General features: G+C 35.4%; 10 protein-coding genes and 1 non-coding gene across 16 annotated transcripts; 2 read left to right on the forward strand and 9 right to left on the reverse strand.

Moving 5' to 3' along the window:
- The first annotated feature begins 15,317 nt into the window (after positions 1–15,317).
- LOC108192806 (imidazole glycerol phosphate synthase hisHF, chloroplastic) lies at positions 15,318–21,622 on the forward strand. 2 transcript variants are annotated; one of them, XM_064079852.1, is made up of 19 exons: positions 15,318–15,561; positions 15,686–15,768; positions 15,904–15,998; positions 16,980–17,083; positions 17,469–17,638; positions 17,781–17,893; positions 18,082–18,139; positions 18,227–18,265; positions 18,338–18,436; positions 18,513–18,575; positions 18,659–18,721; positions 18,809–18,891; positions 19,066–19,174; positions 19,260–19,313; positions 19,536–19,623; positions 19,924–19,961; positions 20,278–20,383; positions 20,804–20,970; positions 21,198–21,622. In XM_064079852.1, exons 1-19 carry the CDS (start codon positions 15,396–15,398, stop codon positions 21,255–21,257), a joined length of 1,758 nt encoding a protein of 585 aa, XP_063935922.1. In that variant the 5' UTR covers positions 15,318–15,395; the 3' UTR covers positions 21,258–21,622. The 2 variants fall into 2 exon arrangements, with proteins under 2 accessions (XP_063935922.1, XP_063935923.1); XM_064079853.1 differs by having other exon boundaries at positions 15,689–15,768.
- A 1,103-nt stretch (positions 21,623–22,725) lies between these two features.
- On the reverse strand, positions 22,726–29,568 carry LOC108224605 (dihydrolipoyllysine-residue succinyltransferase component of 2-oxoglutarate dehydrogenase complex 2, mitochondrial). Of its 2 annotated transcripts, none has more exons than XM_017399278.2 (15): positions 29,382–29,568; positions 29,188–29,271; positions 28,934–29,002; positions 28,536–28,596; positions 28,396–28,426; positions 27,437–27,504; positions 26,860–26,934; positions 26,706–26,761; positions 26,580–26,624; positions 26,199–26,489; positions 25,943–26,037; positions 24,055–24,145; positions 23,853–23,963; positions 23,403–23,597; positions 22,726–23,251 (listed from the first exon to the last, which is right to left on the reverse strand). In XM_017399278.2, exons 2-15 carry the CDS (start codon positions 29,236–29,238, stop codon positions 23,060–23,062), a joined length of 1,431 nt encoding a protein of 476 aa, XP_017254767.1. In that variant the 5' UTR covers positions 29,239–29,271; positions 29,382–29,568; the 3' UTR covers positions 22,726–23,059. The 2 variants fall into 2 exon arrangements, with proteins under 2 accessions (XP_017254767.1, XP_017254768.1); XM_017399279.2 differs by having other exon boundaries at positions 29,188–29,284; positions 29,382–29,519.
- Positions 29,569–30,385: 817 nt separating this feature from the next.
- Positions 30,386–37,175, reverse strand: LOC108225916 (glycine-rich cell wall structural protein). Its single transcript, XM_017400870.2, has 2 exons — positions 36,919–37,175; positions 30,386–30,827 (listed from the first exon to the last, which is right to left on the reverse strand). The coding sequence occupies exons 1-2, from the start codon at positions 37,173–37,175 to the stop codon at positions 30,386–30,388; spliced, it is 699 nt and encodes a 232-aa protein (XP_017256359.2).
- Positions 37,176–52,226: 15,051 nt separating this feature from the next.
- LOC108227135 (auxilin-related protein 1-like) lies at positions 52,227–69,063 on the forward strand. 2 transcript variants are annotated; one of them, XR_010284318.1, is made up of 7 exons: positions 52,229–52,383; positions 52,503–52,549; positions 52,641–52,730; positions 53,114–53,272; positions 66,331–66,414; positions 67,800–68,060; positions 68,197–69,063. XR_010284318.1 is itself a non-coding variant. In XM_064079228.1 (5 exons), exons 2-5 carry the CDS (start codon positions 52,511–52,513, stop codon positions 66,388–66,390), a joined length of 348 nt encoding a protein of 115 aa, XP_063935298.1. In that variant the 5' UTR covers positions 52,227–52,383; positions 52,503–52,510; the 3' UTR covers positions 66,391–66,928. The 2 variants fall into 2 exon arrangements, 1 of the variants encoding a protein (XP_063935298.1); XM_064079228.1 differs by lacking the exons at positions 67,800–68,060; positions 68,197–69,063 and having other exon boundaries at positions 52,227–52,383; positions 66,331–66,928.
- A 5,443-nt stretch (positions 69,064–74,506) lies between these two features.
- Positions 74,507–80,997, reverse strand: LOC108225559 (disease resistance protein RPP13). Of its 3 annotated transcripts, none has more exons than XR_001807625.2 (2): positions 80,877–80,997; positions 74,507–74,956 (listed from the first exon to the last, which is right to left on the reverse strand). XR_001807625.2 is itself a non-coding variant. In XM_017400452.2 (2 exons), the coding sequence occupies exon 2, from the start codon at positions 79,193–79,195 to the stop codon at positions 76,583–76,585; it is 2,613 nt and encodes an 870-aa protein (XP_017255941.1). In that variant the 5' UTR covers positions 79,196–79,241; positions 80,877–80,975; the 3' UTR covers positions 75,730–76,582. The 3 variants fall into 3 exon arrangements, 2 of the variants coding, with proteins under 2 accessions (XP_017255941.1, XP_017255940.1); XM_017400452.2 differs by lacking the exon at positions 74,507–74,956 and adding an exon at positions 75,730–79,241 and having other exon boundaries at positions 80,877–80,975; XM_017400451.2 differs by lacking the exon at positions 74,507–74,956 and adding an exon at positions 75,730–79,258 and having other exon boundaries at positions 80,877–80,975.
- Positions 80,998–83,123: 2,126 nt separating this feature from the next.
- LOC108225919 (uncharacterized) lies at positions 83,124–84,734 on the reverse strand. Its single transcript, XM_017400871.1, has 2 exons — positions 84,222–84,734; positions 83,124–84,101 (listed from the first exon to the last, which is right to left on the reverse strand). The coding sequence occupies exons 1-2, from the start codon at positions 84,732–84,734 to the stop codon at positions 83,124–83,126; spliced, it is 1,491 nt and encodes a 496-aa protein (XP_017256360.1).
- A 3,699-nt stretch (positions 84,735–88,433) lies between these two features.
- LOC108226993 (uncharacterized) lies at positions 88,434–92,679 on the reverse strand. Its single transcript, XM_017401989.2, has 2 exons — positions 92,385–92,679; positions 88,434–90,359 (listed from the first exon to the last, which is right to left on the reverse strand). The coding sequence occupies exons 1-2, from the start codon at positions 92,508–92,510 to the stop codon at positions 88,719–88,721; spliced, it is 1,767 nt and encodes a 588-aa protein (XP_017257478.2). The 5' UTR covers positions 92,511–92,679; the 3' UTR covers positions 88,434–88,718.
- Positions 92,680–103,152: 10,473 nt separating this feature from the next.
- LOC108224802 (autophagy-related protein 8C-like) lies at positions 103,153–105,053 on the reverse strand. Its single transcript, XM_017399529.2, has 5 exons — positions 104,871–105,053; positions 104,025–104,080; positions 103,887–103,939; positions 103,547–103,665; positions 103,153–103,462 (listed from the first exon to the last, which is right to left on the reverse strand). Exons 1-5 carry the CDS (start codon positions 104,905–104,907, stop codon positions 103,368–103,370), a joined length of 360 nt encoding a protein of 119 aa, XP_017255018.1. The 5' UTR covers positions 104,908–105,053; the 3' UTR covers positions 103,153–103,367.
- Positions 105,054–108,370: 3,317 nt separating this feature from the next.
- Positions 108,371–109,519, reverse strand: LOC108228083 (CASP-like protein 2D1). Its single transcript, XM_017403563.2, has 3 exons — positions 109,216–109,519; positions 108,929–109,040; positions 108,371–108,730 (listed from the first exon to the last, which is right to left on the reverse strand). The coding sequence occupies exons 1-3, from the start codon at positions 109,377–109,379 to the stop codon at positions 108,467–108,469; spliced, it is 540 nt and encodes a 179-aa protein (XP_017259052.1). The 5' UTR covers positions 109,380–109,519; the 3' UTR covers positions 108,371–108,466.
- Positions 109,520–110,099: 580 nt separating this feature from the next.
- Positions 110,100–115,400, reverse strand: LOC108228082 (probable beta-1,3-galactosyltransferase 2). Its single transcript, XM_017403562.2, has 11 exons — positions 114,970–115,400; positions 112,976–113,072; positions 112,781–112,833; positions 112,474–112,685; positions 112,312–112,375; positions 112,043–112,115; positions 111,757–111,877; positions 111,265–111,352; positions 111,058–111,183; positions 110,868–110,977; positions 110,100–110,523 (listed from the first exon to the last, which is right to left on the reverse strand). Exons 1-11 carry the CDS (start codon positions 115,083–115,085, stop codon positions 110,375–110,377), a joined length of 1,209 nt encoding a protein of 402 aa, XP_017259051.1. The 5' UTR covers positions 115,086–115,400; the 3' UTR covers positions 110,100–110,374.
- Positions 115,401–120,226: 4,826 nt separating this feature from the next.
- Positions 120,227–124,211, reverse strand: LOC108225068 (uncharacterized). The gene is made up of 2 exons (XR_010284780.1): positions 121,219–124,211; positions 120,227–121,081 (listed from the first exon to the last, which is right to left on the reverse strand). It is a non-coding gene; the product is annotated as an uncharacterized LOC108225068 (transcript).
- Between the last annotated feature and the right edge of the window lie 12,544 nt (positions 124,212–136,755).

Below are 136,755 nucleotides of genomic sequence, written 5' to 3' on the forward strand. Positions count from 1 at the left end.
TGTTTAAATTATATTTGTTAATATTTTAGTATCAGATATTATATTCTTACAAATTGACTTTAGTAGTTCAATTTATTAAAAATACAAAATTGTTAAAATATAATTTTGGCAAGGTTTTGATTTATTTTATTTTAATATTTACAGAGACTGAGTAACTTCTAAATTTCGTATAAATTCCAGAGGTATTCTATAAATATCAAAAATTTTATTTTATCAGTTTTATAATATTTCAGGATTTATATAAAATATTTCGGTAATGTTTGGGGACATTTCATTTCGATTAATGTCCGGAAAGTAGTTAATAGCGGGTATAAGATTTGTGAATATACAGTAGTTTGGGTTAAGTGGCCGCACTGGATGACACCACCTGTCCCGGGTGCGTGTCTAATTCTCAGCTGATGTGTTGAGTTGTTGGCCATAATACACTTCTGGTTTTAGCACACCTGTTCATCTTCTTTTTGTCACACCTTTTCACTCTTCCTCTCGCACCTTCTCAAACCTCTCTTGCAATTACCAGCCAAATCTCCCTCTTCTTTCATTTTCTTTTCTGTCATCATCAAGTCCTTTACTGCTGCAGTCTTCTGGTTATTCCCGCTCTGTTCTGTCGCTGAGCTACTGCGGTGTTGGCTGCCTGGCTCCAGAATCGCTGTGGTTCTATTCTGATCTGGGGGCTTTGTTCGCTGCTGTGTTTAAAGCTTTATTTCTGCTGTAAATTGCTCTCTTCCTTCAACACTAGATTCCGGTCTTGGTGCTTCGATTGTGGGTTAAAAAGCTAACCGTTCTCCTGGTTCAATTGCGGGTTATTATCTCAAATTCCTCTGCTGAAATCTGCTGCTGCCTGGGAACCTTGGGCTCCGTTTGTGTGGTGTTTCAATTCTCTGCACTATTTAAGTTCAGCATATCATTTCAGTATCTCATTTGTGAGTATATCACTTCTCTTGTATTCTTTCTTTTGACACAACTGAGTGTTTTATTTACACCTTTTATTGTCTTAATTCATCAATGTTACGTTGTGCCACTGCTATTATCCGTAGTCACCAGCTTGTGCTTGTTGAACTTGCTGGCTTGTTTGTTTTCTTTTTCTGCTGTGTTGTACTCTACTGCCTACATTTCCTTGTTCTGGGTTATTGATTGTTTCTGCTGGATTTGCCATCCTCTGCTGCTAGCTATCAGCTATCGCAGACCTGTAGTTTCTTTTCTTAGTCGATTACAGCAATTTGCAAGTCCAGCAAATTCAGTTTAGTTGGTTGGTATCATAGCCTAAATTGATTATTCGGACTAAATGTGTTTACTGGTTCATGTTAGATTAATTATTTTGTATAAATGACTGATTTGTTAATTGCTTGTTGAGGGATTGAATAGCTATAATTAAACAGGTTATAGCAGATTTTTGTTGAGTTTGATTTAAAGTAGATTAGTAATTAAAGTAATTGAGTATAGAGTCATTATATGTACTGTGGTATTAGCTATTTGAGTTGATTCAAATTTAGTTTAATATTCAGTAACTTTGAGATTGTAGAATAAGGTAACCAACCGAAGTTTAATCATGTTAACCGGTGCTTGAGTAGTATTGTTGGTTTTAAAAGCTTAAGTTCAATTGGTTCATGATGGATTACTTGATTTATTGGGGGACTGAGATTGGAGATTGGTTGTTGATTAGCATACCCATACAGGTGGATAGTTCTATAAATAGGGGAAGTGCTGCCGAAATTTCGTTAGGAATATAATTATTAGATTAAAGGGTGATTAAATAGATAAAGACAAGAAATCAAATTGATTAAGAATTCAGTTATTTGCTAAGTGATTAATAGTACTTGCTAAGAGCTATAGAGTATTATGTGTTTATGTGCTACTTGTTTAAAAAAAAAAAAGTTATATGTCATAAGTATACAAAGATAGACAATAGAAATTAGTGAGTTATTTATTCTCGGAGCAATTAGCTGAGATTAGTATTTTATTCTGTAGGTTCCCGTTAATACTAGTGGATCTCTATTGTAGTAGCTTTATCACTTTTGACAAGGCAAGTATCTCTATTCCTTCCTTGTTATTTTATTCCTGTTTGCACTACTTGTATCCTATTTTTCTGAAGTGAACAATGGCTCAAAAACATGGTTTTGTTCATTGTTTTGAAACCTTTAAAATACTTTCTGATTAAATAAGCTGTAAATGTTTAATTATATTGGGTGATTTGCGTAAGAGGCCAGACACCGTCCAGCGTTAAAGGTGGCTCCTTCAGACCGGATTCCGGATTTCGAAATACTTGTCGACCTGACCCTTGGAGGTTAGGTTATATTGGACTATAGTATGACTGATCATCTGCTATAGCCGAGGTGTCATTGTTAATACCCAATTTACTTATTTGATTCTTTTGAAAAAGAATTACAAAGATTTTGAAAAGCATGTTTTACGAGAAAACTTTACAGCTTAGTTACCTTAAAGAACTTTGATAAATTTGCACATTCGTAGTTATCTATTTTATATGAAATATTTGCTGAGTTACTCTTTTAACTCATTATCTAGTTGTTTTGAACTAACCCTTTCAGATGACAAGGACTAAACCCGCTGCCCGTAAGCGTTTTGACAAACCTCCATGTGTGATGGGTACTTCACAGGTAGAATTAGAAGTTTTGGCCAGCTCTAGCTATATCTCTTGGGTATTTAGAAGTGTACCTTCCGGGTGTAAAAAAAAAAAAAAAATCTCATGTAGAGATGTATTTATACCCTAGCTGTAGTTGTGGTTTGTAATAACTTTTCTTTATGCAGACTTAAACCTGGCAAGATCTTTTGGTCAGGGGTACATTTGTATATATTTCAGTTGTCAGCGTTTCATATTTTTTTTTTTTTTTAAATTTGGTTTTGTGTTGTTTTATTTATTCTTATTAGTGACATTTAATCTATACCCCGGATTAGGGCTGTCACATTAAATTTTATGTTTGTTTGGCAAATACCAAAAAGGGGAAGATTGAAAGGACATCTTCGTTAAAAGATTATTTTGGTATTTGTATAACTCACATAAAATTTAAATACACTTAGAATCCTCTCCAATAGGACATCATTATTTAATTGATCTTGTCAAAAGTCAAATGGTCAAACTAGCTTTAAAAAAGAATTTCCAAAATTATATTTATATCATATAAATATAAATGATACTCCTTGGTTACAAAAAGATTTTCAATATTTTTCTAAGGAGTATTCAAAGGTTTTACACCGCAATTTATCGGACGAGAAATATCGATTAATGGTATCTTCTTGTTTTACAATTGCGAAAGCAAAAATGCAAAAGAAGCTTGAACAAGGAATATACATTCATTATATTCTTTAGAACACTCTTTTGACATTTATTTGAAAAGACAAAAATTTATTACTAAAGTCTTTTATTTTAAAGTAATTTATTCCCAACTATTCAATTTATTATCTTACGGAATAAATTATTTTAAAACTCTCAAAATATTTCCTTCAAAATTCAAAATATTTTATCTTCAAGGAAATATATTTCAAAATGTTTACTCAAGTCAAAATATTAGCCAAAGTTCTGTTCAAACTCGCAAATGGCTAATCATATTTTATTCAAACCCGGAGACCGGTTTTTATCGTTTTAAATCCAAATAAAATACTTCTACTTGCTAGAATGACTTGAAACTTGAGATGGATCATTTGAATAATGTTTCTGGTGCATAGTAAAAGTTTCGTAATTTTCTGAGAAGTTTGGTCCGGACCAGTGGCGTATGCAGGATTTAAGTCCAGAGGGGGCTGGATTTTAGTCCCACCGGGAAAAAAATTTTTGGGTACATAATATATAATTAAATTTGACATATTATTGTTACAACTTACAAATTCACAATAACACTCTCCTAGGTGCCATATTTTGAAACCTCACTATAATGTCTTCAACATCAATTTATATTAAAGTATAAAATATTAGTCTATTACAAATGTAATATTAAAGTATAAATGTAATATTAAAGTATAATTAAATTTAACTATTAGTCTATTACAAATGTAATATTAAAGTATAAAATAAAATATAAAACTAAAATGTTATTAAAAAAGTTTGATAAAAATATTTTTTATGTATTCATTTGACTTTTTGAAAATAATTTTCATTTTTTAAAAATAAATTAGTATGTACTAAAATATTTAGAGGGGTCTAATTTTTTTTTTTTAATCTTGTACACCAAAAAAAAAAAAAAAATAATTTTTTTTCAGAATCCAGGGGGGGCTATAGACCACCCTCGTCCCGTGCTAACTCCGCCACTGGTCCGGACGCTATTTTTAGGGGCTGACTGAGATCTTTGACTGGACGTTTGACCAAGTCAACATTGACCAAAATTGACCAAAATTTCCAGATCACCATTTTCCAATATTCTATGATTTATCATATTTTTGGTGTATTTTATTGGAGGTCTCGAAAAATCGTCGCATTTAATAACGATAACGATACAAAGTTACGTTATTAATCAAATTCTCGGGAAGTGTGTTTGTCTTCTAGTGACACAATTCAGCTGAGAATTGTCCCATAAAGTTGTTTGTCTTATTATACAAGTGGGCAACTAACACAACAAAACCACAATCCACACCTTTTCAATCTCCACCTTTCATTTTCTTTTCATCTCAACCATTCACTCCACCCACCTCTCTCTATAAATACACACCTCCTACACACCAAATACTTCCAAGCTAAGAGCCAAGAAAGTGCTGAGATTTTGAGAAGTCATCAAGAAATACAAATTTATATTCTCTCTCAAATATACTTCTCCACCAAAACCTTCTCTCTCTCAAATATATATTCATATATTCAAGGTTTTGATCTACAAGCTTTCTTACACTAACCGAGCTCAACCTCAACCACTTCCAAGCCTTTGTAAGGGCTGCCCAAGTAAGTTCCAAGTGCCAAAATACGGCCGAACCTCCGGCGAATTTTTCCGGCGAACTTTTCCGTTCATCTCTCGTAAGTGGTTTCTACTTAGCTTCTTATTTGTGTCTTAACCGACCATTTTGTTTTAGAACTTTGTGCTTAAACTCTCTTCATCTTACAAGTTCTTCTACAAGGTTCTCTAAAAGAGAACAAAAGATCCGGATTTGTTCAAGATATACAAGAGATATATCTTCCTCTTTGATAGAGTGGAAATAAACGAACAAATATCCGTGAAAGTACTTGACCTCTTGAAAAGAGGCATTTGATTTGAACGAAAGGTTCAAAAGTACTTATCTCTAAAAGAGATTTATTTGACAAAGAGTCAAATTTGTGATAAAAGAATCGTCGTCCTCCCATCTATCACCATAGTGTTGTGTGGGAGAAAAATATACGACCAAAAAGATCTCTTATTCACAAAAGCTTCGAAAGAAAAAGTTTAGCAACATTATCAACTTAATTAGCTAAACTTTAAAGAAGCTGAAGAAAGCATATTCGATCCCAAACTAACCTAACTTTATTATCTTGGGAAATATATCGAATATTCCGAACGTCGTTCGTGAAAGCTTTCTTACATCCTCAACTTCGAAAAGATTGTGTACGAAGTTATAAAAGAGGATATTTTACATTCTCCGAGATTTTCAAGTATATCTCAGAAAGGAGTTCTTGTAAAATAAGTATTCTTTGATCATTGAATTGATTGGAAAGAATACAAGTGAAGTCCTAAGCTTTTAAGCTTACAAAGAAAAAGACTTCTTTGATTACTCCCCAAATTAAATTTTCTTGGAGTAATCAATCGTATACTTGATCAAAAAGAATAGATCAAAAGAAAGTATACTTTACTTGACTTTAATATTCATAACTTGAATATTATTGTCAAATCCTGAACTAATACAGTAACATACTAGTTCAAAACTCATATTTTATAAACTGTTTGTTTTTCGTAGATATTGTATTCTAACTTTTGCAGTGAGGTGAAGTGAAGTGAGGTGATTCTTGTTCTAAGACCCAAGTCTTAGACGTACTAACAGGGAGTTAGTCGTCTTCGCACCGTGAAGAAAAGAAAAGATCCAAGACCTAAGATCTAAGATCCAAGACCGGCAAAAGCGTAGGAGTACAAAGACTACATCAAGGTTCTACACCAACTTTGAAGAAGTAACGGGAAGTTACGTTCTAAGATAAGTCACGTAGAGGTTTTACATTTATTGTGAGGTTGTAACGGGTAGTTACGAACCAAGATAAATATTTGTAAGTGTTAGATTGTAAAGGCTTCTCCGCCGGCTATAAGGAGTACATCTTTCTTATAGTGAAAAATCTCGAGTCCGGAGAGGAGCTCGGGGACTGGACTAGGGGTGAGAGAATCTATTAGAGGTTGCTCCATCGCGAACCAAGATAAAATCAACCGTGTCATACGTGCTTTCTACTTCCGCACATATAATTGCTAAACAACACGGTAAAAATATTAAAATAATTTTTAAAAGGGAATAATAATTTTTAAATTGGACATTAAGCTATTCAACCCCCCCTTCTAGCTTAATTCAACGCCTTATTCAGGACCTAACAAGTTTGATTATGCTACTTCTATTTTGAGATTTATTGGAGATAGGAGGCAAGAGAATATGAACATTGTGTATTATGCTAGATTCTGTCAGCTTATATTCTCTTATTGCTTTCCTGATGTTCTTATGCCTGAAACTGATACTGAACTGCCCTTTAGAATAACCAAACGTGCATTCACTGATCTTATTAAAAAGGACAGTAAGAAACCCCAGGTACCAGTATTTGCTATTCCTGTCACAGTTCAGGATAAATTAAGGGTTGCCATGCCCAGATAAATATGGACCCTTATTCTTTGATGAGAATATACCAAATCCTCCCTCCTCATCTGCTCAACCAGTTGTTGAACCTACCTCTGGTCCTTCCCAACAAGGGCCAGTTGTAAAATCTGACCAAGCTTTACCCTCTGGTTCTTCCCAAAAAGGGCCAGTTGTAACAACTTAACCTAAGAGAGTACTCAGATCTTCTAAGTCTCCAAGCAAACCATCTCCTCCTCCCAAGAAAAGAAGATTTTTGCAGAAGATATCAGACTCTGATTCTGATGAAGCACCTCAACTTCCCCCACCAACTAAGAAACAGAGAAAGAAGGTCAAGCCTACAAGCATAACTGATCTGACTGTTGAGCCACCTCAGTTAGAAGATCATAACCAGGCCTTGGTCTTATTCTCTGACCAACCACAAATTGCAGATCCAGTAATGGTTGAACCTCTCTCTGCAATGCCTCTTGACACTACTGCAGCTGATTTTCATGTGTCAGACACAAATCCTGATTTTCAAGGTCAATCAGAAGATGCTCAAACAGAGGCTGTATTGAAAATGATTCAAGACTCTCTGATCCAACCTGAAGCTAATGTTGCAGCTCCTGTTCTAGAGATTTCTACAGCTGCAAATTCTGATGCAGCAACAGAAGCTCTAGCATCTCACACTCTGAGTATCTTTGTTGATGATAATGATGATGATGATGATGCAACAGAGGTCACTTCAACTCCTGCTCAGACTTCTGCTATTCCAGTCTCAATCTCTGATCTAGTCAGAGATACTAACCAGCGAGAGTTGATTCTCCAGTTCAAGCACTGTCACTAGTCAGAAAATCTTCTCCTCTCAAAAGTCTGTCACTTAACATACTTCCAGACGATGTGCAGAGCTACACTTCCCTCTGTGGATGACAGACTTGCCTCTATTGAGGCTACTCAAAAGTCAATGCAACATACTCTGGCTGACTTGAGCTCCTCTGTAGCTCTGCTGGTTCAAGCTCTTACCTCTGATAATGTCAAAAAGGGGGAGAAAGTGCTTAAAGACAAATGCAAAGATGACCAGCCATTAATGAAGAAAAAGTCAGATGATGATGAAGAAGGAAATAAGGAAGCTGCTACTGATGAAAACTCCAACAAGTAGTTGGTACAGATCAAAGAAAGGAGTAATAAGGGTGCAAATTCTGAGAGACCCAGAGAATCTCAACAAAAGCAAAAGTCTATGGAAATGACTGTTATGTCTCAAGTTCAGAGCATAAATGAAGCAGTCAGAGTTTCTGATGTTATCTCTAAAGAACTTGCTGTTGTGAACTCTGAGGTTGAAAAGAAGAAAGAAGATCTGATTTCTGAATTAGATAAGTTGATTGAAGCTGGAGATCCTGAATCTCAGAAGTTTTGTCAAACTCTGAAGTTCAGAGGTAAAGAAACCACATTGTTCTACAAATCTCCTTCTCTGCAAGCTATTGATGAAGCTGTAGCAAGGAAGATATTTGAAAAGGAAAATCCAGGAGTGGATATAGAAGCTATCAGACTTGAAGAAGAATGACTAGCTGCTGAGAAGATGAAGATCAGCAAGACAAAGTCTGATGAGCAGAAACAAATCACTGATCCCTCACAGAAACAGAAAAGATCAAAGCAAAAAGGGATATTGATCAGTGAAGTGAACTATACTGATATCAACAGACCAAGAACCAGGTCTCAAACCCAACTTGAGACGGATTCAAAGGACAAAGGAAAGAAACCTGTTGATGGTGTTCCTTCTGTGATAAAAAAAATCTATTGTCAAGATAGCATTAGAGAATCCTTCTCAGAGGATGATAAAGCTAAGCAAGAATGCAAACATAATCACTGATGTATCTGATCAAACAGAAGAGCAAGAAGAAGCTGGATTGACCAGAAGAAGAAAGGATGAAGTCAAGCCAATCTTTGATATAACTTTAACCTCTGACAGTGCTCAAGTTAAAGTTCCAGCAACAGAAGAAAAGCCTGAGACTGAAGAAGCTAAGGCCTCATGGCTGAAGACAAAATCTGGGAAATCTCAAGACCAGAAAAAGAAAAGTCTCTTTGGAAGTCTTGGTACAAATCTGTACAAGGAAAGCTCAATGCTTACAAGGATCAGAACTCATGGAACCAGAGGAAAGGAAGCTTATGATACTACTGGTCTAGGGCACTGGAAGGAGAAGATAGAAACAAGTTCAGCAACCACTTTCAGGGATCCATATCCTCTGACTGAGAATGTGGAAGAAGCTGTTACTCAGAAGGACTTAGACAAAGTAGAATCAGTGCAGATTCTCATGGACACTCATGATGGTACAGGAGACAAAGAGAAGATTGCCATATTTCTGGAATCTGGCAGAGTTTACAGAATCTCAGAAGCTGATCTATTGCTGAAATCTCTGAGGGAGCTTGAACACTTTCATCACATGCTGGAAATCAAGAATGAAGCTACTCAGAGATGGTCTGATCTGATGAAGAGGACTATAAATGAGAAAAGAAGATTCTATGGGATAAAGTCTGATGAAGAGTATATTCCAAAAATAGCTCAAGATGATGGTTCTGAAATCTTTATGGAGAAGAATAGCTCTGTGATGGAGACTATTGCAAACACCAGAATTTTGGGTTATTTAAATGAAGCAGACAGACCAAGGGTAATTCAGCTGGGAGATGCTATGGCAAGGAGCAAGGTAAATGCCTTGAGAGCAGCTATCTATCAGACTGGGGATGATACTGAAGAGCTCAGAAATGTCAAAGCCCAGATGATACAGACCGTAAAGCTGAAGGAAGAAAATCTGATCAATCAGTTTGTCAGAGAGAGCTATGGATATAGGTTGATTTGATAGATAGTTCTGCTGGTTCTGTAAGTTGTAATTAGTTCTGTAAATTAATTATTTCATGCATTTGTCCTTGATAGTTTTTGACATCATCAGTTTATATATATAACTTGTTCATTTTGTCTAATGTACAAGTTGGGGGAGATTGTTACATATTTGATGATGTCATAGGTATCTAACTTGTTTAGTGTGCAGAAGCAAATATCAGAGTTTAACTGCAAATCAGAGTTTGACGACTGCAAGCAGGATTAGAGTTTAGCGAAGATCAAAGTTTGCAGGCGGCTGATTTTCAGGAACAAATCTGGATAAACAAGGAAGATAAAGATCAAGGAAGATTGTGCAGATCAGGACAACAGAAGGATAGCTACTGATTAGATTATTTTAGGAAGCAGATAATTGTAAATCAATCAGTAGATATCATGTAACTGTGTATATAAACACAGCTTAGGGTTTACTCTATATGAGTTAGAACATCGAGCATATTGTTTTGATAACCCAGCAGCTCTTAGTGATAAGTTATAAATCACTAAGAGAGTTTTTGTAATCTATTGAGTTTTGTGAATAAGAGTTTACTTTGATAATTCTCTTGTTTGAGTATTTTGTTATTGATTGTGTTCACTATATTAATTCATATAGTGAGTTAATTCGGCCTAACAGAGTTATTTCAATTAACAATGTAATTAGGGCAGCTCAATATTTTTATGCTAGATATGAAAGACATATTGTACAAGTTGTGCAAAAAGAATCAATACAATTGATGCTTTATTGAATTTCAATAGTGAATTGTTGATTTTGTTTATTTATAGAATCATTTTGAATAGATATACTTTTATTAATTTGATTATGTTACGTGGAATTGGCCCCGCAGGGGCACCTATATCAAGTATCAGATTGAAAAATATGTGCAAGTGATTATAGTTGAAAGTTGCAACCATGTTTGCAACCTTTGCAATCATAGTTGCAGAAGTTGCAACCATGGTTGCAAAAGTTGCAACTACTATTTATACATGAATATTAACAGCAGTTGTGACAATTGTCATATTTCAATGTTATATTTGGTTGCAGAGAAATGGAAAACACCTATATCAAGTATCAGATTGAAAAATATGTGCAAGTTACCATAGTTACAACCATGTTTGCAACTTCTGCAACTATGGTTGCAAAAGTTGCAAACATGGTTGCAGAAGTTGCAACTACTATTTATGCATGAATATTAACTGTAATTGCGACAATTGCCATATTTCAATGTTATATTTGGTTGCGGAGAAATGGAAACCATTGCTGTTATACTCTAACACAGTGGCGAATGGGATGATAACAGAAACTACATAAACTTTGAAGTTTGTGGTTTGTTGATTCCCAATGATTGTGACTACAACAACTTGGTCGCAATGATATACAGTTATTGTGACTGCTGGAAATATGGTCAATGTGGACATAATAGAAGAACCTGCAGAAACCCACCATCTAAATAAAAACTTGGTTCTTTACAAATCATGTTGCAAATAGTGTTGCAAATTCTAAATTGTTAATTTGATTGAGTTGAAAATACTAGTGGAACCGATATGATATGTGTTTATAAATTTTCAAGTTCTTTTGACTTTGAGCAAGAATTACAAGTTCCTTAAGTTTCAAAGAAATTGCATTTAAACGGAAAAATTATTTCATAAGTAGAATATGTGGTTTTGCAACCTTTGCAACCATAGTTGCAACCTTTGCAACTATGGTTGCAACTTCTGCAACTATGGTTGCAAATGTTGCAAAGAAATTTCCAACTCCTACAAACAAGATTATAATACGATTTAATTGATAGTACTTTTTTGAAATATTAAAATTAAGATGATTGCCCCTGCGGGGCCTATTTTACATAAAATCATCAACTGAAATAAAATTTATTGAAAAGATATGAAATATATTATGTGTGAATTGCTTATTTATGAGTTGAAAAATACTAGTGAAACCGGTATGATACATGTTTATAAATTTTCAAGTTATTTTGACTTTGAGCAAGAATTATAAGTTCTTTAAGTTTCAAAAAAATTGCATTTAAACAGAAAAAGTATGTCATAAGTAGAATAGGTGGTTTTGCAACCTTTGCAACCATGGTGACAACTTCTGCAACTATGGTTGCAAAGGTTGCAACCATAGTTGCAAATGTTGCAAAGAAATTTCCAACTCCTACAAACAAGATTATAGTACGATTTAATTGATAGTACTTTTTTGAAATATTAAAATTAAGATGGTTGCCCCTGCGGGGCCTATTTTATATAAAATCATCAACTGAAATAAAATTTATTGAAAAGATATGAAATATATTATGTGTGAATTGCTGATTTGAGAGTTGAAAAATACTAGTGGAACCGATATGATACACGTTTATAAATTTTCAAGTTCTTTTGACTTTGAGCAAGAATTAGAAGTTCTTTAAGTTTCAAAAAAATTGCATTTAAACTAAAAAAATATGTCATCAGTAGAATATATGGTTTTGCAACCTTTGCAACCATAGGTGCATCCTTTGCAACCATGGTTGCAACTTCTGCAACTATGATTGCAAGCAGCAACTATGGTTGCAAAGGTTGCGATCATAGTTGCAAAGGTTGCGATCATAGTTGCAAATGTTGCAAAGAAATTTCCAACTCCTACAAACAAGATTATAATAACTACATAAAATTTTAATCATCGAATTGATCAAACCAAAACAACTAAACAAAGAACTAGTACTTAATGTCATTAAACAACGAATACAAGTCGTTCTTTAACATCTTTTGTCTTCACATCTTTCGTCTTTTTCTTTCGCTCATATGCCATTGTCTTTTGAGACTTTTTTTTTATGGAACCTTTGCAGTGTTATCGGAATCACTCTCATAGCCGTGTATTTGCTTTGCCATTCCATACGAATAAAACAATAAGGCAAGTCTGCTTCTATAAATAGGAATATTTAGTTCATCATTAGGGAATTCCGACACAGTAGCATAATACTCGGCATATGTACACATGTATATTCCACTGTCACTGCATCAAGAAAAACATATCAAACTAAATCATAACATATAATATGATTATGCAGTATATAAACTTGATAAACTTGAATAGTTTTGTCACTTACATAGTTATAATTACAAGTTGCAGATGTGGTTGCAACCTTTGCAACCACAGTTGCACAAGTTGCAACTGTGGTTGCAAAAGTTGCAAGCATAGTTGCAGAAGTTGCAAATGTGGTTGCAATAGTTGCAAACCCATAAAAATATACATTTAAGACTAGTGCCCCTGCGGGGCCTATACTGAAATTCAAAATAAGAATAAATGGGACTAGTCAAATACATTTATGTGTGTGTGTGTGTGTGAAGCCATACTTTTATTTGTCACTTACATAGACGATGATGTAAAATAAAAATGATGCAAAGTCACTCCAAACGAATCAAGAGCTGACTTATCAGAATATGCATATGCTGTGAAATCTATATCCGTCCGATCATAAAAACCAGTTGCCTCGAGATACTTTGGCAATAATTGAACGAATGGAGTGGCTGCCTTTACTATAATATCCCTCCCACCATCGCAGTTCAGTGTAAAAATCCTTAAATGTAGACTAATAACTTGCCATCGGGAAATATACTCAGGCTATCCAATTCTGGATACCAAAAGAAACTGTCAAATAACAAGTACAAACCACCAGCTTTTTAAATTCTGAACTAAAACTACTAGCTCAGTTGGTACACTATAAGCTTTTATTTGTGATTTTCTTTGAGTGTCACTTGTGTTCCCATTTTTCTTTTCAATCGCCGGTTGCAAGATGAAAGGAGTTAGAAACGTATTTTATGGATTAGTACAGGTTTCCTATAAAGATAGTTGAGGGTGTTAGGGGGAGGGTGGGTGAGATAAGAAGGAACTCGTATTGAGGACCAAATGCCCTAGGATCATTATTTTCTTTTGACCAAATTATTATCAGTACTTGTTCTCCACTAATACAAAAGCTACTTCCAGAGACACATGAAGTGCAAATATAAGTTCTGCAATATTATAGGACGACTAGAGCTTAAAGAATATTTTCGGTTGAATATGAGTATAGTGATGACATAGTGTGATCACACTACAATAAGATCGAATACAATTAGTTGGGCGACATGATACCGCAAATAACTGATTAGTAATTACTATAAAGTATATAGAACAAAATTACATACTAAGAAGCAAGGAGTCTAAATGATATAAGAGAACGATATGAACAAGTTCAAATTCATCCTAGTATGTATTATAGCATATGACCGACTTACAGATATCATATAACTCAATATAAAAGTATCTTGGTAATTAATTCTCTAAAAGTATCTTGGAACCTATATTCGAGAAAGCAGCAGCAATAGATTCTCTAGATTGCAATCTAATCATATAACATATTTGCCCAACTGATTTTGCCAGTTTATACAATTACTTGTGGAGGCACCTCCATAATTGTAGTGAATCAACAACACAGACACAAACATCAAGCACTATGACAAATTAAAACACACACACACACACACACACACACACTTTATAGTACTATCATTCATCTCATCTCAAGCATATAATCTCTCAAAGCACGCAAACAGTACGGCTACACAGCCACACAGCCACACACATTAAGAAGTGAACTTATCGAGTTGAGAAGAGTCAGGTGATTGACGAACTGGAACGAGCACGATCGACGGAGAGGAACGAAGCTAATTGTGAAATTTGTAGAGAGAGAAAGTAAGTTGGAAGCGGAGAGAGAGAGAGAGAGAGAGAGAGAGAGAGAGAGAGAGAGAGAGAGAGAGAGAGAGAGAGAGAGAACCTGTTGAGAGAGTCGAAGTAATGCAGCAGGGCTTGAGAGAGACGATGGAGAGGCCATAATTTTGAAAAGAGTAAAGGTGAGAGACAAAGGTAACGGTATAATTAAAATAATGATAATATAGAATTGAAAGTGTAAGTGAGGGGTAGTAAAATTGTAAACAAAAGTTAAAAATATATATATTCTTGTAAATTTCTCAAGTTTTTATATACAAGATAAATCATAAAATCAATTAAAACTGCTGAAAGAAAAGCACACCAACCAACTAATAAAATATATAGGTATTCTTAGAGAATAAAGAAATAGAAAAAGTAACCCAAAATTAAAGCCAAAATAATTACAAAATCTACACCAAAGAGAAATGAAATCTCTTTGGTTAGACTCTATAAATTAATAGTTAAAAAATATAAATACATGAGAAAAGTTCTACTCATGTGTGACGTATATATAACAAATTATATGTGTAGTTTCGATTTTTTCTTCGGACCAAATTAAATTTTTACATAATTTTGAGACAATTTTAAGCACTCGAGAAATATATTCTAAAATATTTTTTTATGAATTACTTTTATATTTTTAGCTGTATAATATACAAAAGTTATTTTTTATAAAGATAATATATATAATAATTTAAATCAAAATTCAATCGAATAAAGGTAATAGGACCTTATTTGTTCCTCTTCAAACTTAACAATTACAATGATTTTTTATTTCAATTGTCCGAATTTAATTGTACGTATTTTTTTTTTGATAAAAAGGAATCAATTCATTAATTAAAAGCCATACGGCATCTACAAATATAATCGAAATTGGACAGACGCCGAATAATATCGCTGTTGAATACTTTCTTCTTGAAGAGGCAACTAAGCGATTTGAAGATGATTTGAATATACACACTTGTTTCCGTCTGATTGGTTTTCATCTGATTGTAGGTATATATGTAGCTAAAGTTTTCTGTTGCTAGTTTAGACTTTAGACAGACTGACGAAAACAGAACTGACAGATTGTTGAAACTCAAAGAGGCGGCTGCTAAAATGGAGTCCGCAATGCTGCGTTGTTCCTCTCCGCCACCGCAATTCCTCGCCGCCGCCGCCAATTATTCACCGGATTCTCAACTCTTCCGCTGCCACAAGCCATCTCTCAACTCCAAGTCTTCCAGAAGCTTCTCTATTCGTGCTTCCGCCTCTTCCAATTCTTCCGGTAATTCTACTCTTTTTTTTATCAAGTAGATGCCTAATTATATATCAATTTAACAAAAGTTGTTGAAATGAATGCCTAATTCACTTATATACATAATTGTTGAGTGTGTACTGGTATTGTGCAGTAGTGAGTTTGCTTGATTACGGTGCTGGCAATGTTCGGAGTGTTCGTAATGCCATTCACTCACTCGGCTTCTCTATCAAAGACGTAAACCCGTGCCCTATCGTATTCCACTGATATTTACTTATAGAACAGTTGTTTTTACATTGCGCGAATGTATATGTTTAGCATTTGGTTTTTAGAGATAGTGGAGGACTTACATTTGGAATGTGTTTCTTGCAGGTGGAATCACCGGAAGATATTTTGAATGCAGAACGCCTTGTGTTTCCTGGTGTTGGGGCATTTGCTGCTGCAATGGATTTTATTAATCAAAATGGGTGTGTTTTATCAACACTTGAGCATCGTTTTTTTTTTGCCTGAGAATTATGGTCTGAATTTGTTTTTTAACAGAATATATAGATGATACTCATATGAATTGTTTAGAATCTGGTTAGTGAGGACTGAGGACCAATTCTGTTTGCTTTTTAGTATATGCATTTTAAAACACGTAAATCTTATTTAGCAAAAAAAAAAAAAAAAACACGTAAATCATAAGATTTTATTTTTGTGTCCATTTTCTATTATACAGTCTTTAAGGAGTTTAAATTCTATGAATAGTTTGTTAAATTTGGACTTGGCAGTCAAATTACACACACACATATTACGCAGTGTTGAGTAATTGACTTCAAATATACCTTTTATGGAGGAATTGTGGAGTTTCACATCTTAGGTTGTGTTCACCTGGATGGAATGAAATGAAGGGAGAATGAAATGAGAAATTATATAAAAATTTTATGGAGAAAGAAGAAAGTATGAGTAGTGACTAAATATGAATGAGTTTAAATTTATTTTGATAAAGATTGTAAGGAAACATGATGTTGAAATGGAATGAGCATTCCTTCCAAAATATGTGGGTTAGAATTCTAGTTAAAATAATAGGAAAGGAATGATTGAAGGAATGAAAATTATAGACATTTTCTCTAATGAACCCAATGTTAGAGTACGAAATTCATTCCATTCCATCCAAGTGAACACAACTTATACTCTTCTATGTAGTAGGTAACTCTTTGTGCATCTTCTGTTATATAGAGACAGGGGAGGGAAGAACTCAGTAGTCAGTACATTTGATTCAACAATTTGAATTATTTATATTATGAACAAAAATTTAACTCCTGATGTTGGACATTTCGATTTATTTTTTTGCTTGTGCCATATTGTCCCAATCTAATGTGTTTCTGGTAATACTTATACTATTCTACAGATGCAATAAAAAGTTAACCTCGCCTTAATTAAAGTTCAGTTGACCAATGTTTTTGTAGGATGACCGAAGCACTTTGCTCTTACATTGAGAATGATCGACCCTTCTTAGGAATTTGTCTTGGGTTGCAGCTACTCTTTGAGTCAAGTGAGGAGAAAGGAACAGGTAAATTTTTTATGTTTATCATTCAAGGTATAACTTATTTGAATCGTTTCTGCCTCAAGTTTCTTTGGTGTTTGTCCCAATATCTGTGTTGACAAAGTTTATAGGCAGTGGTTTGTGAATTTAGCTAAAGGTAGAACTAGCTCCTCTGCTTTGTGAATTGGGCAATTGGTTAGGAGAAATGGGAAACTGAAATATAATGTCCTTTTTTCTTTTACATTTTAATAGGCATTTCTAGCAAAGTTATTTACAAAGGTGAAAATGCAGTTTCATAGATTATCATCTACTGTCTGACACTTTCAGTTATCACATAATCTAGATGCACAAATCTATTATCAGGATTTTATTCGTAGGTTTGTATGCTTGATTTAAACCCCATGTTTCTCAGTGAAAGGTCTTGGTTTGATTCCTGGTGTGGTTGGACGTTTTGACTCATCTAGTGGCTGCAGAGTACCTCATATTGGGTGGAATGCTTTGCAAATAGCTAAAGAAACCAACATTCTAGATGATATTGGAGATCGTCATGTATATTTTGTTCACTCTTATCGTGCGATGCCGGTATGTTTATATATCTGTTCCTGATATCCTTCTATGACACAATTTTCCAATTCTATCTATGTTTTTTTTTGCTAATCAATTATTTCCTATTAACTTTTGAGCTTTAAAAATTTCAAACCCAAGTTTGTCTACATTTTTATAGTCTGAAGAAAATAAAGATTGGATTTCATCTACTTGCCACTATGGCGACAATTTCATAGCTTCTATCAGAAGGGGGAATGTGCATGCTGTTCAGTTTCACCCAGAGAAGAGCGGAGGAAAGTCATCAAAACTTCTTGTCCTCTTTTGCGTTTCATCATATAAAAGTGGCATGTTGATGATGCACTTAGCTAGTAAAAATTATATGTAGAAGTTCATCCAGGACTTTCTTAGGGATATGTGATCTATATCTACTGCTAGCATAAATGACCTAACATATTCATTCTTTCATCTATGCAAATTTCAGATGTCGGACTTTCAATACTAAAAAGGTTCCTATATCCTGAATCTAGCACGACAAAGGTATCACTGCACCTTATAACAACTGAAAATTTAGTTTTTTTTATGTAAAACCGTGTAATAACAATATTCAACTTCATATGAAGACAGAAGCTAGCTAAAAGGAAGGCTTCAAAACTTGCGAAGAGGGTATGTTAGTAAATTTGTGTGCGAAGCCGTCATCTTTGGAGCATCTCTAGTGATGTCTTATTACTTTCTCAGGTAATTGCATGTCTTGATGTACGGGCAAATGATAATGGTGATCTTGTTGTAACAAAAGGAGACCAATATGATGTAAGGGAACACACAAAGGAGAATGAGGTATAAAAATAATGTCTTATCCTAGAAGAATGTAATTTGTTGTGGTATTGCTTGCTCATATTTCCTGTTTCTTTAGGTGCGAAACCTTGGGAAGCCAGTCGAACTAGCTGGACAATATTATAAAGACGGAGCTGATGAGGTATTCCTCAATATATAGAAACAAATTTGTTTAGGTGATTAAATTAGCGATACTTTGGATTCAAGCTTCACAATTCATTTCAGGTTAGTTTTTTGAATATCACCGGTTTCCGTGACTTTCCTCTTGGGGATTTGCCAATGTTGCAGGTTTGTCATCATTTCAAATAAAAAGTCTTCTATTAGTGCTTCTTTGTAATTACTGTTATAGTATGTTGAAATTTTGTTGGCTGTTAGGTATTAAGGTATACATCGGAAAATGTTTTTGTACCATTAACAGTTGGCGGGGGGATTAGAGATTTCACCGATGCAAATGGCAGGTACTAGTTAATTTTCCTACAATGTAAAGTATTACTTCATCATATCAATTTTTCATATAGGATATCCACACAAGAATTTGTTTTAAAAAAAGCCCCAAGTTTTAACTCCGGGACTAGTATCATGTAATTGTTTCTCTTTGGTGGATATTTATGGCTGAAAAACTCTTTCTTTAGGCACTATTCTAGTTTAGAGGTTGCCTCTGAGTATTTTAGATCTGGTGCTGATAAGATTTCAATTGGGAGCGATGCTGTTTACGCTGCAGAAGAATATTTAAAGACTGGAGTACGCGTCACTTTATTTTAATGATAAATCTATATATTACAAAAGTCTATATTTGTATGTATTGTTACCTCCTCTACTATTGTAGGTGAAAACTGGAAAGAGCAGCTTAGAACAAATATCCAGGGTGTATGGGAATCAAGTGAGTTCTCTCACTATGATTCATTTTTAATGGAAGTTTGATGTTTCTTTTATATGAATATTTTGTGCATCATGTTGTCCTCCCCACTCCCCGCCCACTCTTCCTTTAATAATTACTAACCAGTCGTGCTTGTTCAGAAGCAGCAGCTGGTTTGCATGTTTTAGTATAGATGTCCAATTTAGCATAAGCTATAGAATTAGTTGGTTGATATGTATGTTGCAGGCTGTGGTTGTAAGCATTGATCCTCGTAGGGTGTATTTGGTGCATCCTGATGATTCAGCGTTTAAGGCCGTCAGAGTGAAAAACCCAGGTAACTGTCGCATAGTTTTCTTTAAACTAAAGTTTGTGTGGTCTTTTGTACAACTAATTGGGGGAGAATCTATTGACACTTCGACATTAAACTGAATTGATAGTTTATTTTGTTTTTGGCTAATCAAACTCTCACACAGCTAGCCTTTGAGTTGATGCCTCTTATGGAGGACTATTATACTCGTAAGCTCTTATGTACGTATGTAGCTGTTCAACTCAAAACGGGGGTGGGGGGATCGAACAGGTTGATGATGTGCTCTTGTTATCTTTCTGTCTGACTGCAGCTTCATAATTGTTTTAGGTCCAAATGGTGAAGAATATGCATGGTACCAGTGTACGGTAAGTTTTTCTATACCCTACTGTTTGTAACCAGCAAGATTGCATCAATTTCGCACTGTCAAATGAATTTTGAAATGACAGCAGACAACTATAAAGCTTATTATTTTTTACTGATATGATTCATGCTTGACAAGAGATGAGGGGCAAAGTACATATATAAAGCAGCAATTATAAATTTGAACTCTTTACTTCTTGCATTGCAATATACGTTCATAAGACATTTTAGTTGCGTCTTTATGTTTATTTTTGTCACCTTCTACTCTCTGCTTTCTCTGTTGCTTCAAAAGCTAAATTGGTTGTTTTGGCCGTGATTAAGGTGAATGGTGGTAGAGAGGGTCGCCAAATTGGTGCTTATGAGCTAGCTAGAGCTGTCGAGGAGTTGGGAGCAGGAGAAATATTGCTAAATTGCATCGACTGTGATGGTAATTATTCATCTTGTTTTTAGACAACGGTTGAAGTATTTTACTTTTATCATATTAAAACCTTAACTCCAAGAGAAGTGAGATTTAATTTGATTATTAGTGTAGTGAATGCATATATGCATGGTATATACTTGTTTATTCTACATTTGAGGTGCCTCTGCTGCTTTATCATAGCTGAGGTGGTTTTGCATGCCATGCGTCAGAAAATCACAAAAGCTTAAATGAAAAGTGGTCCTTTGTTGTAAAATCTTGTCTTTTGGGTTGGTTTTTACTCCGCAGTGGTCTTGGGAGCACTTACTCCAGCACATTGGACTTTTTATAGTGTTGTTATTGATAACACTTGTCCAGAAAAAATTGAATAATCTAACAGTTTTTTTATACTAAAGCGTTTAGCTTACTTTCAATCTATTGTCTGTATAGGTCAGGGTAAAGGCTTTGATATAGATCTTGTAAAGTTGATTTCCGATGCTGTGAATATTCCTGTGGTTGCAAGTAGTGGTGCTGGAGCCGTTGAACACTTTTCTGAGGTTTTTAACCAGACAAATGCCTCAGCAGCTCTTGCTGCTGGTATATTTCATCGCAAGGAGGTATGTATGCTAAAGTGATGATTTGATTCTTCTCATTAGTTCGAGCTTGCAACAGGCTTGTTTAGATTTAAGATTTTATACAGGATGATCTCGGTGCTTAGGTGCTGTGATAAATTAAATGATGAAATCCAATGTTAATTTTCACATTCAAATAAAACGTGTTCTTCAGATTTAAATAATTTATCTATTTGTATTCTGATTTATGTGCAACCAATTATTTATTACAGGTGCCTGTACAGGCTGTTAAAGAACATCTGTTAAAAGAAGGGATTGAAGTGCGAACATAATTATGATTAGAGGACAGTCATGATTTTGAGAAAAACTCGACCAGCTTTTTGTTCGAGTCCCCAAGGAGTGACATTCTCATCATTATGAGTTAAGGGAATGCCCCCCCTGGCCTAAAGACACCTGGAGAATGAAGTTTGAATTTCATCTTGGTCTGACAGTATAGATTTAATCAGCAAAGCCCGATGGAATTTGAGAATTGAAGACTCATCTCCATCTGAATTTTGATACAGATACACACCCTGTAACAATGTTATGAGATGTAACTTTCTATATATTGCTTACTTTCATCACCTGAGGTACAGCTGAAGAAACACAAAACTTCTGTCATTTCATATTGTTAATTTGTTATATGCATTTTGCCAAAGCATGGAGTTTAGAGATCATTTGCAGAATTTTAAGTTGAGAAATAAGCAATTAACCGACCTGAAATTTAAAAATAATTTAAAGTGTGAAGTCAATATATAAAACTTTTTTGGAGTTCTCATTCAAATAAATAATTTATATGATTTAATATTATTGTTATTATTATAATAATATTTTTTGTAACTCATGTCTCCGGTCTCCTATCACTTATGATGTTTCATCAATTGTGTTTACAGAAGGCATGTTTTCCGTCGAAACAAAGAATTCATCAACTGCGTCTACGGAAGTAAAGTTTTCCGTAAAAACAAAGAAAAATCATTGTCCTTTCGTAAGATTATGTTTTCATATCCTTCCGGAAGATTATGTTTTCATGGACAATAAGAGCAGAGCAGTGAAAATGTGCAATTCAGATAAGAGGAGAGTAGCGTTTCGAGCGGAGGTATGTATTTGTGAGTTTTGAATTGGAATTGGAATTGGAATTAGGATTTTGAATTATTACTTAGATCTATTTATATATTTCATGTGTTGTTAATTTACACTCTCGATCTCCTTTCTTGTAATTCATGATTGTAGATAATAAATTAACAAATGAAGAAGAATCTATCTATTTTTAATTTTATTAACTTTTCTATTTGTTTTTTCGCTGGTAATAGAAATTTTCATCTTTAGCTAAAATATATATGAATTAGGAATTTAGGACTGGTAAGAATCACGTGATAACTTCGCCACTGGTGGTGAAGTATGGTGATGATATGATGGTTGAATCAGTTACTTTTAAACGATAATTTAACGTGATTGTTTGATTTTTCAGGTTTTAATTTACATATCAGTATTGTAATTTTGGATTGATGATTTAATAATTTTTAAACATTAGTTATGCAACAGTTCTGTAAATTCGATCAGGTGATAAACTTTTCTTGCACATCTGCGAGAAGGCAGACTCTAAGTCTCCGATAGAAAAGATAACTCATATATCATAACTCAATCAGATACCATTATACCAACTTAAAATTTCCACTCAGTAAGCAAATCTAAGTCATAGTTCCTATTTAGCTGTATTAAAATGTTTATAACAGTATAAGAGAGATATGACTGACAAAAAAATTATCCCACAGGAAAAAACTGAAACTTTAATATAAACTTTCTACATATTACTGTTCCAAAATAGTTTGAAGCGAGCGAAAGATTCTTTAATTTATTTGTTGCATTAATGGCATACTGCCCTCTATGAAAGAACAAGCCAAAAAATGGTCTTTGTTCAAAGAAAACTCCAATGATACATATCCTCTCATTTTTATATTGTAAAAAGTCGCCGGGATTGGATTCGTTTAAGCATTCTGCTGCTCCCTAAAAAAAATCTTTCCAAAATTTATTGTACTCTATATTTCGTGCAGGATTATGTAATCAAGTCCGCGATAAACGGTTTGGTCATTTCTATTTATATATCCAGAAGCAACCTCCTTGGATCCTCAACCACATCCTTAATTCGTCTGAGGAAGTACACTGCCTCCCTGCCATCAATCAGCCTATGATCATATGTCAGCGCTATGTACATCATAGGCCTCGCAACAATGTTACCTCCGACAACCATTGGACGGTTTACGATAGAGTGCATACCAAGGATCGCAGACTGTAATAGTCATATATACAGAGGAGAAAGGAAGAGTTAAATAAAAAGGTAAAGCATGATATTCAGATTCAGATACCAATTTCATCGTTGAGAGTAAACAAAGAGTGGTAAAGGTAGAAAGGGGGATAAAAAGAAGAAAAAAGGAGTCAACCTGAGGGGGATTGATGATGGGTGTACTCAAAAGGCTTCCATAAACACCTCCATTCGATATTGTAAATGAACCCCCAGCCATGTCGTCCATTGATATAGATCCAGCCACAGCCTTTTTGGCAAGATTATTTATCTCCTTCTCTATCTCAGCAAAATTCATCCTATCAGCATTTCGAACAACTGGAACAACAAGACCCTGACAACAAAATATAAATTACTTAAAAATCAAAAGTGTCAAAAAAACAGGGATACTAAATACATATTGTAATTAAATTGAAAATGTCACAAGATAGGAATACCCAATACATAGAGATATGCCCCAATGTGTCATACAAGTTGGAATAATTATTAGACAGGACATGATCACAGGCCAGTATCATGTGAAGTAACTAATTATTTCTTAATATTTTCTTTAATCTGCAAAATGTGAGGGGAACAAAAATAAGCTTGCCTTAGGAGTACCAACAGCAATACTGATATCAACATAGTCTCTGTATATGATATCATCTCCGTCAATAACTGCATTGATAACCGGCTGATTTTGGAGTCCGCTCACAGCTGCCTGAAATCAGAAAAAGAAATTAGATCAATTGTGCAGAAAACTGAAAAGAGAATAAGTTGTTTATGATCACTAGAATCTAACACCAACATACTTTTACAAATCCTGACATAAAACCTAGCTTCACTCCATGCTTCTCAAAAAATGCATCTTTGTAATCCGAACGGAGTTTCATTAAATTTGTCCTGCAACAATTAACAGACTAAAAACATTAGTTATAAGCAACCATCAGTGATCCACATGAGTTATGATACAAACATCCAAAACACTTGTGTGTTCAAGTAATTGGTGAATAGAAATTCTCCTTGGAGGTCTTGTGGTTGAACCTTGCCACCTGTAGTTTCTGCTAATGGGTTGCGATTACTCCCTACTCTATTTCCTACAGAAAAATAAGCTATCACTAAACAACAATTGACTAAGAGCAAGTCCAACAACTTCCCTAAATGAGCTCCTAAGCTCAAATATAGGGAATATGACATGATATGCAGCTCCAACAATATCCTAGCGATTCCCTGAATCACTAGGACATTCTCAAAATCTCTAGCCATGTCCTATTTTTAGGTAACCACTAGCCGTTCCCCGTTTCATTTTTTGAAATAAAAAATTTATTTTCCTCCACTTCTACACTCTTGGCCCCCACAATTTTATAATTCTTACATTTTTTTTTTGTCCACACTATTTCTCTTTACGCTCAAATTTATTATTTTAAAAATAATGAGGAATGGAAATAGGGATTGTTGTTGGAATTGACACACAAAACAGTGATCTTAAATCACTAGGATCCTTTAGGATCCATTATTTTATAATATTTATAGGGATTAATTTGAAGAATAATTTATCCCATAAACAAATATTAATTCACAGTTCAATATGTATACCGTCGAAATAATTCAAATATATGTTCATATAAGTGTCAATATTGATAAGTTCATGTAAAAAAAGAAAGAAAAGGAAAGTTAATTAATTAGTTCATGCATGAGAAGAAACAACATCAATGAATGCAAATTCCAAAATGTATGCATTAATCAGATGTATTAACATATATTCATTACTTAATATACATTAGAAAATAACAAATTTGGAACTCATAACATACTACTTTACGCACTAGTCCTGGTGAGACGCATCAGGAAAAAAAGGGACAGATGACAAGAGGTGGCAAGGATAGGGAAGAGAACAAACTAATCAAGCTCTAAGAAGGCGGGGCTTTGGCTTCCTCCGCAAGACTGAATAAGAGAAGAAAATCCTCAATTGATTTTGATAGGTTTCTATTGATTGATGCAAAGAAGCCTCATTCTGTCTTTGGTTGGAGAGCATGGAATGGAACCGAATGCAAATAACGAAACAAAGGGAAACAAGGAAAGAGGGCGGGAGGGTGAAAATTTTTTAAGGTGAGTATAAAACTTTTACAATGAGATTTATGAAAGAATTGAGTATGATGGAAAATGGAGTATTCCTTCTTAAATCAGAGACTTGCGCTCTAGTTTAGATTGATAGAACTGGAATGAAAAAAATAATAAAATACAACTTCGAATATTTACCTAATATATGGCACAAATTCCATTCCATTCCATCATGTTTTTAATCATCCCAACTAAACACAACATCACTATTCAGTCAATTTAGAATGATGAATGAAAACAGTTAGTAAACCATAGCTTACAGGTTCGTCCAAAGGAAGAAAAGGGAGGTCGATGCTAGCAAGTGATTTATTTGTTTTTTGCTTCTCACTAGTAAACCCAGTCTGAACTTAAGTGGGACAGCACATAAAATTTCAAGCCAAATGGAAAATTGGGCTCAGATGGTGACACGACAAGTAATTCATGATGTAAACACTGAACTTAAGTCCTATCAATATGTACAAATTATGAATCGAGCCTCTCTGCCTCTCACAGGCCAAATTTAAGGGAAATCTGATGGACATTGCTTATACCAATTATTTCAACTAAATTAGTGCATACCAATAAAGAACATCAACTCACATATCAACTTCGTTGAAAGTAGTCAACAACGCGAATGTGTTCTGAGAATCTTTCAAACGTGAAGCAACTCGTTTTCTCAGTCTTGTCATCGGAACCTACGATCATAACAGCAAACATGCTGAGAAAGTGAGAATGGTGATTAAAAAAAAAAACACGAGTGAGTCTAAAGCAACCTGATAGCCCCTTATTTTTGCAAGATTAATATCAATCAATTGTTAGTAGTATGTAGTATACCAACAACAAAGAAACAACTCACCCGTCTCTCCCTTTCTTTTGGAGGAAGCTGGGGTTCTGAAGAGGTTCTGGAAGGTGGTGGAGTTGTCGCCTTTGGCTTCTCTGGAGGAGGTGGTGGTGGAGTTGTTTCCTCAGGCTTCTCCACCTGTGTAGCGGCTTCAGCTTTAGGACTCTCAATTTTACGTTCAGTGGAAGGAGGCTGAGAAGAAGCTTCGTCAGATGTTTTCTTAGATGAAGCAACACCTTCGCCCGACTTCGATATAACAGCAATCTTGGTACCTGGTTCCACAGTATCCCCTTCCTTGGCTACAAACTATAGGCATGCATATGGCTTTAGATCCACTAATTCAAAGTGGTGGAAGAAGAAACGCATAATCAAATATTCCAGCCTATATAGGTGTACCTTTTGGATAACACCAGCTTCAGGACTAGCAACATCAATAGTCACCTGATGGAAAGTAAAAAATCGAAGTGGTAATACTCTTAAAAGAAACTTCAGTTTTACAGGATTCCCACCTCTGAATGATACCTTATCTGTCTCTACTTGCGCAATTGGCTCGTCAACATCTACTTTATCACCAGGCTCTGCTCCAAATAGAATAGAGGCAAAACAACCATGAACTCAAAACTTTAATTGACAATTAGACTTTATTGAACATTACTAGTCAACGATGAAGACATACGTTTCAGAAATGTTGCCAGTGTACCATCACTTATTGATTCACCCATGAAAGGAACAACAGCATCAACCAGATCACCTTCATCAAGATACACATATGTTTACAAGATGAGGATGATGACACCACATAAAGTTTTACAAACTTTAAGATACAGAACAATGAGATAGATACCAAGTAAATTGGCGTGTAGAAAGCTATACCAAGTGCATGTTGTTTATAAACATCAATTATTAACACCATCAAACTTATATAAAAATCAGCTGATCAACGTAAACCATAAACTAGTACATTTGGCACCCACCCACAATTGCATTAACCACCATAACGAGTACCTTAGTCTGGTTAACAGACATACAAATAACCACAAACTAACCCAAGTCGATGAATGATGTACCAACAATATATGTAGACTTGCAGCATTATTGGAGAAGTAGACACTTAATCTCCCTGTATTATTTACTAATATGTTACAGGGACAACATATATTTTACTAAAAATTTAGCTGCGGCCTGCGGATCATGATTGTGACATGGGACCAAAATATGGAAAGAAAAATAGATATAAAATCTGTATATCACACCACTGTCAGAAGAGAACTTCATCCTTGATGTTTGTATGTTGAATGGCTGAAGACTTCCCACCACTTCCCTGCAAAGCAAATTGCGGAGAACTTTAAATGGATCATTTTCACTTTGCTTTTTAAATGATTACGACATATGGATTATATTGGATCAATTTCATCAAAAACATAAGGGAATTATTAAGCGAGGATATACATACAGGACCACTGTCCTAATAGATAGCTGTTGTCCAATTTTCTGATTTATCTTTCCTACACTTTCTCCATATTGCATGTACACATTTCACTGTATCTCATCATAAGCATGCATGATTGAAGCATTTTTTTTTCCTACAAACATAATCTTATAAGGGACTCCATTCCTTGTTTGTTGAACTACCATTTGGAATAGTCAAGCAACATCAATAGCAAAATCTTCTTCTACCAGACAAACAACCATATTTAACTTAACTATTTGAAGACACATACAGTTTTTAAGTTATGTTATTGGCTTATTGCTCGTGTTCTCAACTTTGGTATGAGGAGGTATAGAATGACCACACAAGTTATCCACTCCATTGCTAGTTTAGACTTTGCGCTACTGTCTAAACGTTACCAGCCCAGTACTTCATTCTCACTTTCATTTCCACATTGCACTTTTATATCCCAAAATGCTAATAATCATACCAGCGCATAAAAGTTTAATATCTTCACAAATGACTAGTTACAGACTATAAAGACAAAAGTAAAAATGTAGTTATGTTAATCAAGAGATATCATTTTCAACATTTACAGTTTCCCCAAGTCATACTGGACAGCTATCTCTAAGTTCAAGTAGTAAATTACAATATGGGAAGTTTATACCAAGGCTAACGAAAACATATATTCCAAACAAAAGCCAGTACAGCTAACTGTTAATATATATATAAGAGAAGTAAGAGTTGGAATTCAATTTTTCTTGAAGGTACTTTCACACTAACCTTGCTGGCCTCAAAATAAATGTGCTGCGGCCTGTGTCAATGAGAAAGATTTGAAGTATTAATGAAAGATATATAAAGCCATGTTACATGTAGTTTTAGCTGCAGCACCATAAATAAAGGATAAATGTGGCTGAATTTACCACTAATAATGAGGTGAGAATAAAAGTGAGCATTGCTAAGCCTTCTTGGCAGAGATAATACCTGTTCAAATAATTATATACCAACTCATCAGGAGTTTTTATACGTAAGCCTTAAAACAATTACAAAATGTGTATAGTTAATATATATGAATCAAATCTTCTAGTGTCTTTTTGAACTGATACTAAACTATAAAAAGACTCGCAAAATAAATTAAACATGCTGTGAGTCGCTACACATTACAAGTAATCAAAAATCAAGACTATAAACCTGAGGAAGATCAGTTCACATATTGGCGAGATACAAAACAATTACTCAAAACACACAAATATTGGTGAAATACGAAACAATCGAGATATAAAAAACTAAGCAGCATAAACTGAAACAAATATGCAACAACCTCTTCTCCTAGTGCAGAGTTACCCACTCTAGTAGTGTTTAGCACCGAACGAAACGAATTCCGACAAACCTACACAAAACAGCAAAAATCAACATTCATATCACCTCTTAAATTACAATCGTACACAAACATGTATCAGCATATAAACAGACATACAGATTAATATTTATCCGTTAAAAATTCAACAAATCGATAAATACTTAAAATCAAATAATTAAATAAAAAAAAAAGGAATGTAGAATCGAGTGTTGTACCAATGCAGAGGAGGCGCCAGAAGCGAGTTTTCGCCTTGTAACAGCGAACATCGTTGGCTTGCTTGATCTATACGTACAATCAATCTGAACGAACAAGCTATTTTTAAAATAATTTAAATAGGGAAATTTTTTTAAGATGATGAAGAAATTGAAATAAAAAATAATAAATGAGAGAGATGCATCATCGTTCTGACCTGAGTGAGTCGGAATAAAAAATTTAGGGTTCTAAATAAAGTGAAGATCTCCAAATGCGGTGTTTATTCTTCTGTAAGCACTACGCTAACGCCAGGCATCTTATTATTCTTTGGAGCTAGTAAGTCACGTGTTTTTTGTTGAAAGCGAGGCCGCCAAGTCTGTGGAAAAACGACGTCGAAACATGTGCAACTCGATGTTGACACTTTCCAAAATTCTGCAAATTATACTTTGGGCCAAGTATTCAGTAGTATGGAGTAGTAGTCTTCAAGGTAAATAAGTTATTGGGCTTTCTTTGTTAGCCCAATTTTAACTCCGTCCCCGTTTGAATTACGAGGAGGTTTGGTTTACCGGTGTTTATTGTTTGTTAATGAGAAGGTTATTCATGGGTGAAAAATAATTTTAGTTTGTATAATTGAATAAAACTTTTTATGTTTATAATTTATTAAATATAATAATTATTTCTTTAATAATAAAATATTATGAATTATTTTTTGAAATGATCATAATTAAACTGTGTATAATTCGGGATCTAAAGTCGTTGATGATGTATAATTTGAATGTTTTCATGGAAAGATTATTTTGTAAATACCTATTTCGAGCATTTTCCTTTATATTTCTGTCTATGGCTTCTTGGGGCAAGCAGTCAGTCAGCACTATTAGTCGATCTACTGGAGTTGATATATAAGTTCATGGCAACGGCATAGAGAGAAGATTCAAATTTCAGTGAGAAATTCTAAAACACTTGATAGATATTTGACACAACAATACAACAAAGCAAACATCAAACATAACTCAACTCAACGTCAAAGCAAGAGAAAACACACTCATCATTCATCAACTACATGACATGCAAGCAAACAGCTGCATGCACACTACTTATTTAACCACCTAGTAGATACATATACATGCCACAGTCTCTCAGCACCGATCCACTTCAAATACAAAATCAATACAAACTTGATCTTATATTAAGAAACAGACCAAGTGAAGTCATAAACATCCTCTAAGGCTGACCATTCTGTCCACCAAATCCACTCCCCATCTGCCCACCATAAGGCCCGAACCCGAAACCTCCCCCTCCACCCGGTCCACTACTGTCTCCTCCGAAGCTCGATCCCATTCCCAGACTCCCACTCACCGCGCCGCCAACCGAGCCACCCGTGCCGCTAGGATCACCAAAGGCCCCAAAGGGGCTCCCACCCCCACCAGATGAGCCCATGCCAACACCCCCGCTTGTACTGCTGCTAAGCGAACCCGACCCGCCTAAGAGGCCCCCGGATGAGCCCATACCCAGACCGCCGCTCGTGGCCCCACCCATGTTCCCCCCCAGACCACCGAGATTGCCACCAAAGCCGGACTGAGCGCCGCCCTGGACTCCTGTCCCGAAGTTCGGAAACGGAAACAAGTTTTTCTCTTCCTCGAGTGCTTTGGTATCTATGAGCTTCCTGCCACTTGTGGTGCAGACGACAATACAATAAATAACGAAAACAAAACAAATTTTGGAGGACATTTTGGCCATGCAACACAAAGCTTGTAATCTGTTAGTTGCTGTTTTGGAAGGAGATTGCGGATGGGGGTATATATAGGAAGAATTGGACTAGCCGGCTACAACATAGAGTATCGAGTGAAGTAGCTTGTCATTAAATAGTTACTGAAACCGACAGTTGAATTGAATTGCACTTAAATGTGGACGCTGTTTTTCATAAACTGTAAGCAGCAGTGAAATTGAACTAGTGTATACCTAGGGAAGCTCGACCCAGATATTATATGTGGCTTATCTTAAACTTTGGTTAAGATCACGAACTAGAATGTTCGATATTTGCTGAATATTAGGTACGTGCTACATGATTACGAGTACTCGTAGTGCCCCAAAAGAAATTTGAAAACAAAGATTAAATGGAAAAGATTTTGTAAAACTCCGATTTGGTTTTGGAACTTGTTAGGAGTAATTTCAGCCTAATTATCAATTGAACACGTAGGATATCATGAAGACATGGGTGCAGCACGAGTAAAGACACTACCAACAAATAACTCCGAGAAGTTCACAAAGCAAGTTCTCAATATATTGTCAACGAAAGTAATTTAGGAAGAACTGAAGAAGTATAGTGTATTTCTGTTGTATGGGACAGAGGAATTAAAGGCTTGACCGGCCATATTTCTCTCCCTTACTGTATACTGCAGACCTTGAAGTTGGTAAGCTTTGCTTTTCAAGAAAACTCAGACTCCTTGCGGGACCAGATCAGCTAGTTATTCATAAAGTCAAACTAATTTTTGTTATACTCTTATAGACATTTTGGCCGCGTTCATCCAAGGGAATGAAATGATTTTTATACTTTAATTTGCGATCTTTTTTTTGAAAATGAGAATAAATCTCACAAGCAGATTCGGCAAATAGTGACGAAAGAGTTCCTTTTATTCAAGAAAACTTATCATCTAATCATCGGACATGCGAGATAACCGGAAACATTTAGATAATAAAACTTTAATGTATGATAAAAAAGCACCTTTTTTCTCGACCAACCTGAAATTAAAACACATGATATCAATACTCAGTGATATACAAATAGTAAATTAAGATCAAATAGACTTCATTTTCACCAATTAGTAAAGGATTTTATATAAAACATAAGACAAGCGATCAGTAAACAAGAAGACTAAAAATAAAAAGTAACAGGTATAGCGTAAACATATTGAGGGTAGAGGTCTAAACCAAAGGAAATCCTTTGGTTTACACCTCTAAACAGTACTCGAATACCTATCCACTTAGTGTGCACATTTCTACTTAAAATAAATCTGGATCTACAATCCAGTCGAACATTAACATTATTAGAAAACTAAACATAAATCTAAAAAATCAAGGTTAATCATTAGAACCAAAGAAATTAAAAGTGTGTATGGACTTTGAACAAGGGAAAGAACAAATTAAATTATTAACCGGATATATAGGCAAGTATTCAAATGGGCAGAACTCAATATTTCAAGAGGGAACCAGCACAAAATAACATAGATAGATGTGCAATTGTCTATTCACACAATTTAAGTCTATCTTTAAATATAATCAATTTTGGCCCTACAAATATCCATGGTGATTTATTATTTTGACATGAAGAAAGAATTAAACAGGAGCGAATAGAACGCAAAATAATTTAATTGAATATTTCGCACCATCCAGTTTGTTCACGCTAAAAGCCTCCCAGGTAACTGTGTCTAGAGGAAACAATTGTTCTTTCTAGCATTAAAATCGCAATACCAAGCGTAAAGTTACAACTAAATTTAAAACTTTGTAGATGAAACATGTAGAAAAGGCAAAAACTATATTTCACTGAAATGGATTTGTAATGTATAACATTCAATACAATGTTTACACTAGCATAAAAATAGCCGGGAAAAATGCAACCATGTATAACCTACAGTACAAGAGCCATCTTACAGCGGTATGCAGTATAGGAGTATGCTTACAAATCCAGCCCAAAATGATTAGCTACTAATTCTCCTTTGTAGCTCTTTTGGGGTTTATCTGAGAGATTGTCGCAAAAGAAAAAACCTGGAACCAGATTATAAAGAACCTAAATCGGCAATAACTACACATAATAGCTATGCATCACCCGTACTATTATTCTCGGTACAGCACAAGCTAAAGATTCTTTTACAATCCAGTAATACACAGGTCATATAAACAAGTTTCTTACTAGAATCTTAACCAGAGACTACATTTTGGGAGTCAAACTTGTGCATAAACAAACTACAAGCCTGTATCAATACTACATTCTTCCAAATACCATAAAATATCTATCCATGAAAGGATCTGTTATCACATGGTATTGATAAAAAAATTTTTTACCTAAATATCTTCAATCTTTGTTTCCTATGTAAATTTTATGCTTATACAGTACAACCAGGCTCCAAGAGAGCACTAAAGAAGGAATCATGGTGACCTGGTTGATCTAATTTATATAAATGCAATAGTAGTCAACAATGAGAATAGGATATACATACTCAGGAACACACATTAAAATTTCCAATCCAGAATATAATATCATCACCGCACCTGCACAACAATATAGATATATAATCCTAACTAAAAACAAAATGACTTATGGCTTTTAACACAACTTGTAAAAACATTAATATGTATGCATATTCAGATGCAAGTATGCACCCCTGAAGGTACAAATATATGATGTATTAAATGGAAATTAGTTTTACTAGAAGAAGCACAAGCTATACTTCAAACTCATAAGGTTTAGTTTAAAGTAGAATAATAATTTAACACATCTATATGAGTTAGAAGCCATTGGAAAGAATTGAAAGAAATAGTCAATCTCAATTAGTAGTGTATCCAAAGATCCATAAGAAAAAAAAACTAAAATCTATAATTCTGATAACATAGTACATAAATAAATATTGTTGAGAGTATATATGTCGAGTGTTAGGTCCTGAAACGATTGTAGAAGGGGGGGGTTGAATACAATCGTCACTAAAAATCGCGGCGGTATAATCTGATTTAAATTAAACTTGTTAATCAGATTTTAATTAATTAATATAACAATGTTTTAAGTCGTTATATAATTAATAAGGTTCGTTTTAATGTCCACTAAAGTTCGTAGAATAAATTCGACAGGATGTATTCTAGTTTAGTGATTAAAACAGCCGAGTGATCAAAGCACAGAAAACTGTGGATATAACAATTGCAAGTTACAAACAACTTGAAAGCTTTTACAATGCTTGAACACATACAAATGAAGAAGTGAAGCCATATTTATAGGCAAATCACATGGATCTAGGTATGACAAAGAAAGGAATGACTTTCTAGCTTAGGAATGACATTACAAAGCAAAGCCATGCCAAACACTAAGAAGGAATGACATTAAAACACAAAGTCATGCTTAACAAAGGGAAGGAATGACTTTTTATGAGAAAGCCATACTGAAAAAACTCGGTATGACTTAATCAGACTTGGCCATCAAATGTCATTCGGTATGACATATGCAACAAAAGCCATACGAGTCCATTCGGTATGACTTTCCTAAGTCATAAACATGCAAGTCATACACACAACAAAGAATTTCTGATATTAGGACACGGTATGACTTAATTAAGTCATACCAGATAAAGTCTGAACTCAGCACACGGTATGACTTCTATTAAGAAAGTCATACCGATTGAAATAAACACTAAATCAGCATTAAAATGACTTTATCAAGTCATATCTGAGAAAGTCGTGTAGCAGGGCACGGTATGACATCATTATATAATGTCATTCCGAGTCATTTGATGCATTAAATCAGTTTTAATAATTATATAAATATTAGATAATTACCCACTTAATTATATTAATTATATAAATTCATAAATTAAATTAATTCGAAGGTGAATCAATTTAATAAATAAATTATACAACCAATTTAATTATTTTGATTAGTGAGATAATTAAATAAATACTTATAAAATTATATTTCTTAAGCAGCAGAGACTTCAGGCTTTGTCGAACGTTGTAGATCTTCGTCTAGATTGAACGGCCACTTATAGTTGATGCAGAACACTTAATCTGAGTAGCTGACACACAAATGTACTGTCTGGTTCATCTGTATCTAGCTGAATTAAATATTCTTTATCAAATAAACATTTGAGACGTGGATCGTAGTTCTTCTTCATTAGTAACAATAGTATGGAATCTTCTGAATAAATAAAGTATTAAAACTTTATACCTTCTGGACTTCTGGACGTGCTACAAAAGATTATTTGTACACTGAGGCTTGAACATATTAATGAACTTCTTCCAGTGGTGTGCAGCAGCATCCTGAAATTCTTCAGACATATAATTTCAATAAATCACTTGACGTTCTTCGTACGGAATCCTTCAACAGTACTTGCTATTTACCTTGCTTTCTTATCAGAGTTGAGTTGGTACCTCTTTAATTACAAATAGGCTAAACATATGCCTTTCAATCTCCCCCTTGTTTGTTTGTTAATATAACATGCAAATTATCGAGAGGATAACTCAACTAACTGATAAGACAAAGGATTAAACATGAATTGTAAATAGCAAAAAGTTTCTGGTATTTAATTAAACATTGACCAGAATTAAAAAGATTACATTAGATTACAAAAGGATGTTCTTATTGAACATATATTACAAATCCCTAATGAATCTAAAGATCAACTTCTCCTTCTTCGATATCAGAATTGTGAAGGATATGAGTTGATGGTTCTTCCCTGGTTGGCACTTCAGATGTAGTGGATTCACCACGCTTCTTTCGTTCCCTTGCCAGAGCCAGTTGATGTAGTACTTCCAATTCCACAGGGTCTTCGCGGAAGTCTGATGGCTGAGATTTTGTAACATTTTTCATCCTTCGAAAGTACTGAGCAACATTCTTTCGAGTGCAGTAAGCAAGAATCACATCATCAGCATCAGACTTAGCTTTAGAAGCGAAGCCCTTGGTTCTTAAAAGAGTGGAGGCAAGAGCAAGTTGCTTAGCGGGATACTTTGGCAAGGCTTCTTCGTTGAGATAGACAGTGCTGAAGATCTCCTTGTGAACGAACTTTACACAGTACGGATTCCTGACAACCTGAGGACTGTTGAATTCAGCACATTCCAGCAATTTGTCACGAAGGAGTTCGTTCAGGTTGGAGCTGCGCTTTACCTTGTTCTGAAGCACCCAGAGCTCAGATACAGAGAATGATTTCAAAGATTCGATCGATAGTCTGAAAGAACCATTCCTCTGTGTATAGACAATTAGCTCCCATTCTTCTAACAAGTTATTGACTCCCACAGTCAAATAATTCAATTCCAAAGCAAAGGCATGCATAAAGACATCCTCGTCAGGGTTTACCTCTCGAAGATCATAGATCAGAGATAAAAACTTTTTGTCGTTGAAAGGTTCCCTTTGAGGTCCATTGAATATCCTCTTTGCAATGTCCCAGCTTTTTCCGACTTTCCTTTTAATATCAAGAGTATTCTGCTTGCACGCAGCATCATAGATTTTCTGTTTCTCGATCTTGATTTGCTCTTCTGTGATCAACTTGTCCTCTAGAAGTTTTTGGAAATCTCGAAGCTTACGCTTCCTAGCTTCATTTTCAGCTTTGAACTTCTGGACATTCTCCTCATGCTCTAGGTCAATAGGTTCTTCATCCTAAAACAAATAACCCTCATCAAATTTACCTTCTTCTTCTGCTTGACGATAAGTAGCATCGAAGACGTCATCATCATCCATATCATTTGGATAGTCATCATAACTATCAGAGTTGAAGACATTGTCAGACTGATGTAACGGTTCTTTGCCTTTGGATTTATCAGATTCTTTGTCAGGGGCAGATCCAGAAGTGGTATTCCCCTTGTTGCTTTGATTTGAGCTATTGCCTCTATCATCCCTGTCACCTTTGTCTTCTCTATTCTCCCCCTAAGTTGAGGGATCCTCTCCGGAGGGTTGATCATCAGACTTGTTGGAGTTTCTGAGGAGTTGATCTAGTTTGCTGTCGATGGTCTCAAATTTAGACATGTAAAGTTCATGATTAGATCTCATCTCAACAGCTAACTCATGAATTTCTTCTTTAAGCTCATCCCTGTAAGAACTGGATGGCCTTTCCTCAGCTTTCTGTTCTGGGTTCACCAATTGTGCACCCTTATGCTTTTCATTCTCAGCAATCATTCTGGCTAGTTCAGCTCTTAACTTAGCCATTTGTTCCTCAAACAGAGCAGGGTCAGTGTGTGCACTCACCTCACGTACACTCAAAGCTGTTTCACTAGCCTCACGTGCATGTGTATCGCTCGGTGTTTGCCTTTCTTCACTCATAGGATTCACTCTTCCAGTTGTAACTGTATATACTACCAATGTCCCTTGAGATGGGTTTAAAGGTAGTGGAGGAACAAATTGTCCTCCGGAAGCCTGTGATGGCAGATTAACTTGCACGCTACCAAGTTCCGCCTGATCAGAAAAGAAAGTGTGATCAGCAAAGTTTTCATATATTATACATTGATTTTGAAAATCTGTGCACTCAGTAAACATAGTAACCTGTGTATCTGTTTGGGCTTGCACTAGCGTGAGTGCTAGCGCAGTGCTTAACTCTGTACAAGTTACCGCGGCCGGACGGTCAATTTCAATGGCCTCATCCTGTAGAGAGAATGGCTCCAGAGACTGTTTATCTGCCATTTCAAAATCTGAGCCTTGTTGGGAAGGCAAAGATGAGGCTACAGGTGTCTCCTAGGCTTCCACCCTTTACTTCTTGGAGGGAGACAGAGCTGTGGGTTGACTCATTAAACTACTCATACTCCGTTTCCTTGCAACTTTACGAACAGGTTGCATTGAAGTGTTGGTTGATGTGTTTGGAGAAACGAGAGTTGGTTGAAGTGAATCATCAGCTAGGTTATGAACCTGTGTGTTGTCAGGTTCATTGCTGGCAGGCTGGAAAATAAAATCAAGGTCACAAACAAGATCACAACCATAATCTGACGTATCAACATTAAAATTAGATGAGAAGTTCGAAAGTACCTGAGCTACCTGTAGGTCCTGACGAAAGGACTGCAGCTCCTGGTTGATAAGAGAGTCAGAGTGAAGGGGTTGTGAGGTATATTGTGTTTGTGGTATGATTTGGGATTGTGTTTGGTGTGGGAGAGGTTCAGATGAAGATGGTTGATTCTCGAAGAAATCATATTCCATTGTTTGATCTTCAAATGAATGGATATGTTGTTGTTGTTGATGAGTAGGGGAGTGATATGATGATTGGTTGGATGAATGGTGTGATGACTTTGCTTCTTGAGATTGTTGGGGTGATTGTTGTTGAAATTGTTGAGGTTGTTGATTTGGTTGTTGGATTTGGAGGGGTTGAGGTTCTTGCGGTTGTTGTTGCTGTTGATGGTGTTGCAGTTGTTGCTGTTGTTGATTCTGTTGTTGCTGAGGTTGAGGAGGAGGAGCCACTTGAAGTTGATATGGCTGCAGAGGAGTGTTAAACATCTGTAGCATATGAGGAGTGGTGATTAGTGGAACAGTTGCAAATTTGTTCTTATTGTCCAACTGAGTCATCAACTTAGAACAGGCACGAGGAACTGGTGCCACAGGAGAGTTGACGTAGTGTTCCTTCTCAGCGTCAGTCATCTTATCATTTAGAAATAACATGATAAATCGAGGATAAAAGCATGAGACTTTGGCATTTTGCTCAACGGATCTGTTCCTCAGTGGTCCCAACTTTGTAAGAATGGATTGAAGTATGAGTTTACCAAAGTTGATAGGACGATTAAAAGCAATGCAGAATCCAATCTTCTGAAGCAAAGATGTTATAAAATTGAAGTTCTTGCGACTAGTAGGAGCAAGCACTCTAGCCAAAGTGTCGAAGAAAAGGTCCCACTCGGGCTTCAGATTGCCTTTCAACATCCTAGGCAAGTTTATTTCACCCTGATATAAGATCGTCTGAAAGAATTGGGTGATTTCATCTTCAGTAGGGAGTTCAGCAAAATTCTCCCTCGGGAACCCCAGTATCCTATTCACATCATCAGAGTTGATATGAATGGTACATCCTCCGTGTATATCTCCAGAAACCCGATAATTATCCAATAAAGTAGTGTTCAGGGCTGTCGAGTAGAAGTCCTGAATTGGCTGTATCTGGAGTTCTGCATGAGCTGTAATAGCAGTGCTGACGAGCTATTGACTATTCAGAAAACGGACCCACGGTCTAAAACGTGCCAAACTTGCCTCGGGGTCGAAGAATCCATTCAAGTTCGTCTCCTCAATAAAAAAGCGACCGACCATTTTTAAAATTAAAAATTGAATTAAGTGAGAATTTTTCAAAAAAAAAATAATTTTCAAATTTCTCACAAATTCCAATTAATAATTAAATACCAATTGATTAATTAATTAATAATTCGATTTATATGTGTAAAATCGAATTAAAACTTAATTAATCTTAAAATGGCTCAATTTAAGTCCCAAACAATGCCTTAACCTCCAATTAGTCCAAAAATCCCCAAATGTTCTTCACAAAACCCTAACTGCCGAATTCAAGAACTAGGGTTTTAACACAATCGAACTGAAACCACCACAACTCGATCTTAAACGTTAATACACGGTCACAGGGTCACGGAATCGGTCAAGAATCGTTCAGACTCGGTCAGAATCGGTGAAACTCAGTGACTCAGTCGAACTCGGTTCGAAGGGTTTCGAAAATTTCAAAATTTTAGCAGCAATTCGACTCAATTTCTTGAATAATCAAAGTAACCAGCAAGCTTTAAGCTTGAAATATTAGTAACGAGCAAGTTTTACAATGAAAACTTGAAAAAGATCGAGTAGAGCAACAATGGCGGTTCGTGAATGTGTATGTGTTGTGTGTAGGAGATGAAATAGAGAGGTATGGTATTCTAAACATAAGTCATACAATTTAAAATGGTCGGTATGACTTTCATAAGAAAAGCCATACCGAACTGCTGAGAAAGACATATGCTAGCATTCGGTATGACATATCAGAATAATGTCATACCGAAATTGAAACGGGGTAGGTGAGTGAGACCGGTATGACTTTCTCAGGAAAAGTCATGCCGCGTCTGTGAGGCTACAAAACACGCTACAGCCGGTATGACATTTTCTAAAAATGTCATACCGAGCTCAAAAACTAAATATTAGAAAATAAAATGAAAATATTATGATTTTTAGATAATAAAAAAAAATAAAACCTTTTGCACATTTAATCAAAAATCTAATACACATAATATATAATATATTACACATATATTTTGTAAAATTCAACTTTATTTAAATATAAATACTTATGAATTTAACTTTAATTCATTAAAATGAATTAACTTAAAAACAAATATTTATGCTTAATTAATTTTGAAAAATACAAAATAAATACATATAATTATCTAAATGCACAGAGAATATTACAGGGGAGTGTGGAGCACTTAGAAAATTATAGAGACATATATGAACATGCATAATTACACTGAAAATTATCAGATAATTTACAAACAATTATATAAAATCTAATAAAATAGATATAACTACACAGAAAATTCACAAAAAATATATAATAATATATAAAATACATATAAAATATATACAAAGAGAATCATGACATATTTAACATCCCTAGCTCACAAACCAACTTAGAGAAAGTGGATTCATCAAGTGGTTTCGTGAAGATGTCTGCAATTTGATTAGCTGTGGGTACGAAATGTAACACCACAGTACCATTCATGACATGTTCTCGAATAAAATGATACCTGATATCTATGTGCCTGGTCCTGGAGTGTTGCACTGGATTGTTTGAAATGGCTATGGCACTGGTGTTGTCACAAAATATTGGAATTTTGTCGACAGAAATACCATAATCATTTAATTGGTTTCTGATCCAGAGAATCTGAGCACACCAACTGCCAGCAGCTATGTACTCAGCTTCAGCAGTAGAAGTGGACACTGAGTGTTGCTTCTTGCTGTACCAGGAAACCAACCGACGTCCTAGAAATTGACAGCTTCCAGATGTACTCTTTCTATCAATCCTGCAACCTGCATAATCAGAGTCTGTATAGCCGGTTAAGTCAAAACAAGTATTCTTAGGGTACCAAATACCTAAACCAGGTGTACCCTTTAGATATCTAAAGATTCTTTTGACGGCTATAAGATGTGATTCTTTAGGATCAGCCTGAAACCTAGCACACAAACATGTTGCAAACATAATATCTGGTCTACTAGCAGTGAGATAGAGTAATGAGCCAATCATACCTCGATAGCTTGAGATATCAACTTTCTTACCAGATTTATCCTGGTCAAGCTTAGTGGCAGTGGTCATGGGTGTCTTTGCCGGTGAACAGTCTTCAAGATTGTACTTTCTTAGAAGATCTCTGACATACTTTGACTGGCAAATAAAGATTCCATCTTCTTTTGGCTTACTTGAAGACCAAGAAAGTAGGATAGCTCACCCATCATACTCAATTCATAAGTACTCTGCATTAACTTAGCAAATCTCTTGCACAAGTTATCGTTAGTTGAACCAAATATAATATCATCAACATATATTTGAACAAATATCATATCATTATCATGCAATTTGTAAAAGAGAGTTTTGTCTATGACACCTCTAGTGAAATTATTTTCAATTAAAAACTCAGAGAGAGTGTCATACCATGTCCTTGGTGACTGCTTGAGCCCATAGACAGCTTTGAATAGGAAGTACACAAAATCAGCAAATTCTGGATTATCAAAGCCAGGGGGGCTGTTTCAAATATACTTCTTCTTCCAGCTTTCCATTCAGAAATGCACTTTTCACATCCATCTGATAAACTTTGAAGTTGGAGTGTGCAGCAAATACAAGGAATATTCTGATGGCTTCAAGACGAGCAACTGGAGCATAGGTTTCATTGTAATCAATTCCTTCTTCCTGAGAATAACCTTTTGCAACCAGTCTGGCTTTGTTTCTCACAACAATGCCATCACCATCTAACTTGTTACGGAAGACCCATCTAGCTCCAATTGTAGACTTTCCTTTTGGCCTTGGAACCAGGGCCCAGACTTCTTGTCTCTCAAATTGATTGAGTTCTTCTTCCATGGCAAGAACCCAATCAGGATCAGCAAGTGCTTCATCTATTTTCTTTGGTTCTAGTTGAGATAGAAATCCAGAAAATAAACATTCGTTAGACGTAGCACTTCTAGTCTTGATACCAGCATCAGGATCACCAATAATTAAATCAAAGGGATGATCTCTGCTCCAAATTCTTTCCCTTGGAAGTTGTGTCCTTGATGATTCAGCAGTATTATCATTAAGCTGAAGTGTATAAGTAGTTGATCCACCAGCTCCCTCTGAGCTGTTGCTAGGTTGACTTGATGATCCACCACTAGCATCAATAGAATCTCCAGCATTATTGCCATTTCCTCCACCATTGCCTGGATCATTATCATTGTTGTCATCACCTGTTGCAACCTCAGGTGGCACATCATCATCTGAATCAGAATCTGGATAGTTGTCAAACTTCAGAGATTCAGATGGATTAGCAGATTGTAAACTTGGTAGTTTAGTGTCATCAAATGTTACATTGACACTAACTTTCACTGACAGAGTATCAATTACAAAAACTCTATAAGCATTATTTGTATAACCAACAAAGATTGCTTCAGATGCCTTTGGCTCAAACTCGTTCAACTTCTCTTCTCCATCCTTGAGAACATAACACTTGGCTCCAAAGACATGACGATGTTTGACATATGGTTTCTTGTTGTTATACAGATGAAATGGAGTTTTCATATGATCCTTGTTGATCAAAGTTCTATTCTGGGTATAGCAGGCAGTAGACACAGCTTCAGCCCAAAAGTACAGTGGAAGCTTTGATTCAGCAATCATAGTCCTTGCAGCTTCAATCAGTGTACGATTCTTTCTTTCTACGACTCCATTCTGCTGTGGAGTCCTTGGTGCTGAATACTGCCTTCTAATTCCCTTTTCAGAGTAATAGATGATTAGAGTTTGATTCTTGAATTCAGTGCCATTATCTGACCTTACAGCTTTCACTGGCACACCTTTATCCAATTCAACTGACTTAATATGATCAATCACTGTCATCGGGGTTTCATCCTTAGAAGCCAGAAAGTAACCCAAGTAAATTTCGAGAAGTCATCCACAATAACCAAGGCATATCTTCCTCCATCAATTGATGCAACATTCACGGGGCCAAACAAATCCATATGTAGTAAGTGAAGTGGACTTGTAATGGTATTGATGGTCTTGCCTTTGTGAGATGCTCTCTTCGCTTTTCCTTTCTGACAAGCTTCACAGAGATCATCAGTTGAGAATTCCAGGGAAGGCAAACCTCTCACTAGATCTCTCTTGACTAGAGAGTTCATGGTTTTGAAGTTGAGGTGTGAGAGCTTCTTATGCCATAACCAACTATCTTCAGCAGACGCTTTGGCGTAGAAACAGTGAACTTCGCTTCCTGGTCTTGAAGACAAATCAGCTACGAATATATTGCCTTTCCTTATGCCACATAGTGAAGGACGCTTATCCTTGATATGTTTAATGATACATATCTCCTTTCCAAAATGAACATAATATCCCTTGTCACAAAATTGACTGACACTCAGGAGATTATGTTGAAGTCCTTCAACTATAGCAATATCTTCAATGATGATCCTTCCAATTTTGTACTTGCCATATCCCACAGTACGACCTTTGCTATTATCATCAAAACTGACTATTGGGCCAGCTCCTTCTCTTATGTCTTCCAGCAGGGATCTATTGCCAGTCATGTGCATTGACGCTCCACTGTCAAGCACCCAAGTAACTCGTACAATTCCACTGGCACCCTGCAAAAGACAACTTGATTAAACCTTCTTTGGGACCCACACTTGATTGGGTCCAGCAAACTTAAAGAATTGGTTTCTATCAGGTAATACAACAGAGCCTCTTGGACTGATACTTGGTTCTGATTTGACTGAACTTACTTCTTTAACAACAACCTTATAAACCTTGGTTTTAGGCTTTGGAACATAAGTCTCCTTCCTAACACGAGGAGGACTAGCAGTCTTTGATCTAGCATGTTTATTGTTTGTGTGTTGCCTAGGTGATGTGTTTTCATTTTTAGCATGCAAATTTCTAAAATAAGCAGACATCATATTGAAAGCACAAGTCATGCAATTATCAACACCACAACATTTATGACATGCATCAAAAACAGGAACAACAGGATTATCAGTCACAGTAGTAGGAACATCAATAGATTCTACTCTAACCTTGTTAACAGATTTAAAGTTCTCAGTAGAATGACATCTATTGTTCTTGTTCTTACTATTCACAAACTTATTAGGCTTGTTGAATTTAGTTCTCTCAGAGTTGACACCTAAACCAGCTTAAGGCAACCTAACATTGCCTTTCACTTTGATTGGTTTCAGTGATGTCAGGATCTCATCTCTCTTTTCATTACTCTCTTTCATTTTAAGGTCTTCCTGTTTGAGTTCATATTTAATGACAACAAGAGTTTCTAACAGAGGTTCAGCTTCTGAGGATTTGAATAGGGGTTGAGGGGAATCTTTCAAAACAAAAGGAATTCCTCTCTCTTCAGCACTCTTCTTAAAGGGAGTAATGTTACTAGCCTTACCTACAGATTTGTTATAGTCAAAACCTATTACAATAGTTCTCTTGATCTCTTGTTTATCATTAAGTTCTTTGACTATAGTGGAGGCATCCTTAAAGGCTTTACATTTCACTTTCTCTTCGTCTAGCTGAAGTCTCAAAGCAATCTCACCTTTCTCTAGAACTCTGACTTTAGCAACTTGTAATCCTAAATCCATAGTCAGTTGTTCAATTTTAGGTTTTAATACATTCATCTCATTCATTTTATAAGCATGAATATCTAAGACTAATGTATCAATTTTAAGATTGGCAGCTTTCAACTTTTTAATAGCATCTTCTCTTTCAAGTCCTAATTGCATAAAAAGTGTAGGGCATGTAGGATCTACCTGAAAGCTTCCAGCAGGAGGAGGTGAAGATGATCCAGCATTAGCCATAAGAGCAACATTCCCTAGCTGCTCCTCTTCATCACTATCTGTATCATCCCAGCTTTTCCCTTCTGCCAGATAAGACTTGCTTTTAAAACTTTGATTTCCAGAAGTACCCTGATGCTTTCTCACTAGTGCATCATACTTCTGCTTCAGCTCGTCGTAGGAATCTTTTCTCTTTCCTTGAACCTTGGGTTGTTTGCATTTAGTTGCAAAGTGTCCTGGTTCACCACAGTTAAAGCATTTGAACTTGCTTCTATCCACCATCCCAGTCTTGTATCCTCCTTTGCTCGTAGAAGATGAGTAACCTCCTTTTTGAAACCTGTTGACTGTAGGTTTGTATTTGTAGGAGGGGTTCTTCCTTAATCTCATGTTTCCAAACTTCTTGGCAAACAGTGATAGAGATTGATCTTCTAATAGTTCTAGCTCTTCCATTGTATAGAACTCTTCGTCACCACTGGAAGAAGCGGTCTGACCCATCTCAGGTACAACAAATTCCTGAGTAGTCTTAGAAGGAACAACAACATCCTTCTTTTCTTCCGGTACAGGTGACTCAACAACTAGAGCTCTCGAATGGTTCAGTGTTTTACCCCAGCCATATCTCTGCTTACTTTGAACTTGCTCGAGTTCATAAGTTTTCAAAACTCCGTAGAGTCTTTCCAGAGAAATCTCATTCATCCGAGCCTTCATTGATAATCTCTAACGTATCCCAGATTTGCTTGGCGTTCGTACAATTAACAATAGCATTGTACATTACTGGATCTAGAGATTACACCAAAATCAGTTGAAGAGCGTCATCTAAGTTCATCTGTTCACCCTCTTCATCTGTGTACTCATGAAGTTCTTTCGGAATAGTCTGATGAGGTATTAACACACCATCTTCTTCGTGTGCTAATATGACTTTCATCGGAATAGAAACACCCTTGTTTAATATCCCGATATATTTTCTGTTGGCAGTGCGGAGGAATAATAACATGTGCCTCTTCCGTAGGCTAAAGTGTTCCTTGCTGAACGGTGGGATTTTGATGCTACTGATCTTTTGTGTACTCATGTTTAAGGATTTGAAGTGAATAGTGTTTGGATGAGATTTGGATTTTTGAAAGAAAAATATTTTAAATTAAAATTAATTTTAGGAATAAACTTAATTCGAATAAAAAATATTTGGACGTTACAGAGTGTGTATAGGATCTGATACGGAAAAATGGTATCAACGGCTCTGATGCCAATTGTCAGGTCCTGAAACGATTGTAGAAGGGAGGGTTGAATACAATCGTCACTAAAAATCGCGGCGGAATAATCTGATTTAAATTAAACTTGTTAATCAGATTTTAATTAATTAATATAACAATGTTTTAAGTCGTTATATAATTAATAAGGTTCGTTTTAATGTCCACTAAAGTTCGTAGAATAAATTCGACGAGATGTATTCTAGTTTAATGATTAAAACAACCGAGTGATCAAAGCACAGAAAACTGTGGATATAACAATTGCAAGTTACAAACAACTTGAAAGATTTTACAATGCTTGAACACATACAAATGAAGAAGTGAAGCCATATTTATAGGCAAATCACATGGATCTAGGTATGACAAAGAAAGGAATGACTTTCTAGCTTAGGAATGACATTACAAAGCAAAGCCATGCCAAACACTAAGAAGGAATGACATTAAAACACAAAGTCATGCTAAACAAAGGGAATGAATGACTTTTTATGAGAAAGCCATACTGAAAAAACTCGGTATGACTTAATCAGATTTGGCCATCAAGTGTCATTCGGTATGACATATGCAACAAAAGCCATACGAGTCCATTCGGTATGACTTTCCTAAGTCATAAACATGCAAGTCATACACACAACAAAGAATGTCTGATATTAGGACACAGTATGACTTAATTAAGTCATACTAGAAAAAGTCTGAACTCAGCACACGGTATGACTTCTATTAAGAAAGTCATACCGATTGAAATAAACACTAAATCAGCATTAAAATGACTTTATCAAGTCATATCTGAGAAAGTCGTGTAGCAGGGCACGGTATGACATTACTATATAATGTCATACGGAGTCATTTGATGCATTCAATCAGTTTTAATAATTATATAAATATTAGATAATTACCCACTTAATTATATTAATTATATAAATTCATAAATTAAATTAATTCGAAGGTGAATCAATTTAATAAATAAATTATACAACCAATTTAATTATTTTGATTAGTGAGATAATTAAATAAATACTTATAAAATTATATTTCTTAAGCAGCAGAGACTTCAGGCTTTGTCGAACGTTGTAGATCTTCGTCTAGATTGAACGACCACTTATAGTTGATGCAGAACACTTAATCTGAGTAGCTGACACACAAATGTACTGTCTGGTTCATCTGTATCTAGCTGAATTAAATATTCTTTATCAAATAAACATTTGAGACGTGGCTTGTTCGTCGATTCTTTGTCTTCGTAGTTCTTTTTCATTAGTAACAATAGTATGGAATCTTCTGAATAAATAAAGTATTAAAACTTTATACCTTCTGGACTTCTGGACGTGCTACAAAAGATTATTTGTACACTGAGGCTTGAACATATTAATGAACTTCTTCCAGTGGTGTGCAGCAGCATCCTGAAATTCTTCAGACATATAATTTCAATAAATCACTTGACGTTCTTCGTACGGATTCCTTCAACAGTACTTGCTATTTACCTTGCTTTCTTATCAGAGTTGAGTTGGTACCTCTTTAATTACAAATAGGCTAAACATATGCCTTTCATCGAGTGAGGTCTGCTTCCATTAATTTGCAGAGGTCAACTAACCAGGAAAAGGGTACAAGACAATTAACGAGAATATGTGGCACAAAATTCTTCCACTGCAGCCCTCTTCCGGAATTATTTGCGGAGAATCCTCCATCAAGATAAGATATTCTCAACTATGATTTTTGACCCACAGTCAGAATGTTCGGTGCCCTTTACCTTGTGTGTTATCCTTGAAACTGATTGTAGTGTTTTGATAAATGTACCATCTATTTAGAGGTGTAAACCAAAGGAAAATTACTTAACCGGAAAATTCTGACCTGCCCTGAACATTCCGAGTAAAGAGAAAAGATATTTTGGATCGAATTTAAAGATCTTGTTGAGGCCTTCAGGAAAAGTAGACTATCGTCTGCAAAAAATAGGTGGCTTATTGACGGTGCATTCCTTGCTATTTTGAGTCCCAAAATATCAGATCTATTTTCTGCTTGTCGCAATAAAGCTGAAAAGCCCTCAACACAAATAAAGAATAAATATGGTGATAGGGGATCTCCTTGGCGCAACCCTTTCGATGGAAAAACTTTCCCATAAATTTGTCCATTTACCTGGAAAGAGTAGCTTACTGAGATGACACATTTCATTATCTTCTTTATCCATTGTTGTGAGAAACCCAGTTTTGTCAACATTTTTTCTATGAAGATCCATTCAACTCTGTCATATGCTTTGCTCATGTCTAGCTTCATGGCTACAAAACATCTTTTTCCTGATCTCATATGTCGTAAATGATGTAGACACTCATAAGCTATCAGCGCATTATCAGTGATGAGCCTTCCAGGAACAAAAGCACTTTGTGTCCCATTAATAATCAATGGTAAAATTGGTTTGAGCCGATTTATTAATACCTTCGCAATTGCTTTATATATCAAAAGCACTTTGTGTCCCATTAATAATCAATGGTAAAATTGGTTTGAGCCGATTTATTAATACCTTCGCAATTGCTTTATATATCACATTACATAGACTTATCGGTCGGAAGTCCCCTACATTCTTTGGTTCTTTTACTTTTGGAATTAAAGTAACCAAATTTGAATTTATCATCTCCAGCCCTGCCTCTTCGTACAGACAATCTAGAATTGCTTTTGAAATAACATGACTAACAATCTTCCAGTGTTGTTGAAAAAACATCGCATTCATCCCATCTGGTCCGGGGCTTTTATCAGGTGACATTGAGAAAATTGCTCTTTTAACCTCTCACATGGTAAAGTCTCTTTCTAAAGTTCTATTCATCTCATCTGTTACTAAAAGTTGTACAGCTGCCAGCAACTCATCAATTTTATCAGCTGATGGTGAAGATGAGGTAAATGGATTCTCATAGAATCTTTGAATTATTCCACTAAATTCCATCTCATTCGAGCACCATTCATTTTCTTCATTAAACAAACCTGCAATATGATTAAATTTTGTCATTCAGTTTTTTTGTTCTAATATTCCGCAAAACAGCTTGCAAAAAAAACTACCTATTTATCTATTAAAGCATTCACATCCCCTCCCCAATCCCTATCCCTATAAATTTACTAAAAATAGTAAGTCTTCAAAAATTTCTCTAAAATTTATTTGCTCTTAAAAGAATGATTTTCATCCCATCCCCATCCCCATCCCTCATCCCAATGTTCCTTTTACTTGCCTCTTTTCTTTATTTTATTTAAAAAAGCAGCCAGATGTACAAGTAATATGAGATGCGGACTGTACAGTATGCCCCCATATATGGGGATCCAATTTTCAGCCGTATAATTATTCCTCATTTTGGGGTTTCCAATGGAGCACTGCTTTTGCACAAATTAGTACAAATATCCCTAAATAATGAGGATAGGCCGATAGGGTGCAATTGAAGAACCTGATGTGAATGCTCTTAGGCCACTTTTTTTCATGTACCTCTATATAGTCCATTTGTGTGGCACTTATTTCCTAACCTAAATCATACCCCTTCATAGTCTGCTACTGTAATATATCACATTGTTTGTTCTTAACACAGTTTCTACTATCTAATATCTAGTTAATTAAGAGCTCTTGAGAAAACTAATTTTATAATCCCATATCGAATATATTTACCACCGGAAAAATTACTTATTTTTTGCGATTGTTTAGGAAAAAATAAGTAATTTTCCGTTCCAACTATTTGCACTGGAAATCTAACCCATATGTTTTGAAAAGAATGCTAATTTCGTTTCTATATAATGTTTTTTTACGATCTTTATCATAAGAATTCTAAAATCCCTCATATTTAATCATTATTGTCTCATATTTTCTTTTTTTCCGTAAAAATTTTAAAACAACTTTTCCATTCTCACCTCAATTCATTTACCCTAACCTTAGGTTCAGCGTCATTTGATTCGAGGAAGCTGGTCGAGATAGTGATTCGAAAATTTGTAGCGTGTTCACTGAGAAAAAATATTGAGAATAAGATAATTTTTTTGTTTGGATAATAATATGACACTGTTGCATATGTTTAAAAATTATAAGGATTACATGGTCGTCAATTTTTTTCACCGATAATATGTTTTGATATTCATTTAAAAGTCGGGACAATTAATTTAATTATAATTATCTGAGTTCAATTCATAGCAAGTCCACCGTCTAGTTATCCAATCTATGTATCTATGTATATTATAGTTGTTGTTGCCTGTTCTGCATAGTAGTTAGCCCCTGCTTTGAAACCACCCTCAAACCTTCTTATATTTACAGCTTCTGCCACTGAGTTTGCTTGCTTCTCAGACCGACACCTGGCTTCGGCAATTCAAACTCGCAACAAGCTTCCTCAAGAAGACTAAGGTACGTCTCTGCTGTACTTTCTGATTCATTAACAATTAAAATTCAAAATTCAAATTTGTAATTAAAGTTTACTAATGCTCTCTCCAAGCTATCTGCTCTCTCTTCTTCACTTCTCACTTCTTTCATGTAATCTCTAATTTTCTTTTACGTTTCTCTCATTTCTATTCCTAATCATTCTTCTCTATAATCTGTATTTGAAGTATTACTTTCCTAACAATTTCTTTGTCTTTTAATTACAGGTTAAACTTTCGTTGATAAAACGTTTGATGATTTGTCTAAGTGAGAAAATTTTACTTTCCTAATAACTTCTTTGTTTTTTAATTGCAGGCTAAATTTTTGTTGACAAGGTGTTTGATGATTCATCTAAAAGAGAAAAAAAATGATAAATTGGTCATTTCTAGCTCTTTCTCTTATACATGGTTGCTGACTTTTTGTATTGTGTTTAGTAAGTTTGCATCCTCCGTGTGGAACTTAAGTTTGCACTGGATGATTGTGACATTATAATGGAGTTAATATGACAAGAAGAAGAAAACTTTCACTGATTGTTGAAATTATGGGCAAGGTATATCTATATTCCTATTAATTATTCTTGAGATCATTATAAAATAATGATTATTGCCTATTCATGGAGTTGCATATTTATGCATTGTGATTTTTGGGTTATTCTAAAATCACGGGTTTTCTGATCTTTGTTATATACTTGCATACACTCTGGGATTATGGAACGTAATTTGAAAGATCATATAATATTATCTTATGTGTACTTGAGGAGTGTTTTGACGGATAGCCAGAGTGTAGTTTTTGTGTTTAAGTGGTCCACTTGGTTATTCAAGCATGATATTGAAAAAAATTTAAAAACCTAATATTGAATTGCTGCGAGGTTACAGAGTGATAGATGATAGGATTGTGGGAATGCGGAATGTTGAGGATTCAACCAATGACAAATATGCTGAATGTTTACAGGTTTACAATGCTTGCTGCAGAGGTTAGGAATATAGGATTTGAATTGGTGAAGGATAACACAAATATAGAACTTGCAGTAACTTTCAAAGAAAAGCAAATAGACAACAAACAATGCTGGCTAGAAAGAAAATTTGCGATAAACTTCAAAATTATTATACAAGCAGACCTAATACTTACATATCTCTGAAACTAAAAACTAATAGTGTTAGAATTTATGGACGAACTGTGTTTGCAGACATCACTGACATGAAAATCTTGCTAGGCTGAGAGGATTTTGTTGCTCAATGACATAGGTATTCTTTTATTCCTACAATTTGCATCATTTCTGCACTATATGTTCATGCTTCTATTTAGATGTACTTTGTTATTTGGAATTTCCTTTTCTTCATTTCAGAGTATTCTACCATGCCCGAGCCTGATTTTTCTGATTCATCAGACAGTGATTACTTAAGTGTTATTTTTTCTTACATATCTATGCTTTAAAGCATTCCATGCATTGTTCCTATGTTGTAAAGTTAAATTGTATTAACTGTGTAACTATATTAGGTTATTCGAGTATTGATGACGACTCCATTCCTAGCTTGGAATTAGATTCTGATAGTGGTCAGCACACTTGATCCTTATGTTTTTTGTAATTACTACTTTATTTTGATCATAGTCAGGAATTAGATTTTTATTCATTCTTTAATAGTTTTTAGGTAAAAATTGAGTCTTTCTAACATAAGCTATGTAGAATACAGAAACAATAATACATGACTCTCGGAAAGTGGTACTTGAGAATAATCAAATATTCGCGGTAAGTGCTAAATTTAATAGCTCAGAACTTGATAGGCTGGAAAGCGCTGATTCGACTACTGAAATAAAAGTATTGGTGGAATTTTGTCTTAATGTTGATAGACAAAATATGGTCTCAGGATCAAATACTGCTGGGATACTTAGGATCTTATGTTATGATTTATTTTATGATGTGCCTAAGGAGGTAGCAGAGAAGAAGGTTAGTTCCCGTGGTTGAGTTTGAGAATTATATATTGTTGTTATGTTGGCTGATTTTAATTGATGTTTTTGATGTTTTCCATATTCTTAATTTTTTTATATGTTTTATGTTTCCTGCAGTGAATGTTATGATGTCTCAGAGGGATGTTGACCTCAATTGCAATAAGGTTATTGCACTTTTTTAGCTGATTTCCAGTTATTGCATTTGCATTTAGCTAAATTTTATCTGCCATAATAATAGTTTATATTAAATTATAGAGACTAGCAGAATCCCTTGATGCCGAATTCAAAAGATGGTCCATTGGGAAGGAGGGGAACTTGCGCGCATTGCTCTCAACCCTGCAATATGTATGTATAACGATTGCTGCACAATATACATTATGCTTTGCTAAGAAGTTTTTGTTTTGAGTTTTACACTCTTTCATCATTAGAAATAGAGGTCACAGTCAGGCTGACACTTCCGGATGGCATCTTCCTTAACTAATTGATGGAAAATCGTCCATGAATTATATTCCTTCTGAATTAAATAATTCATTCTATAAAAAATCCTCATGATTACACCGGTTTCTGATCTATCAGTGTTATACTGTTCTCCATCCCTTAATAGAAATCTAATTAGTTAGTCACGCGGTTCCTGGACAAAAGATGACTCGGCACTGATTAACATTGTTCAAGATTAACAAACTAACTAATCGCAGCCAGCATTTGATTTTCTGAACATCTGTATGCAGATCCTTGGTCCTGGTAGTGATTGGCAACCAATATCCCTGACAGATATTATAATGTCTGATGCTGTAAAGAAAGCTTACCGAAAAGCCACTCTCCATGTCCATCCAGACAAGTTGCAGCAGCAAGGGGCAAGCATCCGGGAAAAGTACATTTGCGAGAAGGTTTTCGATCTCCTCAAAGTTTGTATATAATTTCCTTCAGTAGAAACTACTGTTAGGAATCAATAATTTTTGATAATAACATAAACATTTTGTAGCATGTTTTATTTAGAATCTTTATCCAATTTCAGTTGTAATTGTTATACTTCTTGTCTTTGGGAATTATTAACGGATGGGTATAATAGGATGGCTAATTGTAAATATCCAATGCCATGTAATTTTATCTAAGTGAAGGATATTCAACTGATGCGGTGTAACTATTCAACTGATGAAGACTGGGTCATGTTTCAACTGATGAAAACCAGGCATTCAACTGAAGACAAACTATTCAACTGATGATGCTAAGGAATTCAACTGATGAGACAGGAACAACATTCAACTGATGAAGTCTGTAATTCGTTCAACTAATGAAAGAACTCTCAACTGATGAAGTCAAGAGTAGTTGAAAGTAACCAGAACTTTCAACTGATGAAGCAAAGAGCAGTTGAAAGTGACTAGAGCTTAAGTCTGACAAATCACATGGATTGAAAATCACATGGATCGAATTACACTAAAATAGACATGGAAGCCTGATTAGGAAAATAAAGAAGAAGCAGAAATATTCTTATCTCATGCAATGCAATCTGGATCAAATCAAGATGATGGTCAAAGATGAAGACATCTCAGAAAGCATGCATAAGACAAAGATGTGCAGCATTATTTTAAATTAGAGTGTAATATGTATTCTAGTTAAAAGCTTTGTAAAACTTGGAGTATATAACCAAGTTAGTAGCATCAGTTGAACTTGTTCGAAAAACTTGAGAGAATATCTGAGAGTTAGAAACTGTTCAAGTGATGAACCTGCAGCTGTGCGAATTGTAATCAATCTACAGATTCTTCAATATAAAATCTCACGAGTGGATCATTCAATCCACCCGTATTTTTAATACTTGGTGTTTTTTATCTGTTTGTTGTTTTAAAGTGTTTGTTCTTGAATCTTTTATTTATGTAAAAGATTGTATTCAACCCCCCCTTCTACAATCTTTCTTATAGTTGGTGTAAAATAACAATTGGTATCAGAGCCAGGTTTCCAACAAACAGGGAAAAAGATCAACACTCCCAAAGAAAGATGGGAAAGAAAGATGCTGGAGTGAAGATTCCTGTTCTTGACAAAGACAACTACTTTCACTGGATGTAAGAATGCACTTGCATTTGTTGTCTATTGATGAAAGCTATGTGAACTGCATTGAGAAAGGACCTCATGTCCCAATGAAGGTCTGCACCAGTATGGGGGATGATGGTGAAGATATGGTAGGTAAAATGGTTCCAAAACCTATCCATGAGTATTCTCAAGAAGATACTGAAGAAGTGCATAAGGACAAGAAAACCATGAACCTTCTGTTTAATGGTTTGGATCAAGAAATGATTTATAGTGTTATTAGCTGCACAAGTGCCAAAGAAATTTGGGACACCATCAGGACCATCTGTGAAGGGAATGAGCAAGTAAGAGAAAACAAGATGCAGTTGCTGATTCAACAATATGAGTCATTCCATTTCAAGGCTGGTGAAAGTTTGACTGACACATTTAACAGATTTCAAAAACTGTTAAATGGTCTGAAACTTTTTGGAAGAATATATCAAGTTAAAGATTCAAACTTGAAGTTCTTGAGAGCTCTTCCCAAAGAATGGAAACCCATGACAGTCTCTCTTAGAAACACTCAAGAATTCAAAGACTACACTCTTAAGAGACTGTATGGAGCTTTGAAAACCTATGAGCTTGAAATGGAACAAGATGAAGAAATAGAAAAAATCCAAAAGAAAGGGTATTTATCTTTGGCTTTAGTTGCATCTCTTGATGAAACTGTCAAGGACAAGGGAAAATCTCAAGTTGAAGAAACTGAGAAGTTGGTCAAAGAAGAGAGCTCAGAATCAAGTAAAGGAAAAGATGTAGCTGATTCTGATGAAAAAAGTGATGGGATTGATGAGCACTTAGCCTTCCTGTCAAGAAGATTCTCTAAATTGAAATTCAAGAAGAATTTCAACCCTGCAAAATCATTTAAATGCAATTCCAAGCCTGATAGAAGCATGGTGGACAGATCCAAATTCAAGTGCTTCAACTGTGGAAATGCAGGTCACTTTGCAAACGAATGCAGAAAGCCAAAGGCTGAGAAGAGATCCAGTGATCATATGGACTACAAAAAGAAATATTATGAACTTCTCAAGCAAAAAGAAAGAGCATTCATTACAAAGGATGATTGGGAAGCTGTAGATGATTCTGGAGATGAGGAGGAGTTTGTCAATCTTGCTCTAATGGCCAACTCCATAGATCAAGAAGAAAACACTGGAAGCAGCAGTCAGGTATTCACTACAAACTTAGTAGAGTTAACTAAAGATGAATGCAATGCTACTATCAATGAAATGTCTACTGAATTATACCATTTGCATGTCTCTTTGAAGTCTCTTACTAAGGAAAATTGTAGAATTAAGGAAGCTTACACCTTTCTTAGTGATAGAAACAGTGCTCTAGAAACTCAATTCATTGAGTTTGAGAGACTGAAGATTGAATGTCAAACAGCCAAGGATGATCTTTTGGCTGTATTAAAAAGAGAAGAGATCATAAGAAAACAGCCAAGGATGATCTTTATAGCTAAATGGAAATCTGGGAGAGATGTTTCCACTAATATCATCAACATGCAAGGTAGAGAAACCTTTGTGGAGAATGAATGGAAAAGGAATAAGAAAGCTCTTGAGATCTCTGAGATCAGTTCAAGTGATGAGAATACTGATGATGATCATCAGTTGAAAAGTAAAGCTTCAACTGATGAAAGTCATCAGTTGAACAAAAACTCATCAGTTGACAAGAAAGTTCTCAAGAAACTCAACAAGAAATATGGTCCTGTCAAGAAGAACTTTGTTAAAGGTGAGAATAATTCTTCTGAGACTAGTGAAAGTGTTAACAACACTCTTAATTCCAGTTATAAGACCAAGAAGAAATTGGATGCTAGTGAGCTTAAATCAGAAGAGACTAAGAAGAATAAAGGGAATAGAAATGGTAGAATTGGAGTCAACAAGCACACTAATCACACACCCAACGCCAGTGCTCCTAGGAAAACTTGCAGTAAATGTGGTAGTGTAAATCACTTATCTGCTAATTGTAAAACTGTGATTGCTCCTAATTTATCATTGCCTATTCCTATGCCATCTGTTCCTCACATGAACTTATCTGCTATGAACATGATGCCTGGTTTATTGCCTCACAATTCATATTCTCAGCCTAGCATGCCATATATGTTCAATCCATATTTCAATGCTTTTAACATGCCTCAATTCCATTCAAATCTGCATGGTGTAAACAATGTATGCATGCCTCAAATGCCTGTGCTTAAGAACAATGTTGAAATTCCAATTTCTCAACCAAAACCCAAGATTGAACCACTTCAATCCAAGGGAAAAGTTGAGAATGAAGGAAAAGCTGCTAAGACTAACAAATCTGGACCCAAAGCAATTTGGATACCAAAATCAACTTGATCTGTTATTAGACATGTGTGCAGGGAAACCATAAGAAGAATTTGTGGTACTTAGATAGTGGATGCTCCAGGCACATGACTGGTGATTCTTCCCTGCTCACAAAGTTTGTAGAGAAAGCTGGCCCTATCATTACCTTTGGAGATGACAGCAATGGATATACTATGGGATATGGCTTGATTGCAAAAGAGAATGTCATCATAAATGAAGTTGCATTGGTGTCTGGTCTTAAGCACAATTTGCTTAGCATCATCAACTTTGTGACAAAGGATACAAGGTCAATTTCACTCTTGCAGCCTGTGTTGTCACCAAAGAAGATGACAGCAATGTGGTACTAATTGGACAAAGAAAAGGAAATGTGTATGTAGCTGACTTCAATTCTGTCAAGTCTGAATCAATCACTTGCTTTCTCAGCAAAGCAAGCTCAGATGACAGTTGGCTATGGCACAAAAGATTATCTCATTTAAATTTCAAGACATTAAATGAGTTAGTCAAGAAGGATTTGGTAAGAGGAATACCAAAGCTGGAATTCTCCAAAGATGGTCTGTGTGGAGCCTGTCAGCAAGGAAAACAAAAGAGAAGCTCTTTCAAAAGCAAATCCCATCAGTTGTGAAACCTCTTCAGCTCTTGCATATGGATTTGTTTGGACCAGTCAATATAATGTCCATTTCAAAGAAGAAATATTGACTAGTGATTGTTGATAATTTTTCAAAATTTACTTGGACTTTCTTCCTGCATTCTAAGGATGAAGCTGGGAAAATCATTATCAATCATATCAAGGCATTAGACAACAATCCAGATGTCAAAGTTGAAAGAATAAGAAGTGATAATGGGACATAATTTAAGAATTCTGTGATGAAAGAATTTTGTGAAGATAAGGGAGTTATTCATGAGTTTTCTGCACCAAGAACTCCACAACAAAATGGTGTGGTAGAAAGGAAGAATAGGACTCTCATTGAGGCTGCAAGAACCATGATTAATGAAGCTCAACTTCCAACCTATTTTTGGGCGGAAGCTGTGAACACTGCTTGTTTTACTCAAAATATTTCTCTAATTACCAAACCTCACAATCTAACTCCTTTTCAACTCTTCAAGGGAAAGAAGCCAACAATTAGCTTTCTTCATGTATTTGGATGCAAGTGTTATGTTCTAAGAAATCAAGGTGAAAATCTTGGAAAATTTGAGGCCAAAGCAGATGAAGCTATTTTTGTTGGATATTCTAATGGAAAATCATTTAGAGTATACAATCTGAGAACCAACATTGTTATGGAATCAATTCATATAGTTTTTGATGATAAAAAAATTCAAGGATTGATAGATGAAGGATTTCATGATAATCTCAGATTTGAGAATGAAGGTGAAGGTGATCTATATGATAGTGATGATGATTGTGATGATACTGTTCAGAATGCTGGAATTAATCCTGGTATTAATATTCCAACTGATGAGACCTTGGTGCAAGAAACAACTGCTATTGAAAACTCAACTGAAGCATCAGTTGAAACTACATTGGAGGCTTCAGTTGAAACCCCTCAAGGATCATCAGTTGAAAGAATGTCTCAAAATTTCAATCAATATAGAAATAATGAGATGTCAAATTTAGGGGGAGCTTTTCAACATGGAAATCTGAACTATAACAATGAAGCTACATCATCAAGACAATCACTTCCACCTCAAATAAAATGGACAACGGATCATCTTTTTAAATTGATTATTGGAGATGCAAATGCATCTGTACAAACAAGGAGAGCCACTCAAGATGAATGTTTGTATAGTGCATTCCTTTCACAGGATGAACCTAAAGTAATAGAAGTTGCTCTCAAAGATGCTGATTGGGTTCTTGCTATGCAAGAAGAATTAAATCAATTTGAGAGAAACAAAGTTTGGAAGCTGGTGCCCAAGCCTAAGAATAGAACAATTGTAGGCACAAGGTGGGTATTCAGAAGTAAGATGGATGAGAATGGAGTTGTCACCAGAAACAAAGCAAGGCTTGTGGCTAAAGGATACTCTCAATCTGAGGGAATTGATTTTGATGAAACATTTGCACCAGTTGCAAGATTGGAAGCCATAAGAATTTTCTTGGCCTATGCTGCTCATGCAAATTTCAAGGTTTATCAAATGGATGTCAAAAGTGCTTTTCTAAATGGTGAACTGGAAGAGGAGGTATATGTGAGTCAGCCTCCTGGTTTTGAAGATCCAGAATTTCCAGAGTATGTTTACTTTTTATTAAAAGCACTTTATGGATTAAAGCAGGTACCAAGGGCATGGTATGACACTCTGTCTCAATTCTTGTTAGATAATCATTTTTCCAGAGGAACTGTGGATAAAACACTATTTTACAGAAATGTAATTGGTGCCTTTATTTTGGTTCAAATTTATGTATATGATATAATTTTTGGTTCTACAGATGAGAGACTTTGCAAAAAGTTTGCTAATCTAATGAAAAGTCAGTATGAAATGATCATGATGGGAGAGCTCACCTACTTTCTTGGTTTACAAGTTAAACAAGTAAAGGAAGGTATATTCATAAATCAAACTAAGTACATCTATGATTTACTTAAAAAGTTTGATTTAATGGATTGCAAAGAAGCTAAGACTCCCATGCCAACTGCCACCAAATTAGAGTTAAGTCCTAATGAGAAATCTGTGGACATCTCTAATTATAGAGGCATGGTTGGTTCTCTTTTATATCTGACAGCTAGTAGACCAGATATTATGTTTTCTACATGCCTCTGTGCTAGATTTCAATATGATCCTAAAGAATCACATCTTATTGCTATAAAAAGAATATTCAGATATCTTAAGGGAACACCAAATCTTGGTATTTGGTACCCTAAAGACTCTGGATTTGATCTAATTGGATATTCAGATGCTGATTTTGCAGGATGCAAAATTGATAGAAAAAGTACAACAGGCACATGTCAATTTCTTGGAGATAGGCTGATTTCTTGGTTTAGCAAAAAGCAACACTCTATTTCAACCTCTACAGCTGAGGCTGAATACATTGCAGCTGGAAGTTGTTGTGCACAAATATTGTGGATGAGAAATCAATTACTTGATTATGGCTTAAATCTCTCAAAAATCCCAATATTTTGTAACAACACCAGTGCTATTGCTATAACAGAAAATCCAGTGCAGCACTCAAGAACCAAGCATATTGACATCAAATATCACTTCATAAGAGAACATGTGATGGCTGGTACAGTTGAAATGCATTTTGTTCCAAGTGAAGAACAAATTGCAGATATTTTCACAAAGCCTCTTGATGAATCCACATTCACAAGGTTGGTAAGTAAATTAGGTATGTTAAATTTCTCCTAATTTATAGTGAATTTTTCTGTAATTTGGCAGCCAGAATTTGACTAATTTTGATTTCTCAAAATTTAGTTAGTTATAATTCTGGATAAAATGTGTAATATTTCAACTGATGAAATAGTGAAATTGTTTCAACTGATGTTTGAAACAATGCTCTCTTGTCTTGTTTTTCATTCAACTGATGACACTAGTTGAAAACACTTTCAACTGATCATCATCAGTTGAATAAGAAGTTTAAAGAGGCGCTTATTTCATCCGTTGAAAATATTATCAGATCTGAGCCGTTGAAATTTCTTTTATCTCTCTCATGCTTTATACACACGATCGTGTGTGTAATTTTTGTAGAGTTAAATAAGAGTTATTTCTTCTCAACGGTAATTTCTCAACCAATCACAACAATCTTCTGAGAAAGTATTTAAGTGTTTTAATTTATTTTCATTTCTTTTCACTTTACTCTTTCGAATTCACAAACTCCCCTTCTCTCTCTGTGCAAAGAAAGCCTTCATATTCTTCAAGCTTTTTACTGTAACTGCAATGGCGCCAATGAAGAAATACTCTTCTCCCACTAACTTCATCTATGAGAAGAACAACTTCACATCATTTGTGGACACTAAGGCAGTAGAGGAGAAGGAATATCACAAGATGATGGAGTTCATCAAATCAAGCCAACTGTCTCATGCCATGCTCTCAACTCCCACTATCTACCATGAAGTTGTGGAAGAGATATGGACTACGGCTGAATTTAATAGTGAGGATGACACTATCTCTTTCTCTCTCAAAAATACTGTTCATGTAATTAACTGTGATGTTATGAATGCATGTTTTAAAATTCCTGAAAATACTGTCACAACTTTGCCTTCTGACATTCAGTTAGTTAACATGTTATATGCTATGAATTATGTTTTGCCCACTGATGCATTAGGTAAAATTGAGAGGAGAGGTCTTAGAAGAGAGTGGAGCTATTTGTGTGATGCTTTTGTGAAATCTTTTTCCGGTAAAATTAGTAATTTAATGCTATTACCTCTCAGATTTTGCAGATGCTTTACATGTTTTTAGCTAATAAGTATTATAATTTTGGTACTTTGGTGATCCATGAAATTGGGGAGAAGTTAGGTGATAAGGTAGATAGACTTAGGAATATCTACTATGTTAGATTTCTAATGATGCTGGCTAATCATGTTGATGATAAGCTAGTCATCTCTAACCAGGAAGCCAAGCTTCCAAGTTTTGTGCAGGAAAAGAGGGTCTTCAAGAACCTCTTAAGGATGAATCTCTATCCCTCTTTAGAGGTGGTTTACCTGCCAATCATGGAGGCTGGAAAGGAAAAAGAGGTACATGGCTTTCCTATTACTCCTTCTCAACCCTTACCTTCTTTGCTTTCTGCCATCAGGGCTGTTGAGGAGGCCCATCAACAGTCCACACAAGTGGCACAACCATCAAAATCCAAATCTTCCAAACCATCCTCAGGTGCCTCCCAAAAGGCATCTGTTGTAAAATCTAAGAAGCACAAACCTGAGAGGAGTGTGATTAGAGGAAGTGAGGGGGAGGGAAAGGGTGAAAGTCAAAGAAACCCTGAGGATAAGGCTGGAGAGATGAGTGATAACCAGCCTAGCCACTCTGTAGTCTCCCAAAAGACTGTAGAGCTTAAAAAGGATTCTACCTCATCCCTGGCAGCATCCTCCCAAAAGGATGTTGCTATTGAAAATAGTCCCCATCCAGGGACACAACAAAATAGGGGGAGGGACACTACTTCTTCACCTATAAAAGCCTATGGGAGAAAGAAGCTCAAAGATGATAAGTCAAAGCACTCTGCACACACACAGGCATCTATTCTGGATTTCATGCCTGTAACTTCTCAAAGTCAGCTTGATGCGACTCCAATAAATGTGGAGTCACAGCCCCCTTCTTCTTCACAACCTATCTTGCACATTCATGATCTCACTATAACTACTGCTCAAACACATTCCCCCACCTCTTCTGTGGATGTAGAGTTAATACACACCATAATTGTAAATTCTCCATCTTTGGACTTCATGGAGAAGCCCCTCTCTGAGATTGATCATCATCATTTTGATGATTTGTTGGATCTTTCTCACCCAATTTCTTCTACTGTGACAATGTGTTCTGTGGATTTACATTTAAAATCAATCACCACAGACTCCACTGTCACAGCTTCTTTGCCCTTTTCTTCTTCATCTTCAACTGATCTCCTTCATCAGTTGAATAATATTTGTCCTTCAACTGATGTGCTTGACAGCCTTCATCAGTTGAAAGCATCTACTACTCATGTTTCAACTGATGTCCCTCATCAGTTGACAACTGCTGCTACTTCAACTAATCTACCTTTCTCTACAGCAGTTGATCACATGGTAGCACAAACACCCCTAGGATTGAGTGATGTGAGCTCAGGAGTGGAGAGGCAGCCTTGGGTGCTGGCAAAAGGAGAGGGAGTGGAGAGTCTGGCAATTTCTTCTAGCCTGGAAAAAGGAGAGGAACTGAGTGGCCCTTTAGAAAGGGTAAGTGAGGGAGAGGTAAGGTGTGTGGTGAGCCAAGGGGAGCCCTTGATGCAAGAACAGAGAGAAAATGAGAGAAATGCAGGTGTCAATGAAGGGTTTAGTGAGCAAGCTTATCAAGCTGAATATAGATCCTTATTGGATAGTATGCCACTAGACCCTGAGACTCTTACTCATGAGATGTCTGCTGTTCAAGCTTTTGCAAGGATGGACAACCAAGCAGCTAAGAGGAGTTTAAATCTCATTCACACTACATCATCCATGCTTAGAGCAAAGGAGGCACTTGCAGCTCTGCCTGCCAATGCTGGTGATGATTTCAATTATGATGATAGTGATGAAGACCTCAATGAAGCTCTTGAGGATTCTCTTGGTGAAGAGCCTACAGTCTCTCTTCCATCTTGGCTCTCCATTCAATCTGCTAATGCAACTGCAGTCAGTCTTGAGTTGCAATGGCAAGCCACATCCCTTCTCCATCCTCAAGCTGGAAGCTCTTCTTCTTCTCCATCCATCACTGCTACTTTTGCCAGTCAAGCCCTTGAAAATCTCAGACTGCACAAGTATCAGTCTCTCCATTTCCAGAAAGAAGCTGAACATCTCAACTCTCTCATCACATCTGTTAAAACAGACTTATCTAACCAGATTGATGAGAAGTTCACTACTCAAGTCAAAACTGCACTGTCTACATCTGAAAAGAAGCAAGCTCAATTGGAAAAGCAAGTGACAGCTCTGGAAGAAAATGTTCAAGTTTTAAACTCAAGGATGGAAGAGATGCTCCAACACCAAAGCGTGCAAACTGGACTTCTCCAACATCTTCTTTTGGCATCTGGCATTTCTCTTCCCAGTCCTTCTGCTGCACTTGATGCTAACAAAAAGGGGGAGAAAGAACACTTGCCTTCTCCTGCAGAGTTGGTGAGCAGAATTCCTCCTCCCTTTCATACTGCTAAAGAACAGAAGAGGCTTGAAAGACTTGCAGCTTTGGACTCCATAGACAAGAGATTGGCTCTGCTGGATAAGAAAGCTTCTGCAACTTCAAATTCACAATCTACATCTGCAGTTCCAACCTCTTTTCCCACAACAACTACAATTCTCAGGGTAATCACACCTGAAATTGTCATGCCTTCAAAGAAAAAAAAGGGTGAGCCATCATTTGTGAATGAATTCAAAGCCACCCTATTTCCAAATAGTTGTGGTTATTCTAGGCCTGGAAAAGACTCAAGTTCAATCTACTTTCCACCAGTCAGGCCTGACAAGAATGAGTATAAGCTTTTGGGCCAAGAAATTAAGAGCTACAAAGATTCTACAGATATGGCTCTGAAATCACATTTTGCCATCATCTACAGAGAAGGCCAAAAGCTGTTTATTGGAACTAGCCATCCTCACTACTCATTTGCAAAAGCTGAAGAGGTGGCCAGGGACTGTGAAAGAAAAGAGTATGAGTCTCAACTCTCTTTGAATCAAGAAATAGAGGTTGATGAAAGATATGCTATTGAGCTTGAAGAGGAGTTGGCAGCTGAACTACAAAGTGAAAATAGATTGGCTCTTGAAAATTCTCCAAAGAAAAAGAGGGTCAAGTCTAGATCAAAGATGCCTGAGGCTGCCAAGAGAAGAGAAGAAGTGCCTGAGAAGTCTGTACCTATCTCAAAACCTTCTTCTCCAATCAAAGACACCACAGTGATGCATCCAGATGTCAACTTTCATGATGAGCCAATAATGCCAAAGGAGGAGCCAATTGATCTTGACAATATTCCAATCCCAGCCTTCCTTGTTCAAGAAACTCCAAAACCAAAGAAGAAAGTGAAGTATGTGGCTAAGAGAATGGCTAACCCTCCAAAACCTCCAAAAGAACCTGAAAATCCAGATGACTATCTTCTCATTGCCAACATTGAAGAAATTTCTGAGTTAGAGCTGTAGTTGAATGATCTTCAAGAAGTCAGAGGAATAGAAGCAACTTCCAAGCTTTCTGAAAGACTGGTATTCTCATACAAAAGCAAAGGTGATGTCATCTGGCCTCTTCACAGGGTTCTGAGTTCTGAAGGATTCAGTTCTCTAACCCAGATTTATGCTTCCATGAAGAGGACAGGAGGATTTACACCACCTGCCAAGCAGATGGTATTGAAGAGAATCCTTGAAATCATGAAGGAATGGTCCTCAGATGCTAGTCTACAAAGAAGGCTGAAAATACACTACACTGGAAAGAAAATTCACCATGAACCAACTCCAATCATGGAGTTTAGGGACAGTCAAGGTGTTAGGAGATTTTTCAGACCTAAAGATCAACTCAAAGTTGCTAGCTTGAACACTTTGAAGACTCTCCAATCCAAGCTTAACAGACAGGACAGTGATGAAGAATGGTTCTACATGATTTTTCAGAAACAGATTGATATTCTTGAAGAAAAACTTAAGTCCAGAAGAAGAAGATCTTCTAGGAACAAGTAATCTGCTCAGTCTAGAGGAGCATAATCATCTGTAAATTTTTCTAACTCTTGTATTTAAATTCTGCATTTTATTTTATTTATGTTTTTGTTATCATCAAGTGTAGAATTTATGTCTGCATCTTCTCCAGTCATAAATTGGGGGAGATTATTAGGAATCAATAATTTTTGATGATAACATAAACATTTTGTAGCATGTTTTATTTAGAATCTTTATCCAATTTCAGTTGTAATTGTTATACTTCTTGTCTTTGGGAATTATCAACGGACGGGTAGAATAGGATGGCTAATTGTAAATATCCGATGGCATGTAATTTTATCTAAGTGAAGGATATTCAACTGATGAGATGTAACTATTCAACTGATGAAGACTGGGTCATGTTTCAACTGATGAAAACCAAGCATTCAACTGAAGACAAAGTATTCAATTGATGATGCTAAGGAATTCAACTGATGAGACTGGAACAACATTCAACTGATGAAGTCTGTAATTCGTTCAACTGATGAAAGAACTCTCAACTGATGAAGTCAAGAGCAGTTGAAAGTAACCAGAACTTTCAACTGATGAAGCAAAGAGCAGTTGAAAGTGACTAGAGCTTAAGTCTGACAAATCACATGGATCGAAAATCACATGGATCGAATTACACTAAAATAGACATGGAAGCCTGATTAGGAAAATAAAGAAGCAGAAGCATTCTTATCTCATGCAATGCAATCTGGATCAAATCAAGATGATGGTCAAAGATGAAGACATCTCAGAAAGCATGCATAAGACAAAGATGTGCAGCATTGTTTTAGATTAGAATGCAATTTGTATTCTAGTTAAAAGCTTTGTAAAACTTGGAGTATATAACCAAGTTAGTAGCATCAGTTGAACTTGTTCGAAAAACTTGAGAGAATATCTGAGAGTTAGAAACTGTTCAAGTGATGAACCTGCAGCTGTGCGAATTGTAATCAATCCACAGATTCTTCAATATAAAATCTCACGGGTGGATCATTCAATCCACCCGTATTTTTAATACTTGGTGTTTTTTTTCTGTTTGTTGTTTTAAAGTGTTTGTTCTTGAATCTTTTATTTTTGTAAAAGATTGTATTCAACCCCCCCCCCCTTCTACAATCTTTCTTATAATTGGTGTAAAATAACAACTAAGTACATAATATCTGATTCATTTTTGGCAATTCTTTAGGTAATTGCCTATAGAAGTTGATTTTGGTCTGGATGCAAGAGCTGCTGCTATAATTTTTATTGTAATTTATTTTGAGACTATTGTTGCTGAGTATTGTACTACTGTTGCAGAGTTTTTCGAGAAGCTGTTACTTTTCCCCAAATGCATCCCAATCCAATATCAATTTATAATTCAAATTCTCAAGTCTGAACAAGGTAAATTGTACTCTCTCTTTCTCTCATGTATGAAACATAATTTAAATTTCAGATTTAGTAATCTTTTACATTTTTAATCTTGGCCTTCCTCATTTTTTTGGGTGATAATTTAGTGTTGCTTCGTCTTGCAGATGTTATTATAATTCGACTAATATACATTTTTTTAATCCATTAAAAATATATTTCTAATTGAGTAGCTTTGTACTTGAGAAAAATATATTTTTCATACTGTTGGGTATGAATTTCGGTGAAACATGAAGTAGCTTTGTACTTGAGAAAAATATATTTTCACACTGTTGGGTATGAATTTTGGTGAAGATATGTTGTCATATATTCTATTGTTATAACTAGCCAGCTAATACTGTTTGTTGTGAGCTGTTCTCTTTGTTTGGATAGTCGTAATTATTACAAGGTTAACCTAATTATGCCTGAGATCCTGATTCCACACACATTATGTTGCTACATTTTAAATGCCCGAGACCTACATGAGGTTCCATAGTTTGTTGGCTTCTGATGGGCTAAAAAAAAATTATGTTGACATCGATAATTTAGGGGGGGCTAAAAAAAAATTTTAACTGTTTTTTTCAAGTCAGGGGGGCTCTAGCATCCCCTAGCCCCCTCTGGTTCCGCCACTGGTGCTAATTGTTTGTATCACTGTTACTAACCCTGTTTTGCTGAAAATTGAAATTGTATGCCTGACTTGGAAACAGTAGTTGAACACAAGGTGATTGATTATATTGCTATAACAATTATAACATTGATTTATATTTCTTAATTGCTTATTATCATTTTTTTTATTTGGTTTTATATCTATTTTCAGTTATTGATTCTTTACTAGCCACTAAAATTCCTATAATTTTAGGTTGATGTTTTTATGGGAGTAAGATGAAGGAGGTTTATTTTGGTGCTGTTTCAGTGACTGAATTTTGAATTGCACTTTGATATCTGGATGATTTACAGGAGTACTCAACATGGATGAACATGATTTTGATATAATATACCAATATACCATACATATTGTTCGTAAATTTTTATTATTATCTTGATATAAATGATTTTGTATTCATTTCATCTTTAATATGTATGTTTGTAATGATTTTCATATTATGTATGTGTAATAATACAATTCCTATAGATATGTTGTCTTCATCTCACTGCGAAGTGCGGAGCTAAAAATGCTACTTACAGAACAGAGGAAGAAACTAGAGACTGCTGCCAGCTGATCGAATTTCCGGGCCAAACTTTTATGAATTTTGCCCTATGTTATTTTAAATGTGCTCCAAAAATAGTACTCGATTTCTGGCGTGAAGTAGTACTATGCATTGCCATCTATTTGGCATCATTTTGTGTTCTTTTGGCTTTGATGTATATTTAATGATTTTCAGGAGGGGCATTGGGTGGCATCTGCTGAAAAGTGAAGAACTAATTTCTCATATGAGTCCGTCGAGCGAAATTTACTAGCATTGCAGGATGATTGATTCTGCTCCACTGACCATGTATACAAAAGCTGGATATATATTGTTAAGACTGACAATATATTGGTTTGGTTAACATTGCAGAAACGTAAATATTTAATGCTCAAGCAACATCCAATCACTGATAGTTCTTCAGATAGAATATAACCTTCACGGCCAACTGTGAAGAAGGTACAGGTGATTACTGCTATTATTATTTTTGAAGCAGGATATAGCATATGTGTTTTAAGATAGATTTTATTCTTAAGATATTCAAATTACATTTCACAGAGATTTATTTTAAGTTGGTGAATTTTACATTTTTCAGGTGATGATACTAATGCTCAGTCTCAGTTGCAGACTTCTAGAACTTCTAGATATCATTGGAATTATCAAAATACACGATGATCTGAGGGAGATAAAAAACAGACATGAAAACAGACAAAGGCAAGCCAAATTTATCAGAGATACATATGTACATCTGATGAGTAAAATAATTGTCTGCTTCCGGCCTACGTATTATTATTGTATTGCATTCTTTTTTTTATGTAAAATTAGTTGTATAACATAACCAACATGTTTTCTGTTGTGTATACAATGATTTAATATCAGTACTAAATTTGAGTTTCGAGGTCTGGATGTTGTAATTGATCATTAGTTGAATGAAACTAGCACTGAGAAAATACAGAATATAGTTTCATTGTCAAAGAAGATAGTTTTGGGTGAGACTGTGAGACATTGTCCTGCATTGGTGGAAATCTGGCAGAAAAATGGTGTTGATGATTGGTGCACAGTGTAGAGAGAAAATGGATTTTGGGGGATAGTTAAGACAGAAATGAGATGAGGGGAGGGGAGGTACTGTTAAAAGATTTGATTTGCCCTTCTTTGAATATTTTTTTTTCTTTTATTTGAAGCCGTATGTGATAATATTCAATTTAAGAACAAAATGTTGATATGTTATTAATTCCAATAATTAATAATATTCATATATCATATAAGTTTTTTTTTTTGGGAGTTTGATATTTGAAATCATAATTTTTAAAGATGGAGGCATGGCCGTTAAAAACAAATTGTACGAAACAGTTTCTCATTTATATCTATTTTACTCATAATTACATTAATATTTGAGTGGTTTATATTAAATAAATTTAGTTTGAGTCTAATTTTACTAGATAAAATCATGAATATTAGACTACATAAAAAGATCAATTTCGAAAAAAAAAGTATGATACTATACTTTGTATATACCTTAAAATATATGTAAAAGTGAGAATGGCACTAAAATTGATGCTAGAAGGGAGACTGTTGAACCAATTGAGATGAGTATGAACCATTTCAAATGAATATAAATATTATTTGTTTAAATTTTAATTATAAATGATTAACGTAAATTCAAATTAGAAATTATGTAAAATAACTTAAAATAATAATTAAATCATATAAAAGTACAAGGAACATAAATGAAGTTATAGTTAACAAACCTTCTTTTTCGGAGTCTCGAATAGAAGTTATAAGCACTTTTTTTTTTGAGATAATCTAAATGACTCATTATATCTTATTATGATATATAAACAATATTAATTGTATCTTTTAAAATTGAATTTATTTAAATATGACTTTATAGGTGTTAATAGATAGAAGTCGAGGTATCGCCGAAGACGATGCCGAGAAGTTGTTGAAATTAAAATTATATTTTTGTTATAATAAAATTATATATACCACATGATAATTTTTTATGTTATCAATATTTATTGACAGTGTCATATTTATAGCGATAAATCATTTATGAAATGAATTATTAATGACGTGTTTGATGAAATGCATTTATAATAAAGTTCTTTAGTTGCTTCATACAGTTTTGGATAACTCAGTGGTTAAGAGTTTATCCTCTGTCGTCCCAGGTCCTTAACATCTCGAATAGAAGCTATAAGCACTTTTTTTTAGATAATCTGAATTGCTCATTGTATGTTATTATGATATATAACCAATATTAATTGTATAAATTTGCGATATATTAGCATTTTGTAAAAAAAATTGAATATTATCTTTATGTTACACTTTTTAAATATAATTAATGTATTTTTATGAATTTATTTAAATATGACTTTATCAGTGCTGATAGATAAAAGTCGAGGTATCGCCGAAGCCGATGCCGAGAAGTTGTTGAAACTAATATATTTTGGTTATAATAAAATCATATATATCACATGATAATTTTTTATGTTATCAATATTTATTGGCAGTGTCATACTTATAACGATAAATCATTTATGAAATGAATTATTAATGAGGTGTTTGATGAAATGCATTTATGATAAGGGTCTTTGATTCTTACTTCTTAGAATCTTTTTTGATTTATAACTAAGTTTGTAAACAGTTGAGCACGGTTGAATAACTTAGCGGTTAAGAGTTTATCCTATGTCGTCCCTGATCTTCGGTTCGACCCTGTCTCACCCGAGAATATCTTAGATACAATGCTATATGGTGCTCAATATAATCCAATTGCTAAATGTCCATCCGAGAATATCTTAGATATTATATTTATGAATTAATATTCCACTTTTGATCATATTACAATGCTATATGGTGCTCAGTACAATCCAATTGCTAAATGTCCAAGTTACTTTGTCGCCTAATTTTTTTTTAACATTCAAAGCCCAGCAATGCGGGCATCAAAAGACAGATTCAATATGGAGGCTACAAAACCAGAGCTGCAACAGACCACAACAGAAGAAACACAAGCAACAACATCAACCTTTCATCAACCTTCTGATCTTAATGCAGGATCATCAACCATCACCAAGGACTGAGGAAGCATGAGACAATTGTTGGGTTTTAGTTTCCACCTATGAGATTAAAAGCCCAATAGGATTACCCTTGTTTTGGCCCACAAGGAGATAAAAATAAAGGGAACCCTATATATAAATATAGGAGGATATTTGTGAAAATAAGCAAGAGAGAAAATAAACACAAGAGAGAAAAAGAGTGAAAAATTCGCTGGAAATTTTCTGGTTGCGCTAGCTGCCTTGTTTTTGCGTTTTCAGGAGTTCCAACGGTCGGATCGTCCTTAATTTCGGACAGCGTCTTCCTAACACCGATATCTAAATTCTGAACGGTGGAGATCGGATTCGGAGGTGTATTTGAGGGGCTGGGCAGTAGCTAAAGAGCCGTGGAGAGGCTGAACCTAGCCGTGGGTCTTTGTTCTCTTGTTGTCTTATTTGGTTCCATACTTCTTGACGAGTTATTCCAAGAGTGTGTAGGTGATTGTATTCCTCTAGTTTTATCTAGAGAAGAACTTGGTGTATTACCCATATAATTTATCATAGTGAATTGTTTGGGTGGACTACGGTCCCGTGGTTTTTACTCCTTTCATTGAGGGGGTTTTCCACGTATAATTCTTATTTCTTGATGTCTTGTTTATTGTTTATTGTTGCTTTACTTGTTTGTTTCATCGAAGGTTCATACAAGTAGGGATAAGTATTGTCCAACGAAGGTCAATTCCGCAATTAGTTGTTGCCGTTGTGGTCACTTTTTCCCATCAACAATTACGCATCATAAATTCAAACTTTTCCAACGCTATGAACTGTTAACTTTTGTCATTACTATTTCATACCAGTTGTAGTCCATCAAGTAATTTTCACTATCTACATTATAATGTTTTGTGTTTGATCTAAACAACATTATTCGAATCTGTATAATTTCTTTTATCTGTTTGAATTTTTTTTAATTTGAAAGCCCTGCAACGCAGGCATCAATAGTCAATACTAGTTTAAATAACATGTCCACCGTCGGCATGTAGCTTGACTAGTTGAATATAACAACCAGCCAGGCTGGCTGCAAGAATATTCACGAGAAGCTCTTGAATTCGGGACCAGGGGGAACTTAAGCTCACTTAAATTATATATATTAATATATATTTATATATAATCTAATCTTTCGATTTTCACGATATATGTTAGATTATGAATTGATTAATATTCTATCATATTTTCTTAACTCAAGTGTGACTATCCATGTTTCGAGTTAAAGAATAACAGGTGTTTCGTTCCGCCGCTCATTGAGCCTATTATCGTAATAGAGATATAAATTGTGTTACTGGATAACATATTAGTTTACTGATTAATTATTCTAAAATTTAAGGATAATATTTTAATTCATATTATTTCTTCAACATTCTCCTTTTTTATATTATATAGCAAAACCACCATTTCCTCAAGTTTTTATATGCCAATTTGATTCATTTAAGGCACGTAAGAGGACTTCTTCACTTAATTTTTTGAATATTTTACTTATAATAAAAAGATGAATTCTAAATATTATTCACAAACAATATAGAGACAATGCCAGATATTCCGAACTATTTTTCCAAAAATATATCCAAATAGATGATGTGTCAATGATTATATTGGTGAAATTGTTGTAATGGCGCAGCAGGATATATGTCTATTTAATAGCTCGGAAGAAAAAGAATGATATATAGAATTTGGAAAACTTTTGAATTTTTTTTTGGATATTAACATTTTGCAAAATATAGTGAGAGAATGTTGTTTTGTACACCTTAGATCACATAGAAGTTAAAAATCACATAAAAGAAGAAAGCGGATTGTAGTATTATTCATAGACTAAAGGAGTTGTATTGCAAAATCTAGTTTCTTTCATCACTTCTGTATAGTGTTAAAAAGAGAGTTTCGTACTTTAATTAGCTTCATGCATGCAGCTCGACAAAGGACAAAAGGGGGCAGAGGAGCAGTGTTGCATCAAAACTTTACCTACATTCCGTAACTATTCATTCAATTACCTACTATAACTCCATGCACAAGGCCTGGGGAACATATTCAATAGTACCATTTTATGTTACGATAATAACATTACGATAGTAGTCTTTAGAAAAGAACACTACTCCAACATAATCGTACAGTAGATTTATGAATGTCGAGTGCCTCATTTTATTATACCACAAAACTATGTTGAAACCGAAATATTCATCAGAGTCCGGATCTTACTTGCAAAATAAAAATTATCCAGCTAACACTACAATAAAAACGGGTAAATTTGACCGCCAATTTCCGGTCATATTTAACTAAATTTGACTGCCCGCTATCAAATTTAGCTAAATTTGATCGGAATTTGTTGGTCTCAAATAGCTTAGTGGAATTTAACAATTTCGGTCATATTTAATTAAATGTGACTGCTTAAATATGACCGGTTAAATATGACTTCTTAAATTTGACTGCCTAATTTGACTTCAATCGGTAATTTTTAGCTCTGATTTTTCGTCTTCAATTTTTTCGTCAAATTCAAATTTCCCACTACATTTTCAATAAAATCCAAATTTCCCGCTGTTTGTACTTAAATTTGACTAGTTGATCAGTCATATTTATAAATTTGACTATTTTTCTAGTAGTCAAATTTATAAATTTGACTGTTATTCAGTGGTCACATTTATAAATTTGACCGGTTTAGACGAATAAAATGAGCCAAATATGACTGTATTCGGTTACTTACATAATATAATTTCGACCGTAAGCCGCCAAATATATTAAAAAAAATATTTTAAAAAAAATTAGCATGATCTTTTTGTTCCGGTCATAATCCCATCTGTAAATTTTTTTATTCGAATCACCAATCCAATCATCTGTAAATCCGACCGCACGCGGTCAAATCACGTTTACGAAAATTCTAAAAAAATTTGCGGGAAGTTTCCCGCTTAAAAAATAAATATGACCGACTTTATTATTGACCGAGTCTAGTCAAAATTAGCGACGTCATCAAAAAAATTTTGGAGGGAAGTTTGCCTCCTAAATTTTGTGGGGCCCTCGTTATAAATATGACGGGATAAATATGACCGTCATTAATTAATTATGACTGCGTTTGGTCATATTTAACGGCGGTCAAATTTATACGGTCATATTTAGCTTTGACTTGTCTCCTTTGGGATTTGACCTTAAATATGACTGTATGCGGTCATATTTAAGGTCGGTCATATTTAACCGGTCATTTTTACGCTTTTTTCTTGTAGTGGAAAGTACTCAGTTAATCAGTTTTGCGATTTTCGCATGCATGTGAATTGTGATAATGCAACATGAGTCACTTACGAGCCAAGCAATGGCCGGCGAGTGGAGTTCGATCTCATGCAATTGTTCAGAAAGCTTCATCAAATATCAATCGTAAATTATTCAGCAATTGTTGTTACAACATGAATCACAACAAAATACAACTCATTATAGAAATTCTATAATGAAAAAGCAAATCAAATGCAAAGACATCAATCAAACACCACAGAATTATATGAAAAGGTTTAACATATCATCACATTCCTTGACGTTCAAGGAAGCCCGCCTCCGAATCCCCCACCCGATCCACCGCCAAATCCTGCTCCAAGTCCTCCTAGTCCGCCGCCAGCTCCCCCACCTCCACCGCCTCCGAACCCTCCTCCTGCTCCACCACCAGCTCCCCCTCCGAACCCGCTCCCAGCTCCCCCTCCAAAACCCGAACCACCGCCTAGTCCTCCACCACCACCTCCTCCAAACCCTCCTCCGCCACCCCCACCGAGTCCCCCTCCTGACCCTAGCCCCCCTCCCGCACCCGCACCTGCACCTCCCCCGAATCCACTCCCACCGCCGAGCCCCCCGCCCCCTCCAAGTCCACCTCCTCCGCCTCCACCAAGTCCACCTCCTAATCCAGGCCGCCCATAAAACGTCTTTTCATCTCCAAACGACTCCCCCTTTCGGCTCGTCAGCACTCGAGCACTCGAACACACGACAAGAGCCCCGAGAACCGCAATGAGAAGCAACTTACTCGCCATCTTTCGATATCGCAAATGTAGATAAAATTAATAACAAGATGAGTTGATGCGAGAGCTATCTATCTATTAACACGTATATATAGCGGTGAAACACGATCCAAGTTGAGATGGAGTTGAAACGGTTGAGAAGATTGTAAATAAATTCATGACCATCTTCGCATCCAACTAAATTATGCTGCGATGTGAAAGTAGTTATTGTAACCAACTGTTTGGGTTGAAAAGAGACCCCTCTCCATGGACTTTTATATGTCTCTCTTTAATTTGCTCCCCTGGACGTGGCGATCTGACCATGAAGTTAATGGGGGTCAATTTTTTTGTAAAAAAAATTAAAACGGGTCACAAAAAAATTAAGAGGGTCAATTTCAATTTTACAACCTAAAAATATGTATAATATTAATAAACAAAAAAATTAAGGAGGGTCAGTTTCCACCTCTTGTCCCTTCTAAGATGCGGCTGGACATGCCTTATGGCTACACTTTTGAAATATAAATTTACAACAGGTAATCTCGGAGAAAATCAATGTACATAAATAATTACGGTATTTAGTTCTTTTAATCACTGTTAAACAATTTAATATCCATCACTTCAATGTTACCAACTTTTCCTCTTCGAGTGAAAATGTTGTGCCTGTTTATTTCCAAGAATCTGGATTATTTATGACTTCTGTTTTTCTTAACCCGTTTATGTAAATCAGTTAGAAGTATTTTTAAGAAGTTCAGAATGCTAACTTCTCTCAGCTTCTACTTATTTTCCAAACATTTTATTAACTTATTTACTTCTCACTTCTAATCCACTTCCATACTTTAAACAAGAAATTATTTTTTTTAAATCGGTTTTTCTATGGTGTGCCCATGGGCACACACTAAGTACCAAAATTTATGAAATTGGAGGGTTTCTATTGGCTTACCTTCTTTAATAATGGTGGACCCCCCTGCAGTTACAACAACCACACCAATCAAAACCCTCCATTTTTATTAATGTTAGTGCTTAGCATGTGCCCATGGGCACACACTAGCCAAACCGTTTTTAAATTAGCTCAAACAGCCCCTTATGCCGAGTGCATATGGAGTTTAATCTTACATATCTCTCTTGGAAATTTATATGCACATAAAGAACTGCACAAAGTTTTGTAGCACTTTCAGTTTACCGATCGTTGGAGGAATTATACTATAGCTTTCCGTAACAAATGACTAGGGTTTATCTGTATAATTGAGTATAATGGCAGTTAGCAATGGAGAGAAATTTTAAAAAAAGAAAATAGCGACTTCATTTATATCCAGATTATCCATAAAGAGTGCTATTACTGAAATTACAAACTAAAAATAATAATAATCAGGCACATTGCTGGAGTTTTAGAGTAAGTTCAAAACGACAGGGGTTTGCTCAAACTAAACGACATCGTAACCTGCTGAAGATATATTCAGAATTAGGACTTGAGGGACCCCATTCTAACAATGCATATTTCTTGAAACAGAGGCGTCCTCGCCGACAAACCGAGGATAGCTCCGACGAAGAGTGTTATACTCCACCCAGGATGCATTATAACTTATTTTTAAGATTTTTCTTTTCCTTTGGAAAAATAATCTTAAAAGTAAATTATACAACTATACTTTAGAGAAGTATTAAACTGTGTGCCTCCCGTGTAAAATTTTTTAAAAAAATTATAGAATTGTACTTGAGAGAAGCATCAAAGTACGTGTCACGTCTCCTGCATATACTCACGAGGGTATATTTAATAAACAAACGCTAAATTTTGTCAAAAGAACCAGTGTTGAAAGAAGATAGTTGAGGAATGAATTGAGAGAATAAAATACAATCAGATCTCATGTATTCCTCACCTGAAATGAAATCTCTGAGTATGTTGAATGCGGAATAGTCGAGAGTCGTTGAACTAGTCTGTAATATACAGTTATATTGTAGAACCATACTGCATGTATATCGCAGGTACCAGGGGAATAGATTTTAATCGTTCCGGAACCAATATTAACTTTTCACACTCTGTTATTGTGAGACCTTTGAGAGAAGACAGGGCACCATCCTCGACTTTCCATTCTTCCAGATTCACAAGTCGTAATAATAATAAATATTTTAGACTTGGAAATCCATCCTGGCTGCATACCATTTTATTCCCAGACTCCACTTCAAACAAATACAGGGAGGTCAGATTTGGCAGAGTTGCTAAAGCGGGCATGGGATCTTCCGTGAAATTAGTACGCCATAGATCTAAAGTCGTCACCGAATCCGGCAAATGTTTTAATTCTAATGGATCTTTTATTTTACCACCAGCAACCTGAAAAACCTTGAGACGTTGGCAACACCGTAGTGGCTTGAATGTGGGAATAACATTAGTGAGGCTTGAATGTAGCGTGAGTATTTGGAGACTTGTTAAACTGATCATGGAGTCCAAACTGTTGGCAGCATTTGCTCTTTCTGGTGAGAGCACTAAACCTAGTGTGTGGAGGTTGCTGAAATTCACGGGGTCAATATTCATCCAATCCTCACACGGTATATTATGTATAGTCTGGAGTTTTATCTGGTGGCTAGTGATACTCAAATTCCCTACAGGTGAATGAATATGTAAATGCCTCAACTCTTTTGTCTCGCATATCTCTCTAGGAACTTCGTAGCTTCCTGCCGAATCACATAGAACTTGTAACTTTTTCAGTTTGCCTATAGTTGGAGGAATTACTACAGGTTTCTTGGGATAATGGAGACCCCCAACTAAACCTAGGAACTTTAGGAGTACCAGATTCCCTATTTCTTCGGGTATTCTGTCTGATTCTGCAAGCCTCAAATCTAGAACTTTTAGATATATAAATCTTGTGAACATCAACTTCGTTTCTTCCAATTTGACAATAAGTCCACTATATCCAATATTAAATACTGCTAATGAACGCAATCTTACATCATCAGAACTATGCGCAACTGAATTTAAGTACTCACTAATCCCATTGAATATGACTTGTCGTGGTTGTCCTTGTAGCAGATTAATAGGACTTTCATATTGTTTACTTGAGTCAAAAATTCCTAATAACTTGTTCCCCCTGGCCTTCTGTATGGCAAGATCACGTAAGAGATCATGCATCCGACAATATACGACTTCTCCACCCAAATTCAGTTTTGCTATTTGAATCATGTTGCGATTAATTAGCTCATTTAGGCAGTCTCCAGCCAGATCCTCCATCACTACCCCATCTCCTTCGTCAGCTTCTGTTATGAATTCCTCTGCAATCCATAACGACATTAAGTCCTTGACCGGAAAAGGTTGGTCTTCGGGATATCTTGCAAGGTAAAGAAAACATTGTTTCATTCGAAGAGACAAGTCATCATAACTCAAGTTTAGTATCTCATGAATTTCCCTGGAAGTCATCTTCAACTTTCTCCAAAGATGGTCATTCACATCCGACCAATTCTTGTGCAAAAGCAACCCACTTAGTACCACGATGGCAAGTGGTAGACCTTTACATTTACGCACCATCTCCATTCCTAATTTCTCTTGTTGTTTAGTTGGTTTTGCTCTCTTACAGAACAATTCCCAGCTCTCATTTTCTGTGAGAAAACGGAGTTGATGGACAAAACATCTATCATCAACACTCCGCGCAACTTCTTGATTCCTTGTGGTTATAATTACTCGACTACCATTTTGCTTATCTGGAAAAGCTTTTCTAATTCTTTCCCAAACTTGTATATCCCATATATCGTCAATTACGATCAAATAACAACCACGATCTTGCAATATATCTTTCAAGTGATGCAGCAAGTCGACCTCATCCATCCTCTTCAAAGAATCCAGTTCTTGTCCTATGCAAGACTTGATTATCTTTTCCAGAACATCTTTGATGTTATATTCCTCGGACACACAAACCCAAGCACGAGTCTGAAAATGCCTCAACTCGCTCGAGTGGTACAACTTGCTAGCAAGAGTAGTCTTGCCCAACCCGCCCATTCCATGTATGGAAATCATGCCAAGGGAAGGATCCTCTTTGACAAGTTCATTTAACAAAGTCCTATAATCATCCTCAAAACCGACCACATCTACAAGGTTTTCAAAGGAGGTTGCTCTTAGGAATGCTCTTTTTCTCTTATGCAAATTAGGATGGGCTAATATGTCATCTATTTTGTACTCGTCTCGTCTCTTCTTGATCTCAACAACTCTTCCCTTGAGTGACTCAATCTCCTTGCCGAATTTATAAAGACGGACTTCTTTCTTGCACATGCAAATAATCCTCAGCAGACGATCCATAACACCGACTTTTTTAGCTGCAAGTTCTTCTTGCATAATGCTGAACCTCTCAATGGTAATTCTAGCTTCATCCGCGACCTCTCTGATGCTGTTTATCCAGGGGGAAATCCGAGGATCAATTTCTTGTTTTCCTTCTGCATATCTTAATGAAGGTTGGAGGTAGCCCAGTTCATCCTTAAGCCATCTTACACCATCTTTCACTCCAATCCTAATGTTAACCTCTTGTATAAGAAAATTACCGAGCTTTTCTATTGCAAAGGATACCATTTGGTCAGCCATTTTTCTCTAGCAAGCAGGTGCTTGGCCTTCAAACTTGTGAATGATTCTGATAATAAAAATGATCTACATAACAGTAAGTGAGCTAACTGAAAATTTTATGCACAATGTCTCCATCATTATAATATGTTAACTCAAGCATGAGGTAACCAACATTTATATACGTTAAGCTAAATCAGAATAATTAACGCTTAGAATCTGTAAACATCTAAAGTAACAGTTCAGCAATGAGTAGTGATACATGCCCAAATTCTGTTCCTAAATGAGTATGAGTTGAACCAATCATATCTCCATGTTGTTATATTTTTTACAAAACTTCCAAATTTACAAATTAATGATCAAATTTTATTTTCGTTTATTATAAATTAATGACTCCGTTGGTTTTTAATATGATTGTTTATTATTATTTTAAAAAGTATAACAATATGGTCATCCTTTTGTAAGAAATTTTATAAAAAGGCTAAAATATATATGAATAATTATATAAGAGAATTTTAATAATTTGGTTGATCAAATGCATCCCTAGCTAATTATGCAGAGTATCAGAGGACGGTTAAACTAAAAGAAAAACTTTCAGAACGGAATAAGTTTAATCAAAGAGAGTTCAACTTGATTTTTGTGTTAATAATAAATCTTAAAACATCTTGAAACACAACTAAATATTTGTTAAGGTATAGTAATTCTATGGAGGCCATTGTATAAATACATTTCATTTTAGTTTAGAATGAAATTTACTCTTATTGAAAAATTTTACTTATACAATATTTGAAGAAAATTGTTTCTCAATAGATAATTAATATCAATATTTAATTTTACATATAGGTCGCGCTCAAGAGAGAACCCAAGCTTAAAATAGAACGATAGAACCACTAAGGTTCTGTTGCAAAACCCTATATTTTTTTTATAGATTTTCAGAATCTAAATTTAAATACATGTTTTTTGCATCGTTGTGTGTGTTCAAAAGTAATTCCAAATATTATACATAAATAATTTTTTTTTTTCATGTGCAGTTCAGCTGAAAAACCTAACTAATACTAAAAATAAGGTTAAGGTAATGGTTCTAAGGATTCTAAGGGTTATCTTCCTAATGTTTCTTCTGGAACATGACCCTTACATATGATATAAATTATTAATATATCTGAAGCCCCAAATTGTTTGACATTTTTTCACATATATTAGGGTGTCGTGTCATGTGAAGTGGCAAGCGGCAAGGGTGCCGTAAACTGGCATCCAAAATTACTGTGTCAACAATTTATGGACTCAATGAAAAATGAAATACAGGGTCGTTGGGGTAAACTTAAAAAATGTATTTTTTGCTTAAAATAAAAAAGTAAAGTAAAATTGAAAAATAAATTAAGACTTATAAGTGATTAAACTGTTTGAGAAAAAAATTAGAAATCCTGAAATAAAAGTTAAAATTCTCAGTTGTTTATAATTGTTTTGGGCTTTTTACACAAATTGTTCAACAAAAATAGAAGCAGACTCCTTACCGAAAAAGCTCGCCCAAACAGGTGCACTATTTCTCTAATATATTTATATTATACAGTTTTTGTGAAACCTATTTATATTATATTTATTATTATATATCGTGTAAATAAATTAGTATTTAAATGTTTTCACATATCAACTTCTCTTTTACATTACACCATTCACAGAATTAAAGGAGAAATGGTAATAGATGAACCTGGGACACGATAAGTCGTTGAGCCGAGACGAGTTGTGTTGAGCTGAGCTGAGGGACGTGTTAGTCGTGAGCCACCTGGTTCTGTACTTGCTTGGCAAACCCGAAAGATGGTCTTCTACTTATAAGCAGGCAAAGCAGCCCTGAAGGAAGTAGTCGGTAAAGAATAAGTTAACCATAAAGCAAAGTAAAGAATATGCATGAGAGAATAAAGAAAAGGTCAAGAATCATTATGTTTTGCTTAAGAAAAAAAACAAGAATCATATAATGTTCTATACTTTGCTTGACTTTTTTAAATAAAAAATAATTATAAATTTAGAAAAACAAATATATATCTTACAAATTTGGGGATAGACGAGAATCAAACCTTGAATAACAGTATATAATAAGCCCTTAACATTTGAGCTTCTGTACTCTGCTCGACTTGATGAGCGGCTACGGCTATAGGAATCATTGCCACAGGTGATGTAAAGAAAAGACTAGTGCAATGTATTCGTGTCTGAGAAACATAAATGATTCAAAAGTATACATTATTGTTTGGGTTCAAATGAATCACCCTTCTGACCAGTCAGCAGTCGAGTATTAGATTAAAGAAGAGCAGAGAAGGGCGATGAGAAGAAAATTACAAGTCATCTTTCGATATCGGAAACTGTATATAAATTGATGAGACCCTCGAACTCTCCATTAGGTTAATCACTCTTCAGTATATGGCCAGATATTTTTGGTAAAATTAGATGTTCGAGGTGTTTTAAAGACTAGAATCCACTAATATTAGTGTTTCGTAGTTAGTGAATTGAAATCAGGGTTAGGATCCAAAAATCTAATTTTGAAAAAGCTACTTTAATAAATTTTTTGAGTTGGAGGTTTTAGTTTGTGTTTGAAAAAGCTAATCAATCAATTATTTACAAACACTTTTTATAAACAGTTTTTACGAGAAACTTCTAATTCAATCTGATAATCAAAACATTTATTACTTCAAATTCTTCAATCAGCTAGTAAAAACATTTAATTCAATCTTTTATCTTCTAACAGCTAAGAGCATCTCCAACGGTGCTCCTAAATCATTCCTTAAACAATAATATAAAATGTGGCTCCTAGTAAGTTAATACACTAGAAAACATGAGAACTCCAATGCTACTCTTTATACTTGGCTCCTTATTCACATTTTATATTTATTTTATATAAATAAGAGGAAAAAGTTAACTAAAAGAGAGAGAAAATTGAAGGAAAATTAATATAATATTGAGTTAAGAGCTATTAGATGCTCTCTAAAAAAAAGGAGAAAGAGTAGGCTCCTAAATTTTTAAAGAGCATCTAGGAGCCCATTGGAGCACTAAATTTTGATTTGCTCCTAAAATTTAGACTTAGGAGCTTGTTTAGAGAGCCCCTTGGAGTTGCTGTAACGCTAATTCCCAAACAAGGCTATTGATCTTGAATTAACAATTTCTTTTGTTGCATGAAATGAGAACCTCATTCTCTTTTAATAAGTAAATCACTCCTCCTACGCTCTTCACAATACCCATTCTCTTACTCATCTTCATTCTTTATTCTCATTTTCACCCACCATCCAATGTCCCAGGAGGTGGTTTTGAGAGCTGGAGCTCGGTGAATAACCGTAAGCAAACGGGACAGTAGTAAAACCTAGCAAGCTTCAACTAACACACTTCGTAAAGAAGATTGCAACGAGCCTTGCATATACGTTACAACTAGAAGCTTCTGCATACACTTCCTTTTTGTTTCTCGCCCTAAATGTTTTGTTTGTTTTATCTCATAAATCATGAACTGGATAATCTAAAATTATGAATAAATTAAGGACATTGTTGATGATGATTCGCAATATACAGAATCAGTAGACAATATTAAGATCATTTATAACTAAGGTGAGCATCGTTTCCACTCTTTGTTCATGTATTTCCACAATCTAGTCTTTTATCAAGCAATTGCTAAGTACGAATTCTAACTTAGTTTGCTCTAAATGAATAAGACAGAACGAATGAAATTGAATCATTCACATTACTTAGATAAAACATGGGACGTGCAGGTTTCCCCGAACGTACGTCCATTACATTTCGGATATCACTCATACCTGGAAATGCGATTTATTTAATCACACACACAACACACCGCAAACAAACATACATGTTTTACATTCACGTTCCCTGTATGCACCAGGAAAATACCACACTTATTACGTCCCACGGTGTTCGTAAGTACACTGGGCAGGCACACTCATACGTGTATAAAATAAAATCATGAAATCCAAGTGACTTTGGTTCTCATCAGGGCATTATCAACAGTACCAAAAACATACACATCGCCGGACAGCTGTGCAGAAAAACTATCAGTCCCATGTAAAATCTTAACATCAGGGTCAGATATAGTTGTGTTGCGGTCAAACATGTCTCCCCAGATCACAAGTTTAGAGTCCAATGGTACAGCTACTATGGATCTGGAGAGGGGGATCACGGCACCTTCTCTTACTTGGACGACATCGTCACGTTCCCTGTGGAAAAGAACAATTTCTTGGTCTTTGAAATCAGGATGGTTGTTGCCAGCGAAAATACTTCCATAAACATCAGCCGGGTTTTTGTGCTCACCTCTTAGGATAATTACTTCCACAAATGCTTGCACCGCATTACTGAAGACACCGTATACAACGTTGACAGATCCATATATTCCATGTATATTCTCTACCAGGGGTTTGTCGTAAACGTTTGTGGGGATGTCATAGACGCTCCAAGAAATCTCGCCCTTGCTGACTTGATCAGACCCTGAATATTTGTCCTTATCCATGAGATCCGCAGCTATGATGATATTGTCCAATGCCGAGAAACATGATTGAGTAGGGCCTGTTAAGGTTGCTTTCTGTTTTGGATTAACTAATTCTGTATGATCCCCGTCCCGATCGTATATGTACTGAGAAAGCAGCCCATCAGTGACTGTAATTTTGCCATACATGTCTCCTTTTGACTCCTCGTCCATGTCATTAACTATCACCTCGAACACCTCCAGTAGTGCTCGGCCTGGATACCCATCAATGTCGTCATTTGCACTACGAGTAGAGCACTGCTTTGGAATGCCTTTAACATTATGCGCAAGCAAGCCAATCAAAGCGACGACTATCTCAAAGGTATAGGTATGTGGTTCCCCATCATAAACCAGAACAATTGGGAAAATGGAGAGATCTGGACGGGCATAAGAACGTAACAGACCATTCGAAAAGTCACCCTAGTTGTTCTCTAGTACCACTAACTCAGTAGTAGGTATAGCCCCAGTATACCAATTTGTAAGGATATAGATTTCAATTTGTTCGAATCTCAGAGATTCTGAAATCATCTCAATTATCACGATCAGCGATCTCGCCCTTTCATTCTGAGCATCGGAAGTAGCAAGAGTGTTTACTGCATCACGAAGAGCATATCGGCCTAGTGGTATACGACTCCTGTCAAACGATCCCTGCATAACCCTACCAGATCTATCTCTATTTGCAGCATTCTCTTCCAGGCCATGAGTGCCACTATAGCTCCCACTAAAGGGTAGAAACTCAGAACCTTTGACGGCATGCTCTTTCTGATTCTTTTCCCTGAACTCATACCAAGTTTCGGAACCCCCTCTTTGGTAGGCTTCCAAGTAAAGATCCTGCCTTCTGAAAAGAAATGTGACTTGATTGGTGTTAGTTCCCATAACAACTTCAAATCTTGGATGATCGCTGGGGATTTCTGCTACACTGGGGAGAACAGGACGATCTCGTACCGTTCTATCTCCTGCCAGGAGGCTTCGAAGGCGATCCATCAATGCTTCGTACGCTCTTCTTGAAGCTTCTTCCACATTGAACTCCTCTTTAATATCTTTGTCACCCATACTCTCCAAGCCTCTTTTATTCTGAACACAGAAAGTGTAATTTAGTCGAACCATCAGCCTACTTAAATATATACAAGAATAAAAAACTTTCACAACAATGAGAAGAATTTTGTATATAATCAAAATACAAATATTTTCGAATACATAATAGAGAAGAACATAAAAGAATTTGAGCTTTCAAACACTTTTCTAAAGTCATAGCTACCGAACCTACAGGGTGTCAGTGAAGCAGAGTAAAAACCTGTGAATAGGTTTTCACAAACAGCAGAAATATTAGAATTAATAAGCCTGTTTGACATTGCTGAACCAGATTAAAACATCATCAACATTTCGAAACATTAGAACTCTGGCATTGGTGTTGCATTGGCTCATCAATCTCTTAGAACCCCATGTTCTTTTTTAGAAGCAGATATATGAATTTCAAGAATGTCTAAGAAATTACACTCATCTCAGGCCTAGACTCAGATATTTTCAACTTGTTGCGAGAACATGTCTTGTAAGAAAGAATTAAGATGTAGCCAGATAGACACAACTTTACTCTCCTGTCAGAACTAAATCTGTTTTTAATTTTGTATACATATTTGAAAGTGTGAAATAAATATAATATTCCTCCAAAGAACCGTTATTTTGGGAGTAGCGCCGTAAACAAATTGAGCGAAGTCAACTCGAGTTTGAGTTCGAGTTTATACTAAACGAAGTTTATACTAAACGAGTGGAGTGTGATTGTTAAGCTTATCGAACATTTTTTTTATTATTCCGACTTGAGTTCACGAACAATTCGAGTCGAGTCGAGTATTTCGTGAAAATTTAATATGTTCCTTAAAATTTTATTTAACATTTAAAAATATTTTAAAATATTTATCGAAGATCCAACAATATAAATGTTGGGATATACTTATTCTTCTGATGTTACAAAAATATTAAAATATAAAAAATATATTTCATATAAAATTTTGATGATCAACCCGTGAAACCACTCCTATTTCAACCACGTCTGATCTCGAATTGATATATTAGTAGTTTGTTTTTTTTCCAGAATATTTCTTGATGATTCAACCGTAAGGATGTTAGGATCTACTTATTTTAATGATGTTATAAGATACAAGAAAATAAAAAAAATATTTCCTCCGTCTCTTAATACTTTTCCTGTTTGACTTTATCACGCTTGCGAACACACATTTTTGATCGTTAATATCCTTAATTTCGTATTAGTACTAAATTTAAAAACTTCATCGTATTAAAGTACTCATAAAAACAAATCGAACAAGATCACTCATGATTATATTTACGGGGGTGTATTCGATTGGGATTTTAATGGATTGTTTTTAGTCTATGAATTTTAATGGATTGTATGTGATTTTGATTTTGTGCGGATTCTTGATAAAATGTAGCAGAGTTTATAGGATTTAAGCACAATGCTTCAAAATCCCATTGATTTTGGTGGGATTTCAAAAAACTTAAAATATATTAAAGAATGCCACAAAATCCATCATTTTATGAAGTCCAAAAAAATCCATCAGCATTTGAATACCATCAGATTTTAATGGATTTTAAACAATCTCAATTGAATATCATCAGATTTTAAAGCATAATTTAAAATCCCAATTGAATACCACCAGATTTTGTAGCATAATTTTAAATCCCAATTGAATACCTCAAGATTTTAATGGATTTCAAACAATCCCAATCGAATACCTTCAGATTTTATGAATGAAATAAAATGCTTTAAAATCCCAATTCAATACACCCCTCTTAGTCTTATAAATAGAAGTAAATTAGTAATTTGTCTTATGTTATGAACAGTTCGACATATCAAATGAGAAACGTAAATAGAAACGGAGGGAGTATATTTTATATGAAATTTTAATAATCAACCAGTGAAACTACCAACACTTCATACAAGTCCGGTCTCAATTGATATTTATTTAATTTTTAAAATATTTTTTGATGATCTAACCGTAAGTATGCTAGCATTTAATTATTTTGATGATGCTACAAAATATCAAATATTAAAAAACATATCTAATGTGAAATTTTAATAGTCAACTAGTAAAAGTACTACACATTCAAATAATTATGCTCCCAAATTGATGTTATATTTTTTTCAAAAATTTCTTGATGATTTAATTGCAAAGAGGTAAGGATACTTATTTTAATGATGTTAGGAAGATATCAAAAACAACATATTTCCCTATTTTTTGCATATTATAAATTAAAAATTCATATATATTCTATTTTAACGAGTCGAACACTAATAAGACTCTTACACCCGGAGAGAAGAAAATTTAATAAAAAAAATAATGCATGCACTTTTATGATATAATGATATAAGAAAATTTATGGTATATGAGAAAAATAAAATATATTTTAGTAAATAGTTGGTGTATAAATATTTAAAATTTAAAATATCCAATATCTTAATTAAAATAATAAATATCATTCCATAGATTGGAATATTACAAAATAAATATTCATGTATTATAAATATGTTGCTAAAGTTAAAATAAGAATGATAAAATGGATATCTGAAAGTTTTAGAAAAAATTGTTAGATTATAAATATAATAATACAGATTTAATTACTATATTGGATAACAAATTTAAAAGAAAACATATTATAAATATAACCCATGTGTATAATAAATAGTAGTACGTAGAGTATACAGTTAAAGAAAAACAACAACAGACAGATGATAGTGAAAATACACGTAGCTAACAATAGAGTACACATGTACAGAAATACACGTAGCTAACAATAGAGCACATGTACAGATGATAGTATACATGTACATATGATAGTGGAATCCAGGTCATTCTGTACATATTTCTGTGCCCTTTTCTGTAAACGTAGCATTACTCTAGTTGTTGTGGCAGCTGATGGTGAAATTTTTTATGAAAAAATGCTTAAACTTCTGGGGTGTAAAGTGCAAACCCTGTCGTTGTTAACTTTAACGGTCAATTAGACGAAATATGTTGAAAGAGGTGCATATTGAAACGCTTTTTAAACATTCATGTGCGTATGTAAAGAAATATTGTTTCAGACCAAATCGAAAAAGCGCTTAAACTTCCGGAGTGCAAAGTGTAAATTGCTTTTAAATTTATCACAATCCATTATTCTAACACTGAATTCCAATAAATTTTTATAAAAAAGAATTCCAGTACACAAATCCCAGTAAAAAAGGATTCCAATCCCCTCGGTTGATTTACAGATCCTGTCAAACCGAACTAACTGTGCTTCCTGCTCGAGACCAACATCAGAAGGCTTATTTTCATCTGAAACAAAATCGAGCGTCAATGTTGCAATTTCACAGCATTACTGAGTCTGAGAATGAAGCAAAAATAACAAAAATTAATATAAACCTTTTCAACTTGATCATTAGACACGTCAATGGTTTATTATACTCCATAGAAAGTATAGTACTATGGTTATTATCCTTCCTAGATAGTAACCGGAAACTCTCCGTCAATGCTGCAAGGTCAATGCTACAAGTGATGCTTGCTGGTAAGATACATTGTTGCTGCATATAGTAGAAGAAACCTTCTGCAAGATTAAATAGGTTTAAAGAAGGCAATATCGTAGTTACAAGTGCCCGTAATACAAGACAGATATGAGTGGAATCGCTAAAGTGAATATATAAATGGGCACATTCAACAGTATATTGGAACAAGTCGAATTCTATCTTAGTTTGCTCTAAATGACTAAAACAGAACGAATAAAACTGAACCATTGAGATAAAGCAGGGGACGTGCAGGTTTCCCCGAACGTCCATTACATTTAGGATATCACTCCCATATCTGGGAATGCAAACACCGGTTTATTTAATCATACACACGCGACACACCACAAACACAAACATATATATTTTACATTCATGTTCCCTGTATGTACGAGAACAAGACCACACTTATTACATTTTATTTAATCACACACGCGACACAGCACAAACACACTGGGCAGGCACACTCATACGTGTATAAAATAAAATCATGGATTCCAAGTGACTTTGATTTTGATCTGCCCATACTGACCATTTATATAACCATACACATCGCCGGACAGCTTTGCAGGAAAACTCCTGGTCCCCTTTGCAATCTCATCATCAGGGTTAAATATAGTTGTGTCGCGGTCAACCAGGTCTGCCCTAATCACAAGTTGAGAGTCCAATGGTACAGCTACAATGGATCTGGAGAGGGGGATCTTGGCACCTTCTTTTACTTCAACGACATCGTTACGTTCCCTGTGGAAAAGAACACTTTCTTTGCCTTGGAAGTTAGGATGGCTATTGCTAGCGAAAATGCCTCCATAAACATCAGCCGGGTCTTCGTCGTCACCATTTATCATAGTCACTTCCACAAATGCTTGCACCGCATCACTGAAGACGGCGTATACAACGCTGACAGATCCATATGTTCCATATATAGTCTCGACCAGGGGTTTGTTGTAAGCGTTTGTATGGATGTCATAGACGCTCCAAGAAATCTCGCCCTTGCTGACTTGATCATCCGGCGAAAGGTCTTGGTCCTTATCCATGAGATCCACATCTATGATGATATTGTCCAATGCCGAGACACATGATTGAGTAGGGCCTGTCAAGGTTGCTTTCTCGTTTGGATAAACTGATTCTGAATGATCCCTGTCCTGATTGTATATGTACTGAGAAAGCAGCCCATCAGTGACTGTAATTTTGCCATATAGGTCTCCCGGTGACTCACCGTCGATGTCATTAACTATCACCTCGAACACCTCCAGTAGTGCTCGCCCTGCATACTCATCAATGTCATCATTTACACTACGAGTAGAGCGTGGCTTTGGAATGCCATTAACATTATGCGCAAGCAAGGCAATCAGCGCGACAACCATCTCAAAGGTAAAGATATGTTGTTCCCCATCATAAACCAGACGAATTGGAAAAATGGAGAGATCTGGATGGGCATAAGAACGTAACAGACCATTGGAAAAGTCACCCCAGTTGTTCTCTAGTACCACTAACTCAGAAGTAGGTATAGCCCCAGTATACCAGTTTGCAAGGATAAAGAACTCAATGTCTTCAAATCTCAGAGATTCTGAAATCATCTCAATTATAACGATTAGCGCTCTGGCAATTACATTCTGAACATCGGAAGTAGCAAGAGCGTTTACTGCATCACGAAGAGCATATCGGCCTAGTGGTATACGATCCCTGTCGCCCGTTCCCTTTTTAGGCTTACCAGAGCTATCTCTATATGCAGCATTCTCTTCTAGGCCATGACTGCCACTATAGCTCCCACTGAAGTCTAAAAACGTAGAATCTTTGACGGCATGCACTACCTGATTCTTTTCCTTGAACTCATACCAAATATTGGAACCCCCTCTTTGGTAGGCTTCCAAGTAAAGATCCTGCCTTCTGAAAAGAAATGTGACTTCATTGCTGTTAGTTCGAATAACAACTTCAAATCTTGGATGATCTCTGGGGATTTCTGCTGCACTGGGGAGAACAGGACGATCTCGTACCGTTCTATCTCCTGCCAGGAGGCTTCGAAGGTCATCAATCAATTTTTGGTACAATCTTCTTGACGCTTCTTCCACATCGAACTCCTTTTTAATAGGAGTATCTTTGTCACCCATAGTCTCCAAGCCTCTTTTATACTGAACACAGAAAGCCCAGTTTAATCGAACCATCAGCCTACTTAAGTTTATACAAGAATAAAAAACTCTCACAACAATGAGAATTTTGTATATAATCAAAATTCAAATATATTTTTATACATAAAAGAGAAGAACATAAAACAATATGAGCTTTCAAACACTTTTCTAAAGTTAGAGCTACCGAACCTATAGGGTGTCGGTGAAGCAGAGTAAAAACATGTGAATAGGTTTCCACAAACAGCAGAAATGGTAGAACTAATAAGCCTGTTTGACATTGCTGAACCAGATTAAAACATCATCAACATTTTCGAAACATTAGAAATCTGGAATTGGTGTTGCATTGTCTCTTCAGTCTCGCAGAACCCCATGTTTTTTTTGGAAGCAAATATTTGTATATCACGAATGTCTAAGAAATTACACTCACCTCAGACCTGGACTCAGATATTTTCATTTTTCAACTTGTTGCAAGAACATGTAAGGTAAGATGTAACAAAATAAAAAAGCTTTATTCTCTGGTCAGAATTAAATATGCTTTTAGTTTTGTATACCTATTTGAAAGTGTGGAATAAATATAGTATTATTTATCGAAGGGACTATTATAACATCTTCAATCATGGAAAAACATTAGCTAAAAACTGAGTTGACATATAAAAAAAACAGATAATTTCTTGAAAAATCATACTTCAACTGTACTCTCTTCTTGTCTACAATTATAACCAGTCTTATATGAATGACTATATTTGTCAAATAATTACATATCTGTAGCAAATACCACATCATCCGAGTACCATATTAATATAATATATTCAATTTATAACAATTTGAAATAGTAATTACGCACTATCTTTAAAATATAACAATCAATATAGCCAACACTGTTGAAGCTAAAGTCTTACAAATTCAGCAAATTTTATATAATGTCTTACAAGTCCAATTTAACCAATCATTAGAATCAAAATCGATATAATTTGGTTATATTTTTTGGTTTGGTCATGATTTTTTGCCAAACTCTAGATTATCCTTATTAAAGAAAAAATTCCAATATTATAGAAACTCTCTCTTTATAATTATAAGTCTATAACCCGTGGAGTTCTCTTATTCTTACATTATTAAAGAAATTATCAATTTTTATATAAAAAATATAATAATGGTGAAAGTAAAATTACTTTTGAATATTTTTAATCAAAATTAATATAAACAATGGGACCGTTTGGGTAAGTTTAAAAAAAATGCTTATTAGTTAAAGTAAAGAAGTTGACTAGAAGTGAGAAGTAAATTAAGACTTACAAGTGATTAAACTGTTTGGGAAAGAAGTAGAAATCTTGAAACAAAAGCTAGTATTCTTAGCTTTTTATACGCGCTTACTTTTTTACACAAACAAGTCAAGAAAGTAGAACCTAGCTTCTTATGAAAGAAGCCAGAAGTCATGTAAGCCAAACAGGCACAATGAGAGACGGACCAACATGTCACTTCTTAATAATAACGTGTTCCATTCGAAAACAAACACAAACCATAAAATAACTACTCATAACCCTGAGATTTTTTACTTCTGTATAAATACAAACTATAATGCAATACTTGCCAACTCTAACGTTATCCACTCCCAGACAAACAAGAAGCGATAAAGCATTTACACATAGATAATAAAAATGTTTATTTTGTCCATTCGAAAACAAACACAAACCATAAAATAACTACTCATAACCCTAACATTTTTTACTTCTGTATAAATACAAACTATAATGCAATACTTGCCAACTCTAACGTTATCCACTCCAAGACAAACAAGAAGCGATAAAGCATTTACACATAGATAATAAAAATATTTATTTTGTTTATATTAACGAGTTACAATATAAAAGAATATATTTTTAAAATTAAATTTTCAAGAAGATATAATCAATCAATATAATTTAATCAAACTTCATTTCATTAATACTAAAAAACTAACAAAATAATGTTAAAATATAACTTATATATAATAAATTTTAAATTGTATACCAGAAAATAGAGTAATGTATTTACCTGGGAAATTGGGAAGTTGCCGAGGAGATGAGCAGAGAGCGAGGAACATATTATTAATGAACCTCCGAGCTCAGTATTTATAAGTGTTGATAGAGGAATTTGGTAATCAACAAAGATGAGGTTCATGGCCGGAATCAAGATCCGTGACGGTGGTTTTGGTCGCCGGAGAGTGGTGGTTGTTTGTTTTAGGGGGTGGCTGAGATTAGGGTTTTGAGTTGGTCTCACGTGCTCTCAACTCATGATCCCCCAATGTGCCTACGTACCCCTATATTTATAGGGGATCAAGCCGTACGTAGTTCTATTGAACCAAGACTCCTAGTTTGATCAGGACTAGGCCTCTTGGGGATAAGACCAACCTTGGGCCGGTGACTTATCACTTAGAGTTCTACTCCAGTTAGAAGTAAGCCTTGAGGCAACTACCTTAGACTCCTTGTCCAAGTACATCACGGATACGGCATCATCTCCACTACGAGAGATGACACTAACCGCTACTTTTCGTAGCATGGAGGAGACATCGGATAGAGCCGTGACCACTTCCCTGAGGTGTAGGGCGCGCCCTTCCCCCTTAGTGAAGGTTCTCACTAAGAGGTCAGGCAAGTAAGGAGCCAAGTTACTCGATCGTCTCAGTCCCCCAATGAGGGCTAACTCACCAGAATACAGGACCCAGACATATGATCGGCCTTCATGTCACCCCTGAGGGCCTTCTACAACCATGATCACCCCAGGCCCCCGCACGAGGACAACCCGGCAGATAGCAGGACTGGGGATTATAGATCATGCCCGGACGTAACCCGGGAACTACCAGATGAGCCTGATAACTACCAGATGAGCTCTGGCACTATTCTTCATATCCCTCGGAAGGGTAGGTCTTCGTATCCCTCGGAAGGGTCGTCACTGAGACTCACTCATCCTCACACAATGATTTTACCTGTGGGCGCGACCACGGAGGGCGCGCCCTTGATCTTCGTTGTCTTGTCCCATGAGTTGTTTCAACAATAAGTTAGTCTCGTCTTCCAATACCCGGAGGTCGCGCCCTTGGAGACACCCCGAGAAGGGCGCGCCCTTGTCTTCACCTTGTGCTCAATTTCCATCATAACAAGTACTCATTTGTTGATAGAGGAATTTGGTAATCAACAAAGATGAGGTTCATGGCCGGAATCAAGATCCGTGACGGTGGTTTTGGTCGCCGGAGAGTGGTGGTTGTTTGTTTTAGGGGGTGGCTGAGATTAGGGTTTTGAGTTGGTCTCACGTGCTCTCAACTCATGATCCCCCAATGTGCCTACGTACCCCTATATTTATAGGGGATCAAGCCGTACGTAGTTCTATTGAACCAAGACTCCTAGTTTGATCAGGACTAGGCCTCTTGGGGATAAGACCAACCTTGGGCCGGTGACTTATCACTTAGAGTTCTACTCCAGTTAGAAGTAAGCCTTGAGGCAACTACCTTAGACTCCTTGTCCAAGTACATCACGGATACGGCATCATCTCCACTACGAGAGATGACACTAACCGCTACTTTTCGTAGCATGGAGGAGACATCGGATAGAGCCGTGACCACTTCCCTGAGGTGTAGGGCGCGCCCTTCCCCCTTAGTGAAGGTTCTCACTAAGAGGTCAGGCAAGTAAGGAGCCAAGTTACTCGATCGTCTCAGTCCCCCAATGAGGGCTAACTCACCAGAATACAGGACCCAGACATATGATCGGCCTTCATGTCACCCCTGAGGGCCTTCTACAACCATGATCACCCCAGGCCCCCGCACGAGGACAACCCGGCAGATAGCAGGACTGGGGATTATAGATCATGCCCGGACGTAACCCGGGAACTACCAGATGAGCCTGATAACTACCAGATGAGCTCTGGCACTATTCTTCATATCCCTCGGAAGGGTAGGTCTTCGTATCCCTCGGAAGGGTCGTCACTGAGACTCACTCATCCTCACACAATGATTTTACCTGTGGGCGCGACCACGGAGGGCGCGCCCTTGATCTTCGTTGTCTTGTCCCATGAGTTGTTTCAACAATAAGTTAGTCTCGTCTTCCAATACCCGGAGGTCGCGCCCTTGGAGACACCCCGAGAAGGGCGCGCCCTTGTCTTCACCTTGTGCTCAATTTCCATCATAACAAGTACTCCCCAGATTTTATAGATATTGAAGATATTTATGAAATCTCTGCAGGTCCAACCTTCACCATCGTTCTTCAGTCCTGAACACACGCCCAAGGGCGCGCCCTGTCAGCCGGCGCGACCTCTATCACCAAGAGAATTCAAATTGATTTATCCGTTGCAAATCAAATTCGCGGGACAGCTGGCACGAACCACTCCCCACTATAAATATCTTCCTTTCTTCTCCACTTCATCATTTTCGCACTCTCTCTCTTCCCGGCGACCTCGAGCTCTGAACGGCGTATACACCATTTTCCGGCGGCTTTCTCGCAGTTTTACTCCGACGAATCTATTCCTCTACCCTTAAGGTACATTTTCGTTGCTCTTTCGTCACTTCTCGCTTAGTATTTTGAACAATCCATGGTCGTGACTTTTCAGTTTCCACCATGTTCTTCATTTTCTTGTTACTCCGCGTATGTATATATCTGTATATATGTGTGTATATTGTTGTTTTGATCCATGAAACCCTAATTGGCAATTCACGAACTTGTTTGTGATAAACCTCCATCCGGAACACTTAGGATATAGACACAAGACTCCCCAGTGCATAGTTTGCCGAGCTTTCACCTTATTTAGTGAAGAAGGCGCGCCTTCCTTCTTGGGCGCGACAAGCCACAACACCTCAACACAATTCATATTTCAAGGACGCGCCCTTACCTCTTCTTTTTTCTTCTTTTCAGCTGGCGGACGGGGGCGCGTCTCCTCCTTTCCACCCTTTTCGAGAGTTCCCGGGTTACTCCGGGATCTCTGTTTCACCATCCGAGCTATTTTCTCCTTCACCACCACGAAGTCCTCAAAGAGTTCCTCAGGAACTTCTAGACAAACTCAACAAGCAATTCGCTGAGGGGACCTTTTCTTTGGACATGGACGCCTCACCCTCAACACCTCATGACCATTCCTCTCCTCAACCCTTTGCAACCGCCAATCCCTGGGCGCGTCCGGACGACTATGACCCCGAGCTAGAGTCATGGTTTGACGATACTGAAGGCGCGCCCTCAAAACCTGACAAGGGAAAGAAGATCGTCACCGATAACTCCCCACGCTCCCCTCATGAGCTCCTTCATGATGTTGGCCGTGGGGAATCCTCTCAAAGCGAGGGCGCACCCGGAGAGGGCTCTGATGATTTTAACATTACTTCACCTGAGAGTTCTCCAGAAAGGTACGAGCAACCCAATATTGAATCCTGGGAGGAAGACCTCGAATGGGACACGATTCCAAATGCTGACACCCTTTCCCCCAAGACGGTGGAGAGCATGAAAAAGAAAGCTGATAAGATGTCATGTGTCAACCAAGACTCATACATTTCCTGGGACGAACTCGAGTGGATTCAAGACTACTATCACATGGAAGGGAAGTCTGTAGTCCCCAAAGAAGGGATGCGCCCTCACCGTTTTGATAGGGAGAACATTAGGATTCCGCGCATGGTGACAACCCTCAGGCATGTACCGTTGGGAGTGACCGCACCCTTACCTAAGTATTATGTCGACCTGTGTGAATGGTTTCAGGTTGCGCCCATTCAGCTATCACCCAACTCTTATGTGTTGGCAGCGGGTCTGTACATCCTTTTCGATAAAGTTGGGCTAGGCGCGCCCTCAATGCGCGAGGTTAGCTATTTCTTCAGGCTTGCTCAGAGTCAGCCCGGGTATTTCTATCTGGTTGTTCAACGTGAACACAACAAAAAAGGCTTCTCTGATGGAAGAAACATCCGTATAAGGAAGTGGAAAGACACCTTCTTTTATGTATACAACACTACCCGTGTTGTTACCCGATTTAATCGTTCCCCAGGTACGTCATCACCTTGTTCAACCATCGTGAGCGCGCCACTCCTTTTTCTCGAAGGGCGCGCCCTTCTTACACCCTTTGTTCCTTAACACTTGTCCTTTTCTCATTTTCCTTTTAGTTTATCACGAGAAGGTTATCCTTACCAAGAAGGAAACAGCTCGCGTTAACAAAGTGCTTAACCTCCCAACCTCGGAGAGGAACCTCCCCTCTGTAGTTACGGAGGCGAACCTGATAAAGGTCAAGCTTCTCCCTGAGGAAGTAGGAACAAAAGTCAAGTGGAAGAAATTCATTGATGGCCGCGCCATCGGGGAGAAATCCGAAGGCGTTAAGAGGAAGAGACAGGAGTCCCGTGCGTCAGACAGCGATTACGAGGATGGTACGGCTGGAGGCGCGCCCTTTTCTCGAGGCCGCGCCCTTCCGTGTTTTGTGTACCCTCTTATCATGAAACTTTTATTTTACTGTCTGTTGATGTTTGCACACTTTATAACTGTGTTTCATTGCTAGGCATCTTTCCTCTCATCGTATCTTGCACTCTCCAATTTACGCCTTTATTATCATTGTGCATGACGGCGCGCCCGCATTCCTGCAGGCGTGGCGTTAGAATTATATTGCTTGCATAGAGGTCTAACTCCCTTGTATGGTTCTTTCGTGCAGAGATGCCTCGTCCCAGCTTCTTCATTCGCAAGAAAGTGTCTCCTCAGCCACATGTGGAGGGCGCGGCTTCGGGCTCACAACCTCCCCAGGAAAAGGCTGTGGCTCCCAAGGTTGCTCCTGTCACTATTGAAATCCCCACTGAACAGCCTTCCAAGAGGCAAAAGTCAAAAAAGGGGGACGCGCCCTCCCTTAACCGGGTGGCTCGCCACTTTGCTGATATGGGTGATACCCATGTAACCGAGGAAGAGCTTTCTCGATGGAGAGGAAAGTCTCAGGAGGACAAAAACTCTTTCATCCTAAAGGGCACCTCTGAGCTGTTGATTCATTTGCATGACCGGGAGGAGCGTCGGATAGAGGACGCGATCTCTATGAAGAGAACTGAGGAGGCTCTTTCCAAGCTTAAAGAGGATTTCAAGTCTCAGAAGGCAGAGCTGAAGAGGGCCTTGGATGCGTGGAAAGGCTGTCAGAAACTTCTGACAGAAGAAAAGGCGCACCTCCAGCCTCTTAAGAAACAGGTTGCAGGACTAAAGAAGGCTAATGAGGACCTGGCTGCTGCCAACTCCCAACTTAAATCCAACCAAACTATTGTTGGGGGCGCGGAGAGAGAGAAAATCGAGCTCGCGGCCTTCGACGAAGGGGTCAACAGCTATGTGGCGACCTTCCTTGCGGGCGCGCCCGAATTCAACTGGCAGCCTCAGTTCGGTTCAGGCATGGCTCAGTTCATCAAAGACTTTTGGGGTGAACAGCAGGAGCTCATAGCTTTCAAGAAAAAAGAACTCGAAGGAATCCTGGCGCAGGAGGCCTCTACTAGCCAGATGGCTGAGGAACAGGCGCGCCCTGAGGGGGCTGACGAACAGCCGCGCCCTGAAGATAATCTTGCCAAGGATCAAGACCCTTAGTTCCGTTGTTTCTTTACTTGCCTTCTTGCAAACTTATTATATTAAGTCTTACCGAATTAACCAGGTGTGGGCCCTCTTTTGATGCTTCACAAGTTGTATTATAAACTAAGTTTCTGGATTCTCGAGGGTATGCCCTTCTGACACACTTTAACTTTTGGCTACTTAACTGTAATCTTTTGACGACGCGCCCATGCTCTTACGCATTTCTGAATTTATGGGAGAGGGCGCGCCCTGATGGGTATTATGCTTTAGTTTTTTGGTACCAACACCTCAATCCACATTGTTTGCGTATAGCTTTCATTATGCTTGCTGTTAATTGTTAGGGCTGTATCGCTCCCAAAAGGCCGCGCCTTCAGAAGGTCATGCTCTTCTCCCGTGATTACGGGGGCGCGCCTTGTTACAATATGCAGCAGCGAAGCCATGCTTTGACCCCTTTCAAGAATCGTAAATGCGGAGGGTGCGGCCTTTAAAAACGCCCCCTTTTTTCCAAAAGATAGCACAAGTAGTGGACATGGCACATATTATCGCCTCGTTTTCTCAATCCTACACTTTGTTATAACAGGTAGTACTCCCCAAATTTTCTTGATATTGGAGATATCAGGGGAATTTTTGCTCCGTATATATCACACATTCTCCTCCGAGAACGCGTCCGCGCATAGAGGCGCGACGTAAGCCACTTTTATTCCTTGACATTTCAAGGTGCAGGCTGTGTACAGGCCTTGCAAGCATATAATGTCAGTGTTTTTGGACATTTAGCAAATTGGCCAAGCATATGAGGCTGGCTAAGCATGAGGCTGGAGCGTCTTTATGATGCGCTCATAAGTAATCAGCAATCCTTATGTAGATAAAAGAAAACAGGGGGCGCGGCCTATCTGTCGTTGACAGTGGCGCAACTTTGCTTATTCCTTCCAAAGGACACATTCAACCATAACATTCGCGCCAATGAACTTCAACAAAAGAAGGGCGCGCCTTCGCGGTGCGAAGGTTTGTGGCTGTTTTTCAGCCTTAGTGTGTCCATGATACCTAGGAACAGTACATATAAGGCGCGACTTACAAAATGGCGCCGCCTTGTTATAACATGACCCCTTTTTTTATCTTTTCTAAAGAATTGCCTAAGCAGAGGGCGCGGCCGATGGCGCTTCCTTTCCTGCAATATTTTTCTCTTTCAAGGACTGTATAAGCAGAGGGCGCAGCCTTACTTATAATGTGGGCTCTTTTGATCTTTTCCAAGGATTAAGTAGAGGGCGCGGCCTTTGGCGCAGCCTTACTTTTTCACGCGTGAATCACTTGCTTAAGAAATTCAAAAGGACCACTCCCCAGTCCATACATCATCCCATATGGGGCATCACGAATCTTATCGTGGTTTAAAAAGCTCCGGTGCATCGCACGGGTCCCAGAGCTCATAGCTCAATGGGGAATCAATAGTATAAAGTGTTATCCAGAGCAAAATCATGGATATGTAAGATCCAGAGCGTATCATGGATGCGCAAGTATAATGTCCAGAGCGTATCATGGATGCGCAATGTATAATATCCAGAGCGTATCATGGATAGGTAAATAATCATAGCATCCAGAGTAGATTGTGGATGACATCCAGAGCGTATCATGGATGGTTAAAATTCATATTACCCAGAGTTGGTCATGGATAATTAGGTAACCTTTGAAAGGCCTTAAGTGTACCTTGATCAAAGACCTTGCAGGTATCATGCTACGTTCCTGTAGAACGGAGGGCGCGCCCTCGTCAAAATGGATAGCTCCTTCGGCATGTTGGACTTGACCTGCACTCAATCATGTATACAACTTAATAGTGATGGTCAGTGTTACCTCATGACGCGCCCTGTTAGGGGGAGGCGCGTCCTCTTAGGAAATATTAATCCCGGCACACGACTTAGGAACTCGGGGCGCGTCTAATTAGGAGAAGGCACGTCTTTGAAACATCTTTCTTCTCAACATTTTTATCCTGGGGGCGCGCCCTCATGCACTTCCTCAAGTGATGAGTACTCCTGAGAAGGCGCGCCCTAGGTAGAGACGTGACCTCCTCAAGGCTATTGAGCTCCTTCCTGCGTATGTTTGTCTTCACCAAATATCATACGAAGCAATTAATGCATCAGACATACCTGAGGGCGCGCCCTGTCAGAGGGAGGCGCGCAATTCGTTTTCTGATAGAATACCAGTAGGATGTGGCATACCCCTTTATGAGGGCGCGCCTTATTAAAGGAAGGCGCGACTAATCCTCACGGCGAAGAGGTGAATTCCTCATAAAGGTAACGCCATATTACCTGGAGGCGCGCCCTGTCGGGGGGAGGCGCGACTTCTTCGGAGGTGTCAGGGAATGCATTCCTCACGGTGGTAGTCGGTCACCACATCACCTGGAGGTGTACCCTGTCAGGGGGAGGCGTACCCTCCGAACGCGTCAGGTCTCCGAAGATCACATCCTTCGACGACTCCCCGGTCCAGAAAACCCCGATTGCAAATTAGGCTACCTCCTAGAATTTCGTTGAAGATCATCCTCTGCCGAACTCTTGGTGGAGATTTCATTGTTTTGTGGAGAGGTAGATGAAGGTCTCCTCTTCTCTTGTGCTCCAGCCATCACCCTGCCGGAAAACGCTCCTCCTCTCCGTGCGAATCTCCGTCGTGTGACATCTCTTCCTCCTAAGATGAAGATCTTGAATAGCCCCTCCTTCTAGCGCCAATTTGTTGATAGAGGAATTTGGTAATCAACAAAGATGAGGTTCATGGCCGGAATCAAGATCCGTGACGGTGGTTTTGGTCGCCGGAGAGTGGTGGTTGTTTGTTTTAGGGGGTGGCTGAGATTAGGGTTTTGAGTTGGTCTCACGTGCTCTCAACTCATGATCCCCCAATGTGCCTACGTACCCCTATATTTATAGGGGATCAAGCCGTACGTAGTTCTATTGAACCAAGACTCCTAGTTTGATCAGGACTAGGCCTCTTGGGGATAAGACCAACCTTGGGCCGGTGACTTATCACTTAGAGTTCTACTCCAGTTAGAAGTAAGCCTTGAGGCAACTACCTTAGACTCCTTGTCCAAGTACATCACGGATACGGCATCATCTCCACTACGAGAGATGACACTAACCGCTACTTTTCGTAGCATGGAGGAGACATCGGATAGAGCCGTGACCACTTCCCTGAGGTGTAGGGCGCGCCCTTCCCCCTTAGTGAAGGTTCTCACTAAGAGGTCAGGCAAGTAAGGAGCCAAGTTACTCGATCGTCTCAGTCCCCCAATGAGGGCTAACTCACCAGAATACAGGACCCAGACATATGATCGGCCTTCATGTCACCCCTGAGGGCCTTCTACAACCATGATCACCCCAGGCCCCCGCACGAGGACAACCCGGCAGATAGCAGGACTGGGGATTATAGATCATGCCCGGACGTAACCCGGGAACTACCAGATGAGCCTGATAACTACCAGATGAGCTCTGGCACTATTCTTCATATCCCTCGGAAGGGTAGGTCTTCGTATCCCTCGGAAGGGTCGTCACTGAGACTCACTCATCCTCACACAATGATTTTACCTGTGGGCGCGACCACGGAGGGCGCGCCCTTGATCTTCGTTGTCTTGTCCCATGAGTTGTTTCAACAATAAGTTAGTCTCGTCTTCCAATACCCGGAGGTCGCGCCCTTGGAGACACCCCGAGAAGGGCGCGCCCTTGTCTTCACCTTGTGCTCAATTTCCATCATAACAATAAGCAATCGTTTGGTTGGGGGGGGGGGGGGGGGGACCGAGCAGGGTTACCCATGAAGCAAAGTGAAGAATACTAAAGAACAAAGAAATCTTTGAATAATAAACATACTCTTACTTTAAGTCATTTATCATTATCGGAATCAAACGAAGATCAAGTAAAGCAAAGAATTAGTAAGATAAAAATCATTAGATAATATATAATTTTATTAAGCTTTTAATTTAGGTAGCAATAGAATCAATATCAATCAATCAAATCATCAATATCAATATACCTGTATAAAAGGAGAAACGATGGGCATTGAAGTGCCGCCTCTCAAAAAGCTCCGTTATATATTTCTAACTTTCTGAAAGTTTTGAATTATAAATATCAAAAATAAAAATTACCTTTTTTAGTGTCAATATGTTGGAAGAAAGTTTCAACACTACCCTTTGCAGTTTCAAAATTATTGAAAGGAACTTTCAATTAGTTTCGAATATATTGGAAGAAAGTTCCAACAAACGTCAATATTTCGGAAGAAAGTTTCTAACACGACCTTTTTCGGTTTCGAGTACATGTTTATGTTCCTTCTGTTTCTTCTCGATTACAAACAACTACTTTAAATCAATTTCAAGCTCATTCACGAGGGGCTGATCCATTTTCATTGAACTGCAATTGGAGCACAAACGTCACCGGTTTGGTTTAAATCTTCATCCAATAGTTAGAATATATATAAGCTGAAACTATGATGACTAAACCGTATTTTTCAAACTAAAGTAGTTATTGTGTATTTCGTGTCAAACTTCAATAGTAACCATATATTTAAGCCTATCTTCTATTGTCCTGCAAAATCAATCGTTACATTGGAGTTGACAGGCCAGATTTTCTAAAACCCACCTTTCAATGCGTTTGAATTTTAGTTAGTGTAAGAATGGTTTGAGTTGATATTTTTATGCGTTAAGCTGCCAAGAAGAAGAGATAATGAAATCGGGTTGTCTAACATGTGCTCTCGGAGCACAGGTTAAGGTGTATTTAATACACCTCTGTGGTTGTTATAGAGTTAAACATAGTTGTTTTGAACTCAAAATGCTGCAGAATTCAACACATAATTGTCATAATGTTTGAGAGAAAGAGTTCCTGCCATTTCATTCAGCAGCATAGTGTGTTGTCACATAACATTGGTTAGTTATGCTGCTAGTCGGCAAGAACAGGTATATACTAATGATAAACTTGTTTCAACTTGATTTGGTTTACTTGTTATATTTGGCTGAGTGCCAACAGTTTTCAAGAATATCAAGCTGCAAAACAGCTCTTTGATTAGTCAAGAACAATTGTTTCCAAGCTCCTGTATTTGTCAAAATGTTATGGCTTCATAAATATTCAAGCTTCTGTTGATCAACTTACCATTTCTCTAATGGTTAAGTTGCAGTTTAACTTTAACCACACTGAGAAACGGTTAAGTTGCAGTTTAACCACAGTGAAATCCATATACTTCTAAGAAAATGACCACTGCTATGCTGATTCGATGTTGATAGCCAGATCAGAAATAATTAGACTAGTAGAAAGTAGGCAATGCAAGAAGGTAAATTACTAGTGGAAAGACTTTCTATTATAGAGGTCAACACCATTACACATGCTTCTTCGAATAAGTGAAAATAAGATTCATGCAAATTAAGGAGACATAGTTCAAAGCAAACAATCTTAAGAGTTGGGGACTCCTACTTAGGGAACTTATAAGAATTTACATATTATAACCAATGCTGACAAGTCATATCTACACAGCTTCAGCTTTGAAGGGCCTTTCAGTTGGATCCAAATGTATTCTCGCCACTGTACGTCATATAGAGAAAGCCATCCTCGTCCTTGTTCTCTTCATAGATGGCAGACATCATGGCAGCTGCAGACACAAAACATACATTAGGGTGCGACAATACCACGCATAAATAAGATATGGAAGTCTGGTGTTTTATTTTGTTATTACCAGTTGGTGGTAGAATGTTCTTAACAAAGATGAATATCGCCTTCTCGGCACTTAGCTTGATCCTCTTCCTTACCACATAGACAAACTGCCCCACAGTTAAATCAGCAGGAACAAGGTATCTGCAGTTCAGACTTACAACTTAAATAACAATACATATGCTAAAAAATTATAAGTAAAAGAATACGACTATGGAACAAGTACTGAGGGATGCGCTTAATCCTCCCCACATAAACCAAAAACTTAAATAGCAGAAGGCTTGAAATTAAATAGCAGAAGGCTTGAAATTATATTGAATTAAATAGCAGAAGGCTTGAAATTTTAAGACATCGAAATGACTAACTTTTTCTTGTCAATGTCAGGTATGTCGGTCTTCTCAGCCTTCTCGACAATAACCTACATAGGACAAGAAAGATACCTCAAATTAGTCATTAGTATATCAAAATCACACAGTTAACAACGGTTGCAATTCTTTTCTTACTGGAATTCTGTCTGGGTACTTCTCCCTGATGCGAGCAGCTTCTGCCTGCCTCCTCTCTACAGAGTAAACATACATACATGCGTAATTTAAAAAACAAGCATAACATAAAAACAAAACAGAGGGTTGTTAATTTCTGTTATATGTTGACCTTCCAGGAAATATATTATTGCAGTCCAGTTTCAACATACAGAGTATTAATTTCCAAAGCTAAAAAATACACAAACATGAATTCAAACAATACAGAAGTACTACCTCCATCCCAAATTAGATGTCCCCGTTGACTTTGGGCACGTAACTTTAGGTGCATTGACCGTCTGCTTCCAAAATTTATTTTTTTATTTTTTCTTTTATAAATTAAAATTTCATATTTTAATTTTTATTTGCAAAAAATAAAATTTTAAAAATAAGTCACGTATCTATGCGGTCAATGAACCTTAAATTGTGTGCCCAAAGTCAACGGGGCCATCTAATTTGGGATGGAGGGAGTAACACATAACGCAACAGAAACAGCCTATAACAAACTTGATCACAAAATTCAACAGCAAATCGTCAAAAAAACATATACTATACTTTTATAAATATTGATATGATCATCATCAAAGCCGTAGATTAACATAATTTTTAATATAATCCAGATTCTCGAGACGATAATTGAACACCATATTCGAGTACTAATACATACGATGGCCGATCAAACAATTCGTCTAATTAGTAATTAATCGTACAGATCATTGATAAAACTAGTAATAATCGATCAAGATCTAAACAAACAAACTAAGGGTTAGTCAAGAATAAGATAATACAGATCAATTATATGAAATTAAACAAGAGAGAAGAGAAAAGAACCAAGAGGGTGCTCGGATTTGAAGGAGTTCTTGGCCATGGCGTTGATCAAAAGTCACGAAGAAAGCTACGAGAAGACGCTATTTAAGTACGAAGGCAGCAATTGGGGTTCTTGATATTTGGGATATTGAGTACTTTATATAGGAAAATGGGTTGGATTGGATAGGGATGAAATTTTGGCAACTTCTTTTTTATTTTTTGCGCAAAAGTAGATATATTTGTTTATTTCCTTTCTATTACTCAAAAATCTTTCTTATAAATCTGTATAGTTATTGAAAAAACAAAAGGGGAGTGGGCTTTATTTTTTTTAGGATCTATCTTTTGTTCCTCTTTAGAATATTTATTTAATAATAAAAAATATTAATATACAAAATTAATATTTTGTAAAATATATATTTCAACAATTGTGTCATGATTAAATAACAAAATACATTCTAAGATGATTAGAATTCTAACTCTTATATTTTATTTTCAACTTTACACAACAAATATATATATATATATATATATATATATTAATTTGATATGTTGTTAATTATATTAATCAGGAATAATTTATTAAAATATTATAATTCGATAATGATTAACATAAAAATAATTTGGAAAATTTTTAATGATACCATCCTAATATTGGCTTTATGAATGGTACCATTTTTTTTTTTTTACTTTGCAAGCGGCACCCTGTGTATTTATATACCTAATAATAATGTCATTAAGTTAACTTAAAAATTAAGTCATCGGATTTCGAAAAAAATTGCCGAATTCTGAACAAAAAAATCAGTAGTCAAGTTTCAGATTCCGTTCACGCCTCAATCATAACTTAAATCACTCTGTTTAGCTTGATTTTTGTTTTGTTTATACTCAACATCGCTCCGACAATCATAATCAACCAACAAATAATACAAACCATCAACCAAATCTTGATTCCGACAAAATCAAATACCAAAACCCGGGAACCAAACACCAATAAGTACAATCTAATTTCAAAAATTACTGAAAACTTAATACAAAATACACAACAATATCATATGAAGCACATAAGCGAATTACATGAACAAACAAAGTATGAAACCAACGAAAAATCTCAAATTCTACGTACCATCGAAAAGTCGAATCTGGTGACCGAAATAGATAAAGCTCGTATCAAATCCGATAACTCTTAAAATGGACACCGGTAACATGATTAAAAAACTGTTTAATTCTCATGAATTCAATAATTAAGAAAACAATTGAAAAATACTTGTTTTAATTGTATTTTTCGTGTTTTTTAAGAAAAAAATATGGGATATACAGCCAACTTAACATTGACTTAACATATGTCTCATTGAGTCATAAACTCAGCTAACGGGCTCGGGCAGAAGTTTCAACTCTAATGACCAGAAATAGATTTTTTTATTAGCTTAAATCATTTATATTTTTTTAATTTTTTTAATTATTATTAAACACACCCAAATTTGTAGTAAATGAATAAAAAAAATGATATAAACTCAAGTGGCGTCTGTCTGAGTATGTTGTTATTAAATGTTCACTATTTTAAAGCACTCCTTAACCGGTGAGATTATGAATATCAAAAATAAGAACTCGGAGAGGCCTTTTCTCTTCTCCGCAAGGTGGTGGTGCAATTTATAATTATTATTTTTAAGAATAAGACGTCAATTATTATTATCGGATAAGATGGTTTCAAATATCATTTTATAATCTAAAACGCTAAATTTTGTGGTGTTTATCCCTCATCTAACGTTTTGAAATCTTGAACGCTATTTCATGTAGCGTTTAACCCTAAAAAGTCGATCATATTACGTTTTATATTGATTTTTAGACATACAAGAAACACGATATAGCATTTTTTTTTCAAAAATCAAAACATTAGATTATTCATAGTTAATAAGTGATTTTTCATGTCATTTCTTACGACCCTAGTATTTTAGACATGTGGAGAATTTGATATATGAGGCCTTTTGTCTAAAATATAGCCCTTCATATGCATGCAAAAACATGTACATTTTTTTTTTTTGACAAAATGCAAATTCATTCCATTCAATTAAAACAAGTCTAGTCGGGACAAGCTGACAATGCAATCAGGTTGATAAACAATAAAACGAGCTGAACAAATAGCCGCATTGTTCCCAGACTGCTTAACACACTGAATCCAAGGATTCTTGAAACTGAAAATAATACAAAGGCTTCTCGAGTAATCCAGCCTACATCAATCCCGAAAATGGTACCTCACAATTGACCTTCACAATAGTTCCATGGCTGTTGCGGTGTTCAGGCCACTCAGTTGTAAAAGCTAAGCAATGAGGAACAAGAGTCCTCGAATAATGAACAACTATAATTTGTGAAAGGTGAGCACATGCGATCGCCACTGTTCCAAGCATACCCCACCTATCTACATGCCGGGAGCCAGCTATAGACATGCCGAAAGTATTAATGATGCGATAAGCCAGATCTCCCAAAACTTCAGCCCAATCATTCTCGTTGATAACACAAAAGACATAACTACTACAAATATAACAACGCGGAACCACCCAAAAATTGGGTGCTAAATCAACACACGCCAAAAGGTGAGACGGGAAAACACAATCGGACCTTTGATTTCAAAATATCTGATTTATTCAGAAAACAATCAAGCCCAAGCTCAAATCCGAAACAGATCCGAGAATAAAATTCGATTATAATCTTCGAGGTTTAAGCAACACTCGATTTTATTGAAAAATAAAAAACTGGTAAATAGTGGAGAAGATGGGAAAGCGAAAAGGATTTGGTGGATGAAGAGGAGGAAGGTGAAGAATGGAGAAGTGAAGGCTAGTTCGGGAGTCGCCTCTCAAAACCCTAATTTACAAAAAACATGTATATGGTAATGCACAAATAGATAAACTCAAAACTAAACTTTGTTCGGATTGAATTCTGTTATAATCTAGGTATTTTCCGATGAAAAACTCAACTCTCTTTTCTTGAAATTCACAAAGATAAGGTCTCCTATTTCATTTCTATTCATTTCTCTCCGATTCTATCTCAAGTTCTTTTCTCAAATAATAACAAATTATAAACAAAAAAGATATACTGTAATGTTGTGTTTGGTTATGTTAAATAAATAGGTAAAGAACGGAATGAAGTTTAAATTAATATTATGGATAAATCTTTATAAATTTCATTCTTTTCTATGTTCCATTCTCTTACATCATATACTAGAGATCACATCCCCAATTTAGGACGGAATGCTCCATTTCTTCCTATACTCAATTCCTTCTCAAATCTCATCATAACAATTTTGCATTCACTCAAATTTTTTTTCAAAAAACTTTCCTCCTGCCTATATTATTTTCATTTATTTTTAGTCATTTCATTCCATTCTCTCCACTCAAACACAACATAAGAGTAGTGGTGTTGGGGTGTATTTATGAGTTATATATTATATTAGTTCTTCAAACAATCATTTAGGAACCGCATGAGAATTGAGATGCTCTAAGTTATTGACTTACTTAAATGAACAAAATGAACACGAAATTTGAATATTCAGACTGCTGTATTATGAGTAAACAAAAGGAATTACAGAGTAGCAAGCAAGCAACACAGGTTAAAAGGCTATATTATGTAATTTACTCCCTCCCTTCTTCAACCTCTTTAGAAGGCATACAAGGTGGCTCATATAAACTAAAAACTCTGTAAGCTGAGATGAGAGCCAGTATCAGAAAAAACAAGAAGGCAAGTGCATTGACACGCAGAATGAGGATGAGTTTATTGCAGAATTTTCCATAAGAAATGCAGGCTTCACTCCATGACACTTCTCTAGCACCATTGTACATCAAGTTTGATGTTTCTGCCACGGCACTGACTGATGTAATCAGCAAGTATGCTATTACCTGCATAGACCAACCAATTTTTAAAGCTCAATTCGTCGTTTGCAGATTGTGTGTGCATATGGCCAAGTCTCTTATGTCTGGTGCACAAGACTCCCGCATTAGTGAGTCATGATCTATTGAATAGCTAGCAAGCAGACACTTGACTATCGTGACATGATCTTATTAATATTATGTATTATGTTGTATAGGAAAGCTGACCTGATCAGATAGGAAGAAGAGCCAGGCTTTGTTAGCCAAGACTCTGACCCAAGTGAATACAGCTGCAAGAAGAGCATACCCACCGGAGAAAGCACTAATGCAGATTACATATCTGTGTCAACATTCATACATGTGTGAGTATCAAATATTCAAATACATATGTAACATGTCTATCAAAACTGTACATGCCCCGGGGAGCATAGCAGGCTGAAGCCCCATCTGATCACGCAAAGGAAAAATATAACAGCAAAAAAGATGCTTGAGAAGAAATGAAAAGAATTTCTTACTTGAATCCCTTCAAATTGCTGAACTGAAGCTTCCCATAAACGTAGTTCTCTTGGCGATTATTGACAGATAAACATATGGAAGCCAAACTCAGAGGAATAACCAACAACCTGAGACAAGAATCGACCAACTTAAGGCCTGGTACATTTTCACCAGCAAGTATCATGATCACTCTCACTCTAACCAACAACTGAGCTTTGCTGCAACTATATATTGTAAATTAAAAGAAAAAACTTATGTCGATGACTATAAAGGAGATAGTAGCAGCAACACTGATGCTATATATATGGTGGGACAAAATAGATGAAGTGGTAATGTGAATGGGAAGTGAGTGGTATAAATCTTTGCAAGTAGTGGGAAGAGAGAGAAGCAATGGCCTGGGGACAGTTTCAAGTAGAAAGGAAGCTTCATCATGCTGAGGTAGGTTGTAGTTGGTGTGTTTTGCTAATGTTAATCCATGTGTCTGCACTGCATATATATGCAAGAATTACTATATTTTCCTTCCCAGCATAAATGGTGTTAATATAATGATTCAGTTAAGGTCTAAGAGCAACGACTACTTGACATACAAATATGTAAAAGCAAGCATTATATTTCAACCTTCGTATGGGATAAAAAACAAAGTAGTACAAGTTTTGTAGGCGAAAGAGAAGATCATAATCAACAGATGGCGCCAGTGCATGGATTTCCATCTGCTGCACTAACTTTATAATTCATGAAAATCTAAAGAAGTCACTGCAGGTAATTATTTCATCAAGAACCCCAGAGCTTTAATCATTATACACATTCTACAGATTTCGTCGACAAGGATGACAAATAAATCATTATATTTCTGTCAAACCTTGATTTAAATGTACAAAACAGACACTTGAATAAACAGATATCGTGATAATCAATAGGCAAAACTGCATGCCCAAATTATATAGTATATCCATTTGTCATAAACGGAAACTGCAGACAAGTGGTAGTTTACAGAAAAACAGATGGATTCCTATAGGGGTTCTTCTCTTCATTTAAAACAGAACAGAACCCTCCAATAAACAGCTACCTCTTTTGTTATATCTTTCCAGTGATGGTAATATGCACACTAAAATTTACACATAATATCTCAACAAGTACAGGTTCTATGCAATTTGAGCCTCCAAGAAAAATATTTGACGATCAGAAGACTGCACTCCACAGAGCATTTTCACCTTCACCACACCGTCTGTGAACTTCCTTAATCCTATCAGATGACCTGCATATCCCACTACAGCTCCAGTCGAAGGAAGCAACACATATGTTTCCCGCCTGAGCCTTCCACTCACAATCTGTAGCAGCATAATGGATATATTATATCAACCGTTGAGCTTTTAGTTTTCTTTAACCTATATAGTTGGCTATAGCTTCTCTTTATACGTTATAATTTTGTTATTCTATCCTTCTTCGGATATTCAAATATATTTTAGTAGCTATTTAGCTTCTATTCAGAATATTAGGAAAATAAAACAAGATATCCGACAGACCAGACAGAAGGTCTACTACAGTCTTGCAATTATAAGAGCAAGCGGGTCTAATACAGTCTTGCAATTATAAGAGCAAGCGGCTTTCAAACTTTTGAATTCTAGCTAATTCTATTATAGTGTGCAGAATTAAATGTAAATGTAACCAATACCAGGTGGCGTCCCGCAACATAATCTCCGATCATCTATATGTTCCACATCTAGTCCAATAAACCATGACCCCAGCGAGACATCCTCATTGGCATACTTATGTAGCACGTGCCTACGTAATAATTTGACTAGTCAGACTCAATAGGAAGAAAAAATAGAATACAAAGGCTTTTGAATAAATCAACGACTCACTGATTTATGGATATGTAGGTGGCCAAATCTTTCGAAATAGCATATAGTTGTCCTGTAGCATGACGGAAATACTTGTTTCCCTCCTCACCAAATTTCCAGTACTCAGGTTCATGATACCTCACTCCCCTGACAATATAATTAACATTTGGTCAAGAAAACCGGTCACATATTTAATTATGATTAAGTGGGGACGGACTTATTACTTACTTCTGAGCAAGGACAGGACCAGATTTCATGCATCCAATGTAGACGTGGGACTTTGATCGATGCCTAGCTAGAGTTGCTCCAAGCGTTGCTGCACTTGTACATTGACCACAGCATGATTAATCTCTGTCAATGTTTTGTGATATAATAACTTCTATACATATCATAACTTTCCTTCTGTACTCAACTAGAGTCACTTTCTCTAGGAATGATCTGTGTTCGCTTATTTCTATATTAAGAAAACTGAACCTGAACTGCAAATTTCAATTTAACAAGTAATGATCCATTATATGTTATACATGTATCATTAGGTTCTGCCATTACCAATTCTTGCCTAAATTTGAATTCTAATTAAATAAAAGTGAACATGATTTCAGTGAATTTCAAACAAACTAGCAGACTACAGCTACTTAGCCGGCTTTTATGAGCAGACATCTAGCCCTGTATTATTATGGAATATAGATCTGCAAGATGCCAATATCATTAGATGTTTACCTATGTTTACATGTACGTCATCGTCAACCTTCACATAGAAATCAGCATCCCACAAAGCAACAGCAGTGGCAAAATATATCTTTGTCTTGGTTGAGAGTTCAAGGTATCCCTCAACATGGTCCTGCTCAGATTTAATTAATAAAAGAGGTGTCTGTCAGCTATTCTGTTCAAATAATCAGTAAGCAATGGAATGGAATCTTTGGCATGAGATGATGGGTGTGGGCCTGACTAAATTGTTCATTTAACAATAGCTGAAGATGTTGAGAACATAAAGAGAACTGCATACCAGCCTCAAGAAATCTCCATGTTTCTGCTCTTCTGCTTCAATAGCTCTATCAAGAATACCACCTGACGTGGCACTGATGACAACAAGAAAAGCATTGGAGACATGAACGTCCATTTAGATACCTTATTAGAAAGCTAACCAAGAAAAAGTCCTTTCTATAATAATTATAAATATTTTTACTAAATTAAAAAAACTGTTCAAGAAAAAGATCAACTTGAATGTAATTGTAGTTTGGATTGATCTTAGTAACAAGCTCAAGCCCCACCCACCTGTGGCCTATTACAAATCTCATTATAATGCCTTTTTCATCCTCAAGCTTCTTTAGTTTTTCGCCTGGTAACATAAAATTGTAAAGAAATATAATCAAATAACAAACAACTTATGTTATTAAAGATAAGTGCACACGAAAAGATGTAGAGAATATAGTTAACCTTGTTGCATCCATGTCGCACGAACAGAGTCTCTCCTCTTTCGGCTGCTAAAAGCAGTGTTAATGCCGATCACCATTAGATACTTTCTTCTCTTTGTTGATTCAGTTACACTCAAGTCACCAGATACAGGTATACCGGTGAGTATAGAATCTTGCACGGCCCTTGCTGCAGCTAATTCCATTTCCAGATTAGATATTGTTTTATCTAGCGACCTGCACATAGGCATATGTTCCATAAATAAATTGAACATAAATTTTAAAATAATATCAATAACAGTAAATCTATTTATTTGAAGAAAGAAGCCTACTGCATAGTGTGCTGTGTTTTTGAAATTTCTCCAGAAAAATCCTTTGCCTTGTCCTGATGCAAGGAAAATTATCAGATGACATTCAAGCAGTAGAGAATTTAAAAACTAACACATGGCGCAAAGGGGTGATGCTGAACAAAATGCGTCATGTTCTTTAGCAAGGTATAGGGTTCTTGGTAATTTCATAACACTTACAATTTTTGGATTGCAACCTTCTGCAACTAATTTTAGCTTTTCCTCTTCAATCCTAGTAGATCTTGATATCCCTTTAGCTTCTGGAACTGCCCACATTCTAAAATAACTAGACATTAATATGTCATGCATAAACAAGCAACTTGTATTCATCATGAAAGTTTGGACACAAGCAGCAAAAGGAGGATTTACTTAAGGTACATGCCAATCATATATCTCACTCAGATAAAACATACAAAATCATTCTTGACATGTACTAATCAAGAAGAATATACTCTTATTAGAATAGTTTAGTCACTTATTGTGGTTAATAAGAAACAGTCATTTTGATACTTAAACTAGGTCAACTTTTATGTTGTCAATTTTTCCCTAATGTCTCCTCAGTAATCTGGTGAACACTTGCCTGCTAGTTGGCCTTTCTGTAGGGCGTGCAAACTTTTTGTCAGTGATTTCTCATTGTACATGCAGATATCTATAGGGAATGAAATATCAGTTATGTAGATTTAGTGCCCCATCCAGTTGTAGTGTAGTAAGGCCCCCCTCTTCTTTTGGTAACAAGAGGCTGGTGGATTCAGCCTCAATGAATTGGGTGTTCGAAATGAAAATCAGTAGTGGCCAGCATAGCAAGCTAATCCTAGTGCTAGATAAGGTCCAGAGTTCTCAACCTCTTCCGGTGTACTTAAAATCTAATGCATAGAAAAACACGTATATTACCAAATCAATAACTCTAGACTCTAGGTGAGTGCCCCTCCAAAGTGCAACGAAGGTTGCTACCTACGGCCATGGGACTTTTAACCAATTGACACCTTCCAGTTGAAATTGTTGCACTTATGTCAGATCCATCTTTCATTTATGCAGCTCCTGGTAGCACCAAACTCGCACGTTCACTTTGATATGGACAATCTGCAACTACTTCTACGGAAATTATCTCTCCAAGAACTCAAGGGGAAAGTAATTACACACTACCAAGTAAACTTAGCATTAACAATTTTCAAACCACGTCTTCCATTGGTATATATTTGAAATTATTGCTTCTTGTTGCCAAGCATATATCATTCTAAGCATCTACAATTAGCATGACAACATTCTTTGTGCTTTTATGAAGGGGAAAAGCAATTAAATGAATGCAGACCAATTACCAAAAAACTGAGTGCATTCCCCTTTGTGCAGAAAATCTTAGGTGACTAATAATATGCATATTCAATCAGCTTAAGGAATTGAATTATTACGTTCATGATTCATGTCTTAACATCTTAGGGGATTGATGGGCAGGAAGTACTTCTATTAATGAAATTTAATAGAGAACTTGGAATTGAGTATTGGTGAACTTGGTGAATTGAGTATTCTTTGTGCTTTAAATTGAGTTAAAGCAATTTAGGTGGAGAGTAGAGAACTTGGAAAACTAAAGGCAGAAAAAAATGAAATTCTACACATCCTGATCTGATGTCATAATGATCATGTGAACATAATAATTGAATTTACTCAATCTCGGTCCCAGATGAAAGCTAGAACTTTAACTTTTAAACACCCAAATGATGAAAGGATGCAACAACCATCTTTCTATCCTAAAATGGAAGCTATAACTTTTACTTTTTCAACACTCGAATACTGAAAACCTTCAACAACCATCTTTCACCCCAAAAAGAAAGCCCAAACTTATTGGAATCCATGACCCTAACATCAACAAAGGGGATACTCACATTTACCACTAGCCACTAGGAACTCCCTAATCCTTACTCAATCTCGACTACTCTTAAAATACAACAAATGCACAATTCCAAACCTAACAATCAAATTCACCAATACTCATGCCACCAATAAATCCACAAAATTATACATTCTACAAGAAACACAACATTTAGCATACAAATCAGAGATAATAGATAAACACAAACAAAGTCATCCAGAACTCCGCTTCGCAGAATCCAGTTTCGAAAAATAAACCATCTATACAATTCAAACACCCTACTAAGAAGCAAGATAGACAAAAAAAAAACCTGTCGGTGAAGAGCATTCCAACACAAAAGCAGCCAATACACATAATAAAACTCAATTTCCTGGAAATAACAGCATTTCTTGAATGAGGCTCCCCTCCTCTGTTCTTCCAAGACATTGTCTTGTTCCTCTACTTTCAACCCCAAGCAATCAATCAATCAAATTCTCAGATGGGTCATCAAATATGTTGAGTAGAAGCAAAATCAGATCACACTGAACCAATCTTGAAGTTTGGAAGCAGAATGAAAAGCTTGGTGTTTTCTCTCTCTCTCTCTCTCTCTTTCTGTGTGGGTATACAATATAATAGTATAAAACTGAGTGTGGGGAAGAGAAAGAAGTGGAGAGATGAGCTAAATGGTGGGTGTAGAAACTGATGAGAGTTGGCAACAGCACCTAGTGTCTTGATTTCTACGGCCGACCACGAACCTTTTACTGTAATAATCTTCTTCTACTGCTACTAATTTAAAATGTCCTCACCCAAATTATTTTTTGTTCGAGTTGAATAACGATATTAATTATATATATAAATAAATTTAAAATATGTTTCAAAAATATTTTTATTCTGAAAAAATATTTAAATAATTTATAAAAAGATTAAAATGCGTGTCGAACCCCGTCTCTGACATAACAAACGAGGAGACGGAGGGAGTAACCTTTAGTTGTATTTGAGCATCGTTGGACGTTGAACTTAAAGATCAACGAATGAAACTTAGAAATAAGAATATGAGATGGTTGACATAAAAATTTATTTAAAAAATGATAAAATAATTTTATGATCATTTGTAATTTTGTATGCTAAAATCTCGAAAATAGTAGTAATAGAAAAGGTGTTACAGCAGGTGATGGGTGACCTGTGAGACAGTAGTAAGGTAGGTACCGCACATGCAACTAACATGGCAGTACATAAATATACTTTTGTGATTCACTCATCACTGACGTTGTGTTCACTTGGAGTGAATGGAATGAAGGGAGAATAGAATGAATTTTGTACTCTAAAATGATGTTGATTAAAGAAAATGTAAATAATTTTCATTCTTTCAATCATTCCAATCTTATTATTTTAACTATAATTTTAACCCACATGTTTTGGAAGGAATGCTCGTTCCTTTTCTGCATCATGTTTCTTCACAATCTTTCTCCCAATAAATTTAACTACATTCATATTTTGTCAATATTATTTTATACTTTCTTTTTTTGTCCTAAAATTTCTATATAATTTTTCATTCCATTCTTACATCATGTTTCTTCACAATCTTTCTCACAATAAATTTAACTACATTCATATTTTGTCAATATTATTTTATACTTTCTTTTTTTGTCCTAAAATTTCTATATAATTTTTCATTCCATTTTTCCCTCATTCCATTTCATGAAGTGAACACAGCCTAACTGATACCCGTGATACCTGTCATTCAGGTCAATCTTATAAATAATTTCACTTCTTCACGAGACAATATCTTTTTTCTTTTTTTTAACATGAAGGCTTATATGTTTTACAAATTAGTATCTGTTCTAATAATTTTCGAGGTGAGCCAGAATCGAACTCGGGTGTCCCAGGACAATAGAGGATAAACTCACCACTAAGCTATCTAATCGTGCTCTTCTGTCAATCAAAAAAAAAAGCTATCTAATCGTGCTCTAACGAGACAATATCTAATTTGATATAAAAAGACAAAAATACTGCAAATTAATCTCAAGAAAATTGGGACAAGAGATGTCAAACGAGGTTTGTTATTCTTTGTGATAGAATCACATGTCTGTTAATCATTTTTCTTAGCAATAATCATTAACGCAGTTTTGCAGAACTTAGAAACTTAAAGTATTTCAATCGAGTCATTCAGAAAATGAGAGCTAGAAATAGGATCGCCAAATTATGGTGGCAATGCAATGTGAGGCTTTGAAAACTCTTTCAAAGTCAATTTTGCAGGTCATTCAAGTATAATATTACGGTTTTTCTATGGTGTGCCCATGGGCACACATAATAAGCACTAACTCCTATGAATTTGGTGCATTTTTATTGGTCATCTAATCATAAATAAGGATGGCCCCTTGCATATACATCAAGTCCACCAATCAAAATCCACCAAATTTATCAAATTTAGTGCTTAATGTGTGCCCATGGGCACACACTAGAAAGACCCATAATATTATTGGACTTAAAAAGTATTTGCATGTTTATAACTAGTAGGTGTAATAAATCATTATAAAGTGTGATGGTAAGTTGAAGGAAGTGTTTCCTGTGATTAAGCTGAAAAGCAGCTTTTTTCAAAAGGATGAGAGGACCTTCTTTTTCTAAAAGCAGCTTTTCAACTAAAAGCTGTTGTTCGGAAAAGCTGATTTTAGATTTACCAAACAATTTTTCATCTGTTTTTCAGCAAAAAGCTGTTGTTGCTGTCTGCGGCAACCCCAAACAGTACCTAAGTAAAAAGATATGAATAGTGATTCGGTCATGTTTGAAAATTAGCGGTTAACTGTTGGCGGTTGAATCAGATGTTTTGACTAGCTAGCGGATTGAATTAGCGGTTTCTTGTAAAACTATTTGGTAAATAGCTGTTTGATTAGCCCTTTATGACACATACCAAAAACTCTAACATATAAAACTTCTCAAAGTAATTTTTTGAAAATTACTTTTTTGAACCCAAACCTCTATTTCAATCCACTAACTATCAAACACTAACATTAGAGGATTGAAATGGTCAACCTCTGAAACACGTAAACCTCTAACTTCCAAACACAGACCGATATATATTTGATTTATAGTAGATTAAATAAGTTCTCCAATAAAATGAGTGGGTCAAGTTAGATATCTTGACGCAACGGGTGCTATATAAAATCCTTTTAATATATGGAAGCTTATTAATTTTAACAAAAGAATTATAATCTTATAATCTCTCCGGACCAGTGTTCTAAAATTCCCGGATCAATCTCCAATAATGTGACAGGCCGATTTGATTTTTGAAATCCGGTTAATTCTTATAAATTTTTCTTAATCGAAATAGATATAATAATTTACTAAAATTAAAACACCATGTTACTTTAATTATGAACAATCAAAGAATTTTTGATATAGCAAATATAATAGTAAATATATATTTGTTAATAAATAATTAATATAATAGTTATTAAACATGTTAAAATACATCCGATGTCACTTCTGATTAATATCCGATTTTCAATTAATATTCAATCGATAACCCAACAGATTCCTTTAACACCGCTCCGAACCATAAAAGTCCATTCATTTTACCGGCAGTGATTAGTGCTGCCTGCTGACTGCTGACTGCTGACAGAGGAACGGAGAAACAGTGAGGTTTAGCGCGTCCAGTAACATTCGCACCGACAATTTATAACCAGAACTTGGCTGCAAATTTACCCATTAAGGCGACACACGGCTGAACGGCAAAGAGTGAAAACAGATTATTAGCAATAAAATAAAGTCCGAGGGCTAAGATAGTTTTAGGACCGTATTCAATTAAAATTTTAAAAAATTTATATTCATTCATAAAATTCGAGGATATTCAACTCGGGTTTGAAAATACATAACAGAATCTTGGAATATTTATTTCTGTTCTTCTAAGTAGCCGTCTTTGTTATCTGAGGACCACCATCAACTTTCACCAGTGGAAAACCCCAATTCTATTATTTGTTTTATCTGATTTATTTCTTTCATTAATCTCCCTTGAAATGAAGGATTTCTCTCGTTTGATTGTTTTTCTAGATCTACATCATCGGAACTTCTGATTTACTTTTTGTCTTTTTTTATTCGATTCAAGCGGAACTTATCGGATAGAAGAGTTAATCGTCTATCTTGCGGTTTCGAGCGTCATATCTAAATTTATTATTTTCATTTGTTTCAATTTGTTCTTATTTCGATTTTCGACTTGTGTTTTCAGGTTCTTTTCTCTTCTCTCCCTGTTGAGGGTTTTGTTTTTCGCTTCCTAATTATAAGCATGAGTCTTGATTTAGTGATGAAATATTGTATGAAATCGCAATTCTGGTCGATAGCTCAATGATAGCTAGGGGTGGCAATATTGGACCCGACCCGACAACCCGACACGAATTCGACCCGCAAAATACGAATTGGGGTTGGGGGTTTTCGGGTTCGGGTCGAATTCGGGTTGACCCAAAATCAACCCAGAAAAATCGGGTCATTTTCGGGTTGAATTCGGGTTACCCGAAATTGACCCGAAATTACCCGAAAATTAATATATAATATAAATATTATATATATTTATATTATTTATATTATTTTTATAAAATTTATTAGTTAAATTTAATATAAAATTATTTAATTTAATAAAAATTAATTTATTTGGATTAAAATAATATTTATTTATTATTAAAAAAATATTTTTATTAATAAATATTAATTTTCGGGTCGGGTTCGGGTTACCCGCGGGTAGTGCGGGTCGGGTTCGGGTTGGGTATTCTGACCCATTAAATTTTCGGGTCGGGTTCGGGTTGGGTAAATTTTTGACCCGCGACTGTCAACCCGACCCGAACCCGACCCGAAACCCGAAATTGCCGGCCCTAATGATAGCTGTGTCAGGACATGATGAAGAGAGTACCAATAATTCAATGAGAATGATTTCAGATACTTGTATTTGTATATACATTTTTTTTCAAAATATCGTTTAACTGTCTTTTTACGAGAATAGCGATCGTAATTAATAGTTTGTTCGACTTGATCATTGATGTAGATGGCGTATAATTTTTGATTCTTATATTAACATCTTTATTTCAAAAAATATAAAAACAAATATTTTAAAAATAATAGTTTTAGTTATACGAATAAGCATCCACGAGAATACGTTCCAACGAGGAAGTACGAAATTATTTACGAGAGTAATTTTTAAAAGAAATTACTCTGGAGATGTTCTCAAACTCTCGTAGTTTATCGGTGGTATGATTTAAGTGGAGAAAGCGAAGTAGAAGTTGTCTTTGTCCAGCAGAGGTTTCAACTCAACTTCTGCACACATTAATTTGTAAACTCGTCCTCGTCCATGTATAATTTGTAAATACTATTACTGTATTAAACTGCTGACGAAAGAAGTTAGTGCTCCATCACTTTCGCTCTCATTTTATTTTGTTTTCACCGATCCCACCACCTTATTTTTATTGAATCGTTTCCATCTTTTCCTGTCAATCTCTCATTTTCTTTTCTACTCCTGCACTTCTTTATGAAACTGTCTGTCCTCCTCTTTTTAAATTAAAACTCAACAAATCGAAACGATACTTATCTTGAGACGAAGAGAGTACTGCTTTAACAACACAATAACTAAATCACTGAGGTTTTACTTGGTTACATAATTACATAAAACTAGGACTAAGCTAGCCAAGATTCTTGCTTAATTTCCTGCTACAAATACTAATTAAACATTTGATCAACAAGATTATGCAAATTACATATGGTAATGAATGTAGAAAACAACCCTTGATTACTAATATACTGCATGTTTCGGATTCACCATCACATTGTCAATCATATTTAGTGATATTTATATCACTAATCATGATAATGATGATGATCAGAGTACTAATTATTCGAGAAATCCTGTTTTGCTTAAAATTGCATTTCTTACCCTCTTGAGATCTCTTCCTTTGAGAGTCCTGCCAGCTCCTTCACACACAGAAAATGAAGAGATCTGATTTCTTGCTAGCTTCTTGGCAATCCATTCATGAGGAGGTATCATAGTGTCATCGATATCATCTTCATCGCTTTCCCAATTTTGTCTTCTGAATTCGTTGTAGCCATTGTCGTCCTCATTGTCGTCGTGATCAAGCCACAGGGATTTGTTGCTGGAGCTCTTGCCATATATTTTTGACCAATCTGGAATGTTTACAGGGGCAGACTGTTGGCAAATTTGAGTCAGGGGCTCCTGGTGAGCACTGCTATGCGTTCTCGGGATCATTTTGGCTGCGGTGGGAAGGCCTCGGGGAGCATTATAAGGTGAGAAAGTGGAATTACTAGCTTCGGAAGAGATATATTTGCTTTGGCCAAGAAAACCCCAAACATCCTCTTCTTGCAGTTCTTCATTCCTCGCGGAACTCCAGCCACTATTCCCCGGGCTGTACAAGCTGTACCTGCCTTCCATCGACGGCTTTCCTGTATTTCTGACATGAAAACAACAGCAACTCAAAGAAAGGCACAACTTAAAATAAGTGAAGTAACTAAGATTAGAAAAAGAAAAAAAAAACTAATTAATTGTGATGGACTCTGTTCTAGCTTTACTAATACAATCTTTTGTTACCTGATATTGTTCTTGTGGCTTCAGAGGCAGCAGTTGGGAGAGATTTAAATCATACCGAAGGAAAATAGACTTAGCAATCGAAAAAAGAGTGATATCACCGCTGTCACTATATATTCCTCAATTATGATTTCATTGGTCTCCTGAGATTGTATTTTTTGTCTCTGCCAGCCTGACTTTGACGGAGATTGTTAATTATAATGACATAACAGATTTTACCAAATCATCGATAAATAACTCAGAAGGATGAGCACAACCTAACAAGGGTCTCGACGAGAATGACCTCCACTGAAACTATAAAGGAGAAAGAAGGAGAGGTCCAAGAGACACTTGATTCAAGATTCAAAGTAGGTGCACTTTGTTGATCAAGTGGTGGTCTACAAGATTCATTATATATAGAAAAAGAAATGGCATTGGTAGAGGAAAAATTATTGCCACATTTTTCGTAGAATAATCTCTGTTTCATCGATGCAACTTGACCGTATCTGGACACAGTTTATTCCCATAATGATATTAAAACTAAAAAAGAATTGAGCTCAATCATGCTTTTATGATCTTTCACGGTTGCTGCTGTCGTAGTTTAACCTTTAAAGAGGAAGCTACCTCAGCAGGGTCCCTCTCCCTGCTCGGCCAGAAACAACATTAGCATATTACAAGTTCACTTTTACACCCTTTGCATTATTCATTTGCAGTGATTAACCATTGTTTACATCTTCATAATTGTTCAGAATACTCAAAAGGCAGTGGTTTGTTTTGCAAAAACGAAAATTAATCAAGTCTAAACCATGTTCTTGAGTGACATCAGTAGAATTCATTTTCTGTCGCTATCTGGAGAATATGTAAAGTAAAATGCTAGGTACCCAAAAATGTGTTCCCAATCTAGTTGGTAATGACTGATTGGTTCCACTTACGCTAATAATAATGGAACTCATGTATGCACATAAACCATCCAATTAAAACTAGCCATGTGTTTGTCACGTCATTTGGAAACAAAATTTGGAGTACGTAGCATTACTCATATGTAAATTTTACCACCTGAGTTTGACGATTGGTCATGCTTAACTAGAAGTCTAAAACACAGTAATGTAAAAAAAAATTGAACTTGTGCTGATCCAGGATTTAAAAAGATAAGGACCTTCTATGTAGATTCTTTACCGATAACAAGTTGCTGCTATGTGTCAAATCTGGCACATGTAGGCCGTCATGCAGTGTATCTGGCCAGGTAAAGACAGCAGAGATACAATGATGAAAAACAAAATAAGTTATCGCAATTGGTTATGACCATTTCAACCGCTCTTGTAAGAAAGAAGAGAATCTTGGGAATATTTCAACAATTTAAAAAAAAACAGCACGCCCCCAGATTCAATGACTCCGGTTGATTTAGCTAGCAGTATTCTGGTGATGAGATCCAGTAGGCAACCAGTTGCAATCAAGCAGGCAACCATTGGTGATTAGTGGCCGTCAAACACGTGGAACATGAGCTTAAATCCATCTCTGCATCCGTAAAACAGAATATATATTTGGCTTAAATATACTTTTACCATCGAAGTTACACCCGATATACACACTAGCCACACAAGTATCAAAATGTACGGTTCAGCCAGGGATCTTTCTATATATGTACACTTTGACCAGAACCAAATTGCACAAGTGAAAACCGGGAGGGATTGTAAGTCACTTGCGGTTCAAGCATGTGTGCACTGTCTAAAGCTGCTGTTGTACTATTATCTGAAACCTGAGACGAAACAGGCCCGAACCACCAACCAAATAATTCTGACGTGATCCGGTAACCAATAACACCATGTAGAAAGCAATTTATTTCTCTTTAGACTCTGTTTGGCGAACTCGTTAGCTGATATGAGATTTTATTCATTATTAATAAATAAAATTAATTTAGCATTATTACATAGAATTTTTAAATAAACATATGACTAAGTCTTAAATTTGATAATTGATTCAAAAAAATAGTCTTAAATTTGATGTAAAGAAAACCACAAATGTAATGTAAACACAAAAGTTATTATTACACAAAATAAATTAATCGTAAAAATTATATTTAAGTAAAATTAATTTAGCATTATACATAGAATTTTCAGATAAACACATGACTAAGTCTCAAATTTAATAGTTTCAAAAAAAAAATCTTAACTTTGATGTAAAGAAAATCACGAATGTAATGTAGAAGCAGTAATAATTATTACGCAAAAATAATGTGACCAAATACCATGAACAAATATGCGGCCAAATATCATGAACAAATATAGTGTTGTTCTTGATGAAGTAACCTAAAATAAATATATGTTAAAATATATTTTTAAAATTTTCTTATACTGGGAAAATCTAGATTTTAACTAAAAGAAAATATGTTTGATTTACAGGTTTGCTAGTCCTAAACATTCTTATAGAAATCGTAACTAATTGGTGAGGTCACCATTTCTGTCTGTTCTACTTTTGCTTCATTTGTGAAGTTCTTTACTAGTTTCACCTTATGGCCACCCTTCCTCTCCAAATGTTGAAATATGTTAAAATAATGATTAATATTAAATTTATTGTGATAGTCTTTAAAAATATGTTAAGATTAGTCGAAATAAATAAGTAATACAAATATATTGGGAATTAGTCGGAAGGATTAATCGGGACAGTAAACAAAATATATTAAAATAATAAATAATATTTAATCGATTATAATAGTTTTAAAAATATATTGTGATTAGTCAAAACAAATAAGTGATACAAAATATATTCGAGAATGACTGATCGAGGTAGTAATCAAAATATATTAAAATAATGAATATTATTTAATTTATTTAAAAAAAATGTTGGAATAAGTCCAAACAAATAAGTGATATAAATAAGTCGATACACCATCTATATTTACGTAAAATGTCTGAAATAAAACAACAGCGGGAGCAGTGTGTATGAAGTTAGAATTACACAGCATGCTCCGTACCTAGCTACCACCAGGCACTCTCCTCAGCGGCAAGTAAATTACACTCCCCACCAGGGTCGGTTTTTGAGACGTGCAAGGTGGGCGACGGCACAGGGCCCCAAAGCTATAGGGGCCTCAAAATTTAGAAATTAATGTTTTATTTAATAAAAAAATTTAGAGAATGAAATTGAAAATTAAAAATTTTATATTTATTTTCATTCTATTTATTTATAGATAAATAATTACATAATCTAATAGATTAGTTTATTATGTCTATTTGCATTTTAAATTCTTTTGTGTTGTATCTTTACTTTTTTTATAATAATTACTCTTTTATTAAATGTTTTCATAATGTTTTTTACATATGATATTTTTTTTCATATGTACTATAAATTTCATTCTTTTCAATGAAATATAAATATATCTCAAATAAATTCATATATAATTTTTTTTTAAAATACTAGAATTACTGATTATTTAATAACATTATTTATCTTATTTTAAGTGACTTGTTTTAATTTTATAAAAAAAATAATATTTTTATTATTTATTTACTTTTATAATATACATATTTTTTTTATTATTTGGGCCTAATTCATATTTTAGCACAGGGCCCCAAAATTCTCGCAGACGGCCCTGCTCCCCACCGGTTTTCTCTTTTGTGGTCAAAGCGTTCATAACAAGAAACTTCCGTGGCTGAACCGTATTTTTGATACTTGGATGGTTATTGTGTATATAGGGTGAAACTTTGAGGGTAAAAGTGTATTTAAGCCTATATATTTTGATCAGCAGCCACAGAGTCTGGCTGCAATGCTCGATAGTCGATTCGAGACGCTGTTCAAACTGTAAACAATGGCAGAAGTTTTTTGGACTAGGAGTAACTGACACACCACTTACTGATAGGGGTGTATTCGATTGGGATTTTAATGGATTGTTTTTAGTCTATGGATTTTAATTAATGGATTGCATGTGATTTTGATTTTGTGCGGATTCTTCATAAAATGTCGCAGAGTTGATGAGATTTAAGCCTTCAAAATCCCATTAATTTTGGTGGGATTTCAAAAAACCTAAAATACACCGAAGAATGCCACAAAATCCATCATTCTATGAAATCCAAAAAAATCCATCAGCATTTGAATACCATCAGATTTCAATAGATTTTAAACAATTCCAATTGAATACCATCGGATTTTAAAGCATAATTTAAAATCCCAATTGGATACCACCAGATTTTGTAGCATAATTTAAAATCTCAATTGAATACCTCAAGATTTTAATGGATTACAAACAATCCCAATCGAATACCCTCGGATTTCATGAATGTAAAAAAATGTTTTAAAATCTCAATCCAATACATCCCTCTGAATTCTTCCCTGTGAACTTTTGTTCCTTGTACTCTTGAACAAGCCTATTGCAAATTAGCTATAGAGCCTGTTTGACTGGGGCAAGCCCGGCTTTTAAGTCATTTTATTTTATAATAAACATACTCACGTACCGCCCTACTACTTGTATAACCCAAACTTTTATTTATTAGATCACAAGTTTTTTTTTCCATAGTTTAAACCAAAAAATAGAATCAAGCTACCATTCACAAATTCAAATACACGAGTTGATATTATTTTAATTTAATATATTTTTGTTGTTAATATATAATATATATAAATAAGCATATATGAAAAAAGTGTCCTCCTATATCAGAGAGGTCTTGTACAGTTGCATACTCCAAACATGCAGAGACATTTTATAATTTAGAGGAGAGATTTTCTTGATGAAATAGTTTGATGAAATAGTTTATCCACTTCGATCATTGTTAGCAGAGGAACTAGAAATCAACGAATATGAGGTTGCTCACCGAAATCAAGATATGTGATGGTAGTTCTTTGTTGAAAAACTCTCGAATAGGTGGTGGTTTTGTAGATTATCCTTCACAATTTTCAGCTTCCGATCCCCTTTTAACGTGCCTATGTATATCTATTTATAAGGGATCAAGCCCGTAGTTCTTGGAGAGCCAAAATTTGATTTCTAGTAGACCTGAGACGAAAGCCCAAGGTCTTGAAAAGAATGCTTAACAATCTAGTCCAGAGGTCAAATGCTTCCTTCCTATGAGGACAATTCCTTAGAATACACAGAAGAAGCTCCTTTAGCATAAAACATTAAAGACATGATCATATTTGTCCCCTAGTCGAAGACAACACGCCAAAATATACCCACCAGAATACATGCAGGGAATTATTAATCATCTTCGGATAACATCCCAATGACCTTCATTCATGATCACCTTTGACCTCCAAATGAGGACAACCCGTCATACTATGGAATTGAAGATTGCTGATTACGCTGAGGTTGATCCCTGAGTGATCTTCATTCTCAAGGAAATTCACTATGAGGGCTTCTCCCCAGATAACCACAAGTTGACATCATAATAATAAACACATCTTAGTAATATTCAAAAATTTTAAGTATTACTTTGAGCTGAAAAGAGTCAAAACACTACATTTAGGAAAGAGGTTTGCGATTTAGGAAGAGGTCTACTTTTAGAAAAGGTTTGTGATTTAGGAGATGTTTCTAATTTCCTTTACTACTCAGTATAACGTATGACTTAATCACTTTAATATACATACGATATATTTCATATTTCAGTATTACTAAATTATTTTAATCATTGGATTTAAGTTCACCGTGGACAAATTTCAATCATAAAACTACTCCTCAGTTTTTATTGACTTTGCAAAATTCATAAGGAATTAATCATTGAACCATATTCAAAATTTTGCTTGCACTCACACATAAAATGTCGTTGACAATTAAACTTTTAATTGAATATATACTCATTTTTCTTAAATTATAAAGTGTTGTGTCATCTTTATAATTTATTATGTTACATGTACTCTAGCCAACAATCATCATTCTTGGTGTTCCTTCATTTCTTTTGATCATGTTTGAAGATGATGTCGAGCTTGCCTCGATGGTAGCTTTGGAACTTTTTGTCTTATACACACCTTTGACAATATGTTCAATACAGTAGTTATTGTTATGATATCCTTGACAATATTTTATTTATTTATTGTTAACTTAGACTTCGAGTAGTATATAATGGGGATATTAATAACGTAAAATCCTCAACAAAGTCGAATTACAAACTAGTTTTCCCAATCTTCACAAGAATTTCTTACTTTACAGATAATAAGAATTATAGGTTTAGTTGAATAACCTACGCCTTCGGCTCAATACTGATTAGGCCGGCCAATCACTTAAAACACCCATCTAGCTTCTTTGCCTTATATTTTCCTTCTTCTCTTTAAGAGCAGAGCTTCTTCATAGTCAAAACCTATACTCACTTTTTGATCAACAAAATGGCTATCAATGTATGTTTTGACTAGATGTTAAAAGTTCTAAATTTTGATCTTAATTTTATTATCTGCAAGTTCTTATTTTATATGAGTTTCTATCTCATTAGCACAAACAATCTTATTTATAAGATAATTATTATCAATCTTAAAAGTGTTATGAGATATTTGAAACAAATCTAAGCCATTAAGATTTATACATATAGTTCAGTGTCAATCTTGGATAACCTAGCAACTTCTTCATTACCAGTTAGCAAATTAGTTTACAGATGAATCACTTCTGAACTCAAATTTTCAATGATTCTTTTATATCGAATATTAATTTGTCATATCAACGATAATGAGAGATAGTATCTTAGAGTTATTGCGAGATCATTCTTGATCATTTGCCATGAAGGCATAGTTTCTAAACTCATGGTCTTTCTCATTATTTAAGCACCCCAAAACTTTCCTTTAGCAATAAATGCTCGCGCCCTGTTGTTTTTTTACCAAGTAGTCATACTTAATTAACCTTTAACTTAATATAATCTCTTTTACTCCCCTTAGTTTATTTGGACTTTTGACATTAATTATGTAGCAAAGTCTCCAAGCTCATTATAGTTGAAGAATCAGATTATGGATCTATCCACCTTTCTAGTTTTATAGCCACCTTTGTCTCCACTCCCGGTTTGGATGGACCACTTTTGTTAAATCCGTTGGTTGATCTATTGGCTCAAAGTTCTTGTTCCTCCAAAATCTAATATTGCATGTATATATTGCCATATAAGACATTGTCTTATCTTCCATGTTATTGTGTTCATCTAATAAGTAACACCCTGCTCCCGAGTTTTAAAATGGGAGGAAAGCAAGTGAAGAGGAAGTAAAGTTATCTAACTTTCACTCCTTTGCGTGCTCCCGAGTTTTTTAAAGAGATGAAAGTGAGTGAAAGTGAGTGCAAATATAGCATAGTTTCACTCCAAAACTTTCACTCCAAAAGTGGGATGAAAGTGAAAGCACACTTGCTTTCTCTCCTAAAAAGACTCGGGAGCAAGGCCTAAGAGTCTTCAATGTCCTTCAAGTCCAATGTCTCTTTGTCATCATAATCCCCCTCTGTGACGTCCATAGTCTTGATCTGAGATGGGGTAGTGTGAATTTGTAGTTGGTTTAAATCTTATAAAACTAGAGCACTAGACATGTTTGTCATATTCCTTATGTGTCTGAATTGAATGGTCCTCTATTGTTGTAACTCAAGTTCATATCTCTTCATGATATTTTATAAAGACTTCAATAAAATTTAGTCCACATCTCCTCATTTTTTGATGAAAGACACTATTAACACTAAATGTTTAGATATAGCAAGCAAGAACTTAGATTGATCTCATCAACTTCACAGTACTTATCATGAAGTGTAAATCATCGATAAGTCTATTAACTATTTCTTGAAATCAAAGTTAAATATATCTAAATCTTTTTATTAAAAAATCTCGAAAAATCTAAATTGAACATCCAGATGATTTTCTAAAATTAGTATTATCATAAATACTCGAATTCATAACCTTTTACTTAGTTGTGGTAACACTCAAGAAGAATGTGTAGAACTTTATAAATAATATTTTTACTTCTTAAACTCATATTTAGATGCACTTATTTGATATTTATTGTGACTTTAATGATTCAAATTATACCCTGTTAAGATCGACGAACGAAGTGATATATGACCTCCACTTCAGTGACCACTTTGATATTTAACCCAATTTTTTTTTATAATTACTATATACTAAGCTCAGGTAAAGTATTATAAAATTTGATAACTAATATTCCCTCCATCTCAAAATATTAATCTTGTTTGATAAAAAAATCTATCATATTTATTTGTCCTCATCACAAATCAATAAAAGTTATATATGGATTTTTATTATTCCAATATTGACTAACACTGATCCACACAACACCAATATATGCTCAAATAAAGAATTCGAGGATCACGATAAATAAAATAGGAGTACTAAGCCATATTCAAATTTGTAATTAATATCACAAGAAAACATAGTTGAATTTTATGTGAAGTTAATGTAATATCACATTTCAAATTTCTTAATATGTGTGAAATTGTCTAACAAGACTAATATTATGAGATGGGGGGAGTAACTAAGAGCGTAGTCAAGTCAAATTTATATAGTTTGTAAAAACAAATAATTATTGATAGAATTTAACAATTTTTTTATTTCACGAGAATCATATGAAAGTTGAGGTAAAATCTCATATACTTGATATGCAATATTAATGACTGAGATTTTGAATAATATAAGATGCTAGCAAATCATTCATAATCACTTTATAAATATTTAATAAATTTAATACACTAGATATTGTACCAAATCTACTTCTATATATTAAACTAGTTGAGAAGCCGCGCGTTGCGGCGGCCTATAAAAATTATACTAATAATTTAATATTAATATTTGTAGAATGCAATAATTTTGTGACAGTCTATAAAAAGTATATAAATGATTAAAGCAAAATTGGATTATAATTCATGGTGAAAAAATAAAAATAAATTTCTACACGTAATTAACAATTTAAAGCACGACGAATCTTAATTTTATTTGTGTATTTTTTTAAAAAAAAATCATGTTCTTACATTTTCACCTTCTGTCATTTTTTTTGGATTTGATTGTACACAAAAATATCTAACTTAAATCCGTGAGATAGCGGTTTATAACTTGTAACAACCTTTATTTTTTAATACTGTATGAACGGTCTTCACTTAAAAGTTGCTTGAACGGAGCAAATAGATAATTTATGAATAATATTGTCCTATGTACAAAGTGAATCATATAAAAATTAACAACAAACATGTCCGATGAACAAAACAAATATTATAAATGAATAACCAACAAACATACATCACTAATAGTTAATTTATTGCAACAACCTTTATTTTTTTAATACCGTATAAACAGCCCTCACTTATCGTTGCAGAATAACAGCACCACCGAGTTAGAAATCGAGCAAGAAAACTATCACCAGAGAGAGGTATGGTTGTGGTTGTGGTTGTGGTAGAGAGAAAGAGTAGGTTGTGTTTTGATGATCCAAAACCCTACAACCTATAAGGGTATTTATAGGTGCACAGAGACGTGTGTGCTATTCTTTCCCATAATTAAATAATCTGAAACAAAATCATATTAAAATTTTCAAGCTGCTATGTTTCATAAATATAATCTGAAACAAAATTAGATTCTGAAACTTGCTTTTAATATATCCAAAACAAAAAAGGTAGTTCTAATTTTTGATATCCTTCATCCAAAAATTCCAGAAAATTAGAAAAATAGAACAGAGCGATGTGAGAGTCGCCACCTACACGCCCCTCGCTTCTCCTTTATATAGAAACAAAATCAGATTAAAATTTTCAAGCTACTATATTGCATAAATAATCTGAAACCAAATCAGATTCTGAAATTTGCTTCTAATATATCAGAAACTAAAAAAGATAGTTCTAATATTGCATAAATAATCTGAAACAAAATCAGATTCTGAAACTTGCTTCTAATACTTGAAACTAAAAAAGGTAGTTCTAATTTTTGATATCTTTCATCCGAATATTCCAGAAAATTAGAAAAATAGAACGGAGCGATGTGAGAGGCGCTACCTACACGCCCCTCGCGCTTCTCCTTTATATAGAAACAAAATCAGATTAAACTTTTCAAGCTACTATATTGCATAAATAATCTGAAACCAAATCAGATTCTGAAACTTGCTTCTAATATATCAGAAACTAAAAAAGGTAGTTCTAATGTTGCATAAATAATCTGAAACAAAATCAGATTCTGAAATTTGTTTCTAATATACCTGAAACTAAAAAAAGTAGTTCTAATTTTTGATATTTTTCATCCAAAAATTCCAAAAAATTAGAAAAATAGAACGGAGCGATATGAGAGGCGCCACCTACACGCCCCACGCTTCTCCTTTATATAAGTATATTGATTGCAACCAAGGGCAAAAAGAGCAAAAGAATTAGGCGTGAAATGTCCCTTATACCCGTGCTTAACCTATAATTACAAGAATACCAAGATGGTTCATTTATTATATTCAACGTATTAAATATCATCGATTAAGATATTTGCACATAAATATTTATATTAATTACACTTTTCACTTATTTATGACCCCTCGATTATAAAAGTTTTTAAACTAATATATTCATACAAAAAATATTAAATGCTAATAGGTAGTTTATTTACAAAAAAATAATATTTATCTGAACTGATTTTGGAACGTTTAATCAAACTATCATTTTAATTATAAATTTAAATTAAGATCTTGTAATTCTCATTTTATTAAAAAATAAAAATTATCTACATGTAATGGACTCAAACGACAACTTAATTAAATTCTGTAACCACTATTTTAAAAACCAAATTTTGATTTGACTCGATGATTATATCGAGTAATGAGTACTCGGGTAAATATAGAAGTACCGGGAAAAATTTGGATTTATATATAAATTAATTTTGGAGATTAAATTATTAACATATGTATATTATATGATAAATTGTATTATATATTATACTCCTTCCGTCCCCCTCAATTGTTTACATTGGAGGGGGACACGGAGACCAAGACAATGTATAAAAAATGAGTAAAGTTAGATGAAAAGTAGGTAAAGTGGTGGGACCTATCAATATTTAATAATAGATTTGAGATAGTGGAGGAAAGCAGTGGGTGTAATAGTAATTGTTATTGTTAAATATGAGATAGTAGGGGAAGATAGTGAGTATAATGATGAGAAAAACTTACTATTTATAGTAAAGTAAAGAAATGAGAGAGACATCCCAAAATAGTAACTGTAAAGAAATGAGAGGGACAGAGGGAGTAATACTATATCCAATTTCACGAGTCTTGGATAATTATGTCATTATATTTAATCTTTTCAGTTTTAAACCTTTTCCTATTTATTAAATTTCTTAACGTCTAATTCAAGTTGGCCCAAGTTTTGTATGGAGTTTTATTCGAGTGACACTTAAAATTGAGTTGTCATCCAAACTATATAAAATTAGCTTGGAAAAGAGTTCGAGTGCAAGTTCTCAACCAAATTACAACTCAAATCAGTCGAGTTTTAGACAACTGACTATTAAATAAAATGATTACATATAATTTTATAAAAAATAAATCAGCTTATCAAATATTGATAAACTTTTATGATAAGATAGTAATAGAGTAGCAAATGATCGTTCGACCGACTGATGATCATAATATTGTTCAACATATAGATATGTGTAGACTGGTTATAAGAAGATTGAGTGAGAGGAGGAGAGAAAGAGACACAAAGAGAGATAACAACTATTATGTGTATATGAACTTTGATAGACCCGTATAGTTAAACTTTTATATGTGCATGTGCTTGAATTCGATCATATCCCTGCGGGTGATCGTAACTTGTGAACATAGTAAATTAATTTCAACTATTTATATGTTTTATAAATTAATATATATAATTTGCGTCTAAAAATTCTACACGTGCCATTATAATTGGATTGAATAGCCCATTAGACTTGACTGATTGTAAAAATCTCTCATATACAAATTATATCGTGTTAGTCTGAGTAAATAAAAATATATTTGATATCCCGAGTTAGATATTATTGATGTTATTAGTTGGTTTCAAAATAAAATTATACTTAAAACTTTAATAAGAACACAATATACTATAGAAAATAAACAAAAATTGAGTTTTACTCGAGTGGCACTCAAAATTGAGTTATCAACCAAACAATATAAAATTAGCTTAGAAAACAGTGTGAGTGTAGGTACTTAACCGAATTACAACTCAAGTCGAGTTTTAGACAATTGAAATATATAATTTGCGTCTAAAAATTCTACCTATGTCATTATAATTCGATTGAATAGCCCACCAGACTTCATTGATGGTCAAATATCTCATATACATATTATTTCGTGTTCATCTGAGTAAATAAAAATATATTTACTATCATGAATTAGATATTATTGATATCATTAGTTGCTTTCAAAATAAAATTATACTTGAAAATTTAATAAAAAAACAATTATATTATAAAACAAACAAAATTATTAATTAAAATAAATAATACTACCTCCGTCCCTTTTTACTTGTCACTTTGACTTTTTGCACGTAACTTAAAGTGGTTAAAGAACATACTTCAATTTATTATTTTTAAAATTTTCTTTTTCTGAATTAAAATTTATAGTTTATATTTTTATTCACAGAAAGAAAATTTTAAAAATAATAAGCGGAATTATGTTTTTTACTCACCTTCAGTTATGTGCAAAAAGTTAAAGTGACAAGTAAAAAGGGACAGAGGTAGTATACATTTTATAAATGATGGCCCGTGCTTTGCACGGGCTTCTACGCTAGTTTATTGTAATAAATATTGCATTACCACCTCACTAGAAAAGTTATTTAAATAGAGGGCTCAAGGCCATACTTGTGATGCAATTTAATTTTAGAAAAATATTATTCCCCTAATTTAGTATTTTTTTTATTTTGATTATTGCTAAACCTCTTATTCAAAAAATTAGCTATGGAGAAAAAGGAATCGATCAAATTTGTGGTTTTCGGGATTATATTTATCTTACTTGGAACATGTTATTGTAAGGAAGAAGTTAAAGGAGGAGGAGTTATTCATGATTGTTGTACCCGCTGTTATGAATATTGTCGGGATATGTTTGGTTATGTAAATGATATATGTCTTAGAAATTGTCAACGGGGTTGCCCTATATATTGTCCACCTCTGCAAATCAAAGGTTATTGCTCTTCTAAATCTATACACACACATACAAACTTACATGAATATGCACACACAAATGAAGATAATGGCGAAACTATAAAGAATACAAATCCGAGCTACACAAGGACAAGAAAGGAAGACTCAATAGAGGAAATTGATGAATAATAAGGATATCTACATTTTTTTCAAGGAAATTATTGATAATAATGTTGGGTAGCGATATACTGCAATATTTTATGCTAAAAACATAATTTTATACGTTCTTACTTTCAATACTGTTGTCTTTTACTCCATTCTTATAAGCAGAATATGAAAATTTGGAAATATGTAATAGAATCCTAGTTGAAGTTAGATGATTTATGTAAAGAACCCTACTGAAGGATACATTAAACTACACAATGTACGAAACTAAACACGTAAAAAAAAGCCTGTAAATAAAAAGGGTTTTTTTCATAAATAATCAAGTTTAAAAGATTATTTTCAAAAATACTGTAACTTTTTTTAAAAAATTACAAAAATACTATATTCCCAAAAATATTTGCAAAAATACGGTGGTTACATATGCAACCAAATCTGCAACGGCTAGCAACCATATATGCAACCAGAAATACAACTTAAAAAAATTTAAAATCATATCTATTTGCATAATAAGTTGCAACTGGTTGCAATGACAGAAAAATGAGGGCTCTTGTAGCCAAAAGCAAATCAACAAGTATTGTAACCAAAAGCAACCAGCACCAACCAAAACTCAAAAACACAAAAGAAAAAACAACTAAAATTAGATCACAAAATTATATATGTATGTGCTTGTTGATTTGATTTTGGCAAGTTAGGAAGTAGACGAGAAGATGGATAGAGGATTGGTGTTGGTAGAATAAGATGAGCGGGGAAAATAACAACAACAACGAGTGGAGCTCAACTCCTAGTTCTATCGAATTTCATGAGAAAGCAACGACTAGTTACTCGAGAAGAAGATATAGAATTTGATTCGATTCCTAACTTCAAACCTCTCTGACGTGAAATCCATCTTCAACTCCCTCATCTCCAACCCAAACCCTCCCTCCCCATATCCAAATTCTACAATTCCATCCATCGGAGAAATAGTGAAGAGAGAGAGAGAGAGAGAGCGAGGAGAGAGGGAGGAGAGAGAGACAAAAAATGAGCGAGAGAGAGGGATAAGGGAGAGACAGGGAACCGTATTTATGCAAGTACTTTGTAGATTTTTAAAAAAGAAAGTAAATACCCTAAAATATATATGTTTGACCTAATTTTTAGTTAGACATTTGACGAACTTGACTATTATTAAGAATTTATTCAGCTGCTAAATAAAAAAAATTATTTAACCATAACTCAGCACTAAACGCCTAGCCTTTTTCTTTTCTTTTCTCTCCAGCCGCCTCCCTCTTTCTTATTCCGACGGTGCTTTCACCGACTTTTCGGTGGAAAGCCCCAAATCCTTCCATTTAATTGCTTGTTATTCCTTGTTTCATTGATTTTCTTAGTCAATCTCCCTCTTTGGGCAAGTTTTCTTAGATCTATATCACCGAAACTTTCGATTTTCATTCTTATTCGCTTTTAGAGGGCTTTTTAGATTTGTGAGTGGATCGATTATCTCCTTGTGTAGGTTTGTGGTGCAAATCTAATCGATTTAGTTTGTAGTTGGATTTTCTCTTGTGTGTTATTATTATAGTTTGAATTCTCTCACTGGTGAGAGTGTGTGATTTTTCTCTCCTTCTTTTGTGAGAGTTGGTTTGGATTTGTCGTAAAAGGCCTTCCGGGAATTGCATTTGTGGTTGATAGCTCAAACGAAATTTTTTGGAAAAATGATGAACACATAGCAAGGATCCATAAATATACCATCATCAATTTCAACATCGCTTATTTGTCTCATCGCAGGTATGAAAATAGGCATGTTAATTTATTCTATGTTCGCTCAACTCGATCATTCTTGTAGATGCCGTATGGCTGTTATTTATCGATTATCTCTTTCTCTTCAAAAATAAATAAATTATTTAACCACATTATTCTATCATAATTTTATTTTCACACTAAAACTAGTAAAATTTAAAATATATACGATAAAATAACTAATATTATAACCGCCCGTACATTGAACGGGTTATAAGTTAGTCTTAATATTATACATAAATATGTTTTATTATTATATAATCTCATCAGTCTATCAAATAATATGATCTAAAGGTTCGTTCCGAGGTAATATACCGAACCAAATTATTCTTTTTATGCTTGTTATATATAAAGATTATCAAATAATATGATCTAAAGGTTCGTTCCGAGGTACTATACCGAACCAAATTATTCTTTTTATGCTTGTTATGTATAAAGATATAATATTATATAAATTTAATAATTTACATATTTATGTATCATTTAAATAATTATAATCAAATATTATCCTATAAATTAATTATCAAATTTATCTAATATTTTATAATTTAAAAACACTTTATATAATTAAAATAATTTTTTTTTTAATCAATCATCTTCGAGTTCAACA

This window comes from Daucus carota, chromosome 6 (assembly GCF_001625215.2).
Source record: "Daucus carota subsp. sativus chromosome 6, DH1 v3.0, whole genome shotgun sequence".
Taxonomy (NCBI): domain Eukaryota; kingdom Viridiplantae; phylum Streptophyta; class Magnoliopsida; order Apiales; family Apiaceae; genus Daucus; species Daucus carota.

Excerpts from the sequence above, each read along its gene's own strand:
- LOC108192806 (XM_064079852.1), top strand. The coding sequence starts at position 15,396 with ATGGAGTCCGCAATGCTGCGTTGTTCCTCTCCGCCACCGCAATTCCTC. Across the intron at positions 18,892-19,065 it reads TTCACCGATGCAAATGGCAG|GCACTATTCTAGTTTAGAGG; the intron begins GTACTAGTTAAT and ends CTCTTTCTTTAG. Across the intron at positions 20,384-20,803 it reads AAATTGCATCGACTGTGATG|GTCAGGGTAAAGGCTTTGAT; the intron begins GTAATTATTCAT and ends TTGTCTGTATAG.
- LOC108224605 (XM_017399278.2), bottom strand. The coding sequence starts at position 29,238 with ATGTTCGCTGTTACAAGGCGAAAACTCGCTTCTGGCGCCTCCTCTGCA. Across the intron at positions 28,597-28,933 it reads ACTCTGCACTAGGAGAAGAG|GTATTATCTCTGCCAAGAAG; the intron begins GTTGTTGCATAT and ends TTATTTGAACAG. Across the intron at positions 24,146-25,942 it reads ACTTTCAACGAAGTTGATAT|GACAAATTTAATGAAACTCC; the intron begins GTGAGTTGATGT and ends TAATTGTTGCAG.
- LOC108225916 (XM_017400870.2), bottom strand. The coding sequence starts at position 37,175 with ATGAGTGAAGAAAGGCAAACACCGAGCGATACACATGCACGTGAGGCT. Across the intron at positions 30,828-36,918 it reads CTTAAAGAAGAAATTCATGA|GAAGCTCATAGATACCAAAG; the intron begins GTTAGCTGTTGA and ends CACAAGTGGCAG.
- LOC108227135 (XM_064079228.1), top strand. The coding sequence starts at position 52,511 with ATGATGTCTCAGAGGGATGTTGACCTCAATTGCAATAAG. Across the intron at positions 52,731-53,113 it reads TGCTCTCAACCCTGCAATAT|ATCCTTGGTCCTGGTAGTGA; the intron begins GTATGTATAACG and ends ATCTGTATGCAG. Across the intron at positions 53,273-66,330 it reads AAAAGTACATTTGCGAGAAG|AGTTTTTCGAGAAGCTGTTA; the intron begins GTTTTCGATCTC and ends CTACTGTTGCAG.
- LOC108225559 (XM_017400452.2), bottom strand. The coding sequence starts at position 79,195 with ATGGCTGACCAAATGGTATCCTTTGCAATAGAAAAGCTCGGTAATTTT.
- LOC108225919 (XM_017400871.1), bottom strand. The coding sequence starts at position 84,734 with ATGGGTGACAAAGATATTAAAGAGGAGTTCAATGTGGAAGAAGCTTCA. Across the intron at positions 84,102-84,221 it reads AAAGGGCGAGATCGCTGATC|GGTGACTTTTCGAATGGTCT; the intron begins GTGATAATTGAG and ends GAGAACAACTAG.
- LOC108226993 (XM_017401989.2), bottom strand. The coding sequence starts at position 92,510 with ATGAACCTCATCTTTGTTGATTACCAAATTCCTCTATCAACACTTATA. Across the intron at positions 90,360-92,384 it reads GCAACTTCCCAATTTCCCAG|TATAAAAGAGGCTTGGAGAC; the intron begins GTAAATACATTA and ends TTCTGTGTTCAG.
- LOC108224802 (XM_017399529.2), bottom strand. The coding sequence starts at position 104,907 with ATGGCCAAGAACTCCTTCAAATCCGAGCACCCTCTTG. Across the intron at positions 104,081-104,870 it reads CAAATCCGAGCACCCTCTTG|AGAGGAGGCAGGCAGAAGCT; the intron begins GTTCTTTTCTCT and ends TTTACTCTGTAG. Across the intron at positions 103,666-103,886 it reads CCTGACATTGACAAGAAAAA|ATACCTTGTTCCTGCTGATT; the intron begins GTTAGTCATTTC and ends TCTGAACTGCAG.
- LOC108228083 (XM_017403563.2), bottom strand. The coding sequence starts at position 109,379 with ATGATACTTGCTGGTGAAAATGTACCAGGCCTTAAGTTGGTCGATTCT. Across the intron at positions 109,041-109,215 it reads AGCAATTTGAAGGGATTCAA|ATATGTAATCTGCATTAGTG; the intron begins GTAAGAAATTCT and ends ATGTTGACACAG. Across the intron at positions 108,731-108,928 it reads TCTTCTTCCTATCTGATCAG|GTAATAGCATACTTGCTGAT; the intron begins GTCAGCTTTCCT and ends TGGTCTATGCAG.
- LOC108228082 (XM_017403562.2), bottom strand. The coding sequence starts at position 115,085 with ATGTCTTGGAAGAACAGAGGAGGGGAGCCTCATTCAAGAAATGCTGTT. Across the intron at positions 112,116-112,311 it reads AGATTTGTAATAGGCCACAG|TGCCACGTCAGGTGGTATTC; the intron begins GTGGGTGGGGCT and ends TGTTGTCATCAG. Across the intron at positions 110,978-111,057 it reads ACCTACATATCCATAAATCA|GCACGTGCTACATAAGTATG; the intron begins GTGAGTCGTTGA and ends ATTATTACGTAG.